The sequence below is a fragment of the Enoplosus armatus genome, chromosome 14 (genome assembly GCF_043641665.1).
Source record: "Enoplosus armatus isolate fEnoArm2 chromosome 14, fEnoArm2.hap1, whole genome shotgun sequence".
Taxonomy (NCBI): domain Eukaryota; kingdom Metazoa; phylum Chordata; class Actinopteri; order Centrarchiformes; family Enoplosidae; genus Enoplosus; species Enoplosus armatus.
In genome coordinates this window covers 22,600,942-22,739,709 of record NC_092193.1, presented here as the reverse complement: position 1 = coordinate 22,739,709, position 138,768 = coordinate 22,600,942, and the positions used below count along the sequence as shown (strand labels likewise).

General features: G+C 45.9%; 9 protein-coding genes and 1 non-coding gene across 21 annotated transcripts; 6 read left to right on the top strand and 4 right to left on the bottom strand.

Moving 5' to 3' along the window:
• Positions 1-1,669: 1,669 nt before the first annotated feature.
• LOC139296827 (major facilitator superfamily domain-containing protein 12-like) lies at positions 1,670-8,732 on the bottom strand. Its single transcript, XM_070919354.1, has 11 exons — positions 8,111-8,732; positions 7,709-7,828; positions 6,952-7,162; positions 6,718-6,850; positions 6,322-6,564; positions 5,703-5,795; positions 5,494-5,586; positions 3,862-4,032; positions 3,677-3,771; positions 2,300-2,430; positions 1,670-2,191 (listed from the first exon to the last, which is right to left on the bottom strand). Exons 1-11 carry the CDS (start codon positions 8,256-8,258, stop codon positions 2,148-2,150), a joined length of 1,482 nt encoding a protein of 493 aa, XP_070775455.1. The 5' UTR covers positions 8,259-8,732; the 3' UTR covers positions 1,670-2,147.
• A 1,318-nt stretch (positions 8,733-10,050) lies between these two features.
• Positions 10,051-20,280, bottom strand: LOC139296828 (casein kinase I-like). Of its 9 annotated transcripts, none has more exons than XM_070919356.1 (12): positions 20,220-20,280; positions 19,963-20,177; positions 19,661-19,730; positions 18,105-18,253; positions 17,790-18,024; positions 17,273-17,358; positions 17,096-17,180; positions 16,794-16,942; positions 16,456-16,536; positions 15,048-15,149; positions 12,163-12,269; positions 10,051-11,249 (listed from the first exon to the last, which is right to left on the bottom strand). In XM_070919356.1, the coding sequence occupies exons 1-12, from the start codon at positions 20,278-20,280 to the stop codon at positions 11,195-11,197; spliced, it is 1,395 nt and encodes a 464-aa protein (XP_070775457.1). In that variant the 3' UTR covers positions 10,051-11,194. The 9 variants fall into 9 exon arrangements, with proteins under 9 accessions (XP_070775457.1, XP_070775458.1, XP_070775465.1 ...); XM_070919357.1 differs by having other exon boundaries at positions 19,963-20,168; XM_070919364.1 differs by lacking the exon at positions 15,048-15,149 and having other exon boundaries at positions 20,217-20,222; positions 20,253-20,280.
• Positions 20,281-31,382: 11,102 nt separating this feature from the next.
• On the top strand, positions 31,383-37,000 carry mrpl37 (mitochondrial ribosomal protein L37). The gene is made up of 8 exons (XM_070919365.1): positions 31,383-31,854; positions 33,004-33,187; positions 33,452-33,567; positions 34,615-34,803; positions 34,909-35,063; positions 35,160-35,291; positions 36,511-36,585; positions 36,739-37,000. The coding sequence occupies exons 1-8, from the start codon at positions 31,470-31,472 to the stop codon at positions 36,814-36,816; spliced, it is 1,314 nt and encodes a 437-aa protein (XP_070775466.1). The 5' UTR covers positions 31,383-31,469; the 3' UTR covers positions 36,817-37,000.
• Positions 32,503-32,573, top strand: trnag-gcc (transfer RNA glycine (anticodon GCC)). The gene has a single exon. It is a non-coding gene; the product is annotated as a tRNA-Gly (tRNA).
• A 427-nt stretch (positions 37,001-37,427) lies between the features above and the next one.
• Positions 37,428-49,163, top strand: acot11a (acyl-CoA thioesterase 11a). 2 transcript variants are annotated; one of them, XM_070919352.1, is made up of 18 exons: positions 37,428-37,543; positions 38,021-38,100; positions 39,240-39,437; positions 39,565-39,634; positions 39,747-39,807; positions 41,155-41,259; positions 41,498-41,633; positions 42,106-42,197; positions 42,322-42,383; positions 42,490-42,609; positions 42,709-42,847; positions 44,952-45,007; positions 45,276-45,342; positions 45,907-45,990; positions 46,077-46,210; positions 47,521-47,694; positions 47,769-47,895; positions 47,984-49,163. In XM_070919352.1, exons 3-18 carry the CDS (start codon positions 39,248-39,250, stop codon positions 48,206-48,208), a joined length of 1,842 nt encoding a protein of 613 aa, XP_070775453.1. In that variant the 5' UTR covers positions 37,428-37,543; positions 38,021-38,100; positions 39,240-39,247; the 3' UTR covers positions 48,209-49,163. The 2 variants fall into 2 exon arrangements, with proteins under 2 accessions (XP_070775453.1, XP_070775454.1); XM_070919353.1 differs by lacking the exon at positions 38,021-38,100.
• A 320-nt stretch (positions 49,164-49,483) lies between these two features.
• Positions 49,484-55,844, bottom strand: fam151a (family with sequence similarity 151 member A). The gene is made up of 13 exons (XM_070918880.1): positions 55,669-55,844; positions 55,381-55,538; positions 55,060-55,209; positions 54,814-54,963; positions 54,565-54,727; positions 54,287-54,344; positions 53,939-54,028; positions 52,493-52,569; positions 52,231-52,367; positions 51,497-51,658; positions 50,989-51,095; positions 50,007-50,186; positions 49,484-49,786 (listed from the first exon to the last, which is right to left on the bottom strand). The coding sequence occupies exons 1-13, from the start codon at positions 55,842-55,844 to the stop codon at positions 49,484-49,486; spliced, it is 1,911 nt and encodes a 636-aa protein (XP_070774981.1).
• An 832-nt stretch (positions 55,845-56,676) lies between these two features.
• On the top strand, positions 56,677-64,476 carry dnai4 (dynein axonemal intermediate chain 4). Its single transcript, XM_070919347.1, has 17 exons — positions 56,677-56,735; positions 56,826-56,997; positions 57,075-57,238; positions 57,339-57,445; positions 57,908-58,064; positions 58,281-58,420; positions 59,745-59,906; positions 60,023-60,208; positions 60,349-60,488; positions 61,119-61,205; positions 61,326-61,480; positions 61,613-61,773; positions 62,154-62,266; positions 62,449-62,547; positions 63,012-63,238; positions 63,324-63,477; positions 64,426-64,476. The coding sequence occupies exons 1-17, from the start codon at positions 56,677-56,679 to the stop codon at positions 64,474-64,476; spliced, it is 2,334 nt and encodes a 777-aa protein (XP_070775448.1).
• Positions 64,477-66,858: 2,382 nt separating this feature from the next.
• On the bottom strand, positions 66,859-78,244 carry LOC139296834 (dual specificity protein phosphatase CDC14AB-like). The gene is made up of 14 exons (XM_070919369.1): positions 78,196-78,244; positions 76,497-76,587; positions 73,018-73,093; positions 72,831-72,923; positions 72,653-72,729; positions 71,934-72,000; positions 71,579-71,641; positions 69,798-69,885; positions 69,453-69,683; positions 69,226-69,364; positions 68,063-68,285; positions 67,745-67,836; positions 67,005-67,148; positions 66,859-66,907 (listed from the first exon to the last, which is right to left on the bottom strand). The coding sequence occupies exons 1-14, from the start codon at positions 78,239-78,241 to the stop codon at positions 66,859-66,861; spliced, it is 1,479 nt and encodes a 492-aa protein (XP_070775470.1). The 5' UTR covers positions 78,242-78,244.
• A 12,751-nt stretch (positions 78,245-90,995) lies between these two features.
• On the top strand, positions 90,996-116,659 carry LOC139296825 (xenotropic and polytropic retrovirus receptor 1 homolog). Of its 3 annotated transcripts, none has more exons than XM_070919350.1 (16): positions 90,996-91,085; positions 104,505-104,556; positions 111,078-111,179; positions 111,273-111,496; positions 111,605-111,754; positions 111,919-112,002; positions 112,558-112,639; positions 113,032-113,121; positions 113,338-113,435; positions 113,545-113,724; positions 114,514-114,679; positions 114,781-114,975; positions 115,564-115,730; positions 115,828-115,967; positions 116,103-116,324; positions 116,605-116,659. In XM_070919350.1, the coding sequence occupies exons 1-16, from the start codon at positions 91,017-91,019 to the stop codon at positions 116,657-116,659; spliced, it is 2,076 nt and encodes a 691-aa protein (XP_070775451.1). In that variant the 5' UTR covers positions 90,996-91,016. The 3 variants fall into 3 exon arrangements, with proteins under 3 accessions (XP_070775451.1, XP_070775450.1, XP_070775452.1); XM_070919349.1 differs by having other exon boundaries at positions 114,781-114,978; XM_070919351.1 differs by lacking the exon at positions 114,781-114,975.
• Positions 116,660-125,136: 8,477 nt separating this feature from the next.
• On the top strand, positions 125,137-129,608 carry ttpa (tocopherol (alpha) transfer protein). Its single transcript, XM_070919523.1, has 5 exons — positions 125,137-125,316; positions 126,178-126,331; positions 128,099-128,292; positions 129,149-129,259; positions 129,344-129,608. The coding sequence occupies exons 1-5, from the start codon at positions 125,137-125,139 to the stop codon at positions 129,590-129,592; spliced, it is 888 nt and encodes a 295-aa protein (XP_070775624.1). The 3' UTR covers positions 129,593-129,608.
• Positions 129,609-138,768: the final 9,160 nt, after the last annotated feature.

Here is a 138,768-nt window from a genome sequence, read left to right as displayed (position 1 = left end):
AAACAAGACATGGACGTCTCACTCTCTACAATATTGGAGCTTTAATACCCCCTGGCACTTCCTACATTACAAGTTGATTGTCCAGCTGATGGCAAAGATAATCTCCCCACAAGGTCCACTTAGTGGTATAATAGTATATAGTATATCTTTTATTCTTAGTCTAGTTTCCTGAACACCTTTAAGGAAGTCCACGCTTGCTTAAAAATCATTTGAAACCATTTTTTTTCCCCACTTAACTTTAGTGCATTTCTCTTGACGCAGCTGGGTGGTTTATTTCGCCTCGCGTTCGCCATGAAGCAGAATAAATGACAAAACAATCCAGAAGTCGAACACACCTCATTTATATGCGAGTGTTTATAAAAACAAAACAAAAACAAAAGCATCACACACAGGGATCACAGGCGCAGTGAAAACATGAAGTTATCACAATCGGGGGTGAGGAATTATCCCAGAGGTCGAGGAGAGCTTTGGTTCCCCCACAGTTCCCAGTCAAGCATCAGTCCCTGCTCTGGTGGTTCACCAGTATGATTCCCTTTTGATTGGTATTCACACGTTACACGTGCACACATATTATAGCATTGATCCCTTTTTAAAGTGATTTTTATATCAAATACAATTCAAGTTTCTTTTGATTATAAAGAAAAAATACATATATCTCTCATAATCATGTTCCATTTGGCCTGTGATGTAAAGAGGTACAACTAATACAAATGATTCAAACGCAAACATCTCGTAGTAAATTAGTTTGTTGTTCCGTGAGTGCCGTATCCCAGCGCAGGCGTAAAGATATCCCTCCGCGCGTGAGAGCGCGATTTCCCGGAGACCCGGAACTCAAAGTTCTGTAGCATTTGTCGCTGACTTTCCTCCGACCGCTTCGCGACACTTTAAAGCTCCTTGGGTCTTATTAGTTTGGCCGTAGTTGATGTCGCACATGCGAAAAAAAAATCAAAACAAAATCTAAAAGCCTCTAAAGCGCGTTTGTGTTCACAGCTCTTTAGTGTCATGGTCTATTCTTCTTCTTTCCCTTTTTTTTTTTTTGATGCCATTTAATGTCCTGAGACCAGCTGATCCTGAGGGCCTATTAACGCATGTCAGCTGTCCTGTGTGCTGGTCAGGTTCCATGGAGATGAAATTAGGATTTTTTTTCTTTTTACGAATGTGTATCCACGTTTAGTAACGCATGGTCCAACAGAATGGATCTTTCACGCCGTAGCGAAACGGGCTGCGCTGAGGTCAGAGCGCCCGAGGTCGCGCTCGCATCAGCTGATTAGTAACTTAGCGTTCACGTGTATGTTCGTCGCCGTGTCTTCAGACAGAAAACGCCAAGCGGATTCCAGGCGGCAGGCGCGGTTGCATTACGAAGTCAATGGGAAAGAAGCGATTAGCGGTTTAGCCCCCCCCCCCCCTCTCGAAGCGACGCTTCACCTTGAGCGAAATACGTGCACAAGCGAGACGAGAGGTATAAAGGTAAATAACAGGGCTGGAGTTGGTACGGCGGCTGCTTGGGGACAAAAATAAACACAAATGATCCGGGGGAATGACGCCCTTCCCTTCCCTTAGTTCCCTCGCGGAGCAAATTCACTGAGTGTCTCTGACCTAATATCACATTTCTGTACAGATCTGTGCCCCCCCCCCCCCCCCCCCCTCCCACAACAAAAAAACACAAACAGGTGAGAGTTTTAAGAGTGCGTAGGGACATGAAAACTTCAGTTACATGACCCATGAGCTGATTATGGTGCTAATATCCAATCCGGATACACTTTCACTTTCATTGTGCGTCTTTATCGTCCCTGCAGGTGAGCTGAACGATAGTTTGTTTGGAGGAATTTGCTGAAAATGACTCGATTATTGTTCAAATGTATGACTCTGGCGTCGCAGTTGCCTCACACTCATGTTTTGTTGAATTGGTAGGCAGACGGTACGCTCTCCGAGAGTCGGTTCATAAAGCAGGCGCGCGCGGGGGGGCGAAAAGATTCTTCTTTTTCGGAGAAGCGACCAGATGAATCCCGCAGAGAAACGGAGGTGTAAGCTCTTCCTGTCCAGTCGAGACCAGTCCTCCAGAGTTTGTGTGTCTTCTGGTTGTATACAGTGGGTGTCAGTTGTAGTGGAAGGTTGGGTTGGGTGGGGGGGGGGGGGGATGTTGATTGTTAGTTGATTCTGGATTCATCCACAGTGATGACTGGCAGACCACCTGCGCGCACACAAACACACACACACAGGAAAGGAGCAGTTCAGCAGAGCAGCCACAATGAGCGAGGCGCCTGCTCGTGTTATTAGCGCAGCTTTAGTAGCGACTCACGTGGTCTGATCCGGATTGGCCAGATGAGGATGGAGCAGAGCGCCAAAGCTGCGACGACCGCCACGCCCCCCGTCACCACGACCATGATGTAGTGGTAGAACCACACGCAGGCGGGGCAGCACAGCACGGTGCTGACAAGGAGACACGGAGAGAGTCAGCGCGGTGGCGTTAGCATTTGGGCCCAGGGCGCCGCAGCGACTGAGGCCCCCGTTCACACCTGGCAGCAGCGTGCGTCCCCGGTGACCCCCTGTGCATCGCATCTCATTTCCCTTTGCAAAGACCAGACCTGTTGGTGTTGTTGTTTCTAACCTGAATATGGAGAAGCTACTGTTTGTCCTGTGTTGCCTCTCTAACCCTCTGTTTGTTTGTCCCACAAGGACAGCTGGGTGCCTCTCCTCTCCCTGTCCTCTCTGTTCACTCAATGTGGACCTTCAGCCTCTCCTCTCGTCTCTCCTCCTGTCCCTCTCTTCTCTCCTCTCGTCTCTCCTCTTGTCTCTCTTCCTGTCCCTCTCTTCTCTCCTCTCGTCTCTCCTCCTGTCCCTCTCTTCTCTCCTCTCGTCTCTCCTCCTGTCCCTCTCTTCTCTCCTCTTGTCCCTCCTCCTGTCCCTCTCGTCTCTCCTCTTGTCCCTCTCATCTCTCCTCTCCTCATCATTCCTCCTGTCCCTCTCGTCCTTCCTCCTGTCCCTCTCTTCTCTCCTCTTGTCCCTCCTCCTGTCCCTCTCGTCCTTCCTCCTGTCCCTCTCTTCTCTCCTCTTGTCCCTCCTCCTGTCCCTCTCGTCTCTCCTCCTGTCCCTCTCTCCTCTCCTCTTGTCTCTCCTCCTGTCCCTCTCTTCTCTCCTCCTGTCCCTCTCTTCTCTCCTCTCGTCTCTCCTCCTGTCCCTCCTCCTGTCCCTCTCTTCTCTCCTCCTGTCCCTCCTCCTGTCCCTCTCTTCTCTCCTCTCGTCTCTCCTCCTGTCCCTCTTCCTGTCCCTCTCATCTCTCCTCTCGTCTCTCCTCCCGTCCCTCCTCCTGTCCCTCTCATCTCTCCTTTCGTCTCTCCTCTTGTCCCTCCCGGATCTGTTCTTCATATCTGTTTACAATCCATCTATAATTCAGTCCTGATTGTTGTAGTTTTGGTCTCTTCTGTACACATCACATGACATCTAGTGCATGTCTGTCCGTCCTGAGAGAGCGACTGTTTCTCCTCATCTGAATCGAGGGTCTAAGGACAGAGGGCGTCGGATGCTGTACAGACTGTAAAGCCCCCCAAGGCAACATTCCTGATTTGTGATACTGGGTTATATAAAACAAAATAAAATTGACTTGACTGAACATATGTACTGTGTGTGTGTGTGTGTGTGTGTGTGTGTGTGTGTGTGTGTGTGTGTGTGCACTAACTGGCAGGGATGCAGGGCCTGAATGATCATCACAGCCGCTCCATTAGCCAACTTATCAGTGAAACTCATGGCTCCGTAGACAAACGCTCCACTTTGCTGCAGAGAGACAAGAGACGTAGATCAAGAGAGCGGATGATGTGAAAGTGGCGGTTACATCACTCACACACTCGCACACACACACCTTACCGTCTGATCGGCGATGAGCTCGGCGGTCATGGCGAGCGATATGACCAGGATGGTGGCCGACCCCGCCCCCAGCAGCACGGCGGCCCCGTACACCCGCTGGCCCATCCCATCGTCCAACAGCACCCAGTAGGAGAAGGCCAGGATCAGCAGCAGGCCCACAAAGTAGGTGAGCTGGACCAGTCGGGAGGAGAGACAGACGGTGTGTGTGTGTGTGACGGGCGAGTTCAAATCCAGGACTTCTTTAATGATACAATTCTAACTATTGGAGACAGAATTGACCACCTCCTGTCTTCAGGTAGTACCTTACCTTCAAACACAGGAATCTCAGAAACAGCTGTAAAACCTGATGTATATTTAGATTGCTTTTCTCCCATTGACCTTCACCAAATTACTAAAACCATCTCTTCATCTAAGCCATCAACTTGTCTCTGAGACCCCATCCCAACCTGGCTGCTCAAAGAGGTTCTACCTTTAGTCTGTAGTATTAACAGGTCCAGTTTGGGTCCAGGAGGCAGACACACTCTCTACTTTTAAGAGGAGGCTTAAAACTTTGCTGCTTTTTGATAACGCTTATAGTTAGGGGCTGGCTCAGGCCTGCCTGGACCAGCCCCCTAATTATACTGCTATAGGCCTTAGACTGCTGGGGGACTTCCCATGATGCACTGAGCTTTCCTCCTCTCCCTCTCCATCTTTACACATTCATGTCCCTCCAATGCATGTTACTAACTTTATATCTTCCCCAGAGTTTCTTTGTGGTTTCTTGTCTCGCAGGTTGCTGTGGATCGTGGTCCTGGTACGCCTGGCTGCTGCTGCCATGGGCCTGCCTGACTCTCATCACTACAGTTATTATGTTTAGTCGTAGTTCTGTTACTATTAAAGTTGCTATTATTAATCTCAGCTATTATTACAGCTGTAACTACTATTATTAGTAATAACATCATAAAGAGTCGGTCTACACCTGCTCTATTTGTAAAGTGTCATGAGATGACTTTTTGTTGTGATTTGGCGCTATATAAATAACATTAAAATTGAATTGAATTGACTAAAGTTTTGGCTTTTCAACGCCCCCCCGCAGTATGTTTATCAGATGAGGAACTGTTGTACTAAAACAACAAAGAACCAGTCTGTCAACTCTTCACTTCTGCTTGTGGATTCAGAGCTCTGCATTAAACTGACCCAGGCTTCTAATGTTTTGTCGTCCATGTCTTATTTGATTATAAAGCAGGTCTGGGTGCTGTATAAATACTGTGAAAGCAGAAGTCAAGATCTGAACACCTTGGATTGACGGTAGCAGAGAAACACGAGCAAACAACCCCCGCCATGGCTAAATCTAATTGTGATTTTAAAACGTTGCTAAATCTTGACCGGGTGCACGGAAGCGTGTGACGGTCCCCGCAGCCCCGCCCACTTGAGACTAGTGAGACGAACACACAAATATAGAAATCTCTCGTGTGAGATCACCAAAAAAAAAAACGTTATAAACCCATCCCTCGTGGTCAGAAGCCGGCGGACAAAAATGCATTTTCAGGGCCTTTTAAAAGGCGTTTGGCGTTAGATATACGTCGATGGACATCAAAAAGGAAATGTTTGTAAAGGTCTGGGTCCGTGGCGGAGGTGGAGGGGTTTACTTACACATTTCCCAATGAGTTTATTGAGAGGCTTCATGATGAAGGAGGACAGGAAGCCACTGACGTACATCACTAACGGGATCGTTGCAATGAACTTCTGTCGGAGGGACAAAGAGAAGCAGAATGAAGACACAATGAGGAAAGAGTGGCAGCTAAGGAACAGAATGTTAGTCACCAGGAGCCCATCGCATGGGCCTGATGATTCTGTGTTACCTTGGGCAGCCCCAGAGTGTTGATGAGATACATTGAGATGTAGGTCTGAGACAGGTTGACGATTAACCGGGTGGACATGTAGAGTAAGGCCACCTGTGGAGAAGCACAAAATTCTGTCCTGACGTTTCGGCAAAAACACAAAATGTGGCAACTGTCGGGCTGTTGGAAACAGGAACTGCTGTGTGCAGGAAAGCTTTCTTTTTTTTTTTTCTGTCCCAGTCTGGGGGTCCAAACACTGAACTACTAGCCGAGTGGCTTCAGGCGAGGTTCACTTTGTTCTGGTACTGAGCATAGACTGTATATATAAAGATGGACGACATGGCGGCTCCCCCGAAAGTGAAGCCAAAACGTCTCAAACTCCCTCCCCCGGGTGGCTGGCTGCGGTATAGGTCATAAGCCCCGCCCCCCCCTAAGTTTGGTTCGTTATTTGATGCTATAAAAACGGGGTGAGACGTCATGATTGACAGCTGGGATTGCCTGTGGTGTGATCGCGATTGGGTCGGGCGGGTGTATGGGCGGGACCTCGATACCGCGGCGGAGGAGGTGAAGAATGCGTCGGCCATCTTTTATATACAGTCTACGGCGCTGAGAGTCAGATCTGGTTTCAGATCCTCCCTACCTGGTAAAAAGAGGGCTGCTGCAGCCAACACTTCCACTGAAGAGGAGGTCCGGAAGGGGTCTGGAGGCGAGGAAGCAGAGGCCTCCGCTCCCCCTCCCCCTCTCCCTCCTCCTCCATCCTCTTCCTCCTCCTCCCCTCCTCTTCCTCCTCCTCCCCTCCCGCTCCAGGCCTGTGCTCGTTCGTCCCCAGGTGGAAGAAGAGGGAGAAGAGAGCGCCGATGCCCAGCACGATCAGCGCCAGATTCTGTAAACAGGCGATCAAACAGGTCAAGGTTCATCAACTGAAAAACAGGTTTCAAAGTTGCTGTGGGCTACCGACGTGGATGATATTATTGGCAAGAGCTGCAGGGTCCTCACTATCAATGCCCCCCCCACTCTTTAACATTGTGCGCCTCACCCTGAAGACAGGAATATCTGCTGGTCCGAGTGCATCGCTGAGGGGGTCGTCGTCGTCCTCTCTGGCCTGGACGTGGAACAGCAGGTAAGCCACTGCGTACACCGTGATGTTGGCTATCACTGTGAACGCATACCTGCACACACACACACACACACACACACACACACACACACACACATTCAGTAGATCTGCAGATCCCCTTGCTTTGTGCTGCATGTGTGTGCGAAGACGCACCTGTACGCGGTGAGCTCGACCTTGGCGTGCTCACAGCTGACCAGCTCCGGGATGAGCGACAGGTGGGAGATCTGGGTGGCGGCCCAGCCGAACTGGAAGACGACGATGAACGGGACGAAGTAGGTCAGGCTGGCCCACTGCGGGGTCAGGGAGCCGCAGCCCAGACACTGGTTGAAGATGAAGGCGAAGGATATCAACACGCTCAGCGTACCTGGGTGACACACACACACAGTACACTGCTTTCAGTACACTGCTTGTAAAAAAATAAAAAAAACACACCTCCTTTAAAGATTTTCTAACGAGGTCACTTCACTTTTGAGTGGAAAAAAAAGAAGCATATGTCTTAAAACATGTCGGGGGGGGGGGGGGGGGGGGGGGTCTTCAGTGATTCAATGTCCTCAGTTCTTTTTAATGTTTGAATTAGGATGGTGCTTACGCTGCTCAGTGCTCAGCAATGTTTAGCTGTTGTGTTCCAAAGCGCTGTGAAGCAATATGACCCTCTTTTACAACAAAGCCCCCCCCCCCACACACACACACATACACACAAGACTCGAGCTGGATCAATAAAACATATGCTGAGTGTTCAGTACGAGAGCATAGTCCAAACAGCAGCTTCATAAAAATAAATAAATAAAAAGTTACCCCCCCACACACACACACACCTTGGACCTGAAGGTTTACATCAGTGTGTGCCTTGTGGAATGCACCTGCATGCGGGCCAGCAACGTGAGTCCGCCTGTCCGTGTATCTGACTTACCGACTAAGTGCCATGTCTTCCTCTTGCCGTAGTTGCCACAGCCGGGGGTTCGGTCGGACTCGTAGCCAATGAGGGGCGTGCAGATGCCGTCCGCTATCTGCCCAACCAGCAGCAGCACACCTACACCACAGGTCGGGTGAAAAAAAATAAAAATAAATAATAATAATAATAATAATAATAATGATAAATAAAAGTCTCACGCCGGTGCAAACCGAATGGTACCACCAACAGTCTCCATAAAGAGTTACAACTGGGTTATTGCGCAGCGCTGCATGCCTTGTCCAGATGTTGCACATGTCACACACATACAACATGTGTATAACTGTATAGGACGCGATAGATGGATCGATAATACATAGATAACAGATAATTTATCGATAACATATAGATAGAAGGACTAACCTGCATATGTGTTCTGGAATCCCAGTACTGAGTGGTAGAACACCAGTAGGTATGTGAACCACATAGAGGCACACAGGTCGTTCAGAAAGTGTCCCACCGCGTAGCTGAGCTTCCTGGGGGCTGACAGAGACCTCTCCGGGTCCGACATTGCGGCTCGCGAGAGGCCGAACGCTTTTAAACGAAGCTCTCGGCACGCGCCTTCGTCGGCCGAACCGGCGGAGCTGAAAACTCGTTTGACGCCCGACGGCTCGCGTCGGCTTCGGGGAGAAGGTCAGACGACAGGTTTAGTTTTCGGTTCCCCTTTTTTTTTTTTCTTCTTTTTTTTTTTCGCCTTAGCTCATATGTCACTGTCTCTCCGCGGACTTCTCACCGTGTTTGTCCGCTCAGGGAAAAGACTTCCCCGTCCATCTCTCGCTGTCAATTTCCTCCTGGAATCAGGTGACAGCGGAGGGCTGTGGCAAAGCCAGGAGGAGCGTCTGGGGGAGAATGGAAACCGAAACAGGACCAACGCGGGAGTTTCATCACCGCACCTCTCCCCTTACAACAGATTCAAGTTAACGTTAGCTAACGAAATTACCAAACGCGAGCGAGGCGTCGCTCCTCTGCTTTCTGTCGGGGGTAATTCCAGTACGTGGCTGAAAACAATTGAAAACGCGACGTCAACATTAGGCAGAAGCCCCTCGAGCGTCTTCTCTTCAGTACAAATATCCACAGACAGCAGCGCGTGGCGTTACGTCTACCCGGACAGCTCCGCCGTTAGCCTTTAGCTAACAGGCGGACAAACGCAAAGCACGTCTGGCGATAAAAGAAAGATCACAAACAGATGTAAACAAACACGCTGACCGGCGAGGATGATGTCAGCACAAATAGACAGCGGAATCGACCAATAGGAGAGCCTTCCCGCTCCTCTCCGCCAATAGCAGGGAGCCTCGCGGGGTTCAACTTCCTCACGTGACGGTACAGCCAAAGATCCTGTGTGAAACAAAGCGACGAGAGGTATCACCAAGCAACACTTCCGCCGCTAGGAAAAAAAAAACAACAGATGTTACATGTTCAAGTCTATGAACTTGAACATGTAACTTAACAAAACTTAGACTGAGCGGGTGGATGAGCGTCCCTGTACTTGGTGGGACATGCTGTTGTGACATCACAACCTTACGGAAGTCCTGATGGCACAGTTTCTGAACACGGGCTGCGTGCATTTCACCATGGACTGAGCGTTTTGATACTTTCACAGAATTTATACAGCACCCAGACCTGCTTTATAATCACATTATGTCTGCTTTACCCTGCTTGGTTTGGGTCGCCCACTGGTATTATGTTTATGTATAACTGGTCATTTTGCCATGCTTATCAAATTAACACCTCTTATTTCCAAGTGGTTCAGTGCATAAAGTCAGATGTATGTAGAGAATGTAGGAGCTCTATCTCCTCCTAAAGGAATATGGAACAATAATAGTGCCAATGTTATTTACACGTGTATATTTTCTTTGCACCTAATAAAACCTGACATTTGTAAATAATATTTGCACTGTTTTCTCTCCATAAAAAAAGGACATTTTTACAAATGCACTCTTTATTTGCAGCATGGGTTGTTACCGGGGCTCGAGGGTGTGCAATGTCAGTCGGTTGGGTCCAGAATGAAACATCTTGACAACCACTTGGTGTGTGGCTGAGAGTGGTGACTGTATAGATGTGACATCACAACCTTACGGAAGTCCTGACGGCTCGTTCAAAGGCACAGTGTCTGATTACGGGCTGTGTTTCATTTCTCCGTGGACTGAGCGTTTAGATGCTTTCACAGTATTCATACAGCACCCAGACCTGCTTTATAATCAAACAAGACATGGACGTCTCACCTTCTACAATATGGGACCTTTAAATGATACACACCACTAGAGGCAAAAATATCCCTCAAACACTTCAAATACGGTTCATGATTCCCTTAAATAAAGATCAGTTTTTATTTTGTTTGGTTGTTTTTTTTTGTTTTTTTTTTAATGGAGTTATCCGAACCTCCAACCCAAAGAGAAAGAGGGAGAAAAAAAACAGAAATTTTAAAATACAAGTTATTAAAAAAAAAAAAAAAAAAAATCATTTTCAGGAACACACTCAAAGCTACGAAACACAAACTTTTTGAACAACTCAAAAAGACAGAAAAAAAATTCTAGACAGTCTTTTTTGTTACAAATTAAAAACTGTGGGGGGGAGGGGGGCATAGTTTTCACATAAACATCTTTTTTAAACTTTTGATTCTGGTGGTTGTGAGGGTTTTCCTCTGAGGATCGAACGTGTCTAAGAAAGAACACACCGAGCCTGATCCGTTGCAGGAAATAGACCAAGCCGCTCACTTGTGCACTTCCTCTGACCCTAGGGAATAAAAACTTTATAGACTATGTGCAAGAGCTGCATCTTCTTTTTTTTTTATCCAAAGTCTCTTTATGATGAGCTTGAGAAAGTGTGCAGCGTGTTTGTACATATGTGTGTATGTGTGTGTGTGTGTATGTCTTTGTGTGGTCCAACAGTCTCATTGCTTCCACTCCTCTTGTCGTCCTCTCTTCTGTATCTCCTCAGAAATACAAGTCTCTTCTCCCCTGAACCAGTCAGTAAGGAAGAAAAACAAAACAAAATAGAGAACTAGGCAGTCTGCCAGTAAACCAGCTGAATACAGTCCGTCAGCCAATCAGCTTGCCTTTTACAGTCTATCAACCGTCGTGGTCACTTCTGTCCCCACAGCAGTTTATGTTGATCCAGTTTCAGTTCAGTTTGGGACCATAAATACACGAAGACTCCACATTTAAAGCTCCGAGGTGGACCAGCGAACGCGTGTTACTCTATTCTGTCTGTCGGCCTGGTTCAGTCCGGAGCTCTACAAACCAGTAGATCAGCTTAGCAAAACGTATCCTGCTGCCCGGCGTGGTCCAGCCAGTCCAGCCGACCCAAGGTAGACTACAGGTCCTCCAACAGCAGAGGAGGAGGGGTCAGAGGGGCAGGGGGGAGGCGAGAGGGTCCTATGGAGAGGGCTTAGAGGAAGAGAGAGAAAAGGAGATGGTGGACAAGAGACCGGGGTTTCGCTCTCGTTTTTCATTTGTGTCTCTGGAGAGCTTTCCTCTTCCTCCTCTTGAAGAAACAGCAGCACCTGCAAACCACACACACACACACACACACACCATTTAACAGTCTTAAAGTACAGCTTTCAAATGTGATTTAGCTGGAAGTTATTTCAAGCAACAATGAACTCGTGTCATGCAACATGAGCTCTTGTACAGCTAACCTTTTGTCTCTGTGCTGTTACATGACTTTAAATACATTCAAAGTTTAAAAAAAAAAGAAAATCGCCCACTTCTAGAATTGCCGTTTATGTAAAAACTGGTTTCAAGTCATATTCCAGGATCCCCTGACCTATGACTGTATCTGGTGTCTGCTTATCCACAGTTATTCTGAAATGACCCACATTCAAAACAAGCAGTCATTTTTTTTGGCACCGTCAGCATCCTGACAGTGCAAAGTCAACACAAAAAAAAAGCATGACGAAGCAACAGGAAGTCTTGATGAAGGTCACAGGAGCAGCTTCAGCCCAGCTTTGTGAGTACCCCCCCGCTGTCTGAAACAAGCCGTTTGAGACAAACTGAACAACCTCCAAACACTTGAAAGAGTAGTTCCTGAGCAGAGCGCTCCAATAACTCAGACAGACTGAGCGGGTGGATGAGCGTCCCTGTACTTGGTGACCTGCTGGGGGGGGCGTGGCTGAGGGCGGTGACTGTATAGTTGTGACCTCACAACCTTACGGAAGTCCTGCTGGCTCGTTTAAAGGCACAGTGTCTGAATACGGGCTGTGTTTCATTTCTCTGTGGACTGAGTGTTTTTGATCCTTTCACAGTATTTATACAGCACCCAGACCTGCTTTAGAATCAAACAAGACATGGACGTCTCACCTTCTACAATATGAGACCTTTAAATCTAAAGTTGGATACATTTTTTGCTGCTATTGCAAAACAGTTGCATGTGCTGACAGACACTACTTCTACTTTTACTGGTGTGTGTGTTCTTACTTGGTATCATCAGCCACTTCCACCTCTGCATTGGCTGTGATTGGTGCGTTGGAGTGTCCTGCAGTGGGGTCGTCCGTATTCAGCTCCCCATTGGTTGAACTCATCACCTGGGGAGGTGGGACACGGAAGAGAGTGGGGGGGGGGGGGGGGGGGGGGGGGTGAGTACAGATGTAGCCACGTCCTATCTTGATTGGGTCTCAACAGTCCATAAGAGCTGTGACATCCAGGGAAGCTTCACAGGCGCCGTCAAACATTCATGTCGCTGCCATGCAACACAGCTGCACCTCTGCCTAACGGCTGACGGGGTTTCAGACATTTTCTGTGAAATATTTCTCATCCCTCCAGCGCACATGCCACGACTGAGAGACGTGCGTAATCTAAGTCTTTCAGGCTCATTACCAATACTGAAGAGGCTTCAGATGCAGTACCATAAATGGCCACTCAGCGCTCCTGACAGAAACCCAAAACGGGGCAATTTATCTATCAATACGCAAAGTAACAAAAGACATCTGTCGGCAACATTTATAAAAAGGTCTCAGTTGCTAGCGTCACTTTTACTAATGTGTGTCATAAAAATACAGTTCCATTACAAACATACTGAGGGTGAAAGCGAGGTATGTGTGTATTGAAGAACTTAAAACGCATTTCATTAAATCATTACATGACTAATACTTGCACTCACGATGTTCTGGCATGTACTGAGTCTCACTGTAGGCGACAGAATGACTTTTTTGATATAGAGTGCAGCAGGAATGAGTCTGAAAACCCGGAGAGGAGTCAGCATTTTTACACTTTTACGGTCCCCTCGTCTGGAAGTCAGTGGGTTTTTTGGTTAGATGCCTGAAATAAGGTCTGTGGTTGACACGAGCTTAAGAGGTTTTCATGTTTTGTTCTACGACAATAAAATGCGTCAGCAGATACCCCCACTCGGGAATTCTGAAGCTTTTACGTGTCTTAAAAAAGCCGGTTGCTAACAAGTGGCTAAATGAGACTACAGTGGAAAGTCATCTACTCACTAGTCCGCCTTCACAGCCTCGTTGTGTTTATACTCTATATCTATCTGTTTATATATCTGTATCTATCTATATTCTCTGAAAAGTGAAGCTTAGTGAGGGTGAAAAAGTAATGCGACCGTGGTGTAGTTCCTTTATAGCCTAACGTTAGCTTTTCACTTCTGGCGATTCCATTTACGCTTCACAAATCCTAAAAGTGGTGTTCATCAGTGAAGATTATCTTGCTGAACAAAACATGTAAGTATCGTGAACTTTTTGTTTTGCTACAGAGCTTATTTTCTGCAATAATCCCATTGGCTTTTTGTCGAGGGAACCGGAGCGATGCTAACTTCCGGGTTTGCCTACGAAAACACGTCACCCCTGCAGCGCTCTATTGGTGGTGACGGATCATGACATGATATCCCTCATCTATTTTATACAAATAATTCCTGGTGTTATGCTTCTTCGTGTTTCGTGTTTTATTTCCCCCGTGGGCTGCATTCATATGGAACAAATAAGCCTAGTCTTGGTGACGGTCAAAAATTACACAAAAAAAAAAAGTCGCTTTGCTGAAATCTTAAAAAGACATATACAAGCTGCTACCAAATTATATTCCTCTGAGGGCTGGAGTGTCGCTAAATTCAAAAGGTGGCATATCTGACGTAGTTTGCTGGACGCACGAGAGGCGATACATGATGCACGGCACTACCTCTGGCACTCCTGCAAGGTCACAGGTGGGTGTGCTTTGCGCTAGCGCCGTAAATGTCAGCTAACACAGATGGTGCCTCAGGAAGCATTCAATCAAGATGCTAACCCGCAAGCTCAACTCTCCTTCATCATAACCTCTACGTCACAAACAGAGTTCATGTAGGGAGTGGGTATCGTGAACTCGAGACAAAAACAACACACCAACTCTTATGATCTCAGCCACAGACCGTATTCACGTGGCGGCCATTTTCCTCAGGGTGGGAAGCTCAAATGCCGTTATCGCGCCGTGCTGCAAGTCGTATAAATGTAAAGGAATCTGACAAATGGTTGTCATTTCACCGCTTCACGATTGATCAGCAACTGAAAAGGCAATAGGTAGTGGAAATCCGGAGGGACATCGGGTAAAACAACATATTTGATAACCCATTGGCTAACGTTAGCGTTCAACCACTTCCTAGCTATCGTTACCGCTTGACAGTGTTACACGATACGATAGGGAAGGCGTAAAATTAATTATAAAATATCAACAATATCAACGCACACCCTGGACACATTTATTTAAGCCTGGGAGTAAAAACGCACTGGATGTAATCAAGCTTTCAATGTAACGTTAGCCAACTGTCCTGCTGTCTCGTCACCCGACCTCAGAAATGTTCCGGTTAAATCTATAACATTAAGGTTATGCGGCATTGCGCTCACTGGACTGTTCATACAGACTACATGAAGACAGTCAACGTTACATTGTAAGCTTGATTACAAGTTAACGTTAGCCAGGAAGTGCTAACGTTGGCTGTTGTCAACCAGTGTGTGTCTCATACAAAGTGCCTTAGCTATCAAATATGTTGTTTTACCTTGAAATACGGCCCGGTCTTCCTCCGGATTTTCACTATCTATTGTCTTTTCAGTTGCTGATCAACCGGGAAGCGGTGAAATGATAACCATTTGTCAGATTCCCTACACCTTAATGATAAAAAGGCAGTGTGTAACGTTGCCTAACGTATGCTGAGGAAACCTAACGTGGATAAGTAACTGTAATAGTCCCATGTGAGGGAATTCTTGAGGTTGTGAGGAAATAGACGCGAGGTCAGCCCTGCTGCAGAGACAGATAAGGTCATGCAGGCAGACAGATATACAGGTAGGCAGACAGACAGGAAGCCAGCAGAGCTAACCCTTCCTTCTCAGTACCTGGACAGACCCGCCCAGCCTATCAGCAGTGAGATGGGAGCCCAGCAGCTCTCGATTGGTCACTGGCGTGGGCTGGGACTCACTGCCTTTCCCCTCTGGAGACTAGAGGAGACAGGAAGCCGACCGCAGGAAAAGCCAAAAAGAGGAAGAGGTGGAAGTGGTGGAGGAGAGGGAGGGAGGGAGGGAGGGAGGGGGGGGGGTGAGATGAAAGAAGAGGGTTACAATGGAGGGGAAGAGACGGGGTGGAGTAGAGTGAGAGAAGGAGGAAAGGGAGGAGTGGGAAGACGAGCAGATGGGTGGTGAGGAGCGGGGGGAGAAAAAGGAGGAGGAAAGCGTGAAAGAGAAAAGAAATAGTGAGTTCAGAGTCAGTATTTGGTGGATGAGCAACAGGAGGGCGAGTACTCAAGTGTGCGGTACAGTGAGAGTGCACAGGAGAGTGTGCGCGAGTGGAAGCCCCATGCAAAAGTGGCAGGAGGCGGTTCCTTTTCTGCGTCACCTCGACCCTCACCTGCCTCACACCTGTCGTTACAGGGACCGAAATAAACCTGGACTCGTGTGCATTTGTGTTTGAGAGTGTAAAAGTAGGGGGTGGGCGGTATGACCAGTACGAACCACTCGCCTGGTCGCGGTGATTTGTGCTGAAGTAGGCTGCTTCCATCAGCTCGGGCTGAGGCAAATAAACTGTCTGCCTTGAGCATGCGGTTAAACGGTAAAAAGCGCCTGGCTGTCTAGACCTTAAAAGAGCGCTGCAGGGATGACGTATTTCTGTAGGCCAAACCCGGAAGTTAGCATCGCCCTGGTTCCCCTCGACTAAAAGATTTTGGATTATTGCAGAAAATAAGCTCTGTGGTAAAACAAAAGGTTTATGATACTTACACGTTTCTTTCAGCGAGATAATCTTCACCGATGAACACCACTTTTAGGATTTTTGAAGCGTAAATGGAACCGCCAGAAGTAAAAAGCTAACGTCAGGCTATAAAGGAACTACAGCACGGTCGCATTACTTCAACGTCACCACCACTAACTGCTTATCGATACACACTACAGGTATATGAATTTTCGATTATACCGCCCAGCCCTTTGTGGGAGTGCAATGCGTGGCTTGTCTGTTGAGCCTAACGCTAGCGTAACAATGGGGACTTTATTCTTGTAACTTTCGGCGTGAACACCCTCAGTTCTGGCACTGTTAGCATATTGGCTGCTATCTTCAGCGTTGATTGACAAAGAAACCAAGCAAGTTAACCCTGCAACAAGACAAACCGGCTTTATCCGAGGGCCGCTTCATGTGGCCGGCTCTGTGTGAGTGTGGCTAGTGTAAATACATACCGAATCTGTTCCATATATTCAGGCTCCGCTAAAAACCATGTGTCGCACGTGTGTTCACATTCAGGTTCAGATGTGTGCGCACCTGGTTTTTGGTCTGCGGCACTTTCTCTCGGTTGCTCGTCTGAAGCGGAGTCTCGCTGGCCACCGGACCAATAGGAGTGGGCTAAAACACACAGGAAGTGAGGTCAACATGGGGATCAGAGTAATAAATGACAACAATAAAATGTAATTCATGACTTCATCAGTTCCTGTTTACATAATAGATCGGACTTGACCTCTAAGCACCGACCCTTGTCCTAAACCCAGCAGTAAGCTCAGCTAGCTCACTGTATGTGTATGTGTATGTGTATGTGTGTGTGTGTGTGTGTGTGTGCGTGTGCGTGTGTGTGTGTGTGTGCGTGCGCGCAACTCCACACTAACCAGCGGCTTCCCAGTCCAGTCATACTGGTAGTCAAAGATGTATCCGTTTCTGTCAAAGAGGTCCGTAAAGAGTTTCCTCAGGTAGTCGTAGTCCGGCTTCTCGAAGAAGTCCAGCCGGCGCACGTACCGCAAGTAGGTGGCCATCTCTTCTGTTGCACAATTAACACACACACACACACATACACACACACGCACGCACACAATTTGATCAACATATGCTAGCCTGAGCATATATGCAACAGCTGTGTGGAAATGCTTTTCTGTGTGTGTGTGTGTGTGTGTGTGTGTGTGTGTGTACGAACCAGGGAAGCTTTCACAGAGGACCTCTATCGGTGTATCTCTCTTCGTGTCTCCTATCTTCTGATAGCGTTCTTTTAGAGTGTCAGCCTAATGGGGGGAGAGAGAGAGAGAGAGAGAGTTACACATAACAGGTGGCGGGTGGATGCAAAGGCAACATGGCTAACCCTAACCCTCCTCACCTTGAGCCCCTGCCAGGGTAGGCTGCCCCGCAGGAAGTACATGAACATGTGTCCGAGAGCCTCCAGGTCATCCCGCCTGCTCTGCTCTGAAACGAACAACGAAAGGCTTCAATGGCTAGACCGCATCAGCCGGCCCGACACCAACACTGGGCTTCAACACCCAGTCTGGTACTTGCAACGCCGCCGCTGTGAGAAAGTGTCTGTACACACACACACTGATTTATTTGTGGCGGCCTGCCACAATATCGACACCGACCACCACACATTGATTTTTCTATTTTTAATTTTTTTTTTTACCATTTAAAATGGGTGAAATCGTAGTTCATTGTAGAGCTGTGTGCAGTTCATTGATTCGCTCTCTCTGACCCGTCTGTGAGTAGCCCCCCCCCCCCCCCCCTCTCGTGATCATGCACGGGAGGAAAGATTGTTGTTGGCTCTTACAAGGCGACGGTTGATGTTGGTACGGATCTACGAACCGCTTCATGTGCGCGTGCGTAGCGCGACGGGAGCAACTCACCTTTCCCCAGGTGCGTATTGATGCTCATATATCTCGCAGTTCCGGTCAGACTCTTGTGTTCCCTGTACGGGATGTGTTTCTTGGTCTCCGGGTCTATGTATTCTTTCGCCAGGCCAAAGTCTATGATGTGGATGGTGTGTTGCCGTTTGGAGCCGGGTCGGCCCACCAGGAAGTTCTCGGGCTTCACGTCGCGATAGATCAGGCTTCTGGTGTGGACGAACTCCATGCGGGTTATCTAAGGGAACGGGGGCAGAGCAAAGCTAAGAAATCCAACAATACACTACAACTGTTTCGATGTAAAAACAAACGTCTTACCAGTTGAATGGCTATCATGAGTACAGTCTTTAGCGAGAAGGTCCGGTCACAGAGGTCAAACAGATCTTCTAAGCTGGGTCCCAGTAGCTCCAGAACCATAGCATTGTATTTACCACATGGTCCAAAGTAAAACACCTGGGGCACGCCCTCTGGATGAACAGATGAAGACAGGACAGACAGGAGTTGGACACTGGCACGTGTTACATGACAAACTGTACAGGGAGAAGACCGGCAGCAGCTGAAGGCCAACCACGCTGGTGCAGACCCGGACCCGGGGTGAGTCCGAGCCAGATGCACTGGCTTTTGTTTGATATCTAGTGATCCGTCGTCAGCGCAGTTAGCATGCATTAGCTCGGAGGGCTAACTTGTTTACTGTTGTTAGCTTGTTTACTATATTATTATTATTATTATACCGTACCGGTCCCGCCGGACCCCATTCAAGAATCTGGCAGTTTAATAAAGCGTTGCTTGATAGTCTATATGTAAAAGAAGGAACGAATAGTGGAACGTCCGTATTGCCGGCCAGAACCGATTCGGCTGACAAAATTCTCGGGTACAGCCCTACACAGATAGAAGTCCCAAGTCAAGACCAACAAGTCCCACGAGTCCTAAACTTTGTGTTTGGAATCCATAACAAGTCATTATGCTGCCTACACCAAATGTAATGCCATTATAGGTTTTTTTCCAATGATTCGCATGTCCAGACCATTTTTAAACCGCTGTGGTATTTACATCTGAATTTGATCAAATCCAAGGTATCACGTTCCGTCTGTCTGCTGGTCTTCACTGTCAAATGTCTCAGACTTGGGGAGGATAGAAAGTAATTCTAAGTCAAGTCATTCTACAGTCAGTCAGTGACTCGAGTCCATGCCAGTCCTCTGTCTCACAGTGTCTTGACAAAAAAGGAGGCGTTTCAGTGGTCTGTCCAACATGCGTCTGGCAGGGTCTTTTTTCTTCTTCTGGGTGTTATAATATTTAACTTCATGTGGTGCACAAGTGGTTAAGTTTCCACTGCTGAGGCTCTGGGTTTACTACCCAGTAGCAACCCTTCTGGCTTGGTCATGTTTTCTAATTAGGGATGTGCCGATCGGACAGATACTGGCAAAAATCACTGGATCGGGTATCGGAGAAGAGAAAAAAAAAAAAGTACAATCTGATGCGATCCATCAGCCTTAAACTATCACATAAACGCTCCACTAAACTTTGAACGGCATGCTGTAAAGAGCGGGGAAAAAGACAGTATCAGGTTGGTATCGGTATCAGCGGTCACTCGAGTTTGCAGCATCTGTATCGGACATGAAAAAGTGGTATCGAGCCATCCCTAGTTCCAATGAACATAAATGTAAATGAGGGGGGGGGGGTTACATGTGCCTCCCACACGTTACAGTGGATAGAAAGTGTGAAGATATGTCCAGTAGTGAGGACTCCAGTGCACGGGGAAATGGGCATGAATAATATGGCACTATTTGCAAGTTGGCATTGGTGTATAACTTCTTTAGAAATGCTGGTCACATGCAAACCTGTCCATTAAAGGTGATTCTCGCAGTAGAACTCACCTGAACTTCCCAGCTGTTTGTAGAAGCGATACTCTAGGTGGAGCTGTGGCGCCCTCGACTTGATGGGCTCCTACAAAAGGAGGATTGTGTTTGAATTACTACAGACACGTTTCTTCTGACAATACTGCCACATTCAGGGCATTCAAACCCAAAACATGTTCTCGGTATATAATCGTAAAACTGCTGTCTGTCCCTTTCAATTCTCTTATTCTGAAATGTGGATTATTAATTGCCCCTTCTCACTATTAAACAAAAAGTGTGCCTACAATACTACAAACTATATACAGACAAATTCATTTTACCAGTTTGATAGCCACGTATTCGTTGGTGTATAGGTTCTTTCCGAGGCGCAGCTCTCCAAAGTTCCCACAGCCAATCTTCTTTCCGACCCGGAAGTTTGGTCCCACCATCAGAACCCCAGAGTTGGAGCCGGCACCCCGGCCGCCGTGCCCCGATCGACTCCCCGTCTTCCCCGACATCCTTTTCCCCTCCTCTGTCTCCCCCTTCCCTCCACCTCCTCCACCACCACCACCGCCGCCGCCGCCGCCGCCACCACCACCTCCTCCTCCTCCTCCTCCTCCTCCTCCTCCACCCCCTACTCCTCGCTTGTCAAAGTCCATCAGTTTGTGGTAGCCTGGCCTCTCCACGGTTAAGCCGATTCCATGCAACCAAAACGACTACCAAAACAACTGCCTGGCGGCTTTCCTGTCGAGACGTCAGTTGTGGTCTACCCCGGGCCAAAATCTGCGAATTTAACTGGGGGTTTTGGGTTGGACTTTAAAGAGGGCAGGGACTGAGCTGTGGCAATCTGGGCTGAAAAGGGACAGATGTGAGATGAACTGAAAGGAAAGAATCTCAAAGGGACCAGAGCTTACTTAGGCTGAGCTTAAGAGTGCAAATCAAAAGTGACAAAAGGCTGATGAGAGCGAAAGATGGAGCAAAAAGCTGATGATTGCTGGGCGGATGGATAGATGACTAAATGAAAGAGAAATGAAAAGATGATGGGGTTGGGGGGGGGGGGGCACCCTACCAGCTACTTTATACCCCCTTGTAGGGGCCAGAGATGGTGATGGAGGGGAGGAGGATGACGGCCAGATCTGTCACCATACGTGGCTAGCCATATGCTAACATACTATATGAAACTGGGAAGCTACGCTAGCTTCGGGGCTCAGACATACCAGGCCACCATGACAACAGGGGGCTGAATACGCTGAGTTGATCAAAAACTAAAAAAGGACTTCAGAGGTCCCCCTTTCTTACATCTGATATTCGGGTACGACTGAACACTTTAAGCGTTTGATTTGTTGCCATAGGGCTTGGTTGGTTTTAGAGCACGTGTCCCCCAGACACGCTGGACCCCTGTGCTCGTCCGCTGTCCTGCAGGCTGCTTGGTCATGTAGAGCGCCAGGCTTTGGTCCCTGGGTCTCAGGATTGCTGCGTGCCGAGGTTTCAAAGTACCACCTGAAAGACAGAGAGAAAAAAGCAGAACCATATATTCATATTTAATACATATATTCGTGCAGTAAGTACAGTACAGTACTTTCAGGCAACACAGACGTCTTTATTGGGCTTCCTGAACAATTTCAGCGAAAAAGCCCACAAAGTCTGGGCTATTAAAAATGAATAATGATACTATAGCAAATCAATTTAGAAGAAAAGGGTGGTTTCCTTTTAATAGATTCAAATGTATGCACTACAATAACAATGATAAACTTTTACTATTATACGCCACACTTTAAAAACAGTTATAGTGAACGTTTACAGGGATTCAAGGTATGTCGTGTTGGTTGCTGATCTCCAATTATGTAGAGATAGCTGTCGGCTAATGTGTAGCGACCATAATAAATCAGCAAATCAAATTACATTTTGGATGTTTAAATGTTTAAAATAAACAGCAACCGACTGGCAGCATTTGGCCCTTTTCACAGAAAACCAGGCCAGATCTTCCTCCAGGAGGACAGGGCACGTTCCCTAGTCTCCAGTTCCTTCCTCCACTCACTTTCCCTCGGCGCTCCATTCTTTTCCCTTTACATCCAATCGATCGTCATTTTGTGCTGAATATAAAGTATACATACTGTAACTTCAAGGAAATAGGAGGCACTTTGATCGCTGCGGATCAAGTCAAAATCAATCGTTTGAAAATAAAATCCAATTGGCTTACAGCTTACCCCATCTATTCATTTAACTTTAACATATGGTTTTCGATATATAGTCACCTCTCCTCCTCTTTCACAAAGACCACACCGTCAATGAGAATTCATTTTCTTTTTGTGACACGATATGATACCAATTTGGGGACTAGTGGTGCAACACTTGCTACAGTAACGTCCGTATGTTCAGTCTGTTTGTGGTACTGTCGGCGGTTATCGTCAGAATAACAGTTGACAGTCCATTTCCATTTCAGTCCGTTTCTAAATTTGTGATAATGACATGGAGGACATGGAGGACATGGAGAGACAGTGAGGAGGAGGAGGAGGAGGAAATGTCTGAGATAGTGGACAATACTGCGTATGTCACCACATCTCCTCTGATGTCATTAACAGGAATAACATGAACGCTGAGCCCCCTGTGAGGAAAGGGTACCATGTATGTGGGGTTTTTATGTGTTGTGCTGAATTTCTGCAACTTCTCCACTTTAGTCAACACATCTTATTCACTTTGATCTCTCCTACGTGCACTTCAAATCATGACATAAATGTCCAAATGTACCACTATGGTCTATTACACTCTGGTCAGGTTATTGACATTCTGATTTCATCAAAACGCTGTAAGTAGAGGCGCCCCCACACAGGATATTTGCAGCCAATAACAGTTGCTGAATGCGTGTATTAAAAAAAAAAAAGAGACTGACGCTGATACCAATCTATGAACACAGTGGGATTCAGAAGGACGTCTTGAACTCCAGCTCACAGAGCGGCTGCGTCAACTCTTCGCCTGAGAACACAAATTTGTTGTTTGTGTGGGTGCCGTGAGTTTATCAAATGAGGGAATTAGGGCTGCTCGAAACTTAAAGCGGGGTTTGCGAGGTTTGCTAAAATCAGATTTCGTAATAACGTTAAACAGCTTTTTTTGTTGTTGTTGCTCTGACTGAAGTTAGACCTATGACTTTAATTACATCCGCTGTAGCAGGTCAAACACTGTTTGTTTTTTTTTGCCTCTCCCACAGAGGCCTTTGTCAGATTGAGCAACTCGCAGCAAAAAAAAAAAATTTTAAAAAAAATCAATGCCGCTGTATAGGCCATGTATGAGATAGGGTTAGGCCTGCAAAAAGTGAGAGGCAACATCAATCCCACACACTCATCTTCGGCCTCGGCTAAAAGAAGAGTTTGCGACTTTTGCGGGAGTGCAATCTGAACGACTGAGGCCTTTGCTCAAACATAGGTAGCTGTCTTTGGTTAAAATCATATTACACTCACAAACAAAAACTCTAGCTGGACTTTCTCTACTGTAACCTCCAATCATGCAGTTCATTGGGATATGTGTTCTAAATAAAAAATGTTCTCAAAACTCATTTCTTTTGGAGGTACACATCAAAAAATACCATCAGGAAGTCTATATATATATATATATATATATGAGAGAGAGAGAGAGAGAGATGCATGTATGTGATAAGAGGTTTCTACATGCAGTTTCTTTCTGATTAGCCAATGTAAAAATAAGCATCAATGGCACCTTCCAGTATAACTAGCTAATGAGTGCATGCAGTACTGCTGGCCCCGATGGCACAAAGCCTTTATTCTAGTAATCAATCTGTTCATTTCAAGCTATTATTTTAGCAGACAGTGAAACGTTCTTGATGAGATTTGTTAAGGGGATAAACAGTATATCTAACTGTACAGTGTGCATCGCCTTGTCTCCCCACCCACACTCACCCACAGTGATTAACTTACTCTCACCCCCCCACCTCTTGTCTGTCATCTCTAAATACGACTTAAGAAACACACACAAAAAAAACTTTGTTCAAGATCGTCGTCATTATTTCAAATGTTGGAACGGAAAGCTGCAACCAAAAGAGCCCGAGTTTGCTAACGTTAATGGAGCTAACGTTAGCTGTTGCGAATGCAGCAGATTTTAACACTCGGGCAGCAGAGGCTGTTCAATCGCATGCCTGAAAGTTACGCCTGCAATCGCTACCCGACGTTAGCTGGTCGCCTGTTGTTGAAAAATGTGATAATATTGTGTTGTAGCACGTCACGCTATCAACCGAGCTAGCCACCGCAGGAAGTTAGGTATAGGCCACAGTAGTTTGAGTGCGAGTGTTTGGCCTCAGTGTAGCTTCACAACGTTAGCTTCATTGAAACAAAATCGAAAGAGCTAACCGGAGGGGATGCAGTAGCAAATGAAGCTAAATAATGTCAGTGAACGCCACGACAAATATACACGGACAAGCGGTGAACAGGGCAACTGGACAACCATATCAACAACTAGCTACCCAGCTAGCGTTTGCTAGTCTCTGTGGTCGCAGCAAGACGTAGCCTGGTGTAAGCTAACGTTGGATAACATGTTAGCCAGCAAGCTAGCTAGCTAGCCGACGTTGGCTAACGCTGAATTTCTTCCCATACATACAGTCATTCACAAACGTAGCTAGCTAATTTAACAAACAACATTCGTGCAAAGTTCAAAAACGAGCTAACGTACCCAAAACAGGCGCTCTTTGTGCCGCTATTCCCCTAACTTGGCGTAAATTGTTCCCGTTTTCTTCGTCTCGTTTTCCTGCTCATCTCTTTTTCTTGTGGATGTTTGGCTAACCAGCTGAAAAGCCTCGCCAGCGACCATAACGCAATGTGCGTGGGTGACGTTACGCGCGGCGCGGCGAACGGAAGGGGCGAGCGTAAACCGCTTTGAAGAATATGGACAGAAAATCTGTGCGCGCGTGTGTGCTTGTCTTTGTGCGTGTGCGTGAGACAGAGAGAGGGGGGGGTGGGTCACGCACACTTTGATTTGTGGAGAAAAGTTTTTACTTTTTTACCGTTACTTAAATAACGAAGTGTGTGTACGTTTTTAATCCTGTGCTGTGTTTCTAATCCTTTACAGTTAATGTTACCGATCCCTAACTCCCTCTAGGAATGTTAGAGGAGTGGAATGAGGCCTGGTTTACCCTTAAAAACACCAAGTAGAATAAAGCTATTATAAGCTATTGTATACAAAATGCATTATTATTATTATTATTATTATTATTACCTTGTTTGGCCTAGCACTGTTACAAAGTGTAAATAATGAAAACATCTTCAAAATCAGAATATGGTTACACATACAAGGAACAGTTCCAAGAACAGTTTACAGATAGGAATAGACATACAGCTGAACAAAGACATCTAAAACTAGACTTAGACTTAGACTTAGACTTTTATTAATCCCACAGCGGGGAGATTTACATGTCACGGCAGCAAAGACAGAAAGGTGCAGAAACACACAGCAGACAAGCGCTGTGTCAATAAGAATTAGAAGTATTTTTTTAAAAAGAAAAAACAATATACAAATAATAAATACAGATATAAGGGGGTGGGAGGTGTTGTCCATGATGGATGTCAGCTTGGCTAACATCCCCTTCTTGTACAGGGTGTGGTCAGACCAGTCCAGTTTATTGTTCAGGAGAACACCCAGGAATTTGTAGTTCTCCACCACCTCAATGTCCAAACCCTGGATGTTCACCGGTGTGATGCTGCATGACTTCCTCCTGAGATCGATCATCATCTCCTTCGTCTTGCTGGCGTTGATGTGAAGCTGGTTGAGCTCACACCAGCTGACAAAGTCGCCGATGACCTCCCTGTATTCCAGGTGGTTCCCCTCAGGCACACATCCAACGATGGCAGTGTCGTCAGAGAACTTCTGGATGTGGCAGCTGACAGTGTTGTGTCTGAAGTCCGAGGTGTAGAGGGTGAAGAGGAATGGAGAGAGAACCGTACCCTGGGGGGCCCCCGTGCTGCAGACCACCACATCAGACACACAGTCCCGGAGCCTCACATACTGTGGTCTGTTGGTGAGATAGTCGATTGTCCATGAAGCTCCCTCCAACTTCACCCTCAGCAGTGCTGGCTGGATGGTGTTGAAGGCACTGGAGAAGTCAAAGAACATGATCCTCATCTAAGCAAACTGAAGGGGGTCCAGCGTTGTGCTCACCAGGGGTCGCAGGTGTTTGAGGATGATCCTCTCCATGGTCTTCATAAGGTGAGAGGTCAGGGCGACAGGCCTGTAGTGGTTGAGTTCCCTGGGGTGCGCCATTTTTGGTACCGGGACCACGCAGGAAGTCTTCCACATGGCCGGGACTTTCTCCAGACCGAGGCTCATGTTGAACATGTGCATGACCACCCCACAGAGCTGGTCTGCACAATCCTTGAGCAGTCTGGGGCTGATTCCGTCCGGCCCAGAGGCCTTTCTCACCTTGATAGATCTCAGCTGCCTTCTCACCTGGTCTGCTGTTAAGGAGAGGGGTGACGGGGGGGGGGGGGGGGGGTTGTGGACTGGTGACAGTCTGGTGTTAATGAGGAAGGGGACGAGCAGGGGGGTGGAGTGGAGGGCAGGTTGGGGAGGTGTGAATAGGGGGCAGGATGGGTGGGGGAGGGAGACTGGGCAGAATCGAATCTGTTGAAAAACAGGTTCAGTTGGTTAGCCCAGTCCCTGTCTCCACTGTCCTGGTGTCTCCCCTCACCTTTTCCATGTCCAGAGATCTTCTTAAGTCCTCTCCAGACATCCCTGGTGTTATTCTGCCCCAGATGTTCCTCCAGTTTCCTCCTGTAGCTCTCCTTGCCCTTGCCTTACTAACGTAACCTTAACTAAACGTAGAACTGTTGCGTGAATACAAGTGGTGTGTGGTGCACATTGAATGGGTTACTTTACATACATTCATTGGCTGGTAATGTACAGCGTGTATTTGTCACATGTAATCTTGTTCTGCTCTGTAGCGCCAACCAGGGGGGGGGGGGGTGGAGAGGTTGTTGTCCATGGATCTGCAGTGATGCTTCCTTCCCGTTTCCTGACTCTGGAGGAGTCCTGAATGGAAGGGGTGGGGTTGACACCTGTGATTTTTATACATGTCCCTGTCCCTTTTCGGTGGCCGATCCAAACCAGCCAGTGACGGGTGTGCAGAGAGCAGACTGCAGACCTGCAGCTCCTGAGGCAGGTTGAACTTCCTGAGCTGCTGCAGGAAGCGTGCATCCTCTGCTGGGCCCTTTTGATGATTGTATCGATGTTTGGGCGCCCACTTTGCTTCCTGTTATTGTACTAATATCGGCGCTAATCTTCACCTTAGCGTGCCTTTCAACGCTGCAGCGCAAGTGGGGAGTTTCTTCCATTACCTACCTTACACGCAGGCCGATTCAAAAAGTCACGTTACCGGTCAGCGTTATCAAAGCAGACACCCTTTCTGCAGCGGTTATCACGGCCTTCATCGGCTCAAAAGCGCAAAGATGTGACATCTGGTCTGGGACTTGCGTCAGCAGCTTCTGACAGTACTTACACGTCCATGTGTGAAATACACCTGAGACTGAAACCAGGGGGTCTTGACAGTGACTGGGCGGGTGACAGACGCACAAAGGATGAGAAGACATTCAGACATGTTGTTTCTGCTGATCAGTCTGCTGTACTGGACTCAAACTGAAGGTGAGGCAAAAGGTAAAAAATGATTCATATCATTATCAGTAGCTGTCTCCTTTCTTTAGTCCGTGTATTTGACAAAGTGGCGACAATGGCTGTGTGAACAGCCTCTTGTTAATTGTTTCAGTGTCCGCTTGTTGATGGTGGTCACCTTGTTATTTGCTGTACAAACACAATGAATGTGTAAAGATAAAGAAAAAGGTTTATCAAAAATATATATATATATATATATATAATATATGGGTTTGGGAGAAATCACTGAATGCATGCAAAGGGGTGTTTCTCCACAGATGCACTGATTACGCAAAACTGTAAAGAATGCATTGTTTCTGATTATGCATTTATAATTAAACGGCTATTGTACTGAAAACACATTTTTAGCATGTGTGTTCTACTTATGCATACATTTGAGCCATACATACATACATACATATATACATATATGTATTTATATGAGTGTGTGTGTGTGTCTATAATTATATATATATATATATATATATATATATATATAAATATATTTATATACTGTATATGTTTCTACATGAATCTTCATGGGAGCTTTGACAGGAGATTATGTTTATGAACATTAGTAATATTCATTTTCCAGTTACCTATTGTGCCAATGTTAATTGTCTTAGAAAGTCCTCGTAAGAACTACGCCAAGGACAGGTAGCGGTTAACATTTAGGAAAGGCACAGGTATAAATCACCACATGAATTATGGCTGAATTCCACTCAGCATGCGTCACTTTCCTGCTGGCTCACTGAACTTTTTTTTGTTGTCATTGTTAAAACTCGTAATGTAATGTTTACAGTTTCTGAACTCTTACTTTTGAGGTGTTACTACTCTTTATGGAGTGTAAATGTGTGTGTGTGTGTGTGTGTGTGTGTGTGTGTGTGTGAGTGAATCTGTAAATCTGCTTTGAGAACTGTTAAAAGGTTGAAAAGCGCTATATAAGTGAAGCCCATTTGCCATATAACGTCCTGACAGTCGCCGCTCCAAAGATATTTGACATATATTGAGGGTGATCCTCAAAGTCACGAGACAGATAACGCTCCAGTTATTGGATGTATTCACGCCACATTTCCAATCCCACGAACCTGAAAAGGTCCGCTCCGATCCACTTTAAGCAAATCAAAATTCTCAGTCGCTCTAGAAGCTCAAGAGAATTGTTGTGTGGTTAAAGAAAATGTGACAATTTGATCCCTTTTTTTTTTGTTGTGTCCGCCCTCTCTTGCGGCATCCTCTGTAGGCGGCTGCGACGGAGCCATTGTCAGTATTTACGGCAACCACCGCACGCTTCCGGCTGGAGGGGGTTTCAAGCTGAGCTGCCAGTTCTCATGCTTAAGACCCGAACACGTCGCGCAGCTGTGGAGGGTCGGCGCGCGACAGGTAGTTTTTTTTTTGTTTTGTTTTTTAAGGTTTTCTGACATTTATAATCCATTACAGCATGAATCCAGCTCTGTCATATGTTGATCGTGCAACAAAGGATGATGATGATGACTTTGGAACATGTTATGGTTACATTGTGATGTCAAAACAAGGGGACAAGAAATCAACAATTCAAGGAAATGTCTGTGTATTTTCATGCCTTTTTTTCACCTTTTGATCAATATCAGCCGACTCTAAAAGAGCAACTTAACAGCAGACAGGAAATCTTTTTTTTTTTTCCTGACCTAAAAGTGGTTTCACTTCCCAACTTGCTGCGCTGATGCCGAGGTGTACTCCTGAGCGTGTCAGTGCACCGTGACATCACCGTTTGTGTGGTTAAAAGGTACAACCCCCTCAATCAAGAGAGGGGGCTTTAAAACACTGTTTTTCAGTGCCAAACTGTACCGCCACAGTAATAACTGTTTTCACCTCCTAGGACCGAGTGTCTCTTGTCAACGTTACCTCCTCCCTCCCCAGTGTGACCCTGGTCCTGGGTGTCAGCTCTGCTACAAAGGCGGACACGGGTTATTACTCCTGCATGACCCAGCCGCCCGATACAATCAGCACCCCAGTCTTGATTCAGATAGAAGGTAAGGCGCCGATGAACGGTAACAGAACAGTCCTTTTGAACGGCCATTTTGTTGTAAATAGTGATTTTTTTAAATTTATTTTTTTAGCCATTTGGCTCCTGTTAGCCATTTGGCTCCTGTTAGCCAGGCCAACAGCAGCGTCAAAGCAATTCTGAATCAGCCAACTAGATCCTGCTGCTGTAAATAAGAATCTATCATTGATGATTAAACCCACCCCCCCCCCTCTACAGATGACCTGACAACACCCACCCTGACCACACCCGGCACCCCGCGGTGTGACAGCACCCTACAGCACAGCAGCGCTGCAGGTGAGAGGGGTAGTGATTCTCTGAACTGTAAGCTATGGCAAAATATTATATCTGCAGTCAATCTAATGTTCTTTTCCATATCTCAAGCACGGGCAAACATTGATGCATCCGTTTATCGGGGTCTGGAGTCCTATCCTATGCTTGGACCAGTGCTAGGTACCCAGTGAACAGTGAACAGTGGCTGGTTTCAAATGTGGAGGGGAAAATGCCAGTCTGGCTAAGCGGGGAAGTTCACGGTTTTAAAGAGGATTCTGGGATTATGACCCCGTTTGGCGATTTCCTTCGCTTCTTTGATCACAAACATTAACTAAATTTCACTAAATCAAGAAATGTACAGTCATGTTTGTCCTTAAAAAACAAACAAACCCTGCTCTGTGTCTGGTAGGTGTCCCAGATATCACTTTTTGGGACGCTATCCACAGCTGAGAGTCTCCGTAGTCTTTACAGTACTATAAGACATGAAGTAAAGTCCTTTTACTCCCTCTAACTGTGGCCTCTTCTCATCTCTGTGCGTGTTGCTGCCGCTTTGCGCTTCCGAGAGATTTCTGTGCAACTAAAAGCCCCGGTCTGGGTCCGTGTGTGTCCACGTAGGCCTGCAGGGTCAGCTGTGGTGCTGGATTCTGCTGGGAAAGACCGCCATCCTCCTCCTCCTCCTCTTCAGTTTGGCCTCCATGGCCGTAAAATGCAAGGGAGGATGAGATGAGATGAGATGAGGAGAGGAGAGAAGGATCCAGATCTCGCTCCACAGCAACGCTTCTGGGAACTTAAGTCTGTGTTGTCATTTCGGCATTCCTCACCCTCTAACCAGGTGTTTCACGCCAGCAAAGCAGCTCCGGGATTCATCTCTTCTGGAGCGCCGATGACAGTGTTGATGTTCTTGCTTCCCTTGACAAATGTTTATGTTCACTGTATCGTTTAACTCCTGAAGTGTGAGTGGCTTACGTTTCTTTTTGCCGTAAAATATGTTGGCCACAAAAACTGAACTTGACTTGTTAAAAACAGACAGACACACACACACACACACACACACACACACACACACAATTGGAACGGGAGGATTTTGTATGTTTGTTGTTGAATAAAAAAACATTTTTTTTTTACCTTAAATGTAAATGGCCCTGAGGAGTTTACATTCTAAAAATTAAACACAAATTACACTTGGTAGTTATTTAGGATTACTTACATTAATTATTCACAGGATACACAAAACATATTTCGTAGCAAAATAAAGTCACCTAATAGAACAAAAAAAAAAGAAGCATTTATTTAAAGCATGGCGTCACTTCCGGGTTCAGCTCCGCTACGAACACAACAGTCCTGCAATATAAAATAGACATTTAATTTAGTGTTATACATTTATATTTGAATAAAGTTTAGATTAAAAAAAACGGAACTAAACGGGATTCTTCCAGTTTGGTGGGGGCGCCATTTCCTTTCCTTTCAAGTTTCTGCGACGTTTGCTTTAATTGGCGGGTTTGGAGGGGGTATCATACCATGGAGCTGACTTTCGTTGTTTTATTATCTTCTTTATTAGAGGGGCAATAGAGTCGAATGTGAATCTAAGTGCTAGCTTGAAATTTAGCTAGTTAGATCACTTCTTTATTTTATATACAACCCATCCATAAACCATGTTAATTACAGTCTAGTTTCCAAATATAGACAAGGATATTAGATATACCAAACACGTATAAACATCGGAAACAATAGTATTACAGGAGCTCGTCTCTGGTCCACACTCCGAAGCAGGAGGTGGCGGTAATGCTCCCGATACGCTGGTGGATGAAGAGGATCCAACATGGCGGCGCACTGCAGCGGCACTTACTGACTCAGGTCAGAATAACAGCTTTAGCGTTGAAAACTCGGTTTGAAGTACACCAGGAGGGTAACATGCGTCCAGAAACGGCTCAGCGTTTAAAGGCGGCGGTTCCGTTGTTTTCTCAAACCGTGTTCTCGAAGGATTTGAGACGGTTGTCCGCACATGGAGGAGACGGCCGCCTGCACGCCCGGAGACACTTCGGTGTCGGCCGCTGTCTGACAGCCAAGGTCCCCCCGGCGCGCGAACCCAGGGAGAGAGTGGCGATCCCCGGGCTGGAGGCGGTCACCTTTGGGGAAAGGATGCACTATGTTCCGGGGCTGGCTAAGCCCGTTAACCCACGGTGGGAGAGGGACTACAAGGACCCGAGATATTACAGGTCTCCCACGGCTCACGAGATGCCGCTGTTCAAAGAGAGACCGTGCTATGTGTACAACCAGAGGACCAGCGCACTGGAAGGTATTAACAGGTTTCATTCCATATAGACTTTTTACAACCAGATTTGAAGTAATTAAAATGCTGCTTGGGGGATTACTGATATGCCGAATTTATCAGACTATCCCACTAACTCTTAAAAGGCACTGAGTCATGTTTCTTGAGGTGTGATGATCAAGCATTCAATAAACTGTGCGAATTTTAAATTAAGTTTGGAAAAAAAGTGTGTTGTCATAGTTAAATAAAACTGCTTATAACAACCGGACATTGCCAAACATGTCCACATTATAGCAGAACACAGAATCATATGCCCGACAACACACTAAAAAAAAACAAAAAAACCCCGAACATCAATGTGTCTGTTTCACCCACATTCACTATGGAGTGCTGCAGGGATGACAAAATTCACGAGGGAGTATTTACAGACGTATTTCATGTCGTAGAACCCATTCAACAAAACCCCGTTGACTTCCAGACGAGGGAACCGGAATTATGAAAAATGTTAACTCACTTTCGGGTTTTAGGACTCATTCTTGCAGCGCTCTATTGCAAGAAAGAATGACAAGCTATTGAAATTGCCCTTTGATCGAACGTGCTCATTAAATAATGTGTCCATGTCATCGTCCTTTTTGTTGCCGTATGTGACCGGCTAAGCTAGAGAGCTTTGCAAATGCATTGGTGGTTCAGTGGTAGAATTCTCGCCTGCCACGCGGGAGGCCCGGGTTCGATTCCCGGCCAATGCAACGTTATTTTGTTTCCCTCCTGAGGGGTTAATAAAGGATTCATGTATCTAATCTTATCTTACTTTCTTCCTTGTGCATGTTTGAGCTGCTCAAGGTTAAATACTAATATGAATATAAAGTACATAGTGGGATTGACAGATGGTATGTTTAGTCATGCTCTCAGAAATGCTGTTTATCATGCTGTTACCTGGTGATAATGTCATTTTCACATGTCATACTGTAGAACTAGCCTAAACTGCTCATCTTGCACTAACATTGGCAGATGATGTATGTAGACCTGTTAATGGATGTTCAGTAACAGAAAACTTTTTGTTAATGTGTATGATTCGTCACAAAGTGCTTGCTACAGTGCACCCAGCCTGCATATGAGGGGGAAGTTTTCAGTCACTTCGGATCTTCATCCCTCACTCTCTATCTCTCTCTCTCTCAGGTATTCGTCAGGCTCTGTGGGTGACCAAAACCAAGCTGATCCCTGGCCTGCCGCCTCAGCTGCTCTCGCTGGCAGAGAATCCTGCAAATCAGATCCCAGACCAGGACGAACGCGTGCAGAACGCCATCAAACATGCCCGCTTCTGGGACACGACGGAGGAACGACCAGGCAAAAAGAAATACAGGTAGGTGTTTAGGTGCATGGTCTTTGTATTTACTACCCTTTGTAAGTGAGCCATTGTGATGACTTTGTTAGATTCAGAGGTCTAAATGTATCAGAGGGGTTTTGACAGCAGCTGGGTTCCTCAAAAATCCAGCTGCGCCGCCTCACTAAATATTTGGTTGAAAATCGGCAGCTGATAGCAGCACGGGTGCTTTTGCACGCCATGTTTGGGAAATAAATCCTTTTCCTCTCTTTCACTGTTTGTGTGTGTGTGTTCCTTCCCCAGCAACACTTTGCTCCTCAACTTGCTGCATCTGTGTGCAACACTGCAGTCCAGTCACCCAGCAATTGGAAGGAGGATTCTTGCTGAGAAGTACTCATTGGCAGCCACATGGAATAGAGGTTAACACACCACCCTTGGATTACCTGTTGCTAATACTTAATGGGGATTATGATTCATTTCCAGCTCTATATTTTCATTGTGTGATTCCACTAGAGCAGCTTTGCATGATTCACAGTTGAAAAAAGTCCTGATTTCTCTTCTCCTGGCCCTTCATGCAGCCCCCTCAGTTCCCCCTCTGTCTGAAACAAGCCGTCTGAGCTCCTGTCTCTTTAAGCCCCCCCCCCTCCCTAAAAAGCCCACTTTCTTCTGATTGGCCGGCCAAGTTCCGGAAGTCTTTGGAAGAATTTCCAAAGGCAAACTGTAAACCTAACGTTATTAAGCAACGTTGACATAAACATAAACATCTGGTCTGTGCCTGGAGCAGATGACCATATAAGGACATCCGTGCCTATCTGACATCAGATAGACCCAACGGTTGAAAAAACTGAAACGGAGCATTCAGAGCAGTCTGAGCTTTTGGCTCACAGGGATACCAGGGATACATACCTTTACCTCATTATTTGGCAACTTTGGCAACGTTTAGTATGAATATCAAACATTGTAATATATATATATATATATATGAAAATAAGGAAAAGCATAATAGGTTCCCTTTAAAGGTCCCTTGTGGAGTTTTTGACCACCACAGGAGCTATGAAGCAATGCTTGTACAAGTGGTTTTTGTTTGTATCGTGCATGCTGGCGGAGATGCGGCTGGCGCAATGCACATTTCCGCCACAGTTGGCAGCAATGTGCCAAAAAAAAGGCAAAGAAGAAGACTGCTAGATAGCCAGTAAACAGAGCAAGATTTAAAGCGTTTCAGTCGAGGTGGACGACATATCACGGGATGAGTGAAAACATTGGCCTGCTGGTGGCGCTAGAGGAAAAGTCATTAGGATTCACTCTCTGAGGACCATGAATGTCTGGTTACTGGTTAGTTACTGAGATATTACTGAGACAGACCATCATTGTTTGTCTTGAAAACTGATTAATGCTGCCTGAAATAATAATAATAATAATAATAATAAATCTGAAAGTATTGAACACGTTCCATGTTTATATACCAGGTGAGGACCTGTTCCAAGTTAGAGGTCAGAATGGTTTACTGCAGAACTGCATGGATCCCCTCCCAGAGGTCTCCGGGAAACAGGAAGTGGGCGACACGGCCGATCACGTCCTGGAAACCTTCTACCCCGTCTCCCCCACCATCGACCTGCAGAAAGTACACGTGTACAGGGAGGACGCGAACTGCTCAGGTGAGGAGACACCGGGCCAATCCTCTCACGTCACAGGTCTGGGAGTGTCACTCTGTCTCGCGCTCCGCCCTGATTACTTAAATGACGTCTCTGTTATCCAATCAGGTTTCAGGGGTGACTACCCTTACCCTCACGCCCACACGCTTTACTTCCTGGAGGCAGCTGATGCAAACTGTAAGCTCCGCCCAGAACAGTTCAGAGCCAAGATGGTGATGTTCTCCTTTGGAAACGCTTTGGCCCGTGCACACAAACTGTACGGGGTAAGGACATGCATTCAACAGGGTATCATTACAGACGGCAGATCGGTGAACATAACCCTTACACTGTGTGTGTGTGTGTGTGTGTGTGTGTGTCAGCCGCAGCCCCAGCGTGTGTTGGATCGTCCCATAACGGTGCAGGCAGTGGGGACCAACGGGAGGATTTTCCAGTTCATGGTCTTCCAGCTCAACACCACAGATCTCTCGGGAGACAACGGCGTCAAGAACCAGGTGCTTCTTCTTTTTCATTACTCGCTGCATGTGCAGGCTTTTGCGAGGAAAAGAAGGGGCATTTGCTACGCTACGCTACGACAGAATACACAGCTGTGCGGGGACTATTGCCGGGTAGACCAAATATCGGCACAGAAGGCCTGCAGTAAATACCATGAAACTCATGGTTGGTGTAATGTCACAACTGCTGCAAAGGAACATTAGCGGAATACTGTTTCAAGGCAGCACAAGGCACCTTCTGGAGGGAAAAAAAATGCTAAAAAATGACAATTTGAAAACATCTTGCCGAGATTTAGATGAGAATATCAATACCATTCCCATATCGGGTAAATATAAAGCTAGAGTCAGCAGCATGACCCCTCCCAATAGTGCTGAAGAATTATAACGTGTTTTTTTTTTTTTTTTTTTCCAGCTTTTTCAACAAAACAAATGTACATATCACGTCAGGCACAAACAAGTACACAATACAGGAGAGTCCAGTTCCATAAAATGTTCCTCTCGGGGTGACTTTTTTTCGTTTTTACTTTGAAAAAGGACTAATATGTCTCTTAGCCATCATTTTAATTGTGAGTGGTGATTGGAGAGTTTCATCGACACGTCTATCGGCGGACCCTCTCTCGCTCATTTCGCTTCTGCGGCTGGTGAAGAGCGACCACGGCGCCTAGCTCTCATCTCGCTGTCCCCTGCAAGATTTCCAAAGTCTCACGCAGTCCAGCATCCAGAGCAAGTCGGGGAAGGAAAAAAAAACCTTTTAGCGCCGCATATGCTAAGCTAAGTCAATCGCCTCCCCGTCTCTGGCTCCACATTTAGCATACAGACGTGAAGAGTGGCATCAATCTTAGCGTGTAGCTCTCGGCAGGAAGAAACGTCGGACTGTCACTTTTCTTTTGAGTGACCTCAAGCAAGGACCAACATGAATGCAAAGAATTCAGACAGACGTTGCAAAAACTGGAAATGCGCCTCATAGTTTGTTTGCTCGGCTTTACGTGGGCAAAGGCGAGCATTAGAATGACATTAAAAACCAGCATGAAATGAAAATGTCGTCACAAGAGAGTGCAGTGATAAGTTGTGGCAGTAGTGTGCAGAGAAGCGTCCTCAGAACTAGTCGCCACCAAGTAATGAAACGGAAAATCCACGCCGTCACTGTTCACCATCACAGAATAGGTTTGCGTTGTTCAGCTAACTTGTCTGCTGGCTTTTTTTTTTTTATCAAATGCAGGTGTGGCTGGACGACGACGTCGAGCTCTACGATTTCGCAAAAGTCCGGCCGCTCATCAAGAAGAAGCAAGTGAAGGTAATCGCCAGTCGGATGATTTAAAGCCGAGTGTGACGCCAAGACAGTCGAGCCTCCTTATCGCATCAGAACCATTACGTTTATTTACATCGGTGTTAAAAAGGAAGATAAAGTTCTGAGATGTTTTTTTTGTGTGTGTGTCTCCCTCTGTAGGTACCAGCTGGTCTGGCAGGATACAAGGGTGAAACATTCAGCAAGTTCCTGGCCCTGTACCTGCACGGAGCTGTGTAGGACGACCTCGTGTGTGCGTGTGTGTGTGTGTGTGTGTGTGTGCGTGTCTGGGATCTAAACCAATATCTTATCAGAAAACTCCTCTCAAACAGTGTCCTGCGTCACATTGTTGTCTGGATCGTTTCCACAGGCCGAAACTGCAAAATACATCTGTTTCCTTCTGTGAGAGCCCCCCCCCCCAATAAAAAAGAAACAATCAAAAAAAAACCTGTCTTTCTGAATATGTACTTGAGTGTGTTTTTTGAAGTCAAATCCTACGAGACCGACAATGAGCTTGGTCCGAGATGCGGGTGCGTTATGCTAGTAAGAGCTAATTTCACCTAGCCGCTAGTCTGCAGCAGATATGAGGCTAACGGGCTAATAGGTCTGGTAAGCTCACTTCTGTCTTAACTCCACACCCCCAGATATTTTTTTTATTTTTTATTTTTTGTAGTCTCCAAGACCCAACCCTTTATGGAGTAGTGTGGATAAGGTTAAAAAACATGCTAAGTCTTGAGCATGACAGACTCACAAGGTGAACACAACACCAGCCACACCCTGTCGGGCTGGTTAAACATGGGAAGTCCTCCTCTGCTAAAGGTGTTCAGTGACAGTGTGGCAGTGGGAGCCAGTCTACCCCCTCGCCCTCTTGACAGGAGCGGCCAGCAAGAAAGACCGAAAACACACTGAGAGAGAGAGAGAGAGAGAGACCTACAGCCCTCAAAGGAAGCTGCAAAAAAAAAAAAAGGTAAATTAAAACATTACACGGCTTGTAATGCTTGTAGTTTTCTAGTCCAAGCTGCAGTTTCCCGTATATTCACCTGTCAAGTTGCCCAAAGACGCACCCAAAAATACCGGAAGTCAGTCGCTTTGCCTTCATAACTATAACAATGAGTAAATGTCCCTTAAAGAAGTAGCTTATTTCTCATGTAAATTCTGTGTGCACGTCTTGTGCACTGTTTTATAATATTGCTATGCGAGTTTATCTTTGTATATTTGTTGGTAGTGTAATCTCACCTGGAGTGATATACTCCCACTTCCAGTATGTGTACACAGTTATAAATTCCCAAAAAGTTTTTTTTACGATCTCTTTCTACTCTTCTATTATCTGTAGCAATGTTAGGTATTGGTAGAAAAAACTCACACCAGTCAGGTGATAGCCAAACAAACATTTTAAGCACTTGAAAATGTAGCGTTCTAGTTAATGAGGCTTTTCTTTTGAAAGGTACTGCCGGAACTCCCTTTGCTGACATCCTTAATTACGTGTCACAAACGGCTAGCTTGATGCTCACTGGTCCCTCGCAGGTTAGTGAGTAACTTTATTTTTACTACTTTAAACTAAGCTAACATGGCAAAGTTGAAACACACAGACTGTCATTTTATTCCGTGTTTGGTCAAGTAACGTTACCTAGTAGCGTTAGCTTGCAGCTAACGTTACACAGAAACTTAAGCGGCGGAAGGCTCTTTGAAGTTCGCTGTTAATTGCAGTAGCGTTACGCGACTAGCAGGTCTGTTTACACCGCTGCTATTAACGTTAGTTAACGTTATTTCGTACGCAAATGTTTCGTTGTCGAGTTTCTTCAGAGTGCATACGTTTTTTTTTTTCCAACTGTATGTTTCCCCTTCATCTCAGACCTGTGTGGCCGCTGTCATGTCATGTAATATTTACTGACAAAGTCTTTTATTTATTTCTCAGACTAACTACTGCAAAAGCAGACACGTTAAAAAAAATCGGCGTGGCTGACGCGTAGCCTGCGTGATGGAAGAAGCTACTGAGATACGCTAATTGAGGGTTTTTTTTCTGGTGCGTTTGGGGTCCACCATGCCGCATTCAAATGTCACCTTCGAGCCACCAGTCTAGTAGTAGGCAGGCTGACGGGGCGCAAAGGCACCGAAGTGCTCTGAAAAAACAAAAACAAAAACTGCCTGTGACAAAACACTGAGGAGAAGAGCGTCAAAATGAGTCACCGAACAGGAAGCTGTTGCAGCAAAATGTGTCGCCACCAATTTATTGTGACCTGATGTGTCATGGATTTGAGGGCGTCGCCTTCTGAGGCTCAGATCACATAGATTAGTGTTTAGATTGAATTGGCCTTCTAATTGGAATATGTTTGGCAGCTGAATAGCCATGCTTTAAGCTGCTTTGCATTGCCTTGGATGGGTTTTTTGTGAAGTCCTAAACTTTTTTCGGTGCTGCATTTTATTTTTCAGCATACCATACCCGATTTGGTCTTGAATGCAGCCTTAATCTGTCCATGCTGTTACAGCCCGAGAAATGATGGCAAATCCTTCAGATGGGCTCAAGCATTCGGTGAAATTGGAAAGAGTGAGGGTGTTCATTGCCAAGTTCGCTGGTTATAGATACAGTGTGAGATTGTGACCATTACAGCTGACCTAAAACTGGAATCCATCTCAACCCTAAGAAAGTCCTCTTCTCCCCTCAGCGTTGAAGATGATGTCAGTGACAGCTGCTCTGGAGAAAGAGGAGGAGGAGGAGGAAGAAGACGAAGAAGAAGAAGGGAGTGTTAACCCGACAGAGGTGAAAATGAGTCAGATAGTGATGCCCTGTCACACCAACCATCGACAGGAGCTGAGCGTGGGACAGCTGCTCAAGTGGATAGACTCCTCCGCCTGCCTATCTGGTGAGGTGTGTGTGTGTGTGTGTGTATACACGATTAAGTGAGTATTAGTCATGTGGTGTGTGTCCAGAGTGTGTTGTAACCACTGACTAGCCAGACCGCTCATGATGTGTCTGTTTCACATGGGCAGCTGAGAGGCACGCTGGGAGTCCCTGTGTCACTGCCTCAATGGACGACATCCACTTTGAGCACACCATCAGGTGAGCGTGTGCACAGAGGCGTGTGTGTGTGTGTGTGTGTGTGTGTGTGTGTGTGTGTGTGCATGTACATGTACAGTATGTGCTCATTCTTCCTTTATGTCTCTGTGCTCAGCGTGGGTCAGGTGGTGAACATCAAGGCAAAGGTCAACAGAGCCTTTAACACCAGCATGGAGGTCAGATAAGTTCACATTGTGTTTTACATTCAAACTGAGACTTTACATTCATACCATTGTGCCCATTGTTTTGCATGTAATACACGTACAACACAACTTGAGCTCAAATAATTCAAGTCAATAAAAAGTCCATTGGATTTAAAATGACGTAAAGCGTCAGTTCACCAAAATTACGACAAAACATGTATTCACACTCACACATGAATTCCTTAGTGGCAGAGAGACTGTTTACCTGTTGTCTTGATACATTCAGTATGTCCATATCCGCAGAACTAATTCTGTCAGTAAAGCAAGATTTTTCCCTCAACCTCTTCAAGACGCCACGAATGAACACTCAACACTTCCTCCAGAATTCGTCCCATTAAAAGTACTGAGTACTCCTGTAACTAGAGGCCGTCTTGTGATGGCATCACAGCAGCCGCGGCGCCAGTCAACATGTTGACGTTCCGACCCATGAGGACTCAGTAGTCATTGCCACATTATTACATGAGTACTCAGTAGTCATTATTACAGTATTACATGAGGACTCAGTAGTCATTACTACATTATTACATGAGTACTCAGTAGTCATTACTACAGTATTACATGAGTCATAAGTAGTCATTGCTACATTATTACATCAGCACTCACTAGTCATTATTACAGTATTACACAAGTACTCAGTACTCGTGGATGGACCACACCTACATACTAACATACTGGGATGCAGTGATCCGCGACTTAAAAAGAATGTGGGCCAGGGGTGTAAAGTGGGGGGCTAATGGCCCCTTCCCTACTTCCAGCGCCCTTGCTCGAACCACAGCCGTTTTCGAACTCGGCCTTCATTTTGATCTCAGCTACACACCTGTAAAGTTTCGGACTGCATCTTGACAGAATCTGTCCACAGACAGACAGACATACAAACACCCAGCAAAGTGCTGAAATCCTCCTCTGTGGAAGTCCAGCTACAGTAGGCGTCTCCTGGACCACAGTTTGCCACGATGGCACACACACAGACTCACAAGGTGAAAACCGTACGCGCTGTTGCGTCTGGTAATAATGTAGTAATGACTGCTGAGTACTCATGGGTCATAACATCAGCAGGGCATGTGATCCCTACGTAAGATGGTCTCTAGTTGACTCTGTGTGTGGTACGCTCTATATGTTGTAATTAAAATCTGTAACTGGAAAGTCTATGTTAATGCTGCTAGCTAGCAAGGTCACTGCTGGGCCTAGGTGTCTTCAATAGGTTGCTTTAGGAAAGTAATGCTTAGGTTCTGACACACAGACTACATTTAAAGAGCGCATTACCTCAATAATCAACACCTTAGCTTGTCCATAAATTATCCCTAACGTGCTCCGTTTCAGGTGGGCGTACAGGTGAGCTGTGAGGACCTGTTCTCTGACCGTCACTGGAGGGTTTGCCACGCCTACGCCACCTTTGTTACCCAGCGCACAAACACAGGAAAAAAGGTAAGGGGTGTGTTGCATGGTGCACCACATGATTTTGATTATGAGCCTCTTTCGGCCTTCAAGAATGCGTGATTTGGTCGGTGATGTGCACATCTCCGCTGGAATCTTTATTGAAAAGCAGAACGTGAATGTTAAAACAGATTCAAATGTCAGTTGTCGCCTTAAACGGTCTGCATTTGTGTGTCTAATGTTTAAAGTTTTCTCACAGTAAGACATATTTACTGACGTTACCCGACAGGTGATCTTGAAGCCCATTGTGCCTCACACTCAGAAAGAGCAGGTTGAATACAGCGTGGCGGCCGAGAGGCGGAGGGTCAGGATGGTGCACGATGACATCATAAAGGATCTGCTCTCCCACGGGTCTATCCAGCAGGGTAGGTGCGATGCTCGCTGCAACAACTACATTCAATTTGATACAGCAGATACAAATTCCATGCAGGCTAAACTTAAACCATTCAAAACACATCAGTGAGCCACACATTTCCACTGGGTGACGTGTTCCTTCATTACCATGAACACGCACACTGTATACACCGCCCCTGCTGCCCCAAATACTCACTAGAGCACCGAATGTGGATTCATCCGCCGCTGAAAATAGTTCCCAACAAACGCGCCATTTCCTCCCGTTTGAGTAGCGTTAAGTAGCGCATAATGTCGGCCGATTGTTAACGAAACGGTGTATTTGGGAGCGGATTTTAAAGATTTAACACCTTTTAGAAGGAGTGCCACAGACAAGAGTAGGGAAGTGAGAAAGTATTGGTTTGGGACTTCATGAGATTGTTGAAAGTGTAACACCAACCGTTATCCTGTAAAGCATTACATTTTGTGTGTGTGTGTGTGTGTCAGCTGACATCTCAGCATTAGGAAATGCAGTGGCAGCAGAGAGGACCAAGGTGGAGAGTGTTGAACTGGTTCTACCCCCACATGCTAACCATCAGGTTATTTATTTATTTGTGTATCTTTCTGTCTGTTTATATATATTTGTACTATTATACTTCGAATCTTTGCATAATATTGGTATAAGCTGAGCGTTTCATCGTCTCTGTTTTGTCTAAATGCCAGGTGAATACATTCGGAGGACAGATCATGGCCTGGATGGTGAATGTGGCTACGATTGCTGCCAGGTACTGCACAATCACTCAATACACGTTTGAAAAGATCTGTGACGGGGAGACCCGGTGTCAGTCTCTTCCATTGTTTTAATGATTGCATAACTCTTTCTCTGTGCAGTCGCCTGTGTCAGGCTCACCCGACTCTGCGGACCATCGACATGTTCACCTTCAGGGGTCCCTCTCAGATCGGTGACAGACTGCTGCTGAGGGCTATAGTCAACAACGCCTTCGAAAACAGGTGTCAGCATGTCCAGAGTCAGCCGTAAAAGATACAGAAGATAACTTCCATGAAAACAGTATTAAGAAGGTAAAAATGGATTTGATGCATGTCCTGCAGCATGGAGGTGGGGGTGCGTGCAGAGGCCTACCAGGAGGACGGGCCTAACCGCCACATAAACTCTGCCTTCATGACCTTTGAGGTGCTTGACGACCACGGGAAGCCATGCACGTTACCGAGGATACGACCCGAGCCCCTGGTGAGTTAGCCTGTTATTTTCCTGTAAGAGTTTATACTACGGACAGTGCATGGTTTGGAATTAAAGTCGTCAGGTTGTTAATAAAGTCAGTACCTTTTAAATCACAAACGCATAGTTCAATTTACATTTAACCATATGTGGACAGAGAGCTCTAGCTAGCTTAACGGCAGACTTAATGCGTCATGCTTTGAAGCGCTGAGATAAATAATTTTTCTCTTGACAAAATAAGCAATAACTTGTAACTAAAGTGTAATCGAATTATTAGTATAGCCAGGTATAGGTATAGCCATTTTTTTATTTTAAAGATCTTGTGTCGTACTTGCTGGACTAGAATTTTAACCCCATATTAGCTAGGTTGCAGTGTGCATTCTTCAGGCGGGGGCGCTTTTGGCTATACTCTCCAGAACAAAAGTGCTGCTGGACAGTATGAAGTTGGTGAAAAACTTTAAAACCGTGGGAGGAGGTGGGTCAGTCTTGTGCAACACTCAGAAACTGTTGCAGTTATACACTGCAGTCATGTAAACTCGTATGTAAGTTGTCCCCGTGTAACCTCGAACCCAAGTTTTTCCAGGGCTGGGATTGGAGAGGTGTGAACTGTGAAGGCCTGGCTGAGCAAAGATCAGAGCTCTTATCACAGTGTCCTACTCCTGCATGTATCAGATGAGTTCAGCTGCAGGGTGAAAGGTGCTATGTATGAGATAAGAGTACTATAAACAAAACACAACCAACCCAGGCAACAGCCTTCACTGGCTACTATACATGTATGCTGTGATGCATACGCACAACGGCCATGCTTACGCCATTTCTCACATGAACTGGTACTTCCTCACGCTAACTTTAGACCAGTGTGTAGAGATCACGAGTGATCCATGTTTTTATTTCTCTGTTAATGATCTTTTCATTTGATCCTGAATTGTGAAACATTTTGTTTCAGTTTGGGCCCTATAGATCATATCATATATATATATCAATCATTGATCGTCCTTTAACACGTTTTGTAATGATGATTGAGATATCACCGCGATGATGGTTCACAGGTAGATGTGAGGAATTAGTGTTTTTGTAGGCTGAACCCGGAAGTTAGCCTCGCCCTGATTCACTCGACTAAAAGCCAATGGGATTTTTCTACGCAATTTTGGATTATTGCAGAAAATAAGCTCTGTGGCAAACAAACGTTTATGATGCTTACGCGTTTTGTTCAGATAATCTTCACTAATGAACACCACTTTTAGGATTTTTGAAGCGTAAATGGAATCGTAAAAAGCTAACGTAAGGCTACAAACGAGCTACAGCACGGCCACATGACTTTGACGTCACCACCGCTGAGCTTCACTTTTAAGAGAATATAGATAGATATAGATATATAGACAGATAGATATAGAGTATAAATTCAACAGGGCTGTAAAGGCGGACTAGTGAGTCGATGACTTTCCGTGTTTAATGTCCGCGACAACCTCTGTAGTCTCATTTAGCCGCTTGTTAGTAACTGCCTTTTTTAAGACATGTAAAAGCTTCAAAATTCCCGAGTGTATCTACTGACGTATTTTATGTCATAGAAAAAAACGTTGAAATCTCTTAAGCTTGTGTTAACCACAGACCAAAAAGCTTTATAAATCTGAATCCGAGAAGGACACATATGCATATTTCTGTCTTTGCGAGTACACACACAGTTTTAGTCGTGAGCTTTATGCATCTGGCTTCAGGTTGCATTCGGTGGAAAATCTCTTGGATTGCTTTATGGTACCAAACGCATGCTGTCTGATGCACAGAAGGTCATTAAAAGTAGAAGGCCACTAAAAACAGCATTTTGCCGGTGTAGCAAAACCAAGGAGAAAGCCTTTGTCCGAGGAGGACCATCCACTGAGACTTAAGATTTACAACAGAAAGGGTTAAGTCTGAAAGACCAGTGGAATGTTTTGGGAGCTTGACCCATAGTAGGGACTAAAAGTCCGGATATCGCGGCCTCTGCTGATACCTCTTTCATTTGATCATAACATAGCAATGTCCAAAAATGCTACATGTAGCACCTTTTTAATTGAAATATTTTGATGGATACAACTTGGATTTGATGTGTTAAAAGTATCTCTGTGTCTTCGATTTACAGGAAGGGGAGAGGCGGTTTCAAGAGGCCATAGCCAGGAAGAAGATCAGATTGGACAGGTAAACCTATCTGTCTGTTTCCGTGAAGAGCACATACTTTCCTAGCTTTTAGATCCGCTTCCGTGTGCCAGAACTGATGCATCAAACTTTGAGTCCATGGTAGACAGTTTCAGTAGATTTAGACAGATTTATCTATCTGTGGAGGGTAAAGATTTATCATTTATCAGACCAAGGAGTTTATTTGACATTAATAGGTACATGTAACCCCACAGTTTTAATATAATTGTGTTGTATTGTTCACTTGACAGTATATTTTTTGTTGTTTCAGAAAGTACATAATTTCCCGGAAGCAGGGCGAGGTCCCTCTGTCTGTGCCCTGGGACCCCAGAAACCAGGTGAGGAAAAAGTTCAGGAATCACACTGGACTAGCAACAATTACACATGATGTGATTAAAAGATCATCCCATCCTCACAGGCAAAAATACTCCATTTCCTTGCATTAGCTTGTATGGGCCAAAAACCAGTATGCTGATGATACCCAGCTCTATCTGTCCCTCCCGTCTGATGACCCCAATCTCAGCGTGGATCTCAGTCTTCCTCAGTGATATCTAAAAAAATGGATGATGGAACACCATCTTCACCTCAGCCTCTCTTAGACCGAACTCCTGGTGATCCCGGCCAGTCCTTCTGTTTTAGCACAGTAGTATCCAGCTTAGCTTCACCTCACTTTCTCCGACAAGATCTGCAAGGTATCTGGGCATGACCAGCTGCCTTTCGCTGGTCATGGAAATCACTACTGGTGACTTGTAGCTCCGTATTAAACAAGTTACTCGGTCTAGTCACCATAAACAGTGCTGCCACGGTCAAAGGTCATTGGAATATTTGAGAGAGCAGTATTCATTTGCATGCGTAGGTGTTTGTTTGCTCCTGCTAATATGTACGTGTTTGTGTGTTTCCAGGTGTATCTGAGCTTTAACAATGTTTCAGCTCTGAGGATGTTGGCTGCTAAAAACAACTGGCGCCTCACCTCTGAGAAAGACAAGGTATCTGCTGTTCTACCCCCCACCCCCTCCTCCTCCTCCTTCTCCGTGCAAGGAGCTGGATGTTTCATGCGATTCTTTGTTCCCAGGTTCGTCTTTACACCCTAGAGCAGAAGTCCATGTTGAGTTTCAGGGTGGAATCAGAGGTGGACGTTCCTGCTCACAGAGCCTCTTGTCTGCTGGCTGAACTGAGCAACAGGCCGAGCTGGGACACGCATTATCAGTAATGCTCTCTCACACACACACACACACACACACACACACACACACACACACTCTCTCTCTCTCTCTTAGTAAAAAATCAATTCAAGCCCAGCTGTGTTTTCACTGTGTGATTTCAAACCATCTTTCTCTTTTTTTTAGCTGAAGCTGAGAGGTCTCTTTTTGACTGTTCCACCTGGACACATTTTCCCCCTAAATTGGCTAGGTCAAGATAATACAGAATGGACATTTTAGCGAATTAAACATCATCATTTTAGATTTTTTTCTTTGGAAGGTTGACAAATATAACACCTCATGGGGCATGTGCCGTCTGGGAGGCCTTTATTACACATTCTCCAATTCTACGTCTCTGATACTTGACATTTTAATCATGACTACATTTCTCACTCCTACAATATACTATATAATACTACACAATATAGGCTATGCAGAGATCAGAGTTCACCATCCAGACCTTTCTGAGTCTCTGTGTTGTGGCTCCATTGCTGGGGTGGTGAGAGTCTTTCATAAGGAGCTCTGGTTCTGCTTCTTCTGGTGTAGGAGCTCTGCAGAGTGTCGATCTGTCTGGAAAGGGCTCCACTGTTCTGAGCAGAGCAGTTTCCAGACCAGTTGGGTGTTCCACAGCACCAGAGAAGAGGAACTTTAGGTCTCCCAGAGAGGGTTTTTGTTGTCCTGCAACTTCAACATGTTCCATCTCACAAAAACTCCAGATAGTGGAGTTTGGTTTAAGTTCATAATCAGTGCAGAAGGGATGAATATTGCACACAAACACGAAGTTCATAATTTACTGAGCCCAAAAACGAACTAAGCCCTTATTTGTTTAATTTAATCTGGACTATGATTTCTGGGCAGGCAGCCAAATAGAAACACGGGTCACACTTTATGAGTGTCCAATAAGATGTGTCAGTACAAAATCTTTAAAGTTCCAGGCGATAAAAGCAGAGTGAAAAGCCATTTATACATATTTGGTGTCTGTGTTGAGGCCAGTAAATAGTCTGGGATTAACCCCCCTGTAAAAAACATAATGTTGTAGTTTTTACACTTCGGTTTTGGTACGGATTAAACAAACGACATGTAACATAGTGAGCTTTAAAGGTGCCAGGAGGTGGATTTCGTTACCTTTGGATAGCGCCAGGCCAGCTGTTTCCAGCCTTTATGCTAAGCTACGATAACCGGCTGCACCGTCCAGACAATGGCATCAATCTTCTCATCTGACTCTCGGCAAGAAAAGAGAACACGCGCACACCTGTGCAACTAAAACATGCAACCATCCATTTAACAACACAGTCTCTGTGTCCTCTCCTGAATCAGGAAATGTGAGCTGATTCACCGGGTGGACGATGATGACTTCCTGTACCGCGTGGTGACCCCATCGGTGGAGCGGAGTCACGGTGGAGTAGGCTGCCCGACTTCCACCCGTCAGGGAGAAGGGATTCTCCAGGACTTCATCTTGTTGGCCTCCAGGAGGAGGCCGTGTGGCAGTGGGTCAGTAGAATGGCTGGTCTCTATTTAGGTCCACCTCCATCCTGTAGGTTTAACTTGTGTTTTTTTTTTCTCAGAGATCCGTACGTCATCGCTCTGCGTTCGGTGTCCCTACCCACTCACCCTCCCACCGAAGGATATAACAGAGGAGAGGTCCTGTGCGCTGGATTTACCATACTGGAGACCAAAAACAACATGTCGTTGGTGAGACAAATCGTGAGTTTAGCTGATTAAACAAGTGTATGTTTACACGTAATCGTAACAAACTTTTATTATTTGGACCTTTTTCCAGATCAGTTACTATAACCAGGCGTCTCCGGAGGTTCTTCCGTACATCTCCACAGACATCGCCGGCCTCTCCTCCTCTTTCTACCACACCTTCTGCTCCTGCAGCCAATACCTGACCAGGAACAGGCTGCAGTCCGCCACAGAGGAGCGAACCGGCCAACGCCAGGCCGCGAATGCGGACGATGAAGCTGACAGTCTGTCGGTGGCCCTCCGCAGCACTCAGCTGTAGACAGTCAGTGGTGCTTTCCAGGCCAGTTTACATCACCGAGTGTAGGGCGAGGTCAAGCTGCAGCTCATACAACACGGTACGATTAACACTTGTGAATAGTTTACAGTGAACAAAAGACGATATTTGCATTAAAATGTTGGGGGTTTTTTTTAAACTTTTTTTTCAATTTTTAACAAAGTTATCAAGATAGAAAATCGAATAAACAAGTGAGTAAAGAAAAAAACTGCCTTAGACACTTAATGCTCTCTCTAATATCCAACCAGAATAATAAAGGCTCTTTCAATATTCATTATTCTGTTCGTAAATCTATGGTAAATGTCCATTTGATAGCTAAAATCTAGCGTGGGTTCATTTTGATTAACGCTAACCGTAGCATTAAGCGGTGAGAGAATGCAGGACTGAGTCCTAAAACCTGGAAATGAGTCAGCATTTTTACACTTCCTGTTCCCTCGTCTGGAAGTCAGTGGGTTTTCTGAATGGGTATTTTGGTTAGATGCCTGTAATAAGGTCTATGGTTAACACAAGCTTAAGAGATTTACATGTTTTGTTCTACGACATAAAATGCGTCAAGTTAAGCTCAGCGGTGGTGACGTTGAAGTAATGCGACCGTGGCGTAGTTCCTTTATAGCTTTTTACTTCTGGCGATTCCATTTACGCTTCAAAAATCCTAAAAGTGGTGTTCATCAGTGAAGATTATCTCGCTGAACAAAACATGTAAGTATCATAAACTTTTTGTTTTGCCACAGAGCTTATTTTCTGCAATAATCCAAAATCCCGCGGAACAATCCCATTGGCTTTAGGTCGAGGGAACCAGGGCAACGCTAACTTCCGGGTTTGCCGATTGTCTCCATTTGCCGACCGCAAGTAGTACAAGGTGACATCTGTCTTTTGATGAAAACATTTTTGTTTCGTGCTTTCATAGGACTCTGAATAAAATGTTTGTTTTTTAACAGAATATGTTTGCTCTGTGTCCTTCCAATCAGAATTCAACAGTAAACTACATAACAAAATATACATATTTAGCAAGGCAGCTATTATTTTAGCAGCTTTTATTTTATTTCAGGACAAGACAACCAAGCATTCTTTCTGGCATTACGTACAATGATTTTTTCCATCAGTGATGAGCCAATGTCAGCTGATAAAATTATAGAAGTCATGATTGATAATATCATTGTGAATGTTGTCACATTAAATAAACAGGAAACTGTACACACAAGTGGCACAAGTATCCTCTCGGAGTGCTGTAATTCTGGGTTGGGTCATATCCATCCTCAGTCAGGATTGGTCAGATATCACATACAGGTTTGCCCTCCCCGTGCGTCGGGTCATGAGTCCCTCGAAGACTGCGACAGCTCCGGCGTCGCTTTTGGTGGCCTCCACCACCACGTCACATCTGCCCGTCGCTCCCACGAGGGAGTGAAGCGCCTCAGGCCCCTTGGGCAGCGATGCCACGTCCAGATGCAGGACCACCCTCTGGGACGAGCCTGCCGCTGCCGCCGCGATCAGGGGAGGCCAGCTCTGCCCGGGCAGAACGAGGGTGACGTGAGGGAACAGCCTCTCCACCGTGGATGCAAACTCCTGAAGGAGAGAGGCGGCGGTTATAAGCACCTCAAAAGGACACCCAAATCTAATACCTGAATGACGGTACTGTGACTCCTTCCCCTGATTATCACTGCTAACACAACGTTTACGCTCTTAATGTAACAGGAATAAACTGCTGCAGGAATGGAAGCACAGCTCCTGTGTATCAGGAGCCCATTTTGGTGGACGCAGATCAGTCAGGCAGGAAGCTACGTACCTTTGTCCCGTTGGCGCTCTGTAAACCCTCCATGCTGACCCAGACAGGCCTGTAGAGCTCCTCTCTGCTGTAGGCTGACTGCAGCAGTTCGAGAGAAGCTTCCAGGAGCTGCTGGGTGTGGATCCGCAGGTGAAGACCCCAGGGGGCATCAGCTCTCTGCCCAAGCAGCTGCAGGACGTCCTGCCAACACACGTTTATGGATGTTAAAGTCAGTGACGCTTCGTAGAAACATCCCTCCGTAGAGGCCATCGAGCTCAACTGGACATGTGGACAAAAGAAACTTGTGGTTTCTTGCCAAGAGGCGGCATGGTGGCGCAGTGGTCACACGGGAGGTAGAGCAGGGTAGAGTGGGTTAGAGGGTTTGATCCCCATCCCCTTCCACATGTCGAGGTGTCCTCGAGCAAGACCCTGAACGCTAAGTCGCTCCAGATGGAGGCCAGCACCTTGCGTAAACGGACTTCACTTGTATAGCACTTTTCAATTCAAAGGTTCCCAAAACAGAACAGATTTACAGATCAGGTCTCGTTCACCTATTCACACACCGATGGCGACCGAGCTGCCATGGAGAAGGTGCTGGCCTCCATCGGGACCACTTTAGGGTTCAGTGTCTTGCTCAAGGACACTTGGACATGTGAACGAATCCCCAACTGGCTCTACCTCCCGTGTGACAGTCCTAACCACTGCGGCCACCATGGCAGCTCGGCTGCCATCTGTGCATGAATGTGTGAATGAGTCCCGATCTGTAAAGCGCTTTGGGAACCGCCAAGTTTGAGTCCATTCACCATTCGTCTCAGATGGATTCAGTAACAGATTTAGGTTTCCAGAGCCACCTTGTCTTTCCATACTGGAAATCAAAGACGGCAGGGCCCAGCTGAAATGTCTCAGTCCAACTCAGTTTCCTTTTTGAAGAAAAATAAGAAACAAAGAAAAAAAAAAAAGGTTTCCTTTTGCCACGGACAACCTGTTTCTTCCATCACCATACCTGCAGCGCGAGGGCCTCTGAGCTCTCTCCAGAACCTTCCACCAGCGGGACTCCGGGCCGGTTGCTGTCAGAAGCCACCCGAACCACCAACATACCGCCGGCACCATCTGGACACACACACGCACTTATGTTACAAAGAAGACGGTGGAGGGGAACCCGTCCCGTGGGCGCGGACTTCCTGTTTTATTTCGACATCTGAGAAAATCGGAGACATCATGATTTTTAAACCCCAGGTTCACACGTTGAGCCAGTAGATTACAGCTTGTATGATCCTAATGTCATTTTCCTTGAAAACGGCCGGACTTGCTTTGTAATTTAACACCCACTATGTGTGCCATTTTGTTGCTCGTGATTACGGCGTCTCTCGAGTGATGGCATTGCGATGGTTTCTGTGTGGTAGCGTTTGACGCCAAAGTAAGGCCTCTAAAAGAGCTAACTGAAGAGGGGGAGAAAAGCAAAACGGTGAGTGAAGATATGCAATGATGCGTTTGGTTATGTGTCCACGTACCTGACAGCTGAGCCAGCAGGGAGGTCTGGTCAGTGGCTGTGAACCAGTGGACCGCCAGGCTGTTGCGTCGTCCCGTTACTGGGGACAGGAAGTTGGTGTCTGGATAGAGGAAGTCCATCAGGTCTCCCCCGGGATAGAATCGCCTCAGGCGGCCCTGCTGCCCTTCATTAAACGGAACCCGTGCATCAATAAGTCAACGAAAACAGCAGGTGACGTTCTGCCGGTGGTTTTAAAATGACCTGAGTTCACACACAGTAATAGTTCTTTGTTTCCACGATAACGACATCATATCTCGGGCTGTAACAGAACATTCAGTCTTTTATCGACGGATCACGAGACACAATTCGTTGTGCACTATTTTACTGCCCCGCGCTGCCTTTTTGGATTATTTCACAAGATTTTCTGGTGTCAGCCATGTCTTTTTTTTTTTTTAGCTTTGCTTTAGTTTGGGATCAAATGTGGTTTTCATCATTTGCAACAGGTATTCATTAATACAAATGCCTAATCATAAAGTGTTTTATACATTTTCCACCCCGATTTGGTCACTTTTTGTGCAAATGTATTTGGGTTTTTTTCAATTAATTTGTACTAAAGTGTTAAAAAGCAGCAGTAAAGAGTTTCAGAATAGAGTTCTTGTCTCAGTTTGAATGAAGTTCAGCTTGAAGGTTTAGCGATTCGTATATGTAACAAACCACTCTGACTGTTCATTGATTGTCAAACAGCTCCTTCCTTACTCGCAGCCTGTTTGAATGCAGACAGCGTGGGTTCGTATATGTCGTAGTAGACTCTGGCGGGGTGAGTGTTGTCTCGGACGAACAGCAGGTCGCTCACGTTTGGGTGGATGGAACCCTGCCACAACGTCAGACTGAACCTGGAAAACCAGATGGCCAGAGTCAGTGTCACAAATCACTGGAGCAGAGGACGGGCGCACGGACATTTGACCCTCTTTTCTGAGCGCCGTCGGTCATTGGCATGATGCGGATTGGAAGCGGTTACCGTGGCGACTGGCTGAGGAGCCAGCTGAGGTGCTGCCAGCCACTGCGAACCAACCGGGCGTGGACTGGGAATGTCACCTGTGAACAAATGGGAAGGATGTTACTCGTCCTCCCACCCTGCCAACTACTAATGAGCACATTTCAACATCTACAATTTTTAGCTGTTGGTCAGCACTCAGTCAAAGCTGTCCCTGTATGTCTTTGCAGCTTCGCCGGGGGGGGGGCATTTTTAGCGTTCGGGTTTTCCTCTTAGAGTGTAATGAAAGGTGACCTCTGCCTGTAGACACTGAAGGGATTCCTTCTTTGGACATTCATTCCTTTCAGCGCCTGTCGCTGCAGAAACGACGGCCATTCTCCGTTTTCTGCTGTAAAGTCATAGAGCGGATTTCCTGCTGAGGAGGATCTGGTGGATCCCGGGATAAAACGCGGCATGGTAATTACGCCAGCGTATCAAATTAACGAACGGCGGAGCTGCATCGATGAAAGGCGCGGCCACACCGGCATTTAAAGCGGGACAAAATCAATCCGAGTCATCGGTCAGTTGGATGAGGGCCGAGTCGATTTGAGGATAAAACGATCTGCAAAGGGTTCAGCTTTGGTAAACTCTGATATGCAAATGGAGCGCTGCAGGAATGAGTCCTAAAACACAGAAATGAGTCAGCATTTTAACACTTCCTGTTCCCTCGTCTGGAGGTCAGTGGGTTTTTGGTCAGATGCCTGAAATAAGGTCTGTGCTTAACATGCGCTTAAGAGGTTTCAACGTTTTGTTCTACGCCATAAAATACGTCAGTAGATACCCCCCCACTCGGGAATTTTGAAGCTTTGAGGCGTCTTTAAAAAAGGCGGTTGCTAACAAGCGGCTAAATGAGACTACAGAGGTCGTCGCGGACATTAAACGTCTTCACGCCGAACACGGAAAGTCATCTACTCACTAGTCCGCCTTTACAGCCTCGTTGTGTTTATACTCTATATCTATCTGTCTATATATCTGTATCTATCTATATTCTCTTCAAAGTGAAGCTCAGCGGTGGTGACGTTGAAGTAATGCGACCGTGCTGTAGTTCCTTTATAGCCTAACGTTAGCTTTTTACTTCTGGCGATTCCATTTACGCTTCAAAAATCCTAAAAGTGGTGTTCATCAGTGAAGATTATCTTGCTGAACAAAACATGTAAGCATCATAAACTTTTAGTTTTGCCACAGAGCTTATTTTCTGCAATAATCCAAAATCCCGTGGAACAATGCCATTGGCTTTTAGTTGAGGTGAACCGGGCGATGGTACCTAAGATACTTTCAGATCTGGTCCGGGGTCTAAGACCAATTCAGACTCATTTCCACGCTGCTTGACACCTAATAACACTGGATTACCTTTTCTACCACTGATGTTTGTTTTGTTTGTTTTTGTGTGTGTGTGTGTGTGTCTGTGTGTGTGTGTCTTTTAAAGCTTACCTTTTGGGGGACATCTTTGATCATATCATACATGTCTTCCACCATGGACCTGGTGTAGGTTTCATTGAAAAGTGGAGGAGCATAAGCCACCTGTCAGAAGCAATGCAGCGTCACCGTCTGAGCCACGACCAGGTCAAAATGTCCCTTTGTCCAATATTTTGGTTTACGACCGAATACCTGCGCACCTAATGACATCCCCGTCAGCCTCAGCTGTATGGTATTTCTAAAATCCAACCAACACACACTTACTGACATGAACAGCCTGCGAGTAAGCCTATAGGGTTATATATATATATATATATATATATACTAAGTACTACAGTACACCGTGATTCATGTACACAGTACCTTCCATCCAGGAGATAAAGTCACATCCGGAAACTTCTCCTGAATCACCTGCAGAAATCTGGAACAGTAGGAAGGGAGGAAAGAGAGTGAGTTTATGAAAATGTGATACTTTTACTTTACTATGTTGTTAGCCCTATATACAGTATATAAATATATATATATATACATGTATATATTTTTTTTCACTCAGATGTCCCAAGATGCACAATTCAAGCTTGATGAATAGCAAGGAACTGATGGACAAAATACATTAAAAAAAACAAATCAGGCTTCTTCACCTGGTTCCATTGACTGGGGGCAGGAAGTCTGGTACGTTGGGACCTGGGAGGATGTCAGCGTTTAGCCACACGGGCCTGTTTATTCCTCTGCTGTCGTTCTTTTGACGGAGCAGGTCCAATGACGGACCCACTGACGCCAGAGACTTAAAATCCAACTTCACGCCTGCAGGGAGACGCAGAGGCTGTCATAGGTCGTCGGATGGACACGGACGGACAAATACACATTAGTTCTTTTGTGCCATGCTGCACCTTTTCTAGAGGCCAGCACGGCGTCCAGCCACTGGTCCAGAGTGTTGTCACTGTAGATGTGAGGAGGGTGGGCCATGATGGGGATCGGCTTCTGATTGGGCGTCCCGTAACCCTCCAGAGTGACATCTGACTCCAGGATCATAACATCACCTGGTGTGGGGGGGGGGTCACGGGTGAGTTCAACATCAGTAAATCCAGCATCAAAGAAGAATCCAATTCTGTGTGTGTGTGTGTGTGTGTGTTTACTCGCAAGAGCTTTGTTCATTTCCTCCTTGGCGTTGGCCCTGTGAAACCAGGTGGCCAACAGGCCATCAGGTTCGCTGATCTCACCCGACTGAACCAGGAAGTCCAGCATGTCTCCTCCAGTGGAGAACGAGGGAAGAGGAGCCGAGGAACCTGATTGGATAGCACTTCACTATTATTATATCTTAACGTAACGCAGAAGTGCAGTAAAGAAAATGTCCCAGAAAATGTGAACGTGTCATATAAAGCTCTTGATTCAAAAATAAAGAATGGCTGTAACACTTCTATTGTATCTTGTGTCTGACTTGAAAGGGCCGAACGTACCTGAGTTCCTGGTGAGCACCACGGCTGTGACAGTGATGGCGACCAGCAGCGCGACCAGCCCAGCGGCCACGGATATCACTATCAGGTGTTGTTTGGTCAGAGAGCCCAGATAAAGGTCTCGCTGTCTCTTTTGTCCTGGGTCCGAACCTTGGCGGTTCCTGGAGGAACACAGCAAAACACAGTCAACTTGTTACAAGCTCTCTCTTTTTCTTTTTTTTTTTTTACACTTTGTATGCATTCAAATGCAGCATTATAGAGAAGAAAAAACAATTGGGATAATATGTCTGCCACAGACCCGTTTTGTAGTCTTGCTCCCGGGCCAGTCCTTCCCTCTTCCTGACTGTCCATCCTCCTCTTGCCTGGTCTTTCTGCTGTCCGTCAAAAGAGTCAAATATGTAGTCTTTGTGAAGAGCTGCGGGACGACGCACAGCGGCTGAGGGACAGACTGGGTCACCCTCCCGCATACGAGCCTTATCCAAAGAGCAGAGATCACGGCGATTTCACTGATAAGGTGCACATGTTCTCTTCGCCCTCTCAGTCCTGACAGATCCGCAGGGGAGCAGGACAGACTCGTGCCCTTTGTCCTTTTGCCTTGGAACATCCCTTCAATAAAAACTGTGTTTAATATGGGGGAGGGGGTCCCTTTCAAAGGTCTATATGTATATATATATATATATATGTATGTGTGTGTGTGTATAATATAATTTTATATCCAGTTTATATATACAGCTGAGCAAAGTCATCACCTGGGGCCATAATCATAAAAATGATTGGTTGGATCAGGTTACATAAAGACAATATAAATGCCACATTGATTACAGAGATCTGTCATGAGGTTTATTTCTGGCTGCTAGTTGTTGGTGCACCCCCCCCCCCCCCCCCCCCGGGACCCTCAAGTATATATGTGTATATGTATATATATATATACACATATACACACTATGGGGGACGTGTACTTCAGCGCGTCATAGCCTGGCGACAACCTTGACAACGACGCTTTGATTGATTGACACACGTACAGACCAATCAGTGACGGGTGGCGCTGTGTCTATGTTTTTAGGTGGGCCAGAACATCTGTGGACGCGTCTGTGGAAACAAGTATAATGTCGTAATTGTGATTTTAGTCGTGGTGAAAACCGGGACATTTTAGTGTTTTACAGAAATTTGTTGGGACACCCGGCTTGAACTACGTAGTCCCAAGCAAGTTGTTTTACCGTCCAGCAGGGGCGCGGGGCGTCACGTTGCTATGGCAACATGGTAGCGAAGACACACAACAGCATTACAACATTTACGACAATGTCCGGGTCTGTGGCAAAAGAAGAAAGCCGGAGGAGACGCGCTCTGGTGCTGAGGCCGTAAGTTGGTCATTTTGTTAACATGGTCATTAGCAAACGAGTCGGAGCCATGCTAACGGCCAATGCTAATTTGTTTTTTTTTCCTCCCAGCTCTTCTCGAACAATTAACATTTCAGTGTCCGGCATACACGGAGGCAGCCAAAGCACACGACACACAAACAGCGTGGTGGTCGGTTCCCCGAGCAAGAAGAGCCTCAGCCTGGGAGGGGGCAGCAAAGTTCTGGAGAAAAGCGTCATTCAAACTCCGAGACAAGCCGTCCGGGTAACTCGCAGCAGCAGCGGCAGCACTGTAGCTAGGCGGGCTGTCAGCTAGGTGGCTAATTGCTCTCCCGCCCGCAGGTGTTTGATGACGACGACAATGACGTCACCCCTCAGCCGCTGTACCGGGCGGACCCGGCGGCCGCGCAGGCCAAAGCCGGCAGGTTCTTCCTGGACGAGCTCTCGGCGGGGTCGGCGTCAGACCAGACGACAGCCACCGGGAGCTTCGCGATGCCTTTCTCCAGGTACCAGGGCTCACTGTTTGACACCCCTTTTTGCCGCCCATTTGGACATTTTCACCTTGTAAAAAAATAAATAAAAATGCACCCTGACATTGTTTTGCAGGTCAGTATTAGGAAGCAGCAGAATCTCCAGCCAGTCCACCATAGAGTCCATGAATGAGGAGATTGAGGATACATTTTCCAAACGGGACATGCCCGTCAACTTCCCAGGTTCATTACATTATTATAATTGTTATGTGTTAGCCGGTTTTGTTTGTACTTTTTTTGTTTATTCCTTTTGATGACAATGTTTGTCTTTTTTTTTTTTTTTTGAGCTCCACCTTTAATGTTGGTACACAACAATGAGATGATTTTAAATGAAATGCAGCAAAATACAGTTACATCTGCCATATTTTTAAATGTCCCACATTGTAGAGATTTCCATGTCTTGTTTGATTATAAAGCAGCTCTAGGTGCTGTATAAATAGTACGTTGTTTGGGGGTTGTTCAGTCTAAGATGGCTTGGGGGTGCATAAAGGGCCAATAGAGGATAAATAAGGACTTTTTATGAACTGTGAATCATGCAAAGCGGAGTCCCAGAATAAAAATGTGGAACTGGAATTAGCACAATATGTGGCCTTTAATGTGACATGTCCTTTGAGGCAAAAGTGTGTGTGCTGTTTCCCTTGCCAGATGTGCCGGTAAAAAGAGACACTGTGAAAGAACACGTGACAGCAGACATGTTGAAAGAGGTCGTAGACGTCTACGTCTCTGAGACGGACAGCATTTCACTGCTGGACATACCCAGCACACTCGTGTCAGTGGATGCTGATGACGCGGACGCTATCACGTGAGTGACGTCGTCTCGTCCCTGGTTTTTTCAGCCCTTTGACAAGATCTGAAATGCGTGTCAAGCCAACTTTGAGTAAACGTCCTCTGGGAAACACAGACCACTCTTTCTGAACTTTCTCTCCATGTTGCTGTCCTGGGACACACACGCATTCCATCTATTGAGCAATAATCCTTTGGTTTTAACAAGATGGTGTCATCTTCACTGTTTTCACAGAGAGAGAAACAAAGTGTATGCTGAGGTTTGCAGGAACAGAATGGGCAATGAAAAGTACGTGGATCGATCGATGCAGACCTTGAACGGAGCAGCTAAAAACAAACAGGTCCAGAGTGACAGCATGGTCATGGTGGACGCAGGTGAGGCTCTTTGTTTCCCTCGGAGCGCACTATCTTAAAGCTGCTTTCGTTGATTTTTCCTTGTGGCCACTTGGGGGCAGCAGAACAAGCTGAAGAACACGACACAAGTTATTATGGCTAACGAGATAATTTGGCAATTTAAAGATCCAGTCGATACAAAGCAAGGTTAGCATTTCACTTGTAGTTGTGTTTCCACTCCAATATACTCTCCTTTTAGCTCTGTTTAGGGCTCAGCCAACTCTTGAGAGTTACAATCTGGCTCTTTAGCTGATGTTCGCCAGCTAGTCTCTGTTCGCTTGTGTACAGTGGGTTTATCACTGAAAACTGCGGGGAGAAAACTAAACCTATGAGCTAAAACAGGGTAAAAGCTGCTACTGTTATATTACACGTGTTGTTTTGGTTGCATGTATTGTGCATGCGCGTGAGGACACACATGGGAAATGCGCTACACATTCCTGCTGCTGGTTTCACGCTATTCCATTGATTGACAGTCGGTGGCGGTAATGCGCAAAGAAGTGTGGCAGTGTGCCCGCAAAGGCAGGGAAGAAGAAGACTGGCTAGCTAGCAAACAAAAATGTGAACAGTGCTACATTTTAAAGGTCCCATATTGTAGAAAATGAGATTTCCATGTCTTGTGTGATTATAACCTATTCAGACATTGTGCCTTTAAACGAGCCGTCAGGACTTCTTTAAGGTTGTGATGTCACAACTGTACAGTCGCCGCCCTCAGCCACGCCCCCCAGCAGGTCATCTGCTCCAGACACAGCACCACCCACCAAGTACAGAGCTGCTCTAGTGGAGTCCCAGAATAAAAACACAGAGCTGGAAATTAGCATCATATGGGACCTTTTAAAAAAAAAAAAAAAAAAATTAAAGTAATTTAAAAATCAGCTTTGCAAATGTTTTATGAGGAAGTAAATGCATTCAACACATTTGCTAGACACTAATGCTTTTTGGGGAGAAACGCTGAATATAACTTTTTATTTGTTTATTCAAAAAAAAAAAAGACAAGGCATCTTTAATGGTTAACTTGAAAGAGGATTGCTAAGCTCTGTCTTGTGTGTCAATTCTTTTCATTAGCGATCAGTCTCCTCATAAATGCGTTTGGCCTGTAAAATCCCAGCAAGCCATGAAAGATATTCAATTTACTATCATAGAGTAAAAATATATAATAAGTGAAAATATTCACATTTGGGAAGTTGGAATAATAACTTCAGCAATTCATTGATTATCGTTTGTTCCTATGAAACGTTTTTGTCTCTAGATAGAACCAATCCCTCTGTGCACAGTTAGTATAGATCATTCAAATGTTCCATGTCCGCAGCCACGACTGTTACCGCCTGGGACATGTGCAACGCTTTGACCAGCCCTGAGCAGGACGAAACGGTGTGTAGCCCCGACCCAGAGACGGCTGACTGTCCAGAGGCCGTGGACACCAGCAGAGGTGCAGAGAGGAGCGTGTCCGCGGGCAGCACAGCCAGCGCAGGTAACAGGTGCTCTGCCTCAGTCTGTGTTTTTGTTTTTTTCGTGGGGCGTGATTCCACTCCAGATACAAAGAATGAAGTTGAACATGAATTCCGACGGTTTCCATTCCCTCCTCAGCCAGCGCTGCCAGCTCCCTGAAAGAGGCGGACGTGCTCGGGAACGGATTCGACGCCGAGTCCGACCTGCAGCTGATCACGCTGTCGGAGAAATTCAAACACTGCTTACTGGCGATGGAGAGGAGCATGCTGGGAAACACCTTTCAACCCAAGCTGGCTGCTTACAGACAGCTGCCCCCGCGAGAAGGTAGACACACTAGTGTTGGTGTTCTGTACGCCTCATAACTGGTGCAATAATACACATAGACGCCCGTCACGGGTCAGTTCAGATAAGATGTTAATGGATACTAATGGATAACAACGTATCCACCTGAATGACTGTGTCAGACCCAGACAGTCCGGTGGAGCAGAGGGAGGAGGACGCAGAGGCCCCTCCATCTCCAGCCCTGGAGCGCCTCTGGGCTTTCAGCTGTGAGCTCAGCAGAGGACGCAGCGTCAGCAGCATGGCCTGGAACAAGAAGAACCCGGTAACACAGACACGGTCCGCGAAATAACACCCGCGCCGCTGTCCCTTTGTCTTCTCGGGCGGCGTTTTGGAATGTCTCTATTGAATCTGGCAGCACTGTGGGATGCAAAGCGTCAATCATGCCTGTGTCTTCGCAGGCCTCCGGAGTGGTCGCTAGGAGGCGCCAGCATAACATAATATTTCTGTACGTCGTCTTACAACAACCGTCGCAGTGACGTCGACCTCATCCATGTCACCCTTTTTTCATGAATGTAGCTACTAGCAGCTGGCTAGATATGTAGGAAGATGACGTAAGACTGCCTACAAAACTCTGATTGGTCAATTGTCTCTTCAGCCAGGGGGGGGGGTAAACAGCCGTCTATCAGGCCAGGCCTATTAGAATTGCTGAACATATCTTGAGCGACATTTCGGAGGTCTGGACCCAGGCTAACATGTTCCCATGTTGTGATATAAACACTTAACAACATATAATGGAGGTAAATGGAATTTTAAGTTGCAGTGACAGGGGAAAAAACACTTGTCAGTAGTTTTCATTGGAACAAAGTATTCTTTGTTTGTAAAAAAAAAGAAAAAAAAAGTTCTAAATATATCATGGATTCTGCCACTTCACTCGCTCTGCTTTCTCTGCTAGGACCTCCTGGCTGTGGGCTACGGTGAGGTGGACTCTAGTAACCAGAAACCAGGCCTGGTGTGTTGCTGGTCTCTCAAAAACCCCACGGTACGACTTTTGTGTTAACCTTTATTCACCCGCCCAAACCTTTCGAGACGCCATTCTCCCCGGCGCTTTATAACGTGCATCAGCTGCTGTCACGTGTGCCCCCCCCCCCCCCCCCTACAGTGGCCCGAGCGTGTCATCCGCTGCGACAGCGCCGTCACTTCCCTGGATTTCTCATCCAGCAACCATGCTCAGTTGACCGTGGGGATGCAGGACGGCAGTATCGCTATCTACAATGTGCAGGGCCGAGACCTCAAATCCTGCGTCATCAGCAGCAGGTGAGGAGTGTGTGTGTGTGTGTGTGTGTGTGTGTGTGTGTGTGTGTGTGTGTGTGTGTGTGTGTGTGCGCGCGCAGTAAACAGTTACAGGTGCTACTCACGTCATTGCACTTTACGTCCTCCGGTGCGCAGCGCGTGTCCCAACAGGCACTTGGGGCCGGTGTGGCAGCTCAAGTGGGCCCAGCAAGAGTTGAGCTTAACGGGGGAGGAGAGGGTGGAGGCTCTCTTCTCCGTGGCGGCCGACGGCAGGATCAGCAAGTGGTTCGTCTGCAACAGTGGCCTCGACTGCACGGGTACAGTACTCGGTTTATTACAGTTCGGCTTAACGCACAGAGTGACGAGGACTCTAAAGAGCAGCAACCAGAATTGCAATGTAGCCCATTCACAAAGGCTGCTGGAAGAGAAATGCTTTTCGTTAAAGTTCATTTACATATATAATCATAAGAGTTTAGACACTTTTATATATAACTATATACTTCCATTTTTTTTTGTCATGTTGAAACTGCAAAGGGACTTCAAAACCACACACGTAGTATTTAGAACTGCTACGAGAATGTGCTCATACCGATTCGGCATCTTTAGTCGTCACAAATAAGTCAAACGCATTATTATTATTATTATTATGATTATTATTACATGATTACATAATGCGATTGCGCGTCTCTCACCGCAGACCTGATGAAGCTCAAGAAAATTCACAATGCGAAGAAGAAGGCCGGAGGGAACAAGACGGAGAGCGTTCTGTCAGCGCTGACCCCTGGTCTGTGTCTTGACTTCCATCCAACAGTAAGTTGGTTAACAGGGAAATCTCAATAGATCGGCGGCTGAGCCTAGTTCCTGGGCTTTTTGTGGGAAACTACATATACATACATACACATATATATATATATATATATATATAAACATGATGTGTTTTGGGCTTTTGATCCTTTGGCTTTATTCTCTCCTGCGTTTCGTCACTCCTCCAGGATCCCAGTATCTACCTGGTTGGCACATGGGAAGGTCTCATCCACAAGTGCTCGTGTTCCAACAGTCAGCAGTTTCTGGAGACTTACAGGAAACACTTTGTGAGTCTGTCTGGATAAAAGCCCCCCCCCCCCCACCTCCTCCTGATACAGCAAGTACAAGGCCTTTGCTTATTAGTCCACGCCACAGACTGTGTGTACAAAGATGGCAAAAACATCCCGATGTGTACTTTGACTTTTTTTCTTTTTTTTTTGTTTGGCCCATGTCCCAGCCGCTAACGGGGAGGGGGGCGGGGCTTATGACCTATAAATCGACACGTTTTTTGGCTTCACTTTCGGGGAGCTGTCATGTCGTCCATCTTTATATACAGTCTATGGTCCACGCCAACCTTGTTAAATCCGTTACTGCTGTCCCACAATGCATTGCGTACGCCAGTAACAGAAAGTAACATTTTCAACTCAAGTTACTCTTTATTCTTTATATAGATGTTAAAATCTAATTTTGTGACCACTTCATGTTACTAATCAGAGAGAACCTCAGTAACTTCCACATCTTGTCCCCTCAGTGTCCTGTGAACTGCATCTCATGGTGTCCCCTCAGTCCTGACGTGTTCCTGAGCTGCTCCTCTGACTGGACCATCCAGCTGTGGAAGCAGGACCACCGTAACCCAGTGTTGAGCTTCGCCTCCAGCCAGAGAGCCGTGTGCGACGTCAAGTGGTTCCCGAAGCGGGCCACGGTGTTCGGAGCCGTCAACGAGGGACAGCTGGAGATCTGGGACCTGAACGCGAGCGTGTGAGTCAGCCTGAAGAGAGAATTGTTCCCGCGTTTGTCTCTCCGATGCGAAGCGCGAGCCACCATGTCCGCTTCTCTCCCTCAGCTTGGACCCGATCATCGTGCAGCCCGCTGCCCCCGATGTGAAGATGACGACCCTGCTGTTCGCTACGCAGACGGACTGTGTCCTGGTGGGGGACAGCGTCGGGCAGGTGACTGTCTACCAGCTGAAGAACCTCAGTGTGGGAGAGAGCAGCCAGGTAACAGTGAGGGACGGGCGGCCTTCATGCAGAGCCGGCTGCCGGCATAGACACCAGGGAAAATAAATTCATCGATGAATACCTAAAGAAGAAATGTCCAATGTCAGAATAACGTCATGAGAGTTCTGCTGGAGTCGGGGCACGCTCCCATCTCGATCGTTTGGTTCTCATTAAACTCTTATCTTATGTTGTAGGAGGATTTTAGTCTCGGAAAACCGGGTAGTTACTTTGGCAGCGGCCAAAAAAACTCAAACACCGTCACACGCACACACGACAGACGGTGAATTAACAGTGTTATGAGTCTGCGTTCGGTTTGGCGTGTATCTGATCCACCAACCAGCGCTTACTTTAGGGAGAAATCTTCATTTTTGAAGCGGTCTTCTCCCACTAAAATCCAATAAACCAGCGGAGGCTGGCGGCGAGTTGAGGTGACAAAATTCAAAATGTCGAGTTTGCGCGGAAATACACTTTATCTGTCATGGATTATATTGATGCCAAATTGACCAGAAGACTGTCGAAATATGAAGCACTTCATCTTGTGTTTCCAGAGTGATGTGTTTTTACGGACACGTAAGGAATTTTTAATACATTATATTTCTTAAAGGGGGTTTGGTGCAATATATAGTTTGATTCAAACTGCTGATATGTATATTTTCTAACGTTTTGTCACCACTACAGAAACAATAGGTAACTGCTTAAGTATGATAAGGTTGTCTGACTTTTACGGCTGTTAGTTATCGGTTTGATTAATGGCTTAATAATGTGTGTATTCTTTACTGAGAGTGGCTGATCAGGCTAATTATCAGCTGTTTATATATATATGCAATAACCCTGAGGTATGGCTGGACAGTGGGACAAATGCAACACTTATACTTACCAATCAACTGCTAAACTACTTGTAGTTTAAATGAGCCCTTTTCTCTGGTCACTCGGGGTCTTTTCTTTCAGGTGGACATCCTGGAAGGCATCATCCGCTCTGCAGCTTCCAGACAGCTTTAAGAAACACTGAGAGGAGTCGGGTGGTTGCCGTCGGAATGCTGCTGTTTTCCATCATCACATGATAGAAGGTGACGAAAGTGGCCATGTCTTTCACATTGCCATGTAGTCATTTAACCGTTTATGTCATCGGGTGTGAAGTGTCACCAGTCACCAGGACAACACTGAGGTAAACGTCTCACACACTGAAGTGAAAAATAATGACTGAACACACTAAATTTGTAGTTAAGCATGTTTATTTTGATATGACATTATGTTTCCAATTTGAGTGCTAAAACAGGAAGTGGAAGAAGCCAACTTCCTGTGCTGGGTGGGGTTGGGGGAGGGGCTCTGGAGTACACATTCTTAAAGAATGGCAACATGTGGTTATTTTGTTTTGGGTTTTCTTAGTATTTTCAATATTGACAATTACCATTAGTTATTGGTGCTTTGTCATTATTGGTTGTTGGGTTTATTTTGGGTCTTTTTAATTGTATGGCATTATGTTACCCCCCCCCGTGTCTGTGTAGGCTAGCCTATAGGTATACTGTATGTACCCCCAGATACCACTTTTCTTTGCTTGTGTGTTTCAAACATTTGCAACTTTGTTTTTTGTAGTGACCAAATGTTTGGCCAAATAAAGCCTTAACTTTACAACTTGTCTTACTGACTATCTGATAACCGTTCCACTAACACGTGCGCATAATCAAGAGTAACCCACTTCACAATTCTCATTGCCAGCAACCTTTTTTATTCTTCATTTGAAAAATAACAATCTCCGAAGCTGAATCAGAACAGCACATGTCATAATCCACGGCCACATCGATACATGTATTTCAACAAATATTCTCAATACTCAGTATTTGCTCGGGAAAGAGAAAACAGTTTTAACACGACTACACACACACACACACACACACACGGACAGAACACAGTCCCTTTATGACTGAATATCTTTTTGTTGTTGTCATTTGAGCCCCTGTGACGTGGAGTTTCTCTGCCCTTGTCTTGTTTTGACTGATCTACACGTATATAAAGTGCTCCATACTCCCAACAAACACTTACTAATAAGTTAAGGTTTAGTCCCAAACATTCAGCATGTCAGGGTTTCTAACGGTAAAGTGCAGTCGCGGGTTGAGAGTCGTATGGCTTTGTTTCCACTCCTCCACTTCTAATGGTCTCGTAAGTTGTCGAGCCTTGAATTCAGCGTCAACCACCATTTGTGACCAAAAGTACTCCAAAGCGGGTGCCGATTTATGCTTTAATTCCCCTCAGTCTTCATTTCACCATTTTCCTCCAGTTTGATGCTACTTCTGGTTTCTGATAACTCCAAATGTCACCTGGCCGACACCAAAACCATCTCTCCGACCCATGCTAACACTCCAACGTGGAGTGCGCCCGTTAGTCGGACGTGGCTAACAGCGGCATTATCCAGTCTCTCCGTGCAAGTGCAGTCCCACACGGGCTGTATATATTTGCTGTGGGTGATGAAGGTTGTCTCTTTTTTTTTTTTGTGCAAATTTGGCTGACGTTCCACGAGGGGCATGTAAGCTTCGTTTCTAGTCATGAATCGAGTGCCGAAAGTTTTATTTTCTTACAAAAAAGTGAAAAACATCATGCCAGTGCAGTGGGAAGGATTTGAAAGCAGGACTTTTACTTGCAATGGAGTATTTTTACATTGTTGTGTTACTTCTTTTACTTAAAGCTACAGTAATCAATATTATTGAATTGGAATTTCGGGTTGAAATAACTCATTTTGACCATTGCATGTCACTAACAATATTTAGATGAAGGGCTCCTTTAAAAAAAAAAAAGTGTGTCTGTGAGGACCTGCCCCCTTTCTATGTAGTCTTTTTAAAAAACTGGACCAGGTCTGAATCAAACAACCAATCAGGGTAATCAGGGGTTCTGATCCTATCCAGAAGGTGGAACCTGCTGTAGAACGCCCCTGTTCGTACAGAGTCGATGTCATTGGCCAGTTAACGTGCTAGCTAACCCTGATTGTTTGTTTGTGAGTAAAAGAGTAGAGTAAAAGTACAGAAGAATTGTTGGATAAATGTAATGGAGTAGAAAGTACTAGCATTAGAATTGCCCTCTGAAATGTAGTAAAGTTCAAAAGTTGAAACAAGGAAACGCAGTATTAAGTGTGTTCAAGATGGCAGCACTAATAGTACCGCGGGGGGGGGGTCAAAGGGAACAGAAGTAAAGAGTAATGAGTTGACTCCTCAAGGCTCTCGAATCCCGTCAATCCCTGCACGAACCGTTCATTTCTTGGACGAATAATTCAGACGTTTGTCGAGACTGATGAAACGTTTAAGGCGCTACAGACGAGTCCAGTGTCTGCCTCCACCATCGGGTCGGCTCGACTTGTTGTGAGCAGGATGGAAGCGACCCCACTGTGTGGCGTCAGTGAATGGCAGCGGGCCTGGTGCTGAACAGACTGAGGCTGAAGGGACTGGGGGGGGAGAGAGAGACAGAGAGACACATCATGTCACACGAGTCTTGACCCAACTGACCGCATTCTGAAAAGGTTCAAGGACGCGGACGCTCACCTCCGGATCTGCGTGGCGGAGGAGGAGGAGCTCCGGACCAGCTTCTTAGAAGAGGAGGAAGAGGAGGAGGAGAAGGAGAGGGGGAGTTTAGGGGGCTTAGGGGGCGGGAGGATGGAGCAGTGAGAGGCCTTGGACAGATTCAACCTGAATAAGACACACAAAGGAGTCGACGTATGCACGTTCATGATAGCGTAGCATAAAGCTTTCAAACCTCAACAAAGTCTTTACAGAAGACAAACAGAAAATAAAGAAATGACTAAATCTATTAAAATAGATTAAAAAAAAAAAAAAACGCCAATAAATGAGACATTTACTCATAAGAGGGTACTTGACCGATTTCGGTTAACCAGTCCTGAAAGTACGGGCTCCCTGCCGTCTTCCGCCCCCTCATTTAAACCCGTCCACCCGCCATGATGCTACGCGCTTCCCGCTGTTTCCTGCCTTTGTGCTAAGCCAACAATGTTAGCATGCGTTTAGCTCGCGAACATGAGAGGGGTATTGATATTCCCATCGAACCCCGCGGAGTTCTCGAAATTTCAAACTTCCTTCGACCATGACGGGTACGTGCCCCATACCCCAGCCCCATGAAAACCAGTGCCTCCCGGGTTTCAGGACTCATTATTCCCGCAGCGCTCTGCTCGGCACATTCACAGTCGTGTTTACCAACTCGCCGTGTCTCTGAGACATAAGTGGCATGACCCTAATGGTAACCAAAAAACCAAATGATAACCAACTTGTACCTGGAGGAGGAGGAGGCTGATCTCGGTGGCCGTTTTCCCTTCAGAGCTCTGAGCTTGTCTCCCTGAGTTAGACTGCCCTCCTTGCAGTTATTCTGCGCACACACACACACAAACAGAAAGAGAGAGAGTGTGTTATCAGTATGAAATAAAAACAGAAGTTCTTCAAATGGAAAATTGTTGTCATTGTTGGGGTCGTGTTGTAAAATACAAACCAATTTTCTGTACAGTTTTAAAGACAGCATCCTCTTTTTTTTTTTTTTTTAAACGGAGCGTTAGCAAAGATGCCAGGAACCCCCTACCAACCCCCCCCCCCCTCACCTCATCCAAGCTGTACGATTTGTGGAGGGTGGTGTTGACTGACAGGTCATCCATGCTGGAGATGAGGCGGGACATGGCCTCCTGCTTCTCTCCCTCCGAGTCGGGGCTGTGAAGCTGCTGCTGCTGCTGCTGCTGCAGGTGCTGCCGTCGACTCAGTCTCTGCTGAGCCAGCTTCTGTTTGGAGCGATGGACGTCGCCCTGGACCCACAAACTGTGCTGCTTCCTGCACTCACACACACGCATCAGGAATGAGGAGTCAGGAATAAAATGCAGGAACTGTCTCCCTGACATTGTGTCAGTTTAGAAGCACCGAGACAAATGACCTGATGAAAGGACATTTTCATGGAAATGAGCAAATATCTCACTACACAATCTGAAAAAAAATAAATAATTGAACACTTGACAAGACTGGCTGCACTTGGGCACTGCTGATGTCAGCATGCTAACATGCTCGCAACGGCAACACGAAGCAACTGATGTTTAGCAGGTGCAGTACAATGTTCACCATCTCCTGGTTTAGCATGTTAGCACGGTATCCTATGCTAATTAGCGCTAAAGCCCGAGGCTGACAGGAACGACATTATTGGACTGATTGAAATTTTGACCTGACGATGGCGCTAGATGTCCATCCAACAGTTGTCAAGATGTTTCAACAAAAAAAACAAAAATGAGTTAGCATGTTAGCATGCGCACCATCAACATTTGGAAGTTAGCGGATAAGGCTGGCGTTATTCTGCGTTTCTCTTATTGTCAACAAATCCAAAAGACTGAAACTAAACAACATGTCGGCCTGTCTCTCAATACTTCAGCTCGCACATTTATCGTTTCATTTAAAAAAAAAGGCTCAGTATTTACAGCTGGCTGCTGACGTTACTCAAACAGGAGGAAATAGTGCATGTCTGTGGGACTATTTACAGCGGTGGATGAATCCACGTTTGCTGCTCTGGTGAGTATTTGGAACCTGTTGCTGCCGCTGTAAAAAAAAAAAATCAGGGCAATCCATCCAACAGCTGTCAATGTATTTCAACCTGGACCACAGCGGCTGATTTGATTTGTCAACTGTCTAAATTCTCTAAAGTGATCTTTAAATCTCATCTCACCGAAGGGGGAACAAGCTACTGGTTGTTTCTGTTGCGGAGCCACAAACCGAGACTGAAACTCACTCCTCTAGGAAGTTCTGCTGGGGGCCGATGACGGATCCGGGGCGGCAAATTCTGATCCAAGCGATGGCCTCGGCCGCAGTGAACCGGAAGTGTTTCATCAGGTAGCAGCCAATCAGGGTGCCTGTGCGGCCCAGGCCAGCTGTGATTGGACGACATGTTTAAAAAGGTGAGGAGAGACGAGAGTTTTAAACAAATGAAGAAAAGGTTTAACGCACACACACTCCTACCTTTACAGTGCACAGCTACAGCTCCGTCGGTGCTTTCACACACATGCAGGAAGCGCCTGATGATGAGGTCAGAAGGCGTGGTCCCATCCAGGAAGAAGAGGTCATGATGCTCGATCCCCGCGTCCTCAAACCGCCTGCCGTCGTACAACTTCCTGTTTAAACGGACCACGGCCGCGACGCCATTTTGCCGAAAGTATGCGAAATACGCCTCGGGAGCGTGGAGAGGATAACCTGGAAAAAACGAGCGTGATTTCAGGTGCGATGACTCAGCACTGAGCTCCAGCGGCTTTTAAGTAACTCCGATGCCCCGGAGTGGCATTCGAGGAAAGGTGGAGTCCGACTCACCGTTCTCGATCTTGCTGCGAGGGTGAGGGCTGCTGAAGGCCAGAACCTTCCCCGGAATGATCCAGTTCATGTCCCCGTTCTCTACTCGCTAACAAACACAGAGATCGTGTCACGATACTTTGACATCATCACCGCAAATAAACAAAAGCACGCCGGAGGCCGCTTGGAGTACTGTTAGTGCTGCCATCTTGTGAACGCGCTTAATACTGCGTTTCTTCGTTTCAACAATGTCTCAGAGTGAATGTAGTGACAATTCATCCCCACCAGCACCACACAGAAACAGACAGTGGTGGAATGTAAGTACATTTCCTCAAGTGGGGTACTTAAGTAGAAATTTGAGGTACTTGAACTTTACTACATTTCAGATGGTAATTTTAATGCTAGTACTTTCTACTCCACTACGTTTATAGAGAGAGTTACTTTACAAATACCTATAAATCATATGATCAGTTTATAAAACATTGGCACTGTTATAGATACAACTGCCTCACAGTATATCAAGTAGTTCAAATGACTACTTACATGTGTTACTACAATAGATTAATAATAATGATCCAATAATATAACACCGACATAATGAGTACTTTCACTTTTGATACTTTCCAATTCTGTGCTTTTGCTCAAGTCAAATTTTGAATGCAGGCCATTTAGATGTTATATAATGTTTTTATAGTGTGGCATTGCAACTCTGAATTATAATTTCGGTTGTGTTTCTCGTGTTGACCAGTGCATGTCACCAACAATATTTAATTGAAGGGCTCCTGTTTGTGAGCACCCGCCCCCTTTTGTATTTAGTCTTTTTTTTAAAACTGGATCCAGTCTGAATCAAAGCGCTTTGCATTGTGGGATACAATGGAAATAAGCAAATATCTCACTACACACTTGCCTCATTTGTTATTGGATAAAAAAAAACAAAAAACATTCACACTTCATAACATGCTCACAATGACAATGATGTTTAGCAGGTACAGTATCATGTTCACCATCCTGGCTTAGCACGTTAGCACGGTATCATATGCTAATTGGCACTAAACCCAAAGCACAGCCGAGGCTGACGGGAATGACGCTAGTTTTTATTGGACTAATTCAAATGTTGACCCGACGATGGCGCTAGATGAGAACAAAGTGAATGCAAGTCATCCTTTGAGGAGCATGAATGTGTTCACCAAATATTTAAGCAGTCCATCCAACAGTTATCAAGATGTGTCAATAAAAAAAAAAAAAAAAAGGTTAGCATGTTAGCATGGTATCATATGCTAATTAGCGCTCAACCCAAAGCATAGCCGAGGCTGACGGGACTGACATCCGTTTTTATTGGACTAATTAAAATTTTGACCTGATGATGGCGCTAGACGAGGTCAAACTGATAGGGGCGGGTGCCAACCAAGCGTGGCAAACCGCCGCCGGCACTTTGCATTGTGGGAAACACAGTATACAAGGTAGACTGGTCCAATGCGTGCTGGAGATTTTTTGTTTTCTGTCCAAATCAGTGCATACTGCTAGTATCGTGGGCGGTGTTTGAAAGGTCGTGGGCCTCCAACCAAGTGATGCTGTCAGTTGCATTACGGGAAATGTAGGATCCAGCGGTTTTGGAGCTGTGTCCATATCACTGACGGGAAATCTGGACATTTTGGCCTCTGTCGCTTCAGTTTTGTTTCCAATCTGTTTCCAACTTTATGAAAGAACGGTACTAAACGGCTGGAGTGTCCCTTTAAGTCGGTCTGGGGTTACAGGAGTGCGTGTTGCAACGTGTCTGCACAGTCGTGTCCGTGTGCCCTCACCTCATAGTGTTCATATTCCTCGACGTGGAAACTTTCAAAGTCAAAGAGGCCGTGCTGTAACGCCTGGGGGGGGAGAGAGAGAGAGGTGACTCGGGACAGTGATGCTGTTTCCCTCCCGTTGTATTCTTTCTCTGTGAACTTTCGTAAGAGTGAAGGATTAAGAACACAGTGGTAAAGTACAAGTAGTGACGGAACTCCCCCCCCCCCCCCCATACAATCTGGCAGTCTTACATCAGTTTAACATGATGTAACAACAGGACAGGGGGGTTAGGGTGCTCTCCTCGGATGGCGATCAGCTGACTTAATCTCTGGTAGGGAGTCTGCGTGCATGAGGGGTAAAGTAAGTGCTGTTTACCTTGCGTATTCCTTGTAAGCAGTCGAGGACAGTGAGGTTGAAGGAACACTCTCCCACTGCTGCGTCCCTGTGGGACACACACACACACACACACACACACAGTTTGAAAGACGTGACAGGCAGGGAGGGTCCACAGGCTGTATATAAAAGATGGCCGACGTGTCGCCACTTCCTCCCGCTGTACAACAACGGAGCCAAGCCCTCCCCAGATGCCGCCGCCGCCGCCGTCATCTTGCGCTGGTGACGTCATTTGGAGCCAGAATCTGGCCGGGGTGGGTGGGTGGAGCCGTGGTATCGAGGTCCCGCCCATACACCCGCCTGACCCAATCGATGAGCACACCACAGTCAATCCCAGCTGTCAATCATGACGTTTCACCCCGTTTCTACAGCATCAAATAACTAATTAAAACCAAACGTATCAGAAAAACAAACACTGCGTGATAAGAACCACCTGAAATGATTTTATTTGACGTGTGCTTTGATTTTTTTTTGTTTGTTTGTTTGGGGGTTAAGGGGCGGGGCTTATGACCTATACCGCAGCCAGCCACCAGGGGGGCGATGATCGAGACGTTTTGGCTTCACTTTTGGGGGAGCTGTCATGTTGTCCATCTTTATATACAGCCTGTGGGAGGGTCTAACAAAAATATGTCATTGGTTGCATTATGGGAAATGTAGGATCCAGCTTTAAAATGTGACCAGTAAAGTCGGGATATCTCTACCTGAACGGCAGGTAGCCCGTGTTTCCTGAGATCAGAGTCCTGTAGGCTTCCTCTGGGCTTCTCTTCAAATAGATCACCTGCGGGGACGAGGTCACAACACCTTATCGTGAATAACGGACAGATGGACAGACAGACAGACAGACAGACAAGACAGATGGGCCGATGAAGAGATAGTTACAGCGTAGGCGCCGATGAGAACAGCGGCGTTGGCTCTCCTCTTCTGGTCGTAGCTGGTGTAGTGGACCAGCTTCTTTCTAGACGTGGTGAAGGACTGGAGTAACAAAAGGCGGTCAGTATCTGATGAATAACGAGCACAGTGACGCAACTGTCCTCACAATGTAGTGTGCAGAGCGCTGTCTTGTTACCTTGAGCTTCTTGTTGAGTTTGCAGCAGTATCTGTACAGCATGGCCAGGTTGAGGGGCCCAAAGTCCGCATAGAAACTGCGACACACACGGAGGAACAGATGAGCGCGTCAGATGAAAGCGTGAACCGCAACTATACAGTCACCAGATGTGTCTGAAGGAAACCTCACACAGTAAAGCTCTAGAGCCGTTGCTGCTCTCACACAGAGCATCGCTTAACGTTGTGTTTTCAACATAGAGGGTCGAGTAAACAATACGTATGACAGTATAGTTGTGACATCACAACCTTACGGAAGTCCCGACGGCTCGTTTAAAGGCACAGTGTCTGAGTACGGGCTGTGTTTCATTTCTCCGTGGACTGAGCGTTTTGATCCTTTCCACAGTATTTATACAGCACCCAGACCTGCTTTAGAATCAAACAAGACACGGACGTCTCACTTTCTACAATATGGGACCTTTAATGTCGTGAAGAGGAGCTTACAAATTACACATGTTGGGCTTGTAAGACTAAATATCTAGACTGTTTGAATGGAAAAATTGGGCTGCTTTCAGGCAAACTAACTAAATACATCAAAAAGGGATTTAGTATTCTCCACCATCATTACCTAAATACGTAGCTGTGTGAGGAGCTGCCAGGTATGATGGGAATAACGTAAGGAGATCACATTTTCAGAGAATATAACTGAACAGTCTCATGGATAAATAAAATGTGACATTTAAATATTTAGAAAATTTCACAGCGTTCGGGTTGATGGCGAGGGTCGTTTGGACTTGACGTCAGTATTTCTAAAGTTTTGGGTCCAATTCTTTGTATGTGGACTTTTTTGGTTCTTCTAAGCTGCGCAAAAATTCATCTGTTGTCAGAGCAACAAGTCCTACAGCCCAAACTATGATTTTTTTTAGGGTTTATCCCAGCTCATCTTCAGATACAACTGGCTTGCTTTATTAGAGGCACGATGCAATAATGTTGACATAATCATCATTTCAGATGCAATGCAGTTCAACCGCATTTCTTCTTCTTCATTTTTCAAAATCAAGTCTTTTTTGTTGTTGTTGTTGTTGTTTGATGGCCTGCAGAAAATTGGATCACTATAATTCCATTTTCCATAATTCCACCCTGAGCCAGACCTCCATCCCGGCTGGAACCTTTCCAAGATACAGGAGCGAGGCTTTAGACCCACAGAAGCACGATATGGAGACTGGCCACCGTTTTGAAAAACGCTGCTGGCAGCCTTCGAGACAATGTCGCTGAAGACGTTTCTACAGGACCAGACGTGTGTCCAGAGGTGACCAAGCATTCACCAGGCTTCACCCTCCCACAGGAACCTGGGCAGCTTTACACTATTGCTATTAAAATGGTGTCTTAAACATGTTTGTAGCCCACAACAATCGACAAGTGGGTCATATCCACGCACGAAGACCCAAGGTACCGACTCGGACAATCGTGTTTCTTTTAACCAACGGCCAGAAAATGTGAATTGATTCTGCAATTTCTCATGGCAACCACTGTCCAGCATTGAATAAGCCGGTTTTAAACATATCTGGCATTCCCCAACATTCAGCAAAAGCACTTGCCTTCTGAGTCTGACTCCGCTGAGATCGAATACTAGTTTCTGTTGGTATTCAAGGTTCGTTTCTATCCCTTTTCAGAGGTTGTGGAGGCAATGAACTGCACTGCGCTTTCGCGTCAAACAAACCACGTGTTTCGCCCTCTAAAATGTCCAATGTTTAACTCTACTGGAACACATAACTGGTAGCTTTAAAGGGCTACTGGACTATTTAATGCTTTCAAATATCAGAATAGTCGGCCAGGACTTGTATGCTTTGACAAACAACAGCTTACGTTTTTTTTCCCCCAAAATATTCCATTGAATTTATTTTTCAATGCATTGTGATGACAAATGGTAGATTGGGATGATTAAGCGTCCAGTCTGAATGCCGTCATCCAGCGCTTGTCCTAAATCCTTTCCCATCTCGAGGGCACGGCCGCTGATCTCATCTTGACCTATATCTTACAGTGGGATCATAAACACTGGCATGAAGCACACAGGGGAATGAACGGGCTTCAATAACAGGCCAGATTTCAAATGGCCAAAGGCCACATTTGCCTCATCAGCCTGCTTCAACATGAGTAAATTCATTTTACGCGTTGCTACTCGCGGGGCGGCTGTGTTTCTTCATTCGGAGGGAGTGGCTTGCTCGCTCGCACGAATCCATTTTGTTTATATTCTAACTGAAAAGGTCTTTTCAGGAGGATGCAAGGATTACAAACGCAGCATTCGGGCCAGATCATAAAGCAAAGGAAAGAAGGAAGACCTTAGAGGAAGGGATGAGAGAAGCGGGATTAACCTTGACGAGACTACTTCCTTGGCCCGTGCACTCAAATGTGTCAGGTGTGCTCGTGAATATCCCGTTGGATATCAGTTGGGTTGAGATCTGGTGACTGTGAGGGCCATAGTGTAGCACATTGGAACCTTTTTACTTTGGGAATTCGGGGACCTTTTGCCATTGCAGAATTAGCAGAGAGCCTAATTCCCAGTCTAGGGCATTAATCAGCCGGTTACGATCATCATAGCCAGATTGAACTATCGCAGCAACCTGGTTTGCAGATGAACAACATGTGCTGTTGCGCCCTCAAACTCGTCTGAGATCTGTGAACAATCAGACCACAACTCAAACGACGGGTAACACTTTACTTCGACCCCCCTACTTAGCATTTATGAGCAGTATGGACACAAGGTTGAAACGTTTAGTAAGACGCAGTTCTTCATAGGAGAAGTTACAGTAAACACTTCAAAACGTCCTTATATGAGCAGAGAACTACATTGTAGTTTGACATAAAACTAGTATACTATATATTCCATTGGTCACCCCAGATGCCACCTCAAAATGAGGTCACTGCTCACCTGGAGCCACACTTAAAGGTCCTCGCAAACACGCATCAGACCCAGGACCACTCTGTGTTGCTGGACACACCCTCTTCATACAGCCTCTGGTTTTACATTCTGCTTAGTCTGTCCTACAGAACTGTCTGCCCCCCCCCCCAACCCCCCCCAAAAAAGCTCCAGGCTTCCTGTTTGTCAACCGGTTTGTGCTGGTTTATCGAATATTTGCGCGTACGCTCCACGTAAGCGACATTATGAGAGCCTTGAGGTGGATCCTGCTTTACCATCAGACCTTGAGGACCCTCGACCTGGTTCCGACATATGGTCCAATACTATTCGCCTTCACGTATGCTTCCTTTAGGCAATATATATATATATATATAAATTAGAAAACGCTCATTTCATTCGGGCGAGTCGTGTTATGCTAGTAGCAGCTAACGTAACCTGGAGCCCCCGGCCTGCAGCAGAGACGAGCAGCGGGGCGACAGGGGTCTGCTCGGCCCACTTCTGTCTTCAGCCCCAGTGACTGCAGACCGAACGTTATTCATTTTACAGTATCGGAATGTTCCAGAGTGTCACAAAGGCCACAGGCTCACCTCTCATACAGGAACTCCTCATCCGTGCTGAAGTAGTGGCTGTTGGCGGTGTTCTTTGGTTTGACCCGTAGAGTGGCAAAGTATAGCCTGTCTGTGGTGCACGCGCACACACACACACACACACACACACACACACACACACACACACACACACACACAGACAGACAGACAGGAAGACAAGCAGACAGGTAACACTGCATTATTGATAGGTGCTGTGAGTCCAGGTGGAGCTGTTACTTAACCTGTTTAAATACTACTTGAAACCTTTATCTCGGAGTGAACTTAGAACGTAATCAATTACAAAACCGTAGACGTTTATAAAAATAAAATAAAGAAAGTACTCACTTTGGGTACCACTTTGCAATAAGGTGCCCTTTATGAAGGGTGGGTTATACTAACAGCGCTATAAATGATTAATACATCATTTACTAATGCCCCGTTCATTTAGAAGCTATTAAAGGAACAACTTCTGGGTTGACAGGTTGGGAAAAAAATCTCTTTGGCTGGTGTGATTGCATCCTTCAAGGTATGTATCATGATCGCACACGGGAGGGGGGGTTACTGTCTGCCCAGGGTGAGGGCAACATTTAACTCCAGTATGTCCACAAACTGTGCCCAATCTTTGCAGAAACAGAACTACAAACATGGCCCCCGCGGTTCTCTTCTTCGGTGTACGGGCTTGCATGCCACGTCCGCAAATTGCGTCGAGGATCTTGTCAACACACTACATTTTACTTGTTTAAACTATTACTCTTAAAGGCAACAACTTTTAACAAACAAGATTTTTTTTTTGGGGGGGGGGGTTCTCAATGTATGTTGCTGTGCTGTTTCGTTTGTAGCTCTGTTTCCGAAAAGGCTGGGCACATTTAAATGCAGTATTTGAGGGAATACCCCCCCCCCCCCCCGGGTAAAGGACATTCTTATTCCAAGTGATCATGAAAATACCTTGGAAAATACACAAATCCATAAGGTTTTCGTGACGAAGCCTGTGTGACCGAGTCCCCAGAGTCCCAAGGTTCACATGGGCTAGGAACCCAACAACAGGTACGACCTGGCAACCCAGATGTTGTTGCTATTAATGCCCTAACGGACAGAAAATCAAACCCCCCCCACTGCCACGGAATCGGTGAGTTAGCTGCGGCTTTCAACTTGAGCCTATATCTGTTTTTTTTGGGAAAAGCGACACAATCAAGTGCCCAATTAGCCGTTAGCGGTTCCAGTTAGCGGCTCCAGTTTGATACTAAAGCAAACTTAAAGACAAACAGGCAAGTTCTGGAGTCATAAGGAGCTTATCGTTGCCATTTCTAAGCAGATTTATGGATGTTTGTCCCCGATGGACGTATAACGGTATTATTCTCGTGTAAGTGTCAAGTGTTGCAGCAGTCGGGAAGTAACGGTTTTAAAGTACCTCCCCATTATTTTACAGAATAAACCAATGAAGCATTTCAGTGCTGTTCCTCTGGGAATCTCACAGGGTGCAAGGTTTTTCTCTTCGGGCATCTACGCGATATTCCAGTGATAACAGGTTATAGCTTTGCGCTGTATGACAAAATGTGTCTATATTAAAAAAACATATATTTTCCAATGGAAGTCTCAATGCTCACAGCTAATTGATTCGCAGCTACCGAATCACACGCTTCACACGGAGGTCTATCAAAGATATTTGCCGAACTACAATAACATCCACGTGTAAACTTACCTTTAATAAATTCTGACGCCCCGGACTGTTCATACTCCTCTGCCATTTCGCTCACCAACAAGTGACCCCCCCCCCCCCCCCTGCAACAATCTCCGTTTTAGATGAATTCAAATGTTGAATAGTTCTGGAAAAAAGAACAAAAAGTTTCTTTCTGGGTTATCTGCTGCGAGGCCACTTGAGATGTGTCCAGCAAACCACGAGTTCTGCGTGAAGGAGCATGGCACCAGGTCCGTTATTCATCACTCGGGAGTTCAAAACCAAACCAAAAACAGACCAACTGTTGAGCTACGGGACCAGGTTCACCACTGGTGAGGCGATCCAAAGTCAGATAAACCCCCTGCCCACCAGCAGCAGCACTCTCCCTCCTCTCCCTCAGCAGCCTACTGACTCGGTTTCAATTGAACATTTTCCCCACAACTGATTCAGCCCCACCCCACCCCTCCCTACGTCTAATTTTAAACATTTCCCGGAATTATTCCAGCCTGAGAGCCGTCCAGAGCCACAGAGCGCGCTAATCTCTCTGCTGCTCTCTGCACATGCTCGGTCAGTGGCAACACACACACACACACACACACACACACACTGGCTAAAGCCTGGTAGAAGCTGGACCTGTATATTCCTGCACTCCCTGATTTCCTGTAACGTCAACTTACATGATACATTTTAATCCTCCTGTAAAAAGTATGTCCTTTCCATATTTGTAGTTATATTCCCATGACTTCCGTTGTGATGTTGTTGATAGTCTCTGAATGCGAGCCTTATTTTCAATATAAACGTACTGTAACATGACTTGTCCTGCAGCCTACATCTTTAAGCTTCCATTAGCTTAGCCAAAATACTTACCTAATACGGCAGACGGCAGATTGACTTGGTCTGGCCCGAGGAACGTAAGTTAGCTCCTGTCACCCAACAGGGTGCGGAGCCAAAGCCTGGGTGCCAAATGTCTGAGCTCCCTGATTGCCCAGCTGAGCTGTGAGTTTCACATGAGGCCGGCTAAATCTGCACTTGCGTCACGCCAGTTGCACACGGTGTTTGAGGCGGCGATTACGCGGGAGGTGTTTGGTTGGTTGGTTGGTTATCGAACTTATTTGTGGATTCACTCATCCTCCTACGATTTCCCCTGCAGGGACGTGAAGTCTGAAATAGTCCCAATGTATTGATTTATAGCGGGGTTGGGTCTCCACAGTCAGTATGTTACAGTCACTCAGTACGCACTGCTGTCCAGCAGTGTATGGGGACTAATTTGATGGTCCCCAGTCATTGCAAATAGACTGCTCAGTGGGTGCAAGGCAGGGATGACGTATTTCTGTAGGCCAATCCCTGAAGTTAGCGTCGCCCCGGTTCGCCTCGGCTAAAAGCCGATGGGATTGTTCCGCGGGATTTTGAATTATTGCAGAAAATAAGCTCTGTGGCAAAACAAAAAGTTTATGATGCTTACACGTTTTGTTCAGCGAGATAATCTTCACTGATGAACACCACTTTCATGAAAAAGCTAACGTTAGGCTATAAAGGAACTACAGCACGGTCGCAAGCGGAGTTGCCTTTCTAGCCATGCTAGCTCCTGGCCATAGTACCCAGTAGCTGACTCTAGTAATGGCAATGGCCTGTCAGTTGGTCCAGAGGATGAATTCTAAGGAGATGGTGGAGCCCCCTGACTTTTTCCGTAGTGCCACCATCAGAACAAAACTTTCATTTGTCCAATAATTTGGTTCATCAAACACCGAAAAAATGAACGACATTCAAAGCAGGATCAACTGCATTGTGTTTAGTGCCACTGAGCAAACGCTGACATGCCAACAGGCTGACAAGGTGACCATTGTAAACATTATAACCTGCTTAACAACGGCGTATGTTAGCTGACGTTAGCATTGAGCTCGATACAGCCTCGCAGAGCTGCTAGCGTGGCTCAGTCGCCTGTTACATGGCAGACCGACGCGCCAAGGATCACTTAGCGGGCTTCTACAGAACCGAAACCCACCATGGTGGCGCAGTGGTTAGCACTGTCGCACAGGAGGTAAAGCTGGTTAGAGCGGGTTGGGGGTTCGATCCCCGGCTGCCCCCGTCATGTCGAAGTGTCCTTGAGCAAGACACTGAACCCTAAGTTGCTCCCGATGGAGACCAGCACCTTGCATGGCAGCTCGGTCGCCATTGGTGTGTGAATGTGTGAGTGAATGGGTGAATGAGACTTAGCTGTGAAGCGCTTTGGGAACCGTGAAGGTTGAAAGGCGCTATATAAGTGAGATCATTTATCATTTACCATTTACCACCACGCAGCGTATTCTCCGCCTCGCTTCCTTTCATTTGAGCTCTCGAGAAATGATTTCTCACTCCAGTGTCACCTTTTTTCAGGCACCCTGTGAGATTCCTGTGGTTTCAAGTTGAGCTACACGCAGCAAGTACAAGCACAAGTAAGACACGATGTATGGTATTGTGAGGGCTTGTAGGTGCTCCCGTCTTTCACCAAAAATGATTTTATTGCCCACTCAACCGCCACTGGCCACTTAAAATGTTTATTTCAAACTGGAACTTCCTGTCGACTTGCAGCAACATGTGAATAAAGCATTTCCTTGTATCTTGGTCATGTCGTACTAACCTCACACTCTGTCTCACCTCTAACTTGGACACAGGTCTTTGTGCATGGGATGTAGTCCTATTCCTGGCCTTAGCTCCATCTGCTCCAGTTAGCTAATTACTGTCGACGTCAGATTAACAGAAGGAAGGGAGTCGAACAGGGTCACAACCGAGGACACCCGAGCGTGGACTGAACACAGGACAAAACAGAGTGCCGGGACGATCCTGACGGCGGGTTTTGTCGTCAACTCTTTTTCAAAACTGAGACACAAACTGCTTTGTAAGAGAGCGAAACAACATGATGGACAATGTAATGATTCATGTCTCACAAGGCGTTTTTCTCACCTGGGTGATATTTATCATTTGTATTCCTTTTGAAAATGATGAACACAGGTCGTTACAATTTCGAAACGTGACGAAATCTGCATCATCGGAATGGATGCTGTGATGATATGAAGGCTGGTGCTCCCCCCGTTGTTTGGCCGTTCATTGAGTGAGAGGCTGCCCTCTAATGTTCGTGCGCGTAATAACATCTGCTGTACCTGCTAGTTGCTGTATGAGGTCCGGTCACTACTCGTAAGTTCTGCAAGTTCTGCATTGCTACTTTATTTCCTGGTTTAATAATGTTATCATTAATACTCTCTAAATCTCTCCATTTGCAGTCTGGGTTTGGTTTGGAGGGTCATGATCAAGGATCAGCAAGTAGGCCAAGCAGGCAACCGTCCTGGGACTCCAGGGGACGGAGGGACCTATATTGTGTCGAGGCGCTGTATGTCAAAAACGGGGGCCCAATAGGGGCCCACGGCTTTTTCCTACCAATAGTGGGTTAATGTGGACACGTTTTGAACCTTTGAGACATAAAACGTCTAAAATTTCTACAAATGCACATACAACCTTCCAGCATCTGGCAACACAATCGCAAAACCCACCCACCTGCCTTATGGGTGCTTCTTGTTTGCTCATTAATCCCCCCCCCCTCCCCAGTATAGAAAAGTTTTACCCACAAGATCTGTCAGATCATCTAAGTGTTTGAGCCTCTCCAGGTACTTCGCCTTACCTCCGGTTAATCAATCTGGTTAACCGCCAGTTGTTGATGCTCTTTAACCACTAAGACAATGAGATTATTTAGTCCAGTGGTTCCTGATTTAGGAGTCTGGGCCCTCCAAATGGGTCACAACATAGATCTGGGGGATCTTGCGATGTTTAAAGGAGAACCGATTTTACACATCAAAGTGTGTTTAAGGGCCTTGGGGGAGTACTCCTGCATTTGTGGAAACAGTTGTATAAAGCCTTCCGTGGTCTGATAAATGTCCCCGAGTGATGTCACTTGAGTCGCCATCGGTCGGGGGCCCGGAGACTTTGAGAGTTTGAAAGTGATAGATCGGACCATAGATCTGAAGGGTGTTGAGATGATTAGTGGGAGTTCTACAACACAAATCTGTATTCAATTTTCGTTACTTTTCTTTTTTTTTTTTTTGTGGGTGAAATAATGGATCATTTTTACCACTTTGGGTTATTTAAATAAAACCATGTGAGAGACGTTTAAAGGGGAAATGTCTAAACACGGAAAGGGAACCCGAGTAGACACAGCTTCTTAATAAGGGGTCATAGGCCAGAAGTGTTGGGAGCAGTGGTTTAAGCTTTAATAACGTATTGTATTTTATAAGATTACCGTATTAAACGTATTTGTGTTATTAATGTCACTACGTGCCTACGTTCTACTACTGGACTCTGCTCCCCTCCAGCCATGCTGCCGAAACGCATCTTGTCCATTTAGGATTTGCTGTGATTGGAGCAGATGACCTGCTGGGGGCGGCGACTGTATAGTTGTGACATCACAGCCTTACAGGAAGTCCCGGCGGCTCGTTTAAAGCCTCGTTTTTTGATGCTTTCCCAGTATTTACACAGCACCCCAGACCTGCTTTATAATCGAACAAGACACGGACGTCTCGCTCTCGTCTGATTGGGTCAGTTGTGGGCTTTTTGTTCGTCCCATATGGGCTGCCTATAGGGGCGGGACGTAACAACCCAATATACAAAACCCACCATGTGCCCCTCGTGTCATGTAATGCAGTTGTACAGCCGTTATATATATATATATATATATATATGAACTGTAATCTGTAATGTGATCAGTTCTTCTCATGTTTCTTCCTCAGTGTGTGAGATCAGGTGATGGTCTCTGCTGTGTTCGCCCTGTGAACTGCTGAATAATGGAGAGACAGCGAAGTGACAGACCCAAATGGCAGCATCAGCTGTATATTAGGCCTATCCCGGTCTCAAGGGTAATAAAGGGTGGGGGGGGTGGGTGGTGTGTGTGTGTGTGTGTGTGTGTGAGAGAGCGAGCGCATCTGTCTGCATGGTGACGTCACCCCGCCCCCAGCCGCTCGGAGCCTGCTCCCGTGCGTAATCCACACGCCCGCCCGTCCGTCCGCACCGTCCGGGAGGATGAATCCGAACACTTCGCTTTCGTTTGAACAAATCCGTCTCGAATATTAAAAAAAAAAAACCCAAGATCTTTTTGTTTTTTTGGGGGGGGGGTTTTCTTTCTTTCTTTTTTTTCTCCTTCGCCATCCAGGAGGGGGGGGGGGGGGGGGACTGGGAAGGAGGACGCTGGAGAGACCCGGGACCCGGAGACCGAAGAGGGACTCGAGTCTTTTATTCTTTCCATCATATATATTTATATATATATATATATGTATTCATTTTTTTGTGTCCTGCATGAAAAGAATCCGGAGAAGAGAGGAGATGAGGAGGGGGTGGGGTGGCGGGGGATGATGGTGGTGGTTGTGTGTGTGTGTGTGTGTGTGTGTGTGTGGGGGGGGGGAGATTTGAAGGCTTCGGGATGGATCCTGGAGGAGATAATGCGACAAGGAGACGCGCAGCCCCGCGGTCTCACTGCGGATGTCGACGCTCCTCATGTTTAGGCAAATCCATGGCGGTGACTCGGCGGCGGCGGGCTGCCCCTGTGCGGACAATAGACACTTGTGATGTAAGCCGAATGCAACCGTTTGCTGATACGTGTGCGTGTGTGTGTATAGATCTGTAGATATGTATGTATATATATATATATATATATATATTTCCTATGGCTGCTTTCTCTTTCTTATTGTGCGGGCACAGTGTGGTCTTGCAGGCTGTGGTAACAGGCTAATTGCTGCATGCCCCCCCCCCCTCCCGGCCTACAGAGGCTGCTGCGCTGGTCCTGCCTCCGTTTGATGTCGGAAAAGCCCACTCTTATGTAACACTCCTAAAGGGGCACGTTTGTCTGACCTTTGTTGGGGGGTATATTTTGATCATCACAGCAGGGGGGGGGGGCAAATGTGTGTGGAGGCTCCTCAGTGGTGCGTTTACTGTAGGATGCTCACATTTAGATTTTTTTTTTTTTTAATCCACCACCATGTCATTGTAATCATGCATTAACTAACTAACAGATCTCAGCATTTTAGTTGCATTTTTCTTTTTTCTTTTTTTTTTTTTAACATGAGGGGGAAAAAAAAAATGACAGTGTCACCATCTTTTTTTTTTTCCTCTCTGCGATGAAGTGATTCAGATGCTCCGCTTTCTTCCATTCTGTTTACATTCTGACGAGGCTCCATCCAAATCTGGTCTCAGCCTCAGTTTGTGGACCCCCCCCCCCCCACCCCCACCCCCCCAAGCAGCCCGGGCTGTGCTCCATGTAATGGCTGCCTGCTTGACGCGTCCTTGACGTGTCACGAGAGAGAGAGAGAGAGGGTTTTTGGGTTTTTGCTACCTGTGTTTGTGCAGTGACTTTAAACTTCTGTCCACCAGCGGCAGGAGGACGTGGACAGCCTGATGGCAATCAGCAGGCGTGTGTGTGTGTGTGTGTGTGTGTGTGTGTGTGTGTGTGTGTGTGTGTGTGACCTTTTAAATGTTGTCAGCCCCGGGGAGGTGTGTTTTTAAAATGACTCAAACATACATGTTGTCACGGTGTATTCCCGTAAAATAGGTTAATTTACCGTGGGACTTCCTGCATGGAGAATCACTGACATACGCATGCTCGGAAAAAAAGGGGGTGGGATGGGAGGGGGGCAATTTGGATATTCGGTTGACAGCAGAAATACAAAAAAAGTGTGTGTGGCGGGTTTGACCTCAGCACTTCCTGCTTCAAGGTTATCGTCTCTCTCTCTCTGCCCCCCCCCCCCCCCGTGACTCTGGGCTCGTCCCTCTCTCAGTGTTCACAGTGGACCTTGATTTCAAATCAGTCAATTAAGGCACGCGGTGAATGCCAAGAGAGGAGCCTCCTCTGCTCCGCCACGGACTGGAACTTTGCGAGGGCATGTGCTCGAAGCTGCTGTGTGTGTGTGTGTGTGTGTGTGTGTGTGTGTGTGTGTGTGTGTGTGTGTGCAGTATGTACCAAGCTGTGCCGTCCTCCTCTGCTCTGACATCCGTTAGAGGGCTCTTTTTCAGGAGGGCAGCTCATTGGCTGTACCTCCTCATTGTTTGTGTCCTCACAGCCCTCACTGCTGTACGTGTAATGATGATGATGATAATAATAATAATAATAATAATAATAATAATAATAATTGCAAAACCAACCAATTTCTTTCCTTTTCCTCTTACCTCATTAAAACCCAGCGTGTATTAAAGTAACGGAGCGGTCACTCTTCTTCTTCTTCTTAATTTTTTTAATTTTTTTTGCCTTAAAAGTGCACATTTGATGACAAACGCAAGACACGGCATTGTAATTACAGCCAGACGAGGAAACACGTTAAATGCGCTGCGTGTACACAAATGCACATGCAGCAGGCGCATTCGAACCATTTCCGCAAGTAAAAAACGCAGTGAATGAGTTGCAAGTGTTGAAAACGTACTTTACCGTAGCCGCCGCCGCCGCCGCCACTGGATCACTGTTACTGATGTTGCAGTCGGTGGAGGTGGAGCCAGTGTTAACCACTTCATGTGCTGCCGGTTTCCTCCGTAGCGCTGCATCGCGACTCATGCCATGTTTTGCGCGTTAATCCTTCGTCTTAGCGGCGAAGAAAGGAGGTCAGACGTTCCTCTTTGAAATGGAATAGAGGCATAAAGTAGCATAACGCAGAAACACTCCAGTGAAGTTCAGGTACCTCAGAAATTGTACGCAGCGCAGGCGCAGTGCTTGGGTTTGTGGAAGGTGCTGTCAACAGAAAAGCCTGTCTGGGACGTTGCTCCATGACTATCCTTCCATCTGTTGGCTAAGCAAACGCATTCGTTTTAGAGTCCCATTGATGCGAATGGGGTGGACAAAATACACCTGCCGCCAAAAGCATCCTAAAGTTGTATCAACACCTCTCTGAAACAGTTGTCGGAGCCAGTGGTTTTTATCTTCGCCTTTTACCATTGGAAAAAAGCCGTGTAGGTGAGCCCCAGGCGATGGCAGTCAGGTGTTGCGGATCAGTTTTTTTAGCGTGTCAACTGTTTGAGTTTCGAGGGAAAGAAACAGCATTGTTATCGATCACGTCGCTTGGTGAGTAAGTGGATAACAAAATCCAAAGATTCAGGGCGAACTGGACGTTGATGAATTTCTTTTTTTTTTAGCCCAGAACACCGTGACCGACGGCGACCGAGCTGCCATGCAGGGCGCTGGCCTCCATCCGGGCTCAAGGACGCTTCTGTGTGTGGACGGGATGGAGCCGAGGGATCGAACCCCCCACAACCCGCTCTGTCCTGCTCCCTTGGCAGGACACGTCGACCAGCCCTCATCAGGTTTCCATTCCTTCACTTATTGTACCGGTCAAAGCAGATGACCCCCCCCACCCACCTAGAGTCTGATTCTGCTCGAGGTTTCGGCCTCTTAAAAGGAAGTTTTGTCCTTGCCACTGTCTCCAAAGTGCTTGCTCATGGTGGTGTTGTGATTTGGCGCTATATAAATAAAGTTGAATTGAATTGAATTGTAAAACGCCTGATGCACGCCCTCTGTATGAAACCCTTCTTGCTCATCGTTGCGCAGTATATGCACCCAGAATACGCCTTGTCCCCGAGCACCCTGGGTGTCGCAGTGGAGGCTGTTCCCCCGAGCCCGGGCTCACGAGCTACTCGACGCCTTAAAGGATCCGTCTACTGTCCCGCACTGAGGTGGTTCTTGTGGCCAGGCTGTCCTACCGATTCACATCATCCGTGAAGCCTCTTATGGGAGCCGTCGGATGCCAGCTCTGTGACGCTTTGTGGCGCTTTGTGACGCCGTTTACTTACTTGCTTGATAACGACGATGGCGTTCATGTAGTGAATGGCTCTACAGCTGACTCTCAGACTGCAGTTGTCGCTGTTGTTGATGTTGCCTCGGACATTTCCACCGATGAGTAACTTCGTGTGGCATCCTCATCTGTCCAGCCCGCCACTTCACTGTCGTTTTCCCGCCTCTGACTGGGGCGGATAGCCAGTCACACTTTAGGATAACGGGGTGGCCAAACAGATTTCAGGGGGTGGGCTGTTAGTGAAATGCTGCCTGAGGTGGGCACCATATGGTTTGAACAGCGCCCCAGAATCTGTGTTTTAATTGGCCGTGGCGTATGAGGGGGAATTGAGATTGAGTTGGGAGCACTTGAGGTGGAACCAGTAGGTGCTGTCACATGCAGAAGAAACGCTAATGGAGCAGGGCTTTTTGCTTTTGCAGGGCTTGTTTGCGTCTAAACAGCCCCGTTGTAATCTGTCAGCAATGATCGCTCTCTGCCTTTAGTCCGGCTGCCTCCCTGGACGCAGTCAAGTCACGTCGGGCCGCCGGTTCGGTTGACAAAATCCTGTTTGGGGTTCTCTTTGACGCTCACATACAGCATAACGCATCGCACACACACACACCCACTCAGCTCCATCCACACACACACAGGTTATGTAATGTGACATTGTTTTTCTCCCTATTGATCCGGTTACATGCTCCAATGTATTTCAAAATTGCGTGCCCGCCATATTAATCCGTCAGAATCAGGCCGAACCCCCCCCCCCCCCGCTTTGAATGACATGTTATATAACGGAACGGCAACTGTAGCCAGCACGGGGTATTTTTAAAGTGTGAAACGTGATTGCAGCTCCCTTCTCAGGGTGCCCTGTCGGTGGTGTCTACATCCACTTGCACCACAGCCACAATTTCAAGCCGCGGGAAAAAGTTAACTAACTACAAAGCACCAAGCGATTGTGAAAGATGAGTCGAAGGCGTCAGCTGCCGTGCAAAAGCCAGGCGAATGATGCAAGGGCTGCTTGAGACGTCACTCAGAAAATAAAATGGCGCACGGTTGTGGTTGCTGGGTAACAGTGGCAGAGGAATCCAGAGGTGGGGGGGTGGGGTGGGGGTGGCGACACCTGAACAGCGCCGGAGAACACTGCAGAGCTCAGCTAACTTCCTGGTAACCTTACACCCTAAACTCGGTTTGATTTGTAGACTGGCGAAGCGCGAACACGCGTATGGGCGGCAACTTCAGCTTAAATGTACCACGAATAAATGATATTGTTTTACAGTGTGTGTGTGTGTGTGTGTGAGTGTGTGTGTGTGTGAGAGAGACAAAAAGAAAGACATTTTGTTCAGGAGGTGTTCCATGTTCCAAAACTATAACAGTTGAATATACTGTGTATATATATATATATATATGTATATATCTTTCTTGAAGCCTGATCTTCCAGTGAGAGTTCAGGTCTTTACGTTAATTCAAAGTGTAACTTTATTCACACAGCGCAGATAAAGAACGTTATTCTGATCTTTCGGCGCAATGCATTTGAAAACGAAATCGTGGGGGGGGGGGGGGGGGGGGACTTTAAAATTATATAAGTGGTCCTTTCATTAAAAAAGTAAAAAAATAAATAATAATCAGGTTTTGTTCAGTTTGCACAGACGCAAAAAGAAAAATCGAGAACTTCGAAACTCCTGGTGCAGCGAAACGGAGCAAATGCGACTGTGCAAAATGAGATGGAGCTGGTGCTACGGGTTTTACAGGTATTAAAAGTGTGAGAAAAGAGGTGTGTACAAATGGAATAACATATGTATAATATAGGGGGGGGGGGGGGGGAGTATTTATGCACTGATATGTGGGTGCTTGCTGGTTGACCTGCAGGTGACACGACAACGCAATGACTGACCTCGAAGGCATTCCACATGGCTCGGATCAATACGGGAAGTACAAACAGCAGTTTGTCGAGGGATGATCCATATTTCCCCTTCGGGATTTGGAGTGAATAAGCCTTTATTTAAATTCGTCTTCGGAGGAACGAAGGAAACCAGCGGCATCTCAAGCAAACAAAGCTATATCCCTCCTTCCTTTCAGCTTTGAACACACGTTTGTGAGGAAAGGCCTTCTGCACGGATAATTTGTCTTTCACTTTGAGTCTGTGTGGAGGACATTTGCCCTTTTGAATGGAACATAACTTTCACAATGTTGGAACATGGTTAAATAAAGTTGCGTAAAACGGTTTGTGTTTGTACTTCTACTGCTAATACTGTCTTTACTGCCACCCAAAATACCGAACCTACCCACAAATGCTATGCTATCACTTCCACTAGCACTAATGCCGCTGTTTACGAGTGCTCCCACCACTGTATTTACAAGAGTAGTCAAGTTGGTCCGAACTCTGTCCATTATTTCTACCTATTACTTTCAATGTTGCTTGATAAACCTTCAGTGTAAATGAAGAAAGACTGATTAGCTGCTTATCTTGTCTTTTAACCAATCATTCAACTGAAATAAAGAAGCCCTCACCAAAAAACAAACAAACAAACAAAAAAAAAAACCTGTTGGGATGCAGTGTCTTGTTGATACACTAGAGGGTGCTGTTGCAGCTAATATTTCATGAGAGGACTTAAATGGTCAAAATGGTCATTCAGTGTGACAGGCTGAGATTTAAAAAAAAAGACAAGGAGGCAGACGGCGAAAGAGATGGGGGTGACTGACATGGGCCCAAACTAGTGGCTACTCCCGATATATTTTAGATTCAGCATCTCTAAAAGCGACTACTGCAGATAATAATAAAAAATAAAAAAAATCCATACTTCCCACCGACAACAATACCAATCATAAAATCAAAATCACATGGTTACTGTACCTACTGTAGTCAGGATGCATCATTCTTCTACTTTTCCATCTATGTATATTTTTGGATTTTGTGACACACACAGAGTCATAGCCATGTGATGAAAAACTTTCCATCTGAATTTACACCCCCCCCAACACACACACACACACTCACACAAAAAAACACAATCTACGTCATCTTCTCCCAGAGCTGGCTGGCGACGTCACACGTGTGGCATTCAAGTGGCATCAGAATATATAGCGACGACAGGGTTTGTTCACCGAAATGCAAGCTATAAACAGGAAATAACGTCAAAGAGAATAGAATTTAAAAAAAGAGGGCGGTATATTATAAATACTGAGGGTCCGCTGTCCAGAGCAAGAATCTGTTAAAATTCGACTTATTGTTGAAATTCAAATGTGCATTTAAAACATAAAAAAACAACTTTTATTGTGAAGCAGCTGCAGGGCAAGTTCAACAACATCAAGGACAAAGTTGTCTTTGTCAAAGCAAAGCACTGTTGAGCAGCAAGAACAGTCGTTGTCTGAGTGAAACAGGACTTCAAAGCGACAGCTACCGCTGTTCATCCCTCCCCTTCGCATGACAGCCCCACCATTAACTTACGAAACGGCCAGTCAAACCATCCCGGTCGGGTGACGTTTCCCGAAGAATGCCCCACCTCGCCCCACCCACCAACAACAACGTTCATGTGCGCGCAAGAATTGGAGTTGTTCTCACATTTCCAACTGCACCTGAAGGCAGCGGGAGACAAGGAGGTGGAGTGAGATAGAGGCTGATCAACAGGGAGGGAGAGAGAGAGAGAGACAGAGGACGGACAGCGGGGGGAGAAAGATAGCAAGACCCAGCTAGCCCCAGCGCCGTGAGCCTGTTTGGCAGAAGCGAACCGCTATTTTGCGACACTGGCGCTACAGATAAAAAAAAAAAAACCAACAAAATTTAAGCTTTTTCCTTTTTAGCTAAAATGTGACTCCACCGGCGCCTCGTCGAGTGTGTCTAAAAACCTGAAATGTGTGCCGGTAGCTAGCTAGGTGAACGCGAAGACAACAAAAAAAGGGCATCTCTCCTGCCTTTGCCCGAGCAGCCCGGTCGTAATCTTCGGATGAGAATTTCTGCGTGAACGTGTGAGCACGGCAACACCTCCCGCTGCTCGACTGGGCTGTCGGTTCGGTTGTCGTTAACAATATAGGCAGGGTAGGAGGGGGGGGAGAAAAAAAACACCCCACCAAACTGTCAAAATGAAATTCACAGAGCATCTCTCGGCTCACATCACCCCGGAGTGGAGGAAACAGTACATCCAGTATGAGGTAAGCTAGCTTCATATTAAACCCTGCACTCTGCTAGCCACCTTGCTAGCTGTCCGGCTAACTGGGCAGCCGCCGACGGTATGGTTTCATACCGGTTATTTCCGTTGAGGACCATTTGGGTGTAGCTGGGGATGGCTTTCTTGCCCTTTCACTCCCCAGTTGTTACACACCAGGAAGAGGGGGGGGAACTGCTTCAATTGTTACGCCCGCAAATCAAGCAGCAAGCAACCTACGAGTGTTAGCTAGCGAACTGGACGAGCTAGCTAGGTTTGTTGTGTTGCCCCGCAGGTTACCGCCTCGGTCACGTCAGGCTGTACCGGGCTGCTGCTGCTGTGCCAGCAGAGTGTCCGAGGGTCCCCGTCCCCTAAGATGCTCGGAATGTGTTTGGGAGATAAACGGCATTTTGGCTGAGTCACCACTTATTGAGCGGGTTAATCTTTGCGCCCGTTAACCCCTTCTGTCTGTCCCCGAATGCTGACCACAGCTCAGCAAGTCGTGCTGCTGCCGTGTTGACATCAGGGTGGAGAGACAGGTTCGCTTAATCTGCAACCTTTGATCCATTAATGCTATTAAGGAAAACGTGCAGTTCTTATCTTTACGGCGCCGTAATTCGTAAACACAGGGCTGACGGTGTAAACACATTATATATATATATATATATATATATACATATAATAGTTCCAAGGAAGCCTTTGCATTTGTGCCAGTGTGTTTTCCATTGGTGTTCCAAGCGTACTTGTCAAGGCTGTGTATTGGGATTGCAGTGCAGTGTGTTTAACATGATGCTGATCCTGAGAGAATGGCAGCTCTTGTCCTATTAAAGCCATATCTACATTTTAACTGCCCTGCTCGCTGGACAAATGGCATTACCAGCAATCTGTTTGTAATCGCAGTCCACAGTTATTTTGGTAATGTAAAAGGTACGCTGTTACACAGCACAGGGGGGCGAGCACCTATTCTACAGGACAGGGGTTAACTGTATGTCTGTGTGCATGAATCGAGTTGAAACTAGGGTTGGGGGTTTGATAGCATTTTATCCAACCTGAGTCCAGTATCAAATCCTCTTTATTGAATCTGAATTGGGTCCGAATTCACGATCATTAGGTCGATGTGCCTAAATTGTTTGTATGAATATGCACAAAGAAGACAGAATTGATGTGACGTGATCAGCGAGAATCGTTCCACTCGAGAGCGATTCGCAGTTCAGTTGTGATCCACTTCCGGTTGTGCATATCTGCGAGGGTCCTGCGCGATGTAAAATGTGTTCTTCTTCTTCTGCCAGTGTCCACGAGGGACCACGCGGAGTGAACCTAAACAAACTGCAGCTTTCAACTGGTCGGGGGGAAAAAAACAAAAACGGCAGTCGGCATCAGCCCGTCACCTGGATGCTTTGTACGGTGCTCATTTTCCTGAGGATGGTCCAAAACCCAAAAGATACTCAGCTTACCAACACATAGGACAGCTCAAGACAAAAGATTTGATAAGATATTTAGTAGCCTTGGTCCAGATCCAAAACTTCTAAGAACCATAAAGTTAATGTGCTGTTACTTTTAGACACAAAGTACATGTTCCTAAGCATCAAAGAATGCTTTAGTGTATTTTTTCCTCCAGTTATCACTGATAAGGAGGGAAATGCATACCTCTCTGTCATACATCTGTATGAGCATCGTCTGTCATCACAGCCCACGTCATGTCATGTATCTGTGTGTGTAAATAAGCTATAGAGTAGCACCAAGAGGTGTAACATACTACACTGTGCCTGTGCTGTGGCAGGAATTCAGCTATTATGTTTCTGCCTCAAGGGCTCGTCCCTCCACCCCCCCAACTCTCTCTTTGTACCTGTGAGCAGCAGTATCTGCATTGTTGGGTGACGGTAGTTGCAGTATTCTTTATAAGTCGTCGCCCGCGCTCTGCATAGTGTCATATCGCCGCAGCTCAGTGTGACTGCAGCACAGTCTTTCAGTCAGTGCCCTTGAGTTCGCCTCCATGCCAAAACCTGACATACTATGGCATTAAGAAGATCTGGAATAGTGACATGGACGTACCTACCGATTGTCTCTTATATATTTCGATTATTTATTCATTCATCCACGCATTTGTCTGTTTTTTTTCCCCCCCAGTCAGCGTGAAGCCGAGCTGAGCTCTCTGGCTCAAAGTCAGAAGCAGTCAGTCATCTCCTCTGCACTCCTGACACCTTGTTTTAGTTCTGTGTTGCTTTTTACAGCAGCTTTGAGCCAAAGGTCTCTTCCTGCAGTTAGAAGGAGCAGACGTTCGAGCTCCACAGATCCAAACAGCAACCGAATCAGCCTCCGTGAGTTACCGAACCAAATGGCCCCCGGTGAATTAAAACACATGGCTGTTTAGATATTTTTCCTCCCAAAGTTTTGTCCATTGAAATGACCTTCGTCTGTGTTAGAATAAAAACGTAAAGCACCTTGAGGCAACAAAGCAGGGGGAAGAAAATGTGGCGACAAAGTCGACCCTCATTTTGATGCAGGGTCCGAACTGAAAACCTGCCAAGCGCCACATGCGTAGATGGGTAGATTTTCCATTTGACAAGTAAATCTTAGTTCAATTAACTTGACATGGACATAACAATAGCATTGACAATTACGCGTCTTGATGGGGGGGTATTCGGATTTTATTAAGCAGTGATCTTGTAGCAGTGAGAGGATATGTATAATTCCTGTGCACTTTCCTGTTCTCTCGCTTCCTCAGCGGTTTCACACGGACTCTCTGGTCTCTTCTGGCTCTCACAGCGCTCAGACGCAGACACAGATGTAGCTTGTTGTCCCACCCAGCTGTAAATCTGGTCCGGGGGGGGTGGCAGTTAGTTTTAGCCCCGTGAAGAGGAGCGACCCAGGCCCCGCGAGGTCTGCAGAGCCATGCTGGCCAGGTTCTGTTAACCCGCATGCCGTGTTTTCTCATAGCAGCTGTGTTCGGGTCAGACACTTAGCAGGGACAGTTGGATAAACAGAGGCGTACCCTGAGCTGTTATGATGTGATGTGCGCTGAGCCAAAGACCGTCAGCTCCTTTTTGTTCCCATGCCTGGGCCTGGGCTGTTTTCAAGCATGCCATGTTTTATTACAGCTCGCGTCTTTAGCTCGGAGTATTGACTTTATAACAGTGCTTTTTTGAGATATGTGAGATATGATTCATTCTGGACGATATAACAAACTCAGACTCAGACTTTGTTTACTGACTTTGAGAGACTGGACTACATTTCCCAATACAAATCTCTTTATTTAACCTGACAGATTCCTAGCGTGACTACAAGACAGGAACTGTAAGAATATAGATGCCTGATGGTCATCTGTATGACTCAACAGACTCATTGACTGGCTGGATATTTCTGCTGGGTGACTGCACGTCTGTAGCGCTCAGTCAGGCTCTGCGGGATATTGAAGTAAAGATTGGAAAAAGAAAAGGAAAAAAAAAGGTATTTGAGTGTTGGCAGGAAGGACGGGGCTTGTAGAGGGGTGGACAAAGACACAAAATGGGAGCAGCAAGTCCAGAAAGAAGCAAAGGGCAAGGGGGGCGAGAACAGAAGGGCTTGCAACTAGCGGTTATTTTCATTATCGAGTAAAGTGACATCTTCTCATTGCTGGTTTTGTTTCACCAACAGTCTAAAAACCCACAGATACTTACATTTACCGCCATAAATTACAAAGACGAGCAGCGTGTCCTCACATTCGAGAAGCTGGAACCAGCAAATGGTTTGACCAACCAACAAAAATACTTCTTTACCACTTAACAGTGTTTTTTTTTTGTTAGCCAGAGGCTATTTACCTTTCTGGAGCTGTTGTCATTGTTCTCTGCTATGTTCTTTTTTTATTTTTTTTCCAACATCGGCCATATTTGAATTGACTCAAGAAAGAAACAAACCTGAAGATTTTAGTGTCCTTTTTTCATTGTTTCATTGTTTGCCAGGTTCATTTCCATCGGGTCGCAGTGTGTCACTTGACCCTACCGAACTTGGGTTGTGATGTAATGTCCATATGCCATTGGCCTGAATTATTATTATTATTTTTTTTCCTTTTATAAATAAGCTCCTCATTTTTGTCCTAGTCAACAAAATGCTGCCGTCGCGGTCCGTGCACAGCGGCAGTGGTGGAAACTCCCGGCCGCAGCAGCCTCACTTCATGGGAAGTTAGTTTGCTGATGGTGGCAGGTTTTCCGTCGTAGTGATTAATAGAGCAGCTGACAGAAAAATAAGGGCGAATCAACAATTCTCCGAGTCAGCAGAAATTTCGAGAAGGGTCTCTGAAACGCTGACAGATTTCAATTAAACACTAATAAATTGTGTGGGATTGTTTTCATAGAGAAAATGAGGCATTATTATTTAAATACTGTCCAATCTATGTTGCATCACCCTGCAATGCTTTATGAGATTTGTGCTGCCAATAGTATCTATACTAATAGACATTATTTTAGCAACCATACAACCTACGCATGCTATACAGTGGTGTCAAAGTATTCAGACCACTTTTTGCACTTTTTATTGGAAGCAATTACAGCTTTGAGTCTTCTTGGGTAAGTCTCCACAAGCTGTTTTGCCCGCCTGGATTTGGGAAGTTTGTGCCAGATCCTCTCAGGCTCCGTCAGATTGGACGGGTTCACAGAAACTCCAAGTCGCAGCAGCCTTAGTTCATGGGAAGTTAGTTTGCTGATGGATGGAAACTCACTCATTGAGGCAAAGCTCTTGCTCACCTTGCTCCAAGTTTTGTATTTAGCAATACTAATCAAAACATTTCAAACGATATCTCGTCCTAGTAGCAAACTCCTAACATCCATAAACCCTGGCTTTACAGCACCAATTGTTAGACGGATAGTCAGTGGTGGTGTCTATAATGTGAAGTCCTGGATATTAAATCCCAGTAATATTTGTGCTTCAGCGTAATGAAGTAGAATACCACATGACATGGTTGAGCTACGCTTGAGAACCAAACTTTCTTTTCTGTTTGTGCTTGTGGGTACCGGATGGACCCAGTGGGGGCAAGGACCACGGAGGACTTTGCCCTCATCCCACTAGCGATGGCCTTACGAAATAGAACGTTAGTTACGTCAGTGGTTCCTTTTTTAACTAGCTGATTGCGATGCGAGCCGATTGTCCCGGTCCCAGCAAAACTTACACACAAGATGAGACCGAGGTGGGGCCCGCGTAGCGAGCGGGCGTAAGTTAGACTAAAAGTCTTCGGTGCTGTGCAAGGGAGGGATGAACCCACTGGCGATAGCCTTGAGGGCCACTCATAGAACATGGAGTTACGATATGTAACTAACCTCCGCGTCTGTTCCTTTCCAAAGAGCAACGGCCAATTGGAAACTCCCAACCCTCGAGCGACCAGTGTTGTAACGTCATCACTCAGTCGCTCAGCCGTGGACAGACTTTTTGCCTCTTTGGGGCTGGCCCCCGCCTTGCTGCTGTCCAGCCAAAAACATCAGCATAACTTCCATTCATCTGTGATTAACTACCTGTCCGTGCCGGCAACAAGAACAAACAGTGGAGGCCAGGCATGGACTCCACTGTGTACACCTGGCTTTTTGTTCTGCTCAGTTAATATGATAGTGTATTCACAAGTGATGGATGAACATCTGAACACTGGCACCTGGTAAATATGACATGGCCATGTGGTATTTGCCCACTGAATGACTTGACGAGCGCGACATGAAACAGCTGACCGGCAGGCAGTTGATTGTTGGATAGTCAGGGCCGCAAAGTATACCCGCTGACCAGGAAATGCCACGTGAATTTGGCCATATTTTGGGGGATCCTTCAGAGTGGGCCTTATCAACCTGTATGTATGAACATACTCGGTCTTGAAATGCGGACTTCAAAAGACGTGGCCCTGTCTTTATCTGTGTGTCCAAGTCCAGTTGTTGGTCCTTTTTAGTAATGCTGCCTTCAGCAGAATATAGTGATGAAAGACAACTGCTGATTTTGCTGGTCTTACTATCTGGATTAGGATGGAAAGATAAAAGATAGAGAAGGAGAAGTGGAAAAGAAAGGGGGTCAGAGAGAGCAGAGAGAGGAGGGGGGAGGGAGTAAAATGTAGGGGAATATAGATGGCCAGATGTAGAGTAAAGAAAATGTCCGTAGAAGGAAGTTGAGAATAACTGTGGAGACAGAAGAGAGGGATTAAAAGAGGGAAGAACAGAGAATCTGACATTTCTAAAGGCTTTATTGTCATAATCCCCATACCAACTCTAATTAAACCCCTCTCTAGGACCAAAAAGAGAATGTATGGAGAATTAGAGGAAGAGTCTTAGCACTGACATATTGAGAAGTAAGAGAGGAAGTAGAGGGGTGTGAAAGACCAGGATTGAGCGCTGATGGCATTGGCTACCACCTGACTGGTATTAGAGGATCGCATACTCACTCTTCATGCTAACGGACATTCTTAGGTCACATGCCTGGGCCTCTTTTTGAGCTCCCATAGCTGTCCTTGGTCCCGCACGTACCAGTTCCAGTTCCCAGAATGCCCTTCAGCAGCTTCCAATGAATATGTGTTAATTATACTGTACATGTTGCTTTAGAGACGGGTAGCAATAGCATATGAAGAGCAAGACACTGAGAAGTCAGATTTCGGGGGAAAGAGATGCATGAAGAAATCTACTGCTAGCTTTTGCTAATCCTTCTTTTTCTGGCAGCCATTCGCCGTCACTGCCACTAGCATCACCCTCACTGGACTCCGATGGCATTTGCTCCACTATCCTGCAGGCCTTTCCATCATGATGCCGCACTTGACCTCTACAAAATCTAAAGACGCTATCTGTTACTCATATAATGGAACGTTATTAGTATGTATATGCTAATGTAGGTTTCATTCTAATATCACGAATCAGTTGATTTACAGCCAAAAGTTACTGCAAAGGAAATATTTTCAAAGTCGCAGTATTAACTGTAATTTCCTCCCAACTTGGGAATACTAGGAAATTTTAACAACTGTATTACTTCTTAGAAGTTACTTGATGTTACAAAATGTTATTTACCTGCACGGGTCCCCTACTGTAGAAGTATTGGCAAGATATTCCTGAGCTGCTCAGCCTTCCTGGCCTTCTGTCGGCCATCTTGGTTTTGAGAAATTTGTTTTTTTGCACTTACAATGTCTGGCTCTCATCGACTCCTTTTCTGTAGATATTATGAGGTGTTTATTTTGTGGGCGGAACCTAGGTGCAGGCAGAATAATTCCCTGAACTCGTTAGCTAATGCTATCTAGCAAGTTTTGTTGGCTTTGTACGGTCACTCACTCGGTTAAAGTTAACATGAACCAATGGGGCCAGACTGGCCAACCCGTACACGCTCACTCAGTGGATGGACGATCTGACAGGACTACCTCCGGCGGAATAGCCAGACATTTAGCGCTACACCTACCTGACAGAGAAACCAAGCGTGTGTAGTAAAAAGAAACTGAGGGCGTGTAAATCTTTAGATGCCTATAACTACGTCCTGAATGGTCATGTACAAGACTTGAAATGCAAAGATTTAACAGACGAGTTTTGTCTCTAGCCGTACAACTAGCTAACAAAGTTGACTAATGGGCTAAAAGAGGTAGCGTAAGGAATTGCTAAATGGGAAATATACATGCAAAAACGTGCATATCGCAGCACTTTTACTGCATAGACTAATGCAATTCAAAACATACAAGCTTCAAGGTGAAGTAAAACCAATCTTTGACCGTGACAAAAAAAAAAATCACAAATTTCATCCGGAACTTTCACTTACTCAGATCTCAGAAGTCAAATTCAGGCCACTTGGTGGGACCGAGAAAGGCATCCTCTGCATCAGAATCAGAAATACTTTATTGATCCCCGGGGGGAAATTGTACTTTTTAAAAATTCTTTTCTCGACCCGTTTGACTTTTGTTTAGCAGCTTGAGGTTGGATTCCTAACCGCTAACATGTGTTTGGTGTGAGGGGACCCCATACAAGACGCGGGTGAATGTAAGCTCATGTGAACTGAGTCACTGGGTTTGTTCGGACAAAGCATGCAATCTGAAGACCTCCATCCTGGGTTTAAGGGTATTGTGATGGGACATTTTGCACTATTTTCTGATCTTTAATAGAATGAATGGAGAGTGTAATTGGCAGATTAATGATATAGTTAGTTGCAGGCCAAAACTCATACAAATGCAATACCTTTGTAAATAGAATTTCTACCACTTGGCTGTTTTGCAATTTGCATATTAATTGAGATAAATGATCTTCAAAATACTAAACTCCCTAAAGGCACAGTCAAAGCATCCAAATTGAACCTGAGCACCAAACTCCAAAGCTGCGTCGTTTTTGCATAAATGTGAGATTAAAACCAGTCTGTTTTTTTGTTTTGTTTTGGGGGGTTTTTTGGAAAATGAAGTGCTCAGTCAGATGGTAATGCTTGAGTGAAGCTGCTGGTTTAGCTCTCGGTTTTGCGTCAGTTGTGCGTCACAGCGTGTGACGTCACCGTCCTGCAACAAACACATCCAAAAACCCCTCAGTCGTTTGGATTTTGGTGCCACTCTTTGCTTTCCGCTTTAAGGCCTTTTGTAAGGCTTGACATTTAAAAAAAAAACAAAAAAACAGCTTCCTTCATATTTTCTTTTTTTGCGCCACCTGCCTCATATGAAGGAAGCTGTGTTTTGTAATGTGTGTAACACAAAAATAAGGGGGAAGAAAACCTAGAGATCTGAGGTTTCCACGGGACACAAACACCAGCGTAATCCAGTTATGACTCATATAATCCTACTGACAGTTTGGTGTCAAGATATGAAGTGTTTGTCTCCTCGTGGGTGAGGGTTAGGGGAGAAAAGAGAGAGGGGGGAAAGGAATGTACAAAAGAGATTAGGCAAAGGAGAATGGGCAGAGAGCGAGATGGTTAGGGCTGATTATAATGGAACTGAATGGACAAAGGGAGGAGGAGAAAAGAAAGGAAAAATTACGAAGAAAGAGGTTATAAAGTAAACAAAGACACACACACACGCACGCGGTCAGTCCCACAGATTTGTGGTCAGCTGTGGCGGTGCTGCAGTCTGCCTGAGGCGATAGCCACAAGTTATGTGTCTGGGTTCAGGTGGAGGTGTGTGTGAGAGAGTGAAGAGAGAATGCCCTCGACTTGAGTTACAAGGCCAGCAAGAGGCTAAGACCAGAGAGGGAGAGTATGAGTGTGAGAGAGATAGAGGGGGGTGGGGGGTGGGGGCAAAAGTAGGGTAATCTGTAAGGATAAGCAGAACTGCAATCCTTCCTGTTGAGCTGCGTGTGTTTTTGTTTTGGAAACTTGCGCCTTAGCACATGCTGAGCCAGCCTACTGACCACACACACACACACACACACACACACACACACACACACACTTACAAACACACACTTGTTCTATGGGCCTCAGGAGAAGTGGGGTTTGCAGTTGTCGCCCAAATGTGTCCGTACGTGCGTTCGCTGCTGATGACAGCATAACGTCAGCAAATCATCGTCACATTTAAAAGAGACCATGTTCTCTCTGGCTGTGTGTTTTAGACGTTAAGGGCCAATAGAACACACACACACACACACACACACACACACACACACACACACACACACACACACACACACAGCCAAACGCATCCTGTCATTTTTTTTCTTAACTGGCAGAGCAACAAAACAAGCCTCGAGGCTTAAAGATCACTGAGGGCTCACTCTGCAGGTACAGCCGGAGACTCGACCCCCCCCCCCCCCCCCCCCATCGATGATACGGCGTTGGAGATTTGAGCCCCTCTCACCTGCACCCTCCTCTCTTGTCTGACCAGTTCACCTTTGATTGCATGTAAAAAGTGCAAATGGAGACGCACACTGGATCCTACCAAACATGGGAGCTAACCACAGAGACCAAAGCAGGATTTATGGTCGCCGTAGCGTCTCTGGCGCGAGGGTCCGTGCTCCCAGAATGACGTCATGTCAAGCGCCTTTACGACCCTTCCGTGAGGGACCACAGGGCATGCCGCATGATTCTGAACCCATGGAGAGAGACTGCCGCCGCATTTAATAGATAAAAACAGATACATTCTTCCTCAGCAACAACGAGCTGTAGCGCAGAGTGCAGCCATGTTGGTTTATGACGATCTTCCACTGGTGTTTCAGAGAATACTGCAATACTGCGGGATCGCCCCGCCAAGCATCACAGCGCATCCTTGCAATCAAAGCTTTTTTTTTTTGCCCCACTCCAGTTCAGTAGAAAGGGGACGTGAGAGTTGCTTTTACTTAGCTTGCAACCAGAAGAGATTCCCGGTACTACGTAGTGGTGGAAAATAACAAATCCAAACTAACCATCGCCGACCACTGATTTATTTGGTCGATAAATTCAACTCCAGGCCTGTATTTGGGGTCCGCATAGTGTCAAAGAAGACATGTCTATACCAATCAGAAACCTCTCTCGGTTCTACTGCACATTAAAAACAATCCGATGTAATGATGCAGTTTGTTAAATCGGAGAAAAGTAGTTTCCTATAGAAGATTTAGCTCGTTTAGAAAGATATTAAAGCAGCGGTTGGCTAAAGCTGAGCCGCCCGTCTAGTAAAAAGTTCATCTCTTCTTTTTAAGACATTGCCAATAATGTAAGTTGTTAGCAAACCACTTTTTTTGATTTACTAAAAAAAAAAAAAAAAAAGATTTATTGTTCCTTAACTTTTAGGCTATTGACATTAAAAGCAATGATATTTATATTTATGTATATATTACATGAATATAAACAGCCATTTATGCTGATTTATGTAATTCCCTGTCTGACTGGACGCCTGTTTCCCACACAGCTTGTAGAGAATCGTGGGGTAAACCAGTATCCCTTGTGGAAAACGTGTTTTTCAGAAAGAAACGGGAGGCCTGACTCTGCGTGGCCTCAGTGAAAAGAAGCTGTTTTTCTTGGCGGTGAGGGCAGAGGAGCCGATGGGAACGCAATATTTAAAAACTCTCCCGTCCCCTCTACCCGCTGAGCGCTCAATCTCTCGGGTAACGGCGAACAGTTTTTGGATTTTGATCCTGGATTCTTTCCTCAAGTTGTAGCTCTGTTTTTCTTTTTTCTCAGTCAATGAAAACACAATGATTTGTTGTTGCTACACGACCGTGAGGCACATTATCAGCGTGTATCTGCAGGTTTCTCTCTGCAAAAAAAGTTTCTGCAGCCCCTGTTTGTCACAGTAATATCAGAACAACACCAATACGATGCTTTGCTCTTATATTTATTGCCGATTGTGGTGATCTAGGAATTCATGCAAACTCAACTAACTAACTAATTGTGGCTCTAAATGACAATCTAGAAAGGCAGCCCGTCTTACTGGCTTCTTTGTGCGTCTTTGCTGTGTTTTGCTGTTTGCGCTCTGTGTTGTTGTTTACGTTGTTGCAGCGGCTGCGCCGGTGAAACTGAGTATAGGCTGGCTGTGTGGTGCTATAGCTCGACCTTGACTTGCTCTGCTGTTTGCTGCAGAAGCCAGCGCTGCTGCTCTTTGACAGGCCGGCACACAGTAAGGCCATTGTGGTCTTGTGCTCTGCTGGCATTCCGAAACACTGACTGACTGACCGCTCTCACTATCTAACCCTTGAGCGAGCGCGGATGAAAGAGGGCGACTGTCCTGCCACCCTGCTCGCACTTACGGAGACTGAATAACCGTCGTCTACTCGCCCTCTTCACAGCAGAGACGAGCTGCGGCGCACACTGCAGATTTACTAACGCGGAGCATGAAGGAGACTGACTGGCTGCATCATCAGCACTGCGTTATCGCAGGACGGAGGGACGGCAAGAAAGGCAAAATGACACAAATGCACCGGTGCAGTGTCAACACACGTCGGTGCCATTATTGTAAAAGAACAGCAGCTCTGGCCCATCGTGTTTGACCAGGCCGCGTGGTCCTGTAAAGGTCACCACGTTATGAAGTATGCATTGGTATTAGAAACCTAGTGCGGTGCATTCGGCTGATCCAATAACAAGCAACCTTTTCAGCTTAGACCACCTCCACACTGAGGCAAGTAAAGCTGAAAGTGCGGTTGGCGTGCGAGTGCGACACGCTTCCGTTCCAACTGGGGGGTTGTTTTTGAGAAATGATCGGTCCACATGACAGAACCACAGACTGTATATAAAGATGGACGACATGACAAGCCCCCCCGAAAGTGAAGCCAAAACGTCTCGATCCCCCCCTGGTGGCTGGCTGCAGTTTAGGTCATAAGCCCCGCCCCCCTCCATGCTAGTGGATGGGACATGGGACAAGCTAAAAAAATCAAAGTACATGTCAAATAAAATCATTTGAGGTAGTTGTTATCACGCTGATGTTTGTTCAGGTGTTCATTTTTTCTGATCAGTTTGGTTTTAATTTGTTATTTAATGCTAAAACAAAACGGGGTGAGACGTCATGATTGACAGCTGTGATTGACTGTGGCGTGCTCGCGATTGGGTCGGGGCGGGTGACAGCCCCTCCCGGCCGTATCCAGGAGAGTTGGGCTCCATTTTTGTACAGCGGGAGGAAGTGGAGAAGCGTCGGCCATCTTTACATACAGTTTGTGGGACAGAACAGAGTAAAAAAAAACAAAAAAAACAGCAAAATCGTCCATTTTCAGTGAGGCAGATAGCAACATTATGTGTCACAGCCATCATCTGACAAGGAGTTGGATATACACAGTGCCCTCAATTGAAGTTCATTGATCACTAACTAAGTACATGTGTATAGTATCTAATAGGAGATATGGATATATATGTGTGTATGTGTATATATAATTTAGAAACTGTCTGTGGATGTCTGTTTCTGGCTTATCCAGCAAGGTCACTACCAAAATCATAAAAATTCAATATTGCCATAATGCAGTCCTGCCTGGGGTGCCTAATAAAACCAGAGATATTAAAGTAGCAGTAACAGTGGAAACAGCATAAAAATCTCTGATGGTACAAGTCGGTATGGTCTCATGGTATATATTAGTCATGTCACCCAGGGGTGGGCGATATGCCTTCCGAGGCAGCAAAATTCTCGAGATCACACAAGAATAGAGCTCTGCAGGAATGAGTCCTAAAACCCGGAAATGAGTTTTGAGCATTTTTACACTTTTCCCGGTCCCCCTCCCCCCCTGTCTGGAAGTCAATGGGTATTTTGAATGGGTTTTTGGTTAGATGCCTGACATAAGGTCTGTGGTTAACACACGTCAGGGTGCCGTACGATCTTAAAGAGCAAGCTGTTCGACTGGTTAACCCAGGTTCAGGTCTCTGCGCACACATTCCTCCACCCTGTTTGAACTATCCACGAACAAGACGCCTGCTGCTGCCACCTCCCATGTCTTTTGACATTTGACATAATGTAACAGGCCTGACATTGATAGTAGATTAACTAGCACTCTCCTTTTTAACCTCCTGGAGACACTTCCCTCGGTTAAATATTCGATGGCATTGTTTAATATTTAATTGTTTCATGACATCTTTCTCGTTGTGTCTGCAGGCTTTCAAAGAGATGCTGTATGCTGCTCAGGACCAGGCCCCATCTATTGAAGGTATTACACGCAAACACACAATCAGATCTGCTCCTTTTTTTATTAGTGCCTCTGAGCAGCTCATACAAGGAACGTGGAGCTGCTGGGGTCGGAAACGGGAAGTTGTGACTTGAACAGGCAAATTAGCATCATGTATGTTAACCAAATTTAGATGTGCGTTCTTCTGGTGACTTAAAAGAATTGTTAAAGGACTAAGAGACAATAGCCACCCCTAGCCACAGCCTGTGTGTGTGTGTGTGTGTGTGTGTGTTGCATGAAGGGACAAAAGTGCATTTTGTTATACAACCCTGCGTTGTAAAATGACCCTTAAACGAACCCTTAAAGGACCACGCCAGTGATTTTACACGATCCAGTTCAGCTCAACTTTACATCGCAGACAACCATTTTTAAATGTGATTTCCAAAATAAACCAGCAAAGACTTGAAACTTGCTAAACACAGCTACTGCATCGTAGTGAAACACAGTGGTTCAGGCTAAACATATTTTAAATTTTGGGCCAAAACCATGGAGCGATCTGTGAATTCCTTCAAGCTGCTGCATTCCCTTGCCGGAGCTCCACCATTCAGCTGCCACATAGCATCAGCTGCTCTGTTAGAATACAGGTAATTCATCGGACATGAATGTCGCAAACACTTTAACCGTTGTATTGAATGGTCAGCGACGGCACATGAACGCACCATTCCTCTATGTGGAACTCTCATGTTCAATGTCATAGGATGAGCAGGAATGGGAGAAGTAACTGGATAGATAGATTGAAATGAGTGATCAAAAGGTCTGCCCGACACGCATTGAACTCCACGTTACCATAGCAACAACACTAATGCTTCATGGTCTAAGCATGCTAATGCACTCTCAGGGAGTTCTGCTATAGAAGGCAGTCAAGATTGGCTTGCGCAGTTCTTTACCTCCAGCTCCTAAATTACTCTTTCTGTGGCGCTACCTCATCCGGCATTATTGCTTAATTATGTGTCTTTGTAAAAATACACTAACGACAGCCTCAGTATGACCAAAATTTAAGGCCTAAACGAGTCTTAAAATGTCTTTTAAAACCAGTTATCAGAGGCCTTATTTTTTTCCATCATGTAATGACAGGCCTCTATGTGCCCCTGCACTGCACACCCTTAAACCAATACAAAACAGCGTGACTCGCACAATATGTATTTTTCCTGATCTGTCCTTTCATCTCATTCGAACAAAAACCGAGTTCCACCACTTAAGGGGCCTATTTTCAGTCGGAAATATGACGCAACGGAACATAAACCTTACCAGCGAGGAAGACACAAGCCTACCAAACATGCCAAGCCCAACCTGCGCATAGCTCGCGCAAACCTCTCACACAGCTCGCTTGCCCTGCAGTCGGCCTCGCTTGTAGGTCTGCCGGCCGCCTATCGATCTGCGGCATGGGTTGCCGTTCGTTTTTCATGAGAGGGCCGTCGGGCTCTCTGACCCATTTTGACACGCATGAAAGGAGAAGGAGGAGAGGAGTTAGCATGCAGTTCCCAAGCTGAACTGGTCAGCAGCTACTGTCTCGTGAAACCACAACAAGCCCCAAAAAAATATATATAAAAAGCCACTCGAACCTTTCCACGGTAGCAGAAAGGATCAGACGAGTGAAATGTCAGGTTGTTTGTGCCACGTGTACAAAATATATCCAATAGGTTGTAAAAAAAAAAAAAAGGACGTAGGCCGACACACATTGAATCCTCCAGCACTGAGACAGCCGTGCAGAACATTTAGGAGGCATAACAGCCTGGATCTCCCGCGTAGAACAATGTTTCATAACATATTAAAATAAACAGCCCAGCAAACGGGAACCAGACTTTGTAATATGCTAATTACTGATCAAAAGCAGCCGACAGGCTAACAAAGTCTTTCAGATCTCAAATAGAATAGAATAAAATAAAATAAACAGACCTACCTCAGTCTCTCAGACAGGTGTCCCCCTCTGGGTCATTAGCTTGATGAAGGGGCGCTGTAGTTGTCTCCCAGGAGCAAGAAGGAGTCAAAGGGTTCGAGTTCACCCAAAACTCAAGCCTAGCGCTCGTCTTCTGCCGCTCTTCGTCAAACCCATTCACTCTTGACCCCTTTCCTGTGGAACCGATCCACAGTTTGATCATCAAGATTAAGGCCTCTGTTTGTAGACATGACATTTTTTAACTTGCCAGTGGTGGTACCAAAAAAGACACCTTGGAGCAAGGCTCCCCGGTCCTGTTTTAATGGCACCCTTACATCAAACGGGGAAAATGATACAGAACCTCAGGCAAATGCTGGCAGATTTTAGTGCCGGTGCGTGTCAAGCAACATTCAAAGTCTCAGGCTCAAGCGTCGCCATGAAAAGCAAAAGGGCCATGAAGGTAACTTCTCCACTATAAACCACATGTTATTTGTCCTGTAACTGTTAATTGGTTGAGGACTGTAAATGTCCTGATCTGTCAGGATTGTGGAACTGGCACACACCTTTACTCTTTCTTTCCACTGAGTGACTGTCACATAATCAGCAATTGTAGGGACTGCACTGACTGACTGACTTTCGCCTTACGGGACGGCCACTGTGATTAGGTGTTCAGTTGCTGTTGTTGCCATTTCTCTCAAATGATGATCACATTGTCCATGTAAACAGCATCCAACATAGTGTTTTTTAAGCTCGGATGACGCTTTATAGTATGCTAGAAATCTGCGTGCACATTGCCGTCATTAAATTATACACATTACAGAGAGGACTTGACAGTAAATTACAATCATTGATCGCTTAAACCCGCATTTGTTAACAGATAGCCTGTTTCTCTCTTGGCTTAGGGATGCTGAAGCAGACTTCTACAAACGCCGTAGACGGTTAAATGGAGGTTGCGTTCGAGAACAGGTGAAGGTGGATGTAAAGTCCAAAGAAAAGTCTGGTCAGAAAGTTTTGGGAAGACTCATGTCCAGCGGTGGGATGGTGGTGAGATCCGTCACCCAGACCTTCCTGGCCGCTGATTGGTCATGTGTGCATAGGTGCACATGAGCGCACATTTAGAGTGCTCCATGAAGTGCCTCTCAAATAGAGCGTTGCAGGAATGAGTCTTAAAACATTGACATTTTCCTCTAGCGCCATCATCAGGTCTAAATTTAAATTTGTCCAACACTTTGGCTGATAACATTATCGTCGGCCTCAGCTGTATTTACTGCTAATTAGTAAATGGTAGCATGCTAACATGCCTAATAAGAGACGGAGAACATGGTAAACATTACACCTGCCATCATCAGCATGTCGGCATTGCCACTGTGTGCCGTTCTAATGTTAGCATTTAGCTCAAAGCGCTACTATGCCTTTATCATAGCCTCCCAGAGCCGCTAACATGGCTTTAGACGTGCCAGAGTACATCCATGCATTTTATCCATGTAGCCCACGCATGTTGTCGTGATTGACGATACACATTCTCGGCTTGGCTCATCGGCTGACGGGTTTCCAGCCTGGCCCATGTGTCGGACACCATCCCTGTACGTGCTTCCGTTTTATATCCACAAGTCTACAGTCACATGCTGTTACCTATTGAGATGGTGTGATTCACATGTTGTTCCCCCCCCCCCCTTCAGTTTATTTTAAGATTTTTTTCCCGTGACTTATCTTAGACTCAGCGGGTACAGCTGACAACAATAACGTCTGGAAAATGAATATATATATATACACAGTAGTCTGCAAGTGTCCTGCTCTCCCCAAGAAACTAGCTGGTTGACTTTCATACCGAAGTGCAGTGTAAACCTCTTTAGCAGCCGGCACAAGCACACTTTCATCACTCCAAATGGTTTGTGTAATGTATGAAATATGAAATCTACCCCAACTCTACCGTTGTAACACAGTTTAAATGTGCATAAATAAGTGGGCGGATTTAGGAAAGAAAGGGAGTTGATTCCCGCGGTTGGAGCGAGCAAACCTTCACGGAAGCTGAGAGAGGACTTTTATGAATACAACCTGAGGTATTGGACACTATTAGGACTGGGCAAAGTCCCCTAATGTCAATATCAACTTTAATTGCCACATTTACCTTCCATAACAATTGATAAGCCATATCTTATTAAATCCACCGGTGCTCTCCGTCCTCACAGTGGAGCCCTGATTAATTCTTTGCATATTCTTTGAATACAAACAGAACGTGGATTATGACTGACACATTTTGTAAGCAGGTAAATGGGTAACACTAAAGTGTGCTATATTTCTGCTGTGATTACAGAATGATTAATATTGTAAATGGATCTGAATAGCACTTTTATGTGCAATGAAGAAAACAGCTCTTGTGTAACAGGCTACTGCAACGGGTCAGAGAGCTCAGGGGAGACTCCTGCACTGCTTCAGGGCAAATTTGCTGCTAACCTCAGGGCTAAACCTCCACATCGCCATATGCCGCCGCGACATCTCTCCCGCACACTTGCCACACACACACACTGGTATGCGGATGAAGGGCTGCTGGCAGGGGATGTCATCTTCAAACGGCCGGTCCTCGTTGGCCTCGCTTTGTGTCGAGCCAACGTTTTTGGTTTTGTGTGGCCAAGTTGTGAACTCTCTATCCCCTCTCCAACACAATGGAGGTCTTATTATTACTCACTGGGACTACTTCCCGGTGAGTACTAGCGCCTCATGAAATGCTAACAGCATGCTAACAGCGACACGGGATAGAGAGGTTGACAAAGAGGGATTTCCTATTTTTTCATTCTCATTTTTTAATGCTCTGAGCACCACAAATGAGATTCTGTGCAGGGTGGATGCAGAAAAATATCTCAAAACCCAAACAATCTGCAAGCCCAGGTGGAGGTAAAAGAGAAAATATGTCTTTTGTAACTTTTTTTCAATAACATTTATGCCGTTCCCTCCCTCTTAACTGCTGTTCTGGTGCCTGTTGGCTGTTAGCACCGGGTGGCATGCGTGGCGCTGCTGAAAAATAGAGCTAAAAAAAAGAAAGAAAAAAACATCAATTGTCAAATGGAAAGTATAGCCTATTACCCGGAGACAGACATGTCATAATGATAATAATGATAATAATCACGGTGACACGAGCCCGAGACACAAGAGGGAGGAAAGAGCAGAATAAGGCCAAAAGAGGGATAAGGAGATTACCGTGGTCTGGCTGTGGTGGCTGTTTGTGCACTGGTGAGAGAGCGCGAGAGAGCGAGGTAGAGAAAGAGAGGGAGGGAGCGGTTGGGACACTCCAATTTAGTTAATTTGGTGTCTTGTCTAAAAGCATCCAGCCCGAAAGCCTGTGAATCATCAAGTCTGCAGGGCCTGACTCAAAAAAAACAAAAAACAAAAAAAACACCTGCCCGGTCTTGTTTGTTTGCTTGTTGTTGACGTGACAGCAGGCACAAGTCAGCGGTTGGACACACACACACACACACACACACAGGTTGGCCCTTATGTCCACTGTTCAATTAAAGTTTACCAGAATCTGTGCCAGCGTGAGATCTTAAATAGTTGAGATCAAAAAAAAAAAAAAAAATGTCGGAAATTACAGGACTCCGTTCTGGTAAAACTATAAAAAAAAAAAAAAATTAAAAAAGCCTTTGACTCGATGGGAGGAACGGCAATTAAACTTTTCTAGCATGGTATTTGGGATACAAGTAAATATAACGTTGATATTGACATAATTCTCCAAAACAACAAACCAGATGCCGTCAGGTCACTTGTTAAAAGACCGATTTCTAATTGGATATGAAATGACACACAAACGGCTTAATCTCTCGTCTCATCCAGAGTCAAAGAGATTTCAGGTGTTCCGACTGACGGACAGCAGAAGGTTTCCGGTGAATGGAAGTTCCTCCAAAGGTGTGGGGGTCCAGAGCAGGGCTGGGGATTTTTTTGCATGACCCACGGGGGAGACGTCAATCAAAAAAACCTAACAAAAAAAATGGTCCGAGCGGCGAAATGGGTGGTTCTTGAACTGGGTTTCCTAATAGCTCTGAACGTTTTGCTTTCACCCAGATTTTTGTGGATGCTTAATGAGACGCTCGACTTTAATATCATATATGTATTTTTCTTCTTCTTCTTTTTTCTTTTTTTACTATTTCAAGCCACGGCTTTAAGTAGCGTGTTGACAATTGCTTGGTGTTTGACTGTATCCTAAAATAGAGAACTAATTATTGATTTTTAGACGGAACTGTAACCACCAGCCATCACAGCTGTTAATATGGCGGGGAAACGTTCTGCCTTTTTGAATAAAGGGGGGGGGGTTTCAGATGACATTTGATGTGCCGCCGTCTCCACTGAGTATTTCTTTCTTTCTTTTCCCTTTTTTTTTATAAAAGAAAAGGCAATATGTGACCTGAATTAAACTCGTGATCCGTATACATTTAGAGGGGTGAAAGCCCAGTTGCAGATGAATGGAAGCCCTGCTGCTGTCTCACTGCTCCACCTGCAGGTCGGAGCAGGGCAGTGCGTCTCCTTTGCTGCACTACTCTCAGTGGTCCGTTAAGGTGGTTTAATGCGTGCTGCGGGACAAATAGTTTTCGCTCTGTTCTTGAACTTTCCTGTTCTTTTTTTTTTTTTTTTGCAGTCACGGACGAGGATACAGTCAAGAGGTATTATGCCAAGTTTGAGGAGAAGTTCTTCCAGACGTGTGAAAAAGAACTGGCCAAAATCAACACCTTCTACTCTGGTAATGACACACACACACACACACAGACACGCACACACATCCTGCAGTGGCTATTCTGGCCTTTGAAACCGCCATCCCCTCTCGCCCCTCCAGAGAAGTTGGCCGAGGCGCAGCGGCGGTTCGCCACGCTGCAGAACGAGCTGCAGTCGTCGCTGGACGCCCAGAGGGAGAGCTGGGCAAACGGGCGCGGCCTGAGGCGGAGGAAGACGGTGTTCGCCCTGTCGCAGCAGGAGCGCTGCAAGCACAGAAACATAAAGGACCTGCAGCTGGCCTTCTCCGAGTTCTACCTCAGCCTTATACTGCTGCAGAACTATCAGGTGCTCGTCCACAGCCCCTTGTATGGTTCCACATCTCATGATGATTCCACGTCATCGCTTGTGTTTAATCAGCTGGTTTTGACACTCTCTCTCTCTCTCTCTGTGTAGAACCTGAACTTCACAGGTTTCAGGAAGATCCTGAAGAAGCATGACAAGATTTTGGAGACGCCGAGGGGGGCGGACTGGAGGGTGGCCCACGTCGAAGTGGCTCCGTTTTACACGTGCAAGAAAATCACACAGCTCATCTCTGAGACCGAGGTGCACACACGCGTGTAGATATTCATGTCGATGTCAATTAGCACTGCCGCGGTTCAGTGCAGTCTCGATAAAACGGGTCGTATGTGAATCTGCAATAAGATCCGTTATCATGAGCGTCCAGCCCTCAATTCTCTCTCTCTCTCTCTCTCTCTGTGTCTTTCCAGGCGTTGGTCACGACAGAGTTGGAAGGTGGTGACAGGCAGAGGGCCATGAAGAGGCTGAGGGTACCTCCCCTGGGAGCGGCGCAGGTCAGACACACACACACACACACTCACATTAACTAATAGCCACTTCTCCTAAACTCAACACCCTCTGAACTGCCTCTGGGTAAGGTCCGAAAACCCAAGCCACCGCTCCCTGTTGTCCTTTTTGTATCGCACAAACATCCTAACTTGCACCCATAAAGTTTCGACAAAGTGACCGCCCAGATGCCCCCCATCGAAATGTGTGACCCACGGATTGTTGCTTATTTATTTTTGGCATACATGTTGAGGTTACTTTTGTGATGACACAGTATAATGATAATAATAATAATAAGAGAGGAGCAGCCTCTGAGTTGATCCACACGAATAGACAATGTTATGTCTTTACACACACGTAAGAACACGACACAAACTATCAAACTAATAATGAATTTGAAGCCGGACATAAGGCGTATTCGTTTGCGTGCTGAACAACATGCTCAGAGAGATCCAACGCGCATGTCCATCAGTTTTAGCGATAGTATTGTTTATATTTAAGTCTGATTGTTAAAGCATTAGTACAGTGGAAATGTAGATTGTGCTCCTCCTGTCCGCCCACAGCCCGCTCCCGCTTGGACCACCTTCAGAGTCGGCCTCTACTGCGGAGTGTTCCTCGTCTTAATAGTCACCGTGGTCATTACAGGTAACACACACACACACAAACACACACAAACGAAATGTGGTGTGAATCATCTAGTGGCTCAGTTTTTACTTCCTTGGAAATAATGTCCAGGTCCAGAAATTATATTGGTCCCAGCAGAACACATGTTAGTCTCAGGAAGAAAAACTGAATCACTGCGTCAGAATGAGGAATGAGTGTATTTTTCATATTTAAATATGAATATGTCATAACCTATGCACTGTATGTGTTTGACATTGTGACGATTGGTGCGTGTTACTTGGGTAGAATGAAGTCCTGTCCAAATATAACCAAATGTCAACGTTTGAAAAGAGCATGGAAAGATGGTGTTCTGCAGCATCGCTTGGAAAGACGATGTATTTTTTTTCCCACGTGTCCCTCCCCCCCGTCACTAGGAGCTGTGGTGATTGGCAGCGACGATGTTTGGCCTATGGTCAGGATCTACAGAGGAGGCTTCCTGTTAATAGAATTCCTCTTCCTGTTAGGTACGCACACACACACACACACACACACACACACACACACACACACACACACATGCTACGATGCTAAGATGCTATGGTTCAAGTTTCTGGTCATTTGGTTCAGAGGGGGTGGGGGGCTGGGCTATCTGAGTACGAGGGCAGGGTTTTGAGTATTAAAAAAAAAAACAACAACAATGCACCAGCAGCCGCCTGTCTGACTGTTTTTTGACCTTCCAGGCATCAACACCTACGGCTGGAGGCAGGCAGGAGTCAACCACGTACTCATATTTGAACTCAACCCCAGAAACAACCTGTCCCACCAGCATCTGTTTGAGGTCTGAGCACACACACTCACATGCAGACATGCTGTCTAACAAACACTTTGCCAGAGTGTACTTTCATGCCGGTGAATGTCGTGACTGACATTGGTCCGGGTGTGTGCAGATTGCAGGTATGTTGGGGGTGCTGTGGTGCGTCAGCCTGCTGTCCTGCCTCTTCAGCGATAGCATCCTGGTACCAATGCAGGCGAACCCTCTGGCTCTCTACGGCCTCTTCTTCCTCTTCCTCATCAACCCCTTCAAGACCTGCTACTACAAGTCGCGCTTCTGGCTGCTCAAACTTCTGGTATCGTCCCTCAATTACAAATCATACGGTCTACGTGTTTTGATCATCAGTGCCACATGTATTAGGACGTACCCGGTCCGACTGAGTCGGACATTTGCGCTCTCTCACGTCTCAATGTCCAGATAAGTTCAGGGTTGCCGCGGAGGCGTGAAAGGCGCTTACGTCGAGTGTTTTTGCCGAGCACCGTCTGCGAGGTTAGGTCTGAATATTGCTGGGAAATGTTTTAAAGGTTCTCAGATACTGTGAACTCCTTCTCACAGTGTCACTGAATTCACCGGGAACTATTCGCCCGAACAGTTTATGGTGTTTGTGTGTGTGTGTAATCCTCGACCATCAAAACACGGGGTTATGGCGGGAAGTAAAATGGCCGCTGCAAGCCATTTTTTGGGATAGCTCCATTTCTGTAAAAAAAAAAAAAAAAACTGTACAGTTGTACCAAGTTTCATGCTTTTATAAAAAAAAAAAGTGAACATATCCTCTCAAATTTGGCACATATCACCTGGACTACTACTACTGCTACTACTATATATATATATTCTCCTGCTGTGTGGACGATAATAATGGACTGCCATTTGAATGAGAGTTGTTGAGGCCAGTGGATTTTGGTGTCAAAGGTCAGTTTTGTTAGAATTTGTTAGAAAGACACCCATGTGGTAAACCACGAAGTGTGATTTGAAGGGGCTTAGTCCATCGCAGCACCCGAAATGAATGGCAAATTCAAGTGGAATGAATGAGCGAATGGGAACGGCGATGTCCCACACTGTCCTCTCTGTCCCCTTTCCCTCACAGTTTCGGGTGGTGACAGCTCCGTTTCATCGCGTCGGCTTTGCGGACTTCTGGCTGGCAGACCAGCTGAACTCCCTGGGGGTGGTTCTGATGGACCTGGAGTACATGATCTGCTTCTACAGTTTTGAACTGGACTGGAAAAAGCACGACGGACTCATCAGCAGCGCAGGTGAGCCTGAGCGATGAAACGCATCTTGAGCGCTCTCGATTCATGGCGGCGGGCCCGCACCTTACCATGACCACGCTGTTTGCGTGTCACCCTCTTTGCAGGTAAAGACGTGTGCAATTCCTACTCCTACGGCGTCCGTGCGGTGATCCAGTGTCTTCCCGCTTGGTTCCGATTCGTCCAGTGTCTGCGACGTTACCGTGACACCAAGCGGGCCTTCCCTCACCTGGTTAACGCTGGGAAATACTCCACCTCCTTCTTTGTTGTCACCTTCGCTGCCCTGTACAGCACGCATAAAGGTAGTAGAGCGCATACTCGGATACACTTCACATCTTCTTTTTTTTTTGTCAATTAAACTAACCACTTCCTGCACGGATGTTTCACATTAAAAGCCTTTCAGCAGCTCAGGGTTCCAAGTCCATCAAAACTGAACACGTCACCAATACCAGCTTGGTGCCTTACAGCTTTCATTCTGTCAATAACCTCAGATTCTGTGCCTGTAGGTTAATTCTAGCTCCTTTTTAAACATGTTCACTGCCAATCCACGCCGTCTCGACAATTCTATATGACCGCCAGCTACAAGGTCTGAAGCCTCAGACAGTGACAATGAGAACACAGAAGAAAAGAAAAACCAGCTTTTCCCAGTGAGGCATCGGTCTGGTCACTGTATATTTAGTACAAAGCAGCTTGTCCTGTTTCAGAAGCCAAAGTAACAGCAGGTTAATAGACAGATAGAGTTCTCTCCTTTTAAATGAGAAGCGTGGGTTATTAGAAAACTAATACACAAATGTGTTTGGTGGACCATTTTGAAACATATAAATCTGATCCTATACCAGCTGTCTATCCTCACACCCCTCTCTCTCTCTCTCTCTCTCTCTGCTCCTCAGCTGAAGCCCACACCGACGCCCAGATCTTCTTCTACCTGTACATCGGCTGTTTAGTGGTCAGCTCTTGTTACACACTGGTCTGGGATCTGAAGATGGACTGGGGCCTGTTTGACCGCAACGCGGGCGAGAATACCTTCCTGAGAGAGGAGATAGTCTACCCGCACAAGGTATTTCTCCGCACAGGGAGGCACCTCCGGGCGTTGGGAGGGAGGTAACAGTCATGTGATGATGTGCTGACTTCCTGTTCTCTGTCACTCCCTCAAGGCTTACTACTACAGTGCCATAGTGGAGGATGTGCTGTTGCGTTTTTCATGGACTTTAACCATCACCCTCAGCACAGTCACCGGTTTTCACGGCATCTCGGATATATTGGCAACTATACTGGCCCCAATGGAGGTCTTCAGGTACTGTTTTCTGACTTTTCTCTCAGTTATCGTTGCCTCCTTCTTCCCCTCATCATGTAGACTATTGTTGAAAATGTGTAGAGTGCACTCTGTAAGTGGAGCTGGCCACTGACAGTCAGCGTTTCTCCTTGCCAGGCGTTTTGTGTGGAACTTCTTCCGATTGGAGAACGAACACCTGAATAACTGCGGCGAGTTCAGGGCCGTCAGAGACATCAGCGTGGCTCCGCTCAATGCCGACGACCAGACCCTGCTGGAGCAGATGATGGACCAGGAGGACGGAGTCAGGAACCGACAGGGCAAGAAGAGCTGGAAGAGGAGCTACAGCATGAGTCTACGCAGGCCCCGGCTGGCCTCACAGTGAGTCTTCACATGCAAAAGTGATGTGTGAACACGAGGTGAGGGATGGGTTGTAGCAGATTGGGCTTGGACACTGTGGGAGAAGTGGTCATTTACCATAACTTCCAGCAGTTTCATGAAATTGGAATTGGTGTGAACGCACATTGTGGGTTTAATAACAAAGAACAGACGATGAGGCAAACACCTCCGACTATGCGGAGGGGCATCAACATGTTAACCTGTGCTGTAACCCTAAATCGAGTTGATACTGTAAACACCTTCTTCCTTTTCCCCACTTCAGGTCCAAGACCCGCGACACCAAGGTTTTGATAGAGGACACTGATGACGACTCCTGACATCAGGCCACGCCCCTCGCCTGGGTCCAGAATTTATTCAAAGGAGGAAATTCCACCTCCTAACCGAGGAATTACCCAGCGAGTTGGGCGTTGAACTCTCAACCAAGGACGAGTTTTAAACCCTCATGCCCACGTAAACCTTTCTCCAATGCATGAGCCTCTGCTTGGGTTGATGACTATTTCAAGGGAGGAACTTCGCCCTCTTGAACAAACAACCCAGAAAGGTGGCCATCGAACTCCTACTCCTACCTTCAATAATAACCAGGGGTGGGCCTACCACTTAAACTCTACCTTACCCAAGCGGCGGGTGAAAAACTTCTCTCCTTGTCATCCACAGCCACCCGGAGGTGGACTCTTTAACTACACCCACTCCTCAGCCATTGCTTGGGCTCTCCTCAAAGCCTCAGCCTAGCATGAACAACGCAGCTAAATGGAACGCAAGCCGATCACCCTGACAGGAAGTATCCCCGCTCCCTCTCGGTGCCCCACATCTCCCACACAGGGAGAAGCCGACAACTTCAAGCCTACTGCTGTTGAGGACCAAAAGGTTTTCTCCCCGCCTTTAGCTATTCGTCTCCTCCTACGCTCCCAGCATCCAGGTAACGCTTAGAAGAAAGGCCTTGAATACGATATGATGTACCATTCACACCTCAAGAAATCTCAAGTCAACCTCTAATTTGGACCTCAGAATGAACCTAAAGCCCCTTTCTTCCAATGAGAGAATAAAAAGGGTTGAAAAGTGTCCTCCTCCTCCTTTTTCAGCGACTTTTTTGGCCTTGTGACCTTCTCTCGACCCTTGGCGTTTACGCCGGCCAACAGACTGTGGTGACGAGTATTTGGTAACGCCAATCAGTCACTGGCTTAACTCCCTTGCTCTTCAGCTTGCCCCTTCAAATCATCACAGAGCTGCCTACCTGCACCTTACACGCTTTAGAAACACACACACACACACACACACACACAGACAGAAACACGCACTTTGTAGGAAGAGTGAATTGGAGTGGAATGCCTATTGTGTGTTCGCACACACACAAACAGTGAGTTTTTATATTGATGTGCAACACGTGACCATTATTCTTTTTGAGACCCTGGGAAGCAAACACACACATACATAGACTAGCAATTATTTGTAACTGTAGTTGTAAATATGAGACGGACCAAAGTAGGAGGTGATGTGAAAATATTCCGAAAATGTCAAAGACTCCATTAAAAAAAAAAAAAAAAAAAAAAAAAAGTGCTGAGTTCAGACTGTATGGAACAGCAGCTGGAATGACTGTTCAGCCGCGGAGCTGAGAAGGAAATGTTACTTTTTGTTTCTGGAAGAAGATGAAGACCTTAATCATCCTGTGGTAACTCCAAGTCACCCCATGTGGAAAAGAAATCCTCCATTTGGAAATGTTTTTGCTGAATGTATGCCAACTTATTTATGTATGAGTGGGAGATGTCTAAATACCACCTGTCGACCCATTTAGGTCCATCAGTTTTTGGAAACTTTAAATAAGAGTTTTATTTTGTCCCCGTAATCTTGATTGGAAAAAAATGAAGACTGATTGACAACTTTTGGTTTGTGAAGCAGTGATTGGTGTCTGTTAAACTGGCTCATTGGAATGTCCGGATGATGAAAAGGGGGACGTCACCTGTCTATCACATACTGGTCCAAACTGTCACAATGAGAAGTTGTAGTCAAATGTGAATCTGAATGAAGAGGCTCTTCCAGCTGGTTTGGTGTTGATGACTCCACGTGGGAGTGAATCTGATTGGCTGTGTTTACACTCAGGTTGCATGAAGACTCCAGTTTGGTTTTAACATTTTAACCGGACAAGGTCAGTTGAAAGCGGTAACTTGTTTGTCTTGAGACAAAGGCCTTTCATTACCTGATTCCCAGCAAATGCAAGCTCGAGACTTTCTTTAACAGCTGGTAGTTCAGGGGCCTGGCTGTGGTTTGGTGTGGTTTTGTCTCCATAGTTTAACAAAGTCTCAATCAGTAACAGGTTATGCACAAACACTATCACATCATCTGCATATTGGCAAACTCATTTCACAGACGCTATGTCATTGTGGCCCCTCTGCACACACTGGTGTCAGACTGTGCTACCAAATCATTAGAGCTACAAAATGACAGCATCTTCTATTGTTTGGTGAAGACAGGTAGTTGTGATTACACTGGAGAAAATGTTTTTCTAAAATGTTTCTAATCGAGTGAAGATATTAATTTTGTTGCTCTTTTTCCCCCCACATTCCCAAAGTGGTTGGCACACTCATGCAGTGTTTCACAGGTTGGTCCAATATGAGCTCATGTTGTGGTCTTAAATGAACTGTTAGTGTCATTTAGTTGAAGAGGTTCTGTTTAGGTTTTGTTTGTTTTTTTTCTACTCATTGCTTTTATTAATCAGCCATTTAACACAGGCCATTTTACTTTCACCGTAGTGTGTGTGCCATTAGCTTGTGGATGCAATTTGGAGTGACCGACTTCTGAAATCCTTCAGGAAGCCCTGATTTGAAGTCAGTTACCAGTGAGCAATAAGTCTCTCAAGGATTATGTGCACTTTAATGCCACGCTTCATTTTCTTTTTTTCCCCCTGTTCTTGTCATTGTGAAAGCGGTCTCTGTGAGTCCGACTTGTGGAAGGTACACAACATGTTTGTTCTAGTGGAGTTTTAGGTTTCCTCGTGTTGTTTTAATGCTTCTTTCTGGAGCTTGCTGAAATATACAGTAGAACAACTATTTGAGGACTGAGATGTGTAATGCATCAGTGTGAGAGAATCCACTATTCAACTGTCAATCAACGTTCTATCCGATAGCAGAGCTATTGCCAGTTCAGCCCAATAAACATGGAAGTTAAAAAAAAAACCAAATAATTTATTAAAGACACTGTATTTTTTAATATTTTGAACTTGACAAGGTTCTTGTGTCAGGTTTTTGATTTGGATCTCCGAGCTGAGTGAATCAAACTCGACTTGAAAAAGTAAAGCTATTTTTCTAATACTCACTATTGTCTCACTGCATTCTAACATTCCCATGCTGTCAGTTCTTCTTACTGAAGCATGTATTGGACTTTGGCTGTTCAGTGACCGCAGAAATATACAACATTCTAGGCCATTAGCAATACTAAATATGTCTCATAAGAAGCAATATTTGATATTGATCCACTGCTTTCATTTCCTAGTGAACACCCAAAGTAAATCGCACAACATTGAACCCTGCTGAAATCTTAGCCAGATCATCTGTGCTGGTTGCAGGTGGTTTACAAAGGTCAGCAGTCTATGAGTTTTATATTTTTGTTCCTTTCTTTGTGTTGCGCCACGTTTTGACCCACAAATCTGCACGGAGAGTCCAAAATGGAGGAAGCTATCGTGGCTAAATGGTTGTGTTGCACCATTCACTTTTAGTCATGACAGGGGAGTCAGCGGGACAAACACAAATAAACTTATTGTACCGTTAGCAGCTGAGCTAAGCTAACGTGCGAGTTTGCTAACAACCAAGAGCTTTCATTTACCCTCTTCAGTAACTTTTTATTGAAGGAAATGGTGGACTATGGTGAACAAAATGTCAGGAAGGAATAAAGTAGAGAGAAAACAAAGAGAAGCTCTGGGAGTTACTGCGACTGACTAGCACTAGCCCAGCCGGCTACTAAGTTAGTGATTACCTCGCCAGCTACAGCAGTTCACCAACTAGCCCTGCAAGTACGGGCACTACGTCGCCACAGTGGAGCTAGCCGATGTTGTAAGGTGACAATCAGTCTTTTGGCAGTGCAGGAAGTAGCTCAAGGTTCATAATAACTTCTGTGCCCATCCAGGACGAGGCTACAAAGTGGAATAAGCTCGACCGAGATGTGATGGATGAAATGTTGATCTTAAAAGAATATTAGACATCCTGAACATCCATTTAACACGCCCTTTAGTTCATACTTAAAAGTCTTAGGTCTTCAAAATGTGTGTAAAATTCCATTCGCGGGTTGACGGACCAGGTGCTTAGCTTAGCTTGTTCCAAGCATGTTCCTGGATCCTGCGTCGTTTCTTGATGCGACTGCCCGTGATCTCGCTTAGTACGAACGGTATTGAAAATGAAATGAGTGAAAGTGGGTAGGAGTTTTGTTCACTCAGAATAACATTCAAACACAAAAGAAGTGTATTTTCGGAGGTGTACTGGTGAGCAGACGGGTCTCTGCAGTTTGTAAAAGAAGTACCTCTGAGTCTTCTACCTTGCCTTTTGTTGCTCAGGGTTCGTCTCTTTCACACACAAAGCCAGAAACGGGATTGCCCTCTTGTTTATGTATATATTGTTCAATTAGACAACAATTTCTTCTTACACAAGCTTTGAAATGAGTAGCGTTGCCTTCCCTACTTTCTGTCTTCTAAAAATTCCATGCAGCAGACGCAATCATTCCATCCAAAGAGTTTAGTTTTCAGATTTTAAATGCATTTTTTTTTTTTTTTTTTTAATTCCTCAGGTTTTCGTGTTGAGACGCAAGAAGAAATTTGATTATTATGAAGCCATTCCTGTGTTTAAACGGGAGTGGGGGGTGGGGGGGGGGTGAGATGTGGTAAGATTTGAACTCAGGACTCATTGTCGGCACATTTGCACCTTAGCCTGCTAATTCACAAGCAGCACGGAAGCTTCCTGACTTCCTGTCACCTGCCCCTTCGCCCCCCCCCCCCCCCCCCATTGACATCCCTTTTTTATTTTCTGATTGTACCATCTGAAACCTCACTCCTCGAATGTATTTGTTTCTTGGATGAATACACCAGGAAGTTTGCTTTAGCGTAGCAAAGGAACCTCTAGAAAGTGAGATTGTTTTCAGTTCTTTCCTTGTTTTTATTTTGTCGGATAAGAACAATGCCAAATAGGATTCAATTCCAGAGGCAAGCCTAGGGGGTGTTGCATGTTTAACTTGTTATGATCCTGATTTGGTTTGGACCGCAATGTTTTCTCGAGCTCGAAATAGTAAATTGTGTCTTCTTTTTTTTTCTTTTTTTTTTCTTTTTGTACATATGTGAAGATATTCGAGACCGTGACAGACAGGTGAACCCCCTTTTTCAATCAAACGTGATCCATCTGTTGAGGGCCGGGCTGGGTCATCGATCCTCGTTACTTTTTTGGTACCGCCAGAAACCATAGCATAGATTTCGGGCCAAGGTTTACCTCATTTTATTTTATTTAGGCACAGTTAGGTTTGTGCTCAAACAAAACAAAAAATTGGCTTCTTTCGTCAAATAAAAAACCAAGTTCATATTTCTCGGAGTAAGGTACTGAAACTCCAGTATCACATTGGCACTGTTATCGAAACATTTGGAGCGATACCCCAGCCCGGGTCGAGAGTGGTGGGATATGCCGAACCAAACAGAAGTGCTTTCAGAATGTCTTAGGAATTCCCAAGGCAACACTGTCCACTCTGCAGGTCCAGGACGTCGACCTTTGAAATCATTTGGTGTTTTGGGGATCCTGCCCTGCTGGAGCACCTGTTGGCCACCAGTTCTGTTGTATACACACCAGTCATCATCCTCCAGTACTCACTGAAACTCCGGGCTTGGAGCATGGAGCCTCTCAGAGGACCCCAAAGAACCCAGGGACATGATTTGTTTCAGACAGAAAGCCATGCTGTTGATACAATTTTATCTCCTTTTTTTTTTTTAACGCCACAAACGTGTTGCTTTTAAAAAAAACAACAAAAAAAAAAAAACGTAATTTGGTCTAATTGACTCAGCTGGGAACACCTGATGATCTGAGACACTTCATGCTCACTGGCCCCAAGGCTCTCTCGGTGTGGAACGTAAGAGTAGGTTGTGAGGAACAAACCCAACTCCACCTGGATCAAAACTCTCTGTAGAATCCGTAGAGTTAAAGCAACATTTGAACTGGAATGAAACGTGACAGACCTGCCCTGGTTAGTCCCCATGTAACAGAGCCAGTACATTTTTATGACTGAAAAACGCGGAGAAGCATTTTGATCCACGTTCTGACCCCACTACGGTGTACCCAGAGCTGTTGATTATACAATACATTATATATTGATGAATATATTGATTAGAAGCATTGTATAATCAGTGACTGTGCTGTGGGTGTTGTCTTGTATGTACAGTAGCAGTGTGATGCTACAGAGGTGCCTAGTTCACCAACCCCTGTTACAGTTTCTCAGTAAAAACAGCGAGCGCTCGAAAAGCTGCATGCGACTGGGTGTCTTGTTTCTGCTCTCAAACCAACGCTGATGTTTATGTGTCCGTTTACTGCACACAGGAACAGATGTGTCTTTTAAAGTTACGCATACAAAGGATTCGGTGGTATCAGGATTTAGAAGGACAACACTTCAAATCTGCGTGGCATCATTACGTTTGACCGTTCTTGTGCAAGAAGTGACGGGGCCATCACTTGGAAAATGGCCTGCTAGCATTATTAGCTAGTCTTCCTTCCAAACAGTGATCGCTCGTAGCCTTTAAGGCTGCTCGCCAGGAAAACGATCAAGTGTTTTTAATTGAACGTCATCGCGCTGAAGTCGGATCCGGCCCGCTGAGTAATCGGCAAATACTGTAAAAGTTCCATTCACCTCCATTGTGTTTGGGTGGAGTCAGAAATCTCGGAGACGTGCATCTAAACAGAGAGAAATAGTTATAATACGTATAATTTCGAGGTACTTCACTTGAGTGTTTCCATTATATCGACACCCTCTTAAAATAATGGCCTACGTCATTTTTTCAGGTTTTTCTGAAAACACAAAAAACTGAACCAAATATTGAACATCTGATATTTATGAATAATTTCACTCAGAAAAGGTTATGACAATAGATGACTATTGACACACTAATAACAATGTCTGTCAGTTATGTAACACAAGAGGAATAAAGGACTTAGTGAGATTTTCATTAAATAAAAACACAAAAGTAAAGAGGATCCTTTGTAATTTTTTAGTCATACACATCATTTCTAGCTGTTAGATTACAATACGGTATTCAAGTCTTTCTTAATTAGATCATGTAATGTGGGAAAAATGAGACAGAAACTGTAGATGGAAAGAGTTGACAGAAAGCCGATCACTTGTAACAGCCACAGATTCTGGAGCCTTTCCACTCTTTGCTAAATGCTAGCTTCATGGACTTATATTTACAGCCTAGCCTATATTACAGTAAACCTCATCACTTACCAAGAGGGGACGAGCCCTGAATCATGGAAATCACTTCAGCGGCTCGGTAGATTTTCCTTCTTCTTGAAGCGGCCGCCATCTTGAAAAGCTTGTAAAATGGCCTAAGTCACATCGTCTTCTGACTTAGGCAAAATAAAACGGCCTGAGTCGCACTCTTGACACTCAGGTCATTATACTACAGGGGTAGACTGGCATGATCTGTTCAACTGAGGATACCAGAGGTGGCCAGCATCACGAGGAGGTGACTTAGGCAAAAAATGACATAGGCCATTATTTTAGGAAGGTGGCGATATGCGACGGCTACAGTCACCAGTTACCTTTAGGAGTAAGATTTACGTTTAAAACAATAACGTGATGAGCTCACAATATTCACTGCGTTGCGTGAAGATTAAATCAACCCTTCCAAATGATGAAACGGACCCTTGCGAAAAGGTCGCGTCTCAGATGAGACGTTTGCAGTCCCAACGAAGGGACGTTTCCCCTTTTTGAACTTCTCAGATGGTTTCACCCAATAAACCGACTTTTTTTTGTTTTTCCTTCTTCTGTCCTCATCCGAAGAAAGATTTCGATCGATGCTTCGAAAGGAAAATAAGCGAATCCGCTTTAATGTTGTGACCCCCTCAACAGTTCCATTCTGGTTGACTTGGCAGCACACTAGGAACGTTTCAACAATACAAGTCCCAGATTCCCATTAGGAAAAGACAGGTTTATCGATCCCTGGGGGCAGGAATGGGCTTTGAGCAGCTGCATGCGTCGCTTCCCTTTTGAATCCGGCTATATACATGTCGAGGTAACTAACGGCTACAGCAGAATAGATGCTTGACTGAAATGTGTGTAAAAAAAAAAAAGTTGAACAAATGTATAAAAAATTGCACTTGTCTGAATGCATTGTAAAACCACTTTTGTAAAAGGATAAGGATATATAAGGATTGTATTACAATGTACAGGTGTTGCCCCCCCCCCCCCCCCCCCGAATACTTCCAAAAGTACATGCATTTGCAGGCAACATAGTGATGCCATTCATTTGAAATACATGTCGCACAATGGAATCATGCACTTAGAGCCACAAGCGACCACAGGCTGTTGCAGTTGGTGAGTATGTTGTTAAATGCTGCAAAATACGAAAGAAGTCTGGTGTGGCTCTGTTTACTGGCACAGAGCCGCAGAGGGCGGTGACTCCAGCTGTGGCCGGGCTCATTCTGAAGTTATCAAAGTCTCTCGCTCTCTCTCACACACACACACACACACACTCTCATACTCTCACACTCCTCCCGTCCAACAGCAGCAGCAGCAGCAGCCCGCCGGCAGTGAAAACGTAACCGCAACCGGACCCGGGCGCGACATGAACGGGCCCCAGCTCAGCGAACTCCCGGACGACTCGGAGCAGCTCGGGCCGAGTGTGGGCGGCCTGCGGCGGAGAGCCCTGCAGGCCGCCGAGCTGTCCGCCGTCCGGACCTTCTCCGACGCCTTCCTCCTCAGGTTCCTGCGGGCCAGGGACTTCGACGTGGACCTGTCTCTGAAGGTACACCGCGTCCCGCAAATCACACGCAAATCGCTCCCGACGCCACGAAAAGCACAAGGCGGCCGCGGAGAGTTTGAAACCTCCAACTTAACTCCGAACCTCCATGAAAGTTTATGCCGGGTTTCTCTCGTCGTCTTTTTACCCGCCCTGAGGGTTTCGGCCCGCGGTCACTGTTATATCATCCACTGATCTCAGAGCAGGCACATAGAGCAGGCACATAGTAGTTGTGCAGGCACTTTAATTGAGTCTCTCTCTCTCTCTCTCTCTCTCTCTCTATCTTTCTATATATATATAAATATATATAGATATATAGATAGATATATAAGCCAGGATGCCAGGAGTGTATTTATAGTACAATTAACATTCTCGGGGGGGTGCACAGTGTCTGCTGTGCACAGTGCTGTCGCTGTATTACTCCTACAATATTCTGCTGTAGCCTGCCACAGCTCTGGCTGGGTGACTTACATGTGGACTTGCAGCCTTCAACACGAGGGCTGAGCTGCTTATTTTCGTCGGGAGGCAGCTGGAGCTCAGCCAGGTGGGTCTAAGCTCAGCAGTCTGTGCCGTTGCCTTGCACCACCGATACACAACACTCTGACTCTGACTTTTACCACTCAAATGGTTCTGTCAATTAGCTTTTAATTACAACCCCCCCACCCCCCACCCCCCACCCCCAACAGCCCGGGTTTGATTTTTTTAAAATGTATTTATTTATTTTCTGAATTTCCTGAAGAGGAAGCTTAAAGCGCCCATCTTCTTAGACGCACCGGGGTTTCAAGTGCAGTCGGCAGGTGAGTGACGGATACAGTCGAATGGTGAGTTCCCCCATGTCCCCTGAACGTTGCATGGTGTCCTGCGCAGCTCCTGCTGAACTACCAGCGGTGGCGGAGGGAGAGTCCTGAGATCAGCACCTGCCTGTCCCCCTCCTCGGTGCTCGGCCTCCTCAACACATCGTACCATGCCGTCCTCCCACAGCGGGACCACACCGGCAGCAGGGTGCTCATCTACCGGATTGGTCAGTGTGTGTGTGTGTGTGTGTGTGATGTCTTTTCTCTTTACGCCTGTTTTTGTTAAGCTTCATAACATCACAGAGCCGTGTGTCATGGCTTAAAGAAAACACTTATAATCCTTAAGGTTTCGGTCCCGGTCCCTGTGGGATATGGCGGACTCCGCCACGAGCAATAACTTTATAGAGAGCATCATTACTGAGTGTAAATCATTCAATGAAACTTTGAAGGACTCAAACTTCTACGTAACTTATCATGGGCATTGAATTCGCTCAGTCACTGAAACGGCGTGAAACAGGTTTGCTTCGTAAGGATTCCTTAGAATTTTGTTGAAAGTTTCCCAGAAAGAACGGCGCAATTGGGTGATAATTACAGGGAAAGCGGAGGTCAGCTGCGTTGGGGTTTATAAGCAGCCGTTGATTCTCCGAGGAAGAGTCCCTAGGTTACTGTATCTTAGCATGATTTCCAGTGTTTTAAGTGCTGAACGCGTCCCTATGCGTTAGAATAGAGGCACCGTTCCTTTCACATCTCCAACCAGAGTCTACTGGTATTCGTTTCCAGTTACCTAACTGTTGTGATGCCATCAAATCAGGTTCCTTTAAACCGTAAAAGGAAAAAAAACAGAACCCCTCCCATCTCGCAGCTGTGTTGGCATGTGCGGCCGCAGTGATGTAGTTTTGTCAGAATGGCATCCTCTTCCTTTTCTTTGAGGTTTTATTTTTTTTTTAATGTTTTGTCAGGCTCCTGATTTGTTTCATCAGACCTGTTCCCCCCAGTGTACTCTTTACTTTCTCCCATAATGCAGTGTGCTGGTCATTATTGGCTCCACCGCATCCCCTACTCGTTTATTTTCCTTGACTTGGGTTTCCTTGTCAAGCCAGTCTGTCCACTCCCTCATGACTCAGAATGTCTTGATTGTGTTGCACAGCATTTGCTCCTGGTAATGCCAGCTGATGCCAGCTGATGCCAGCTGATGCTAGCCGGTGCGGCCAGCGCGCCGCTACATGATGGTGCTTCACTTGGACCAGCCTGTACAGTCGATCTTAATTTGAATAAAAATGGCATTAAACGGTACACAAAATTCAAATAATAATTGATACAAAAAAAGAGACAAGCCCACGTGGAATGATCACCCCGCTCTGTTTTACTCTCTTTTGGCTCATTGTTTTGGTTTTATGGCCATCAAACTCGACTCTGATCAGCCTTGTTTCTAGCAGGCAGCTGTTTTCAGTGAAAACGGGAAAACAAACTTAACTCCGATAACCCAACCTGCCCAGAACCAAACGGCAGACAGAACCAGTTAGCAAGCTTTTGATTTGTAGCTTAGCATCAGATTCTTCCTGTTGATACCCCTTAAAGCTATGCTAAAGGCTAAAACCTATGTGGAGTTACAGACTCACTTATAAAATGTCACTTAATGCAGCTTAAAGACAACAAAAGTACAGTAACATCTGTCTGTCTGTCTCTCTCGCTCTCTGTCTGTCTCTCTGTCTGTCTGTGTGTCTCTCTGTCTGTCTTTCTGTGTGTCTCTCTCTGTCTGTCTGTCTCTCTGTCTGTCTGTCTGTCTCTCTGTCTGTCTCTCTCTCTGTCTGTCTGTCTGTCTCTCTGTCTGTCTGTCTCTCTCTCTGTCTGTCTGTCTCTCTGTCTGTCTGTCTCTCTCTCTGTCTGTCTGTCTCTCTCTCTGTCCGTCTGTCTGTCTCTCGCTCTGTCTCTCGCTCTGTCTCTCTCTCTGCCTGTCTCTCTGTCCGTCTCTCTGTCTGTCTGTCTGTCTGCAGGGCAGTGGAACCCAAAAGACTGGTCGGCCTTCCAGGTGTTCAGGGTCAGCCTGATGACGTCGGAGATCGTGTCCACGGAGACAGAGACGCAGAGGCGGGGCCTGAAGGCCATATTTGACCTGCAAGGGTGGAGTTTGGGCCACGCCCTGCAGATTAACCCTTCCCTCGCCAGAAAGATATCCTCTGTGCTTTCGGTAGGCCAACATGCCCCTGATCATGTCGGATGACATTTGTAACAACAGAAAAAGAGAGAACTAACCACGTTATGACAGCGTGTTACACCACGGGCAGGAAGTTTGGATGTTGTCGCTGTAACTTTCCAGCCACATATAAGGAGAGAAACGCAGCACTTCCTGTTTGGCAGATCTGCTCTGACTAGATTTTGCGCACAAACCAGAAAGGTAGCAAAGCTAGCCTGACGATCAGACTGATTCTTTTCTTTCTTTCTTTCTTTTTTCACGTCATTTATCTGTCTGGGGGGGGGGTTCATTTGAGCTGTCTAAATCATGATTTGAGATTTGAGAGTGGTGGAATAAGATCTTGCAGGGCCTTTTTCTGCAGCCCTATTCTTCCCAATGGACGCTTTTCACCATTTATCATGGAGTGCTGCAGGGGTGACGTGATTTCTGTAGGCCTTCTACAGGATATTGGATTATTGTTAACGTTATTATTATTACTTTTTTGTTCAGCAAGATAATCTTCACTGATGAACACCACTTTTATGATTTTTGAAGCGTAAATGGAATCGCCAGAAGTAAAAAGCTAACGCTAGGCTACAAAGGAACTAGCATATGATGATACATAATAACACATTTTATTCATAGAGCGCTTTTCATGGTACTCAAAGACGCTTTGCATACGTTTTAAAAAAACAAACACACGCTAATCGCACGTTAAAAGCAGTGAGGAAAAGGTGAGTTTCACCACAGACGCACAGTTAACTGTACTAGTAAAAACTAAAGATGGAGTATGTCGATTATATGGGCCATTATTAGCTCACCTTTCCTTGTGTGTGTGTGTGTGTGTGTGTGTGTTTGCTTGCACGTTCAGGACTCTTTTCCGCTGAAAGTCAGAGGAATCCACCTGGTCAACGAGCCCGTGTTCTTCCAGCCCATCTTTGCCATGATTCGCCCCTTCCTGCCGGAGAAGATCAAACAGAGGGTCGGCAGCCATTGTTTTTTCGTCACCTGTCTGTGTTCTCAGGGTGGACGCTGCCTTTTAAACACGCTTTCTCCCCATCTGCAGATCCACATGCACGGCGTGGATTTCCACGACACGTTAAGCGACTTCTTCTCGCCGCCCGTCCTGCCTCCAGAATACGGAGGGGAGGGGCCCGGCATAGAAGAGGCGTGTCGGGACTGGACCAATCAGCTGCTGCAGTCGGAGGAGCTCCTGCAGCAGATTGCGTCCCACCCGACGGGTGACGTCGCCACGGTTCCGGAGGACTCCGTCATCTCGGAGGCGGTGGAGACTGAACAGCGCTCAGAGGGATGACGATGATGATGTTTGCGTCGGGATCACGCATGGCGAGCCGAACGCGCTCTCTGGCCGTTGTTGGCTGCATCCGGAGAGCTGCCTGTGCTGCTTTCAAACATTTCGGCACTGGTCCGCCTGATTGACTTCGTGTTTACATGATGTTAGCTAACTGTCTTCGTGGTCACATTGCTCATTGAAACCTTATATACATGCATTAATATGTTTTTGCGTCTTCTAACTGAAGCACGCGGACTTGCTTTCGGCTTTCCAAGAGAGACGCGAAGGGGCCGATCGGTCAAGCCCCATGTCTGGGTGTTAAGCCCTGAGTTTGAGTCGGGGCGCAGTTAGCCTAGCTTAGCATTCAGCTAGCTTTGCTCTGTAAGTAAAAAAGAAAAACCAACACCTCGAAAGCATACTGTTATTATGTTATCATATCTCTTTATTTAACCTGTACACTAAAAGAAATTTGTGGATCTAGTGCTGCGCAGAAGTGCTGGGCGGATTGAGAAACTGTTATTCGTCAAGAAATAGTTCCAGCATGTAAGTCCCCCTTAAACCACAAATCGTCGTTGTTACAATAGAGTAACAGGAATGAGTCCTTAAAAACCCCGGAAATGAGTAAATGATAGCATTTTTACGCTTCTGGTTCCCTTGTCTGGAAGTCAATGGGTTTTTGGTTAGATGCCTGAAATAAGGTCTGTGGTTAACACAAGCTTAAGATGGTACAACATAAAATACGTCAGTAGATAACCCCACTCGTGAATTTTGAAGCTTTCACGTGTCTTAAAAAAAGGCTAACAAGTGGATAAATCTCATTTAGCCGCTTGTTAGCAACCGCCTTTTTTACAGAGGTTGTCGGGGACATTAAACGTCTTCATGCCAAACACAGAAAGTCATCTACTCACTAGTTGTGTTTATACTCTATATCTATCTGTCTATATATCTATATCTATCTATATTCTCTTAAAAGTGAAGCTTAGTGGCGGTGACGTTGAAGTAATGCGACCGTGCTGTAGCTCCTTTATAGCAAAAAAGTATCATAAACTTTTTTGTTTTGCCACAGAGCTTATTTTCTGCAATAATCCCAAATCCCATCAGCTTTTTGTCGAGGTGAACCGGGACGATGCTAACTTCTGGGTTGGCCTACAACGATTCCTCATCCCTGTAGCACTCTGTTCTGTTAACGTACAGGTTGAACGAACATGATACACTGTGTAAATAAGAAAGCTTCTGAGGTGTTGGTGGATGTTTTTTTTTCTAACTTTGGAAAGAGCCGAACTACTCGTTTCCCTCCAGTTTAGCTTATGCTAAGCTAGGCTAATCACGGACATGGAAGTCTCGAGCATCGGTCTCCTCGTCGTACTCTGAACAAGAAAGTAAACAAGCGTATCTCCCCCAATGTTGAACTGTTTTGTTTATGCTATTAATACATTTTTAATTCATGAATTCAGGTGTTGCTAGCGTCTGCTAAGTGTTAGCCGCGTTTTGGAGTAGAGGCGGGATCTAAAGGCAGGACGGTTTACTGTGTCACCTCCACTTGGAAACAAACCTACCTTCTCGTGTCTTTTACAGGCATGTTACTGTGTGAAGTTTTGCGTATTTGTTCTATAGTTAAACATTAATAAGCAACATACGATTCTCCAGTGGACCTCAGGGATGGATTGCAAGACACCGACCTCCAACCAGAGGACCGGGCTCAGTCCTCTGCATGGCTGAAGACAATGAGACCCTCGGGGGGGGAGTTTGCCTGCCCCCCCCCCCCCCTTTACTGTGAAATCCTGTGATCTCAATCCACTGTGTTTTGCAGAAATAGCCGGAGGTATTTTCATGTCGGCATGGACAGCAAACGCTGCATATGAGCACGAGCCCCGCCTTCCCTCCAACTCATCACTCCATCCAGACATCTCCATTTTGTCAGCCAGCTCAACCAGTCCGCCCAGTCTTCTGTTTGTTCGTGGTTGACCATTTGAACTTTTGACTTCATTGTAACAGTTTAATAGTTTACCTTTTTTTTTTTTTTTTTCATTTTTTGAAACAATTTTATATCAAGAATGACAAGAATCCTTTGACTATGTTTGGACCAATATTGTGCACTTATCCCTTAAACCCAGGTATTGTAAAAAAAAAAAAAAAAAGTTTATATTTAATTCTTATTAATTGCTGCAAAAGCTAGAACAGGATCATAATGACAGAATATGCTTTTATTTTTGACCCTTTTTCCTTTTCTAAAAACGAAGAATGAATGTGTTTCCTACGCTCGGCTCATGCTGCGCACATTCAATTTAACGTTACATGAAGGAAAAGCAAACTTGTGTTTGTACTAATTAGACCTCCATGATTGTAATATATATATATATATATGTTTGTTTGTTTGTTTTTTAAACTGGAAACATCTCAATATTTTGAACTCATATTCTTGTATGTCTGGGCAAGATCTGTGTACTTGAATAAATGGCGTGTAAGGAAAGTAACGTGTGCAGGCTCTTCCATTCATTTTGTGTTAGGTTCAAGAGGTTCTGATCTCAGAGGCGTCGCTATTTGGAGCCCCCCCCCCCCCCCCCAAAAGAACATTTAGTGACTTCTTCATGCGATGGCCTCTTCCCTGTATGTTAAAAGCTAAGACAACTCAATCTGAGCGGTTGGTCCGAAAACAAAAACAAGTAGCGTACTGTGTGTTTTAATGTTATGCTTCTTTATACTTCTACTCTACTGCCTTTCAGTGGAGCAGAAGAGTACTTGTACTCTTTCTCCACTACATGTATTTGGCACTTATAGTTACTAGTTAACCTATAATGAGCACATAAAACACAACGCATTGTTATGCAGTAAATTTAAAAAAGGTAGAATTGGCTTTGGTTTGGCTACGACATTAAAATGCAGCTTACGTGTTACTGCACCAATAACAATCATGCAACGCCCCATTTTGGCAGCATGGAACTTGTGCTTTAGGGCACGCTGTCCCGATAACACTTACAACATACTTGTACGATTTTTGGAATACTTTTGGTCTCACCGTCCTCCCTCCCCCCTCTCTCCGGTTCTCTCTTTGCGCGCTGCCACTGTGCAGACCTTTGATCAGTGTCAGCAAACATGTCCGTTAGCCCCGCTCCATCTAGTAAACATTATCTACCCTCCAACTCTGCAAGCGCCTGGGACCAATCCCCAGTGCAAGTGCCAACCGTGGTTCACTTATGGCGAGATATATGTATATATATATATATATATATATGTGTATATATGTATGTGTGTGTGTATATATATGTGTGTGTGTATATATATGTGTATATAAGTATATATACACACTTGTATATATGTATATATAGATAGATGCCACCCCCCCCCCCCCTCCATTGCTTATTCCCTACACATTATTAGAGAACACGTCCTTGAGCCATGAGATATTGTGGGTTGTCATGACCCCCCCTTTCTGCCCCGGCGGCTGTCAAGTCCGTTATGGCAGATGGTAGTTTGTTGGGCTCCGTCTAAATCCTGCTGAACCAGGGGCCCATTTTAGATTTTTGTTTGTGTGTTTCTGATTCTTGCTTTTCCCGCGACAGACTGAAAAACGCGTCTTCCATCATCATCATCATCATCATCATCATCTCCGACCACGAACTTCCCCTTTGAAAGGCGCCGCTGCGACACACCCACCATTACACCACCTACCATACGGCTCCCTGAAATAGGTGCAAGCTTCGACAGCGCGGCGGCCGAGCATCTCTCGTTTGACTGCTGTTTGTAGACCGGAAGGGATTTGTCGCTATTGCCTGTTGATTGTGACGCAAAGTGACGTGACGAAACCCGCGCGTTAATCAACAGCTTCCTGCGTCCTTTCCACACCGCTCCTGTTCCGAGCACCCTTCATTATACACACCAATGACGTCGCTTTGCCTTTCGAACCCACGCACCGTTGCGGGGGGGGGGGGGGGGGGGGGGGCAGGGATGGACCCCCTTGTAGTTATTGTATTGTAGTGCAGCACTGTGCACAGATGAACCCAGGCCATCCTGCGCTCCGCCAGCAGAGGGCGCAAGAGAGCTGCCGGACAGAGCGAGAGACTCGGCCATGGCCTGCTGTCTGAAAACATACACACACACACACACACACACACACACACATATATATATATATATATAAATACAGACCAATCAATTATTTGATTAGTGGAGACAATAACTGGCAGAATGATCGATAACGAAGAAAATGATAAGTTGCAGGCTAAACTATGGAACATCTGTGGCTTTACATTTCCTCTAACACATACAAGCCAATGCAAATGAATTGCATTCAAACAGGATTCAAAGGAGACAGGGTTGCTATGATCATGGCATTTGTATACCCCCCCCCCCCCCCCCCCCCCCCCACGTTCCCCCCGCCCGCCCCACTAATCAACCTCTACAGCGAGACATTAGGAGTTTTTAACAGTACAGTTTACTTGTGGGTGAAACTAAATATTTGAAGTACACATGACCCCCACCTCCCACAAACACACACACCCACACCCATCATGCAAATGCAATCCCATTCAGGTGATTAGATCGCTCCTCACGCCCAAAATCACTTCTCCACAGTGATTAGATCAATTCAATTCAAAGCTCTCCTCAATCACTCAGCCACACACTCCACCCCCACCCCCCCCACCCCACACACATACATGCATACACCCCCTGGGGCTGTCTGTGAGAGCTGACCAAATGTGAGATATGCCTGTGTGAGATAACCAAATGGTCTGCAGGAGAGGGTGTGTGTGTGTGTGTGTGTGTGTGTGTGTGTGTTTTGATAGCTGCGCAACCAGTTGTGAATGTTGTAAAAGTGCAAACAACACACACGCGTTAGTCTCTGGGGCCAAACGGAGACAGCAGCACGTTGGTGGTTTGTCAGCAAGTCATTTGCATATAGTTTGTATTGTCAGACGCCCACAGGTTCGGCAGGTTACCTCAATGGACCAAGTATATTAACACAGTCATTGTGTAGGGGAAGGGGGGAAGCATTTGTGAAGGCAGCTAACAATGCTAACATTTCAGGGAGTCCCGACAAACACCAACGGAAGCAGGGCTGACGGGCAGCCAGCATTAGCAAAGTTGAACTTTACCCACAGAGAAAATGTTATCTTTTTGGTTATTCTTTTCTTTTCTTTCCTTTTTTTTAAATCCCAGTTAAAGGAAATGGCTGTGCTTCTCCAGGGGGGAAGTGAATAGCCAATAAAATGGAGTTGGGTGAATGAGCGCATGACCAACAGCAGATTTCGGCCGTCTTATGAGAAGCCTTCCTATATTATATTATTCCGATATTTTGACATGTCATAATATATATATATATATACATTTGGCTGCTCCGGTCTCAGGGTCCCGTGGTCCTTGAGAGGAGGTCACACCCGGGAGGTCGAAGTCTAAATGTGTGCGGTGAAAAAGGGGCCTTCACATTTGCAACGGTTTGACTGGTAAAGAAGCCTGAGGGCCCTCTGTTTTGCCCCCATTAGAAATGGCTGATGGTAACCCCCGTGTAAAGTCCCTGGCTTGCAATGATATGGAAGTCAGAAACACTATGGAGCACATGTCGTTGCTCAGTCTGCATTGAAAGGAAAACAGCTGAAACCTTTACGTTTTGTTTTTGACTATAAAGCATGTGCTAAGTTCAATTAAATTAAATGACTATTATTTATACAGCAAATCAGAAGTTCTCTCAGGGCACTTTTCACAGACCGTACTTTTTTTTTTATAATATAAGCTATGTATTATTAATATATATACATATATCACAAAATAAAATGAACAGCCTAATTGAAACCATATGCCGTATATCAAATGAAGTGGATTTAAAACCATATCAAGATCAAGATTTTTTTTTTGACTGCATTATACCCTCTGTCGCCTAAGGATGTTTCTGAGTTGATATTTTGGAGATTTAAATAAAAAATGGTGTGGAGAGGGGGGGGAAAAAGGGGGACACACTGTGATGCCAGGGGATCTACCATCTTGCCACGTTCCAGTGGAGCGGATGGGGCGGGGCAAAGATAAGACTAGCCACACGGTTGAATAAGCCGGACGCCTCTCGAATTCCATTGGTCTGAAAAATCTCCTCGCCACGCCCATTTCTTTTGTGTGGCAAGTCTGTCATTGGCTCGGAGAGCAGTCAGTCCTAAAGTGGACGGGGTTTCCATGGTTCTGAGTTTTATGAGGCAGGAGAAGCGATTTTGATTTCTCTTTACTGCTAGAAGTACAGCCTTCGGCAGCACCAGTCCCTCTTCTTTCGGACGTCCACCAGCCCCGCTGCCAGAGATTCGCCATGGCTTCAAAGAAAAACGCGAAAGTGCACGTAAAATCCAAAGGTGCGTTGCAGTGTTTCTCTCTTTCTCATTCTATTGTGGGTTGCTGTGGTCGGGGTGATGCGTTGCAGCCTTCAGCTTTCACTGGCAGGCCTTTCAAAGTTAATCGGGTGTCAAGCTGTTACTCCATTCAGGGCCCTCGTCCTGGCTAGCTAGCTTAATTTAGCTTTAGAAAATGGTGTCGCTGTGTTCGCTGCTACGTGCAAAAGTGCGTTGGTTTAGCCGCGACGTTACTTTATGGAGCATGTAAACACGGTTTTTTCTTTAGGCACAGGCTATTACGCGTTAACACGTCAACACTGTCGCCGTTGGCCCAGGGCTTTCCAACGTCGCCATGAACCACTAACGTTAGCTCTGCCTTAAAGCTTGCCAGTATAACGTTAGCATAATTTGATATATTGGCAAGACGCGACAAGAACTCAAACGTTGCAGCTCAGTGCTTGTGACACCACGCAACGTTTTACACGGCACCGCCGCATTAACGCTGCCGTGTATGGGGAACCGCCAGCTGATTAACCGGTGTCCAGGCTGCGACTCCAACCCGAGGGATTATAATAGAACACCGGCTCGCACGCGAGAGATAACGTTCGTGCGGGTTTTCGGCTTCTGTTTTTTTTTTTTTTTTTTCTTCCAGAGCCCCGCCTTAGGCCCCGTAGCTTAGCCAGAAATGTGGGCCTAATCGTCGGCAGCTTCGTCGGTTCGAGCCGCCGAGTTGTACCAGCACCCCGGGGCGCGAGGCACCCCGCCCCCAGTTTAGTCGAGTCACTCTTCTATATGCTCACGTGTCAATACGAGAGGCCGTGGGTGGGGTTGTACGTGGCTTCTCGGGGTCTCCGTTTGCACCCGGACCCCCGTGCTTGAATCAACGCATCACCACGCGCTGTTGTTGTATAACTCATAAATAAAAAAATAAAAATAAAAAAAAAGCTCCATTGTAGAGAGCGTCGCGCGCCTCGAATTCAAATATTGCGCAGCGTTTAAATACGTGGCGCGCGTCCAGTGTTCAGCACCTCGCCTGTTTATTCCCAAATGGTCCCCTGCTTGGACAAAGTCGACCGCGCTGTTAAGTAGTTAAAGTTCCCGAGGGGAGGGGGGGGGGGCGCAATATTTCATACTGTGCGTAACTCTCGATAACCGAGGCAGGAATAACTTCAGCCCCACGCTGACACGTGGCTGCGGGCCCGTGTTGTGTGTGTGTATATATTGATGCAAACTATAGAGGCAGGTCTGGTACGACTTTGAGAACACTCTGTCCTCTACCGACTCCATCGGACTCAAGCCACCCACCCCCCACCCCCCATAGTAACTTTGGAGAGGATATTGAATATTACAGCAAAACTATATTGGACTGTAGAGTTGCCACGAGAAACTAATACGGCATGTACAAACCTTTCGGCCTCTGTCGATGCAGAAATGCAACACACTCCCATTCTCGGACGAATGAATGGCTGGAGAGCTGAAAGTGATGGCACCCAGAAAAAAATGTAATATGGCTCCAAAATATGCATTTTTTTTTTCTCATCTAGTGACACTTAGCTTGATCTGCAGAATTTGAATTCTGCAGATCAAAGGGCAGTGTCGAGGTTAGGAAAGCACTGGGAACAAAATGTTCAGGTTTTCGTGTCTTTTCTCCCCCCTTTTTTTTTTTCTTCCCTAACCCCGCCCACCACAGTCCCCATGTAGGCCTATTATGCATGTATGTATGTATGTATGTATGTATGGTTCAACAGTCGGTTGGTGATAACAATGAAACGAGCAGCAAGTACAATAGCTATCTGAAAGAAGTGTGGTCTTAAAGTGAACAAAGTGCCCCCCCCCCCAGCAGTGGGTGGGATTTATTAAATTAAACTTGAGGCTAAAAGCAAAACTTGAATTACCTATATGGCCTAATGTAAAGGGAAAATTGCCACCACTATAGCATGCTTTCAGACATGGCACTATATTTACAAGGATGCACGAGGGCAGTTAGTTGTGCACTGAATCCCAGAGAGTTGACACTTGTAGCCAAGAAGGTCACAAGTACAGTAGCTCATAACTGAGTGCAGATGTGACTCAGTGGATGTTAAATTCTGTCAAATGTGGGTATTTAACTCGACCCCTTGCTGCAACACCTATGGGGAAATGGCCGCTTTGTTTTTAAAGCGTTGGTCCATCCCTGGTCAGGAACTTGTCCAGCATGAGATTTCTTGCCATTTGCACAGGTGAAATGTGGGGGTTTTCTGGAGCAATGGTGGGTAACCCACAACTAGAGAGGCCTGTGCACTGTGTCTGAATTTATTTGAGTTGCATCATATGCTCAAACACGGGAAGTGACTTATCAAATATTGATTTTGGCACTCAGTCGAGCTTGAAAGGAGAGTGTAAACAGCGCATTGTGTGTCAGGTGTTTTTGAACATGTCACTAAACGATTTCGAGGCATTCAGTCTGAAATATCTCAAGATGTGTCGATCATGTGGCCGATAGAATCCTGGACCTCGAGAGGGGCTTTATCTTCCATCGTTAGCCAGTTGCTGTTAATATATTTGCACTTCTTTAGATCTTTAGCTTCATATTTCACCCTTTTTATTATTTCCTTGTCATGTCATTTTTACTTTTCTACATTATGTATCATTTCACTCCCCCAGGCTTCCTCCTCCTCCCCTCTCCAAAGGGCTGGGAAGTATGCAGAGCTGAAAGGGTAACAGCCTTGTCTGTTCCTCTGGGACTGATGTGTGGTGTGGTGTGTTTTTGTTTTGTTTTTAAACTAAACCTTGTAGACGGAGACATCACCATGTAAACCTGCATGGACGTGCAATGCTGTGTGTGTTTGTTTTTTGCCTTGGTGCTGCATCATGCTGTCTGCTGCTGAATCAAACATTTCCCTCCAGATG

What these genes read in the sequence shown, in the direction of transcription:
- LOC139296827 (XM_070919354.1), bottom strand. Translation starts at nt 8,258, where the DNA reads ATGTCGGACCCGGAGAGGTCTCTGTCAGCCCCCAGGAAGCTCAGCTAC. An exon ending in ATTCCAGAACACATATGCAG is followed by an intron (nt 7,829 to 8,110) that starts GTTAGTCCTTCT and finishes CCTGTGGTGTAG; the next exon opens with GTGTGCTGCTGCTGGTTGGG. An exon ending in GAAGACATGGCACTTAGTCG is followed by an intron (nt 7,163 to 7,708) that starts GTAAGTCAGATA and finishes TGTGTCACCCAG; the next exon opens with GTACGCTGAGCGTGTTGATA.
- LOC139296828 (XM_070919356.1), bottom strand. Translation starts at nt 20,280, where the DNA reads ATGGACTTTGACAAGCGAGGAGTAGGGGGTGGAGGAGGAGGAGGAGGA. An exon ending in TACCCTGGCAGGGGCTCAAG is followed by an intron (nt 17,181 to 17,272) that starts GTGAGGAGGGTT and finishes TCCCCCCATTAG; the next exon opens with GCTGACACTCTAAAAGAACG. An exon ending in ACTGGACTGGGAAGCCGCTG is followed by an intron (nt 16,537 to 16,793) that starts GTTAGTGTGGAG and finishes TGTGTGTTTTAG; the next exon opens with CCCACTCCTATTGGTCCGGT.
- mrpl37 (XM_070919365.1), top strand. Translation starts at nt 31,470, where the DNA reads ATGCGTCCAGAAACGGCTCAGCGTTTAAAGGCGGCGGTTCCGTTGTTT. An exon ending in GGAGGACGCGAACTGCTCAG is followed by an intron (nt 34,804 to 34,908) that starts GTGAGGAGACAC and finishes TTATCCAATCAG; the next exon opens with GTTTCAGGGGTGACTACCCT. An exon ending in ACAACGGCGTCAAGAACCAG is followed by an intron (nt 35,292 to 36,510) that starts GTGCTTCTTCTT and finishes TATCAAATGCAG; the next exon opens with GTGTGGCTGGACGACGACGT.
- acot11a (XM_070919353.1), top strand. Translation starts at nt 39,248, where the DNA reads ATGATGTCAGTGACAGCTGCTCTGGAGAAAGAGGAGGAGGAGGAGGAA. An exon ending in GCACAAACACAGGAAAAAAG is followed by an intron (nt 41,260 to 41,497) that starts GTAAGGGGTGTG and finishes GTTACCCGACAG; the next exon opens with GTGATCTTGAAGCCCATTGT. An exon ending in AGCTGGGACACGCATTATCA is followed by an intron (nt 46,211 to 47,520) that starts GTAATGCTCTCT and finishes CTCCTGAATCAG; the next exon opens with GAAATGTGAGCTGATTCACC.
- fam151a (XM_070918880.1), bottom strand. Translation starts at nt 55,844, where the DNA reads ATGCGGGAGGGTGACCCAGTCTGTCCCTCAGCCGCTGTGCGTCGTCCC. An exon ending in GGTGCTCACCAGGAACTCAG is followed by an intron (nt 55,210 to 55,380) that starts GTACGTTCGGCC and finishes CTATCCAATCAG; the next exon opens with GTTCCTCGGCTCCTCTTCCC. An exon ending in CCTGCTGGCTCAGCTGTCAG is followed by an intron (nt 51,096 to 51,496) that starts GTACGTGGACAC and finishes GTGTGTGTCCAG; the next exon opens with ATGGTGCCGGCGGTATGTTG.
- dnai4 (XM_070919347.1), top strand. Translation starts at nt 56,677, where the DNA reads ATGTCCGGGTCTGTGGCAAAAGAAGAAAGCCGGAGGAGACGCGCTCTG. An exon ending in CTCCGAGACAAGCCGTCCGG is followed by an intron (nt 56,998 to 57,074) that starts GTAACTCGCAGC and finishes TCCCGCCCGCAG; the next exon opens with GTGTTTGATGACGACGACAA. An exon ending in CAGTGGCCTCGACTGCACGG is followed by an intron (nt 61,774 to 62,153) that starts GTACAGTACTCG and finishes CTCTCACCGCAG; the next exon opens with ACCTGATGAAGCTCAAGAAA.
- LOC139296834 (XM_070919369.1), bottom strand. Translation starts at nt 78,241, where the DNA reads ATGGCAGAGGAGTATGAACAGTCCGGGGCGTCAGAATTTATTAAAG. An exon ending in ACGGGCTACCTGCCGTTCAG is followed by an intron (nt 72,001 to 72,652) that starts GTAGAGATATCC and finishes TGTGTCCCACAG; the next exon opens with GGACGCAGCAGTGGGAGAGT. An exon ending in AGGAATATGAACACTATGAG is followed by an intron (nt 69,886 to 71,578) that starts GTGAGGGCACAC and finishes TGTGTTTGTTAG; the next exon opens with CGAGTAGAGAACGGGGACAT.
- LOC139296825 (XM_070919349.1), top strand. Translation starts at nt 91,017, where the DNA reads ATGAAATTCACAGAGCATCTCTCGGCTCACATCACCCCGGAGTGGAGG. An exon ending in CCAGGCCCCATCTATTGAAG is followed by an intron (nt 104,557 to 111,077) that starts GTATTACACGCA and finishes TTTTTTTTGCAG; the next exon opens with TCACGGACGAGGATACAGTC. An exon ending in AATCAACACCTTCTACTCTG is followed by an intron (nt 111,180 to 111,272) that starts GTAATGACACAC and finishes TCGCCCCTCCAG; the next exon opens with AGAAGTTGGCCGAGGCGCAG.
- ttpa (XM_070919523.1), top strand. Translation starts at nt 125,137, where the DNA reads ATGAACGGGCCCCAGCTCAGCGAACTCCCGGACGACTCGGAGCAGCTC. An exon ending in ACGTGGACCTGTCTCTGAAG is followed by an intron (nt 125,317 to 126,177) that starts GTACACCGCGTC and finishes TGTCCTGCGCAG; the next exon opens with CTCCTGCTGAACTACCAGCG. An exon ending in CGGAGAAGATCAAACAGAGG is followed by an intron (nt 129,260 to 129,343) that starts GTCGGCAGCCAT and finishes CCCCATCTGCAG; the next exon opens with ATCCACATGCACGGCGTGGA.